Source organism: Manihot esculenta, chromosome 17 (assembly GCF_001659605.2).
Source record: "Manihot esculenta cultivar AM560-2 chromosome 17, M.esculenta_v8, whole genome shotgun sequence".
NCBI classification, from domain to species: Eukaryota; Viridiplantae; Streptophyta; class Magnoliopsida; order Malpighiales; family Euphorbiaceae; genus Manihot; species Manihot esculenta.
This window is the reverse complement of record NC_035177.2, coordinates 22,656,267-22,771,901: the sequence shown is the minus strand read 5'-3', so window position 1 is coordinate 22,771,901 and position 115,635 is coordinate 22,656,267. Positions and strand designations below refer to the sequence as shown.

Here is a 115,635-nt window from a genome sequence, read left to right as displayed (position 1 = left end):
CCAATAGGGATTCCGTTGGAAGATTGAAATTCCAACGCCGGAGTCTAGCCGGGTATTACATTGAACAGCCAGTACGGATCGTAGAAACGTAGTTTAGAAAGCTAAGGAATAAGGAAATCGCGATGGTGAAAGTTTTATAGAATCACAACGACATGGAAGAGTGCACCTGGGAGACCCGAGAGTCGATGCTTAAGCAGTATTCTCATCTCTTTTAAAGTAAGTATTATATGTTTTCTTGTGTCTTATTGATGTATATGTTTTGCTTGTTTGCTATGTTGAACATTCGAGGACGAATGTTCTTAAGGGAGGAAGAATGTAATACCCAGCTAAACTCCGACGTCGAAATTTTCACTTTCTGACGGAATCTCTATCGGAATCCATAATCTCAAAACTAGAATCTTTAGAAGGGTAAAATAAGGTTTTCATAAAATAAACTTGAGATTTTTGGAATCGTGTTAAAAGAAAGAAAAGAGAAAAGTGTTTTAGAGGAATCCTAAGGTTCGGCCGCCAAACGTGGTTTCCTTGGCAGCCAAACGTGGTTTCCTCAGCCGCCTATAAAAGGCCATTAGCCCGAAAATGTGAGATTTCTTTCTCCATTTTCGGGCAGAGGTGAATTCATGCACTATCTTTGGTATTTTTGCTGAAATTTCTTCAAATCCCTCAAAGAATTCATGTTTTTTCTGCTGTTGTTTTGAAGTTTAAGTTACGTTTCGGAACCCTAGCTCTTGAAACCCTCAGAAACTCATCACTCCATCTCCAAAACCCTCCCTTAGCTTACTGTAATACCCGGCTAGAGTCCGGCATCGGAATTCTTGTCGTCCGGTAGAATCCAGGATGTCGGCATCTTTAGAGGGTAAGATTTTATGTTTTTCTAAAGTCATATAGTATGTTTTAAGGTTTTGAAGTTAAAATGAAAAGAGTTTTTGAAAGAAAAGAACCAAGGCAGAAAAGCCAGGTTCGGCCGCCGAAGGTGACATTCGGCCGCCGAACATGCATGGCTTTCGGTTTCACGATAGGCCGCCGAAGGTGGTCTGGCCAGCCACCTATAAAAGGCCCTCAGTCGGTTGAAAGGATAAGCTCTGCCGTTTCTTTCACTTTCTGAGGTGAAACCCTGTCCTTCTTCAGTTTTCTTCATGTTTTCATCAAATCATGCAAAGGTTTAATTGATTTTTATGTTATTTTGAAGGTTTTGAGCTAAAAATACAAAGTTGTGAAGTTTGGAGAGTTTGAAGGAGAGTTGCTCCAAAACTCCACATTGGGATCGTTCATCTTCTTGTTTTCAAGAGGTAAGTGAAGATCCTGAGCTTGTTTTCATGTTTTCTGAAGGTTTTAGAAGGTTTTGGGTAGAGTTGCATGAATAGGATAAAAGTGAGGTTTTTGGTGTTTTGTTGATAAAAGCATGTTTATGTGTTATATGTTTTGTGTTGTTGGGGTTTTAAGGTAGTTTCTGACCCCTTTGAGCATATACTTGGGTGTATGCATGTTGAGGAATTGAGGTGTTTGAGTTGGAGGAAGATTGGTGCATTTTGGCATGAGGCAGAGCAAGGTTCTGCCTTGCTGATGAACCCAGCTTCGGCCGCCGAAGAAAGGTTCGGCCACCGAATGTGCTGAGGAGGTGGCTTCGGTTGCCCAAGCTTGCCCCCGAGTCTTTGGACTTTCGGCTCTGGAGGGGAGGTTCGGCCGTCGAATGTTAGAGACTTTCGTCTCTGAAATGCCTTTCAGCCCCCGAAACTTGCCCCCGCAAGGGTTCGGCTGCCGAAAGTTGAGATTCGGCCGCCGAAAGTTGAGATTCGGCCGCTGAAGGTGCATGAGTTTTGGCTCTGGAGAGGACTTTCGGCCGCCGAACCTGCCGCCGAAAGTGTCCTGTCCAGCCTTCCTTTGCCTGCTTTGCATGGATGTTTGAGTGAGTTTAAGGGGATTCTTGGGGAGTCTAATAGAGTTATTCATAAGCTAATTTGGTCCCTCATTTGAGTTTATCTGTGCCTACACAGACCAGAGGAACCAGAGAGAGCAGCAATGAGTACTGCTCCAGCGTGTACAGAGCCTGCAGAGTCAGTCCAGATAGCCAGAGGTGAGTGGAACTAAACTTAATTCTTTTAATTGAGAAATGGAATGTTTTTAGCATATGTCATGCATCATGGTTATGCAGTAGGTTGATTGCATTAGAATCCACGAATATGTTGCATTGCATAGTTATTTGTTGATGTGGGTGAATGCTGAGTGATCCAATAGTCACTAAGATAAGTCCAGGAGCCTTTGACTACGCCCTGACAGGTGTAGAAGTCCAGGAGCCTTTGACTACGCCCTGGCAGGTATAGTAAAGTCCAGGAGCCTTTGACTACGCCCTGGCAGTAGTAAGTACAGGTGTTATAGAAACATATACATATATGAGACAGGAAATCCAGGTGCCTTTGACTACGCCCTGGTATGAGATACTGGGACTATTTGGTGACAGGTTTACCCTAGATGTGGATTGTCTGTGTTATGATGCATTCCATAAGATCATAATTTTCTGATATGTTTTACTGTTCTACTCACTGGGCTATAGAGCTCATCCCACTCCCTTAACCCCAGTCTTGCAGGTTCAGTGTACAGTGTACAGGGGAGAACAGCAGAGGACAGGAAGAGAGAAGAGTTTGTAATAGCTTAGAGTGGACATGTAATATTAAAGAGAATGTACTAGTTGTTGTGCTTGACTTAGTTATTTTGTGTTGTAAATCTTGTATTATGTACATGATCTGTATATGTATATGTTTGACAGAGTATGTGAAAAACTAGGCTTAACAGGTATGAGTTAACCCATCTAGAGCAAGCTCTAGTCAGGGGTACAGAGTATAGAGTACAGAGTACAGAGTACAGAGATAGTGCATGCACAGGTTAAGCTTTGGTTCAGAATAGAGTATTTATTTTCACAGAAAATGTATGATCATGTATGAGATTTACAGGGACACAGAGAGTATCGCAGGCTTGCTACGGGTTCTGGCGGCCTTAAGCCGACCTGAATCCTAGCGCCGGTGACAGTCCATTTTGGGGTCGTTACACTTACTGTCACCTTGCTGTTCTTCAAGATGTAAGTTTGATCTTCACCTTTCTTTTGTTTTCTAAATGTTTCAGCAAGTTTTATAGGTATTTTAGGGGGGTTTATTGATGCATGCAAGTTAAATTTTCTTCTAATTTGAAAGGTTGAAGCTTAGGTTTGATAATGGGTGTCTTCTCCCGGGTTGTTGTTGTTGATGCATGATGAGGATTAGGCTAGATCTAGGTGTCCCTTATACATGTTGAGTGTGTGCAATTGTTTCTGAACTGTTGCATGTGAGAAAAGGAGCTTTTGGTGGTTGTGAGTGTAAGGCAGAATCGAGTTCTGCCTTACTGGAGAACTCAGGTTCGGCCGCCGAAGCAAGGTTCGGCCACCGAACCTACCTGTGGAGGCATCCTTTTAGCCGCTTAACCTGTCCTCGAAGGTTTCAACCTTCGGATCTGTGATAGGCTTTAGGTCGCCAAACCTGCTCCCAAAGGTTTTGATTTTTGGATTTGTGAAAGACCTTCGGCCGCCGAACCTGCCGCCGAAAGTCCCCTGCTCAGCCTTTTTCTCCTTGTTTTCTATGTATGCTATAGTATGTTTTTAGAGGTTTCTTGGGGGGTTGTTTTGAGTATTGTAAAAGCTATATTTGGTCCCTCATTTAAGTCCATCTGTGTAGGATCGACTTGGAAGACTGTAGAGACTTGCAGTGAGATAACTGTTTCAGTAGTAGGCGAGCATCAGCTAGAGGTGAGTAAAATTGAACTGATCTATTATTTTAAAAAAATCAAACCTTTTAAGCATACTCATGCATCACGAATGCCATGAAACAGTCCAGCCCAAACTGGCCCAAATAACTTTTGGACCCACTTTCCACTTAGCCCAAAATGGTTAACCCAAATTATTTGATAGTTTCATGCTAGCTATTATATACAATTCGGAATTGCCGTAATTTCCCGATGTGGGACGTGGTACAAGCTGGCAGCTCAAGCAGGCAGCTAATTCTGACATTCTTTCATACTAAATTTGTGACATCCTCGTCACAACTGAATGGAGTACAATTGCTAAATCAGGATCAGACATCGCAACCGAATCGAGTACAATTGCTAAATCAGGATCGGACCATTGGGTATTGTGGTTCACTAGTACCTCGGGCGGCTCCACCTCGTCTCTAACGGATAGTCTTTCCTCACTGGCCCACTAGCTCTGCACAATTTGTCTGACCTAAGGTGGCTCTGATACCAATTGAAACAGCCGAGCCTAAACTGGCCCAAATAACTTTTGGACCCACTTTCCACTTGGCCCAAAATGGTTAATCCAAGTTACTTAGTAGTTTCGTGCTAGCTATTATATACAATTCAAAATTGCCATAATTTCCCGATGAGGGACGCGATACAAGCTGGCCGCTCAAGCAGGCAGCTAATTTTGACATGCCATGTTTATGTATTAGGTTTGCATTAGAATTTACGAATATGATGCATTGCATAATTTATTGTTATTGCAGATGGATGTTGGATGACCCACTAACCTTCGAGTATGTTATGATATGCTATGATGGATATAAAAAGATCAGGGCTGCCCATTCTACGCCCCTGACACATGTAAGGAAAAGACCATTGTAATACCCGGCTAGACTCCGGTATCGGAATTCCTACCGTCCGGTGGAATCTCGGATGTCAGAAGCCTCTAGTAGGGTAGAAACATGTTTTCATCAAATGTTTTAAGGTATTTCATGGTTTTAAGTATGAAAATTAATGAGTTTTTGCATGAAAAGTCTTTGGAGGAAAACCCAGGTTCGGCCGCCGAAAGTCAAGTTCGGCCGCCGAACATGCATGCGTTTTGGAGGCACGTTAGGCCCCGAAAGCATGAGTGAGGGAAGTTCAGGTTCGGCCGCCGAAAGTCAAGTTCGGCCGCCGAACATGGCATGCATGCGGAAGCACTTTCGGCCCCCGAACGTGCCCTGGCCAGCCACCTATAAAAGGGTCCCTTAGGTCCGCACGGGCGAGCTTTTTCTTCCCCGTTGTCGGCCAAAGTGAGCCTCCGCCACCCCTCCCTCGATCTTGAGTGTTTTCCTTAGATCTTCCATGATTTTCACGGGTTTTAACTTCTGTTTTGAAGATCTGTGAGTAAAGAACAAGTTTTGGGTACTTGGAGGTTCAAAGAGCTCAATCTCTCCATCTCCAAGCTAGGATCGCCTTTCCTCTCGTTTCTTCAAGAGGTAAGCTCGGATCCACCCTTGTTATGTGTTTTAAACAAGCATTAAGTTGTTCATGGGTAGAGATGCATGTTTAGGCTTGTTGATGAGTTTATGGGTTTTGATGTTTTGATGAACAATGTATGTTGATTTTTGTGTGTTTGAAGTGTTGTAGTTGGGGTATTTGATAGTTTGAGACCCCTAGGTGTGATGTATGATATGTATGCATGTTTTAGAACAAGTTTATGCATGATTTGAGAGTTGGGAGGCAAATGTGCATTTAGGAGCCAAGTTTTTGCCCTTTGGCAGAAACCAGGTTCGGCAGCCGAAGGAGCTTTCGGCCGCCGAACGTGGCTGGGGAGGCAGGCCTTTCGGCTGCCGAAGTTGCCCCCGAAAAGAGACTTTCGTCTCTGTCTGGGACTTTCGGCCGCCGAAGGTGCCGCCGAACATGCATGAGTTTCGCCTCTGTCTGGGAGTTTCGGCCGCCGAAGGTGCCGCCGAACCTGCCTGACTTTCGGCTCTGGAGGGACTTTCGGCCGCCGAACCTGCCGCCGAAAGTGCCCTGTCCAGCCATTTCTTGCATGTTTTTATGTAGTTTTTTTATGATGTTTTAGGGGGTTTTTGGGGAGTATATTAGAGTTATGTTTATGTATGTTTGGTCCCTCATTGGAGTCCACCTGTGTAGGTTCGGACCCGAGGAACCGAGGACCCCAGCAGTGAGCCAGCTGCTACAGAGTTTATCAGAGCTAGCCAGAGGTGAGTGGAATAAACCTTAAGTTTTAAAATAAATAAAATATGAATTTTGAGTATGATCCATGCATCATGAATGCCATGAGATATAGTAGGTTGTTTGCATTAGTACTCACGAATATGTTGCATTGCATTTATGATGTTGATGTGGATTGGTTATTGGATGACCCTTTAGTCCTCATATGATATGATGATGCTACGGCATGAGATGGTATGGAAGTCCAGGTTGTACCCATTCTACGTCCCTGGCACGATGTAAGAGAAAGTCCAGGTTGTACCCATTCTACGTCCCTGGCACATTGGTATGTTATGATATGTTATGATAAGGGAAAGACCGGTTGTACCCATTCTATGTCCCGGCACAGTTGGACTATGTAGAGGACTATTGGTGACAATACCATCCGAGATGTGATTAATTGTGACGTGTTGCATTACATAATAGCATGAAAATTTTAATATGTGATTTCACTGTTCTGCTCACTGGGCTTTGTAGCTCACCCCTCTCCCCTAACCCCAGATGTGCAGGTACAGGGTAGACCAGGAGGTTAGCCAGAGTTTTGAAGTATGTGTATGTAATAGCTAGATTGTGGACATGACAATTGTACTATGATGTAATGTAAGAGATTACAGTATGTTAAGTAATGAGGTATATTGAGGTTATAGATGTGCTTGACCCTATGAGTATTGTAATCCCTTGTTGATGCATGATCTTAGATATTTGATGATACAGATATTAGCCAACTCATCTCATGTTGTATCGCCCGTTGGGGCATTCATGAGATCCCACAGAGGGATCATGTTTATGATTATGACTATGTTCAGGTTGAGTTGGATGTTTGAAAGAAAGGTTTTAAATTTTTATGCATGTTGTTGATCATGTATGGGATTAAACAGGTTTCCAGGATGTATGTTTGGCTTGCTACGGGTCCCGGCGGCCTTAAGTCGACCCGGATCCTAGCGCCGGTAGCGGTCCGATTTTCGGGTCGTTACAACCATGGCTGCCCATTCTACGCCTTTGGCATTATGGACATGTTATGATATGTTTAAGAAGAAGTCCTGAGGAGCACCGTCGTGGGCCGGGCACTATTGGAATTGTAAAGGGTTACTGGTGATAGATCAGTGAATTGTTTGTGTTGTGACGCATTCATACGATCATATGTTTATTGAACTGTTTTTATGTTCTGCTAACTAGGCTCTTGTAGCTTATCCCTTTCTCCTAACCCCAGGTTTGCAGGATCAAAGTTAGCTCGGGCAAGTTGGCTGAGTTGCTGGTATAGCCTATTGTAATAGTATAATTATGGACATGTATTGTTTTATGGATTAGAATTGTGCTTTACCCTAATGTTTGTCCTTGTAATCCCTGTTTTCATGATCCTTTATGTAAAAGTTTTAAGTATGAGTTTACGTTTGAACTGAGCTTGAGACATGTTATGTTGAGCATACTGGAGCATTTGATGAGGCTCTAGTATGGGTTTTATGTTTTCAATTATGATGCATGCACAGGTCGAGCCTTAGTTTATAAAATGATTAGATTTTTGTTATATCGTGTGATCATATATGGAATTTTATCAGGTGTAGTGTTGGGAAATCCCGAGATTATTGCAACCCAGTTGCACAGCGGAAAAATAAAATCTCTGTTGATTTCCTTTTCCAGAATCCGAGTGCTTCGTTTAATTCAAAAGATGGATATGAGACTAACCTATTAATCTCGTCAAGAAGATACAATGCCAGACTGATGGTGCTGCCTTTTCAAACGAACACCCTCAATAGTATCCACATGAACATCTTCTATCCTTCTAGAGTGCTAGCTCTCTCAAGGATGGATAGATTATGTGCTCTGCCATCTGCAGTGGTTAGACTGAATTTTTCTAAAAACTGTCGTCAACTCTCTCTTCGTAGAAAGAATATTTATATGTTTCAGTCTTTTTTGTTTTCCCACAACTCTTTTCCTAAAAGAGTTGTACTACTCTTTTTCCAAAAGAGTTGTGTTCAGAACCCACTATCACAATCTCGTAGATACTCAAATATCTTTATGTGATAGAGTCCTTTATCTGTAACAGTTACAAATAGACTGCAGATCTTTTAAATATTATTATCTTATAATAATAAATAATTAATAATAATAACACTTTATTATTATTAATTAATATTAATAATAATAACACTTTATTATTATTAATTATACTAATGGGTTTTAAGCCCATTAATATAGCACATCAACAACGTTCTTGTGTGTGACCCAATAGGCTCACATTAATTGGCAATAGGCCCAGTCCAACAAGGCCTATAAGTCATAAGTGACCTCTAGCAAGACATCATGACTACCCAACTAATATGAGGATCAATAGTCCGATAAAGCCTATTAAATAGAACATGAATTAATCTCTTTGTCACACGATATCTAGTTTGAACATAAGTCATGGTCAATGTCAAACTTATAATGTTCAAACTTATGATTTCTCGATCTCTAAGTAGACTGATAAATTCAAATGATATTGATCACACTAATTTATTTGAGCACGGCCATACATTTCTCAGTCTCACTTATCGAGGGGCCTAGAAGATATCTCTCTCAAAGAGAGGGACAAATCCTATCTTGATTGTTCATTATCCTCTACATAATTTCTATTATGCTCAATCATAACCTTTATGATTGTCCGATTAAAGACAACGTTTGGTTATGTAAAAACATAATAGTCCTTATGTTGGAAACTATGACAATCTCAAGTCAAAGGATTAAGACATAACTACTTTGAGATTTACTTATGACAATGACCCATGTAGTGATCTCAATGCGGGTCCATCCAATACTTTATTCTCTAACAAGTATCTATGATTATTGATTTATATCAACATATACATAATCATCTCATGATTATCAATCAATAATCATATCAGTTATATTTTATTATTATCAACATAATAATAAGTAACTAGGGATGATAATCATTATTATGTAACATGCAAACAAATAATAATGATAAAAACCTCTTTTATTAATAACCAAAACGACATACAAAAAGGTCCAAGATAATGGCCTAGGGCATATACACTAACAATCTCCCACTTGCACTAGACCTAATCATATAAGTATCTAATACCCATAGACCTAGTGTGCTGATCATGCTTGACCTGTGAAAGAGGCTTGGTCAGTGGATTTGCAATGTTGTCATTTGTGTCTACTTTGCATATTTTGATATCTCCTCTATCAATGATCTCTCGAATAAGGTGATATCGCCTGAGTATATGTTTAGATCTCTGGTGAGATCTGGGCTCCTTTGCCTATGCTATGGCACTGTTATTATCACAATAAAGGTCCATAGGTTTTGCAATGCTGGAAACTATTCCCAACTCTGAGATGAATTCCTTCAACCAGACTGCCTTTTTAGCTGCATCTGATGCTGCTATATACTCAGCTTCTATTGTAGAATCTGCTATAGTGCTCTGCTTGAAACTCTTCCAACTAACAACTCCACCATTTAAAGTGAATACGAATCCTTACTGCGATCTCAAGTCATCTATGTTGGTTTGGAAACTAGCATCTGTGTAACCACTTACAACTAGCTCGTCTTCCAAACCTCCATAAACTAGGAATGCATCCTTAGTCCTTCTAAGGTACTTTAGGATATTCTTAACAGCTGTCCAGTGACTTTCACTGGGATCTGCCTGATATCTGTTTGTTGTGCTCAAGGCATATGAGACGTCTGGTCTAGTACATAACATGGCATACATGATAGATCCAATAGCAGAAGCATAAGGAATCTTATTCATCCGTTCTCGCTCATCAGATGTCATAGGACATTGATTCTTGCTGAGTGAATACCATGAGACATGGACAAGAATTCTCTCTTGGAATCTTACATGCTGAACCTTTTCAGCACCTTTTCAATATAAGTACTTTGACTCAGACCGATTATCCTCTTGGATCTATCCGTATAGATCTTAACCTTTTGCAAGGTAGGGATATCATTTCCAATAAGTAATATGTCATCCATATATAGGACTAGAAACACAACTGCACTCCCACTAACCATCTTGTAAATACAAGGTTCATCTTCATCAATGAGCAAAAGTTCACGATTATCAGTCATGAGAAATCCATATCTCTCAGGCTGATGACGTGTCCTATCAGATCTGTGTGGGACTTGTGTCACCCTTTCAGTCTCCACAACTGTTTGTGGTTCTAGAAGTGGTTCTACTAGCGATTCAATACTCTCTTGTGGTTCTTGAGTTTCCTCAAGTCGCAATGTACTCCCACTGAATCTCTGAGAGATAAATTCCTTTTCTAAAAAGGTACCATTTCGAGCAACAAACACTTTGTTCTCTGAGGGAATATAGAAATAGTATCCTTTGGTTTCCTTAGGATACCCCACAAAATTACACTTGATAGATTTTGGAGCTAGCTTATCTGAAATTGAGCGTTTCACATAAGCTTCACAACCCCAAATCTTAAGGAAAGACAAACTGGGCATTTTCCCAGTCCATAACTCATATGGTGTCTTTTCAACCGCTTTTGATGGTACTCGGTTTAGAATGAATGCATCTATTTCCAAGGCATAACCCCAAAATGATAAAGGGAGATTTGTTTGACTCATCATAGATCGAACCATATCTAATAAAGTTCGATTTCTCCTTTCAGAAACACCATTCCATTGTGGAGTTCCTAGAGGAGTCAATTGTGAAACAATTCCACAGTTTCTAAGATGTTCATCAAACTCTTGGCTCAAATATTCACCACCTCGATCAGATCGAAGTACTTTAATAGTTCTACCAAGTTGATTTTGTACTTCATTTTGAAAAGTTCTAAACATTTCCAAAAATTCATGCTTATGGTTCACTAGGTAGACATAGCCATACCTAGTGAAATCATCAGTGAATGTAATGAAGTACTGATAACCTCCCCTAGCACTAATGCTTAGTGGGCCACATACATCTGTACTAAGCTCAATAAGTCTGGAGCCCTTTGACCTTGTCCAGTAAAAGGGTTCTTTGTCATCTTACCTAGCAAACAAGATTCACAATTTTCAAATGATTCAAAATCAAATGAATCTAATAAACCATCCTTATGGAGTTTAGATATGCAATTCTCATTTATATGGCTAAGACGACAGTGCCATAAATATGTTGGGTTTAACTCATTTGGCTTAGTTTTCTTAGAAGTTATGTTATAGATATTGTTGTCTCTAGAATCATCTAGATCAAGGACATAAAGGCCATCATATGAATTTGCAATACAATAAAGCAAATCATCTTTATTAATGGAGCATTTCTTATTCTTAATAAGAAATGAAAAGCTTTCATCGTCCAAAACAGAAACTGAAATAATATTCCTACTCAAAGTGGGAACATAAAAGCAATTGTTCAAAACTAACGAAAATACATTGGGCAACACAAGTTCATATGTCCCTACAGCTATGGTAGCATCTCTTGCTCCATTGCCTACACGTAGGTCCACATTGCCCTTTTTCAGTTTTCTACTCCTTTTGAGACCCTTCACATTTGTATAAATGTGAGAGCCACATCCGGTATCTAATACCCATGAAGTAGAAATATATAAATTAATATCTATAACATAAATACCTGAAGTCGTAGTCTCACTACTCTTCTTCTTCTTGCACTCATCCAAATAGAGTTTACAATTTCTCTTCCAATGCTCTGGTTCCTTGCAATGGAAGCAGATTCTTAGGAACTTTTGCCTTGGATTGCCATTTAGGCTTGCCTCGTCCCTTAGGCCCATTACCACCTTTGGGTTTGGGCTTCCCCTTATTTTTCATGGGTTTACCCTTATTGACATTCAAAATTTGGATAGGCCTTTTCTTGACATTTACCTTAGCTGTCTTTAGCATCCCATGCAACTCAGGAATAGATTTCTCCATATTGTTCATGTTATAGTTCATGACAAATTGAGAAAAACTACTGGGTAAAGAATGTACGATTAGATCCGTAGAGAGTTCTAAACTCAGAGGGTAGCCAAGTCTAGCAAGGTGATCAATGTAGCCTTTCATCTTCAAAACATGAGCACTAACTGAATCACCTTCAGCCATTTTGCAATCATGCAATACAATTGTAATACCCGGCTAGACTCCGGTATCGGAATCCCTACCGTCCGGTGGGATCTCGGATGTCGGAAACCTCTAGAAGGGTAAAATCATGTTTTTGTGAAATGTTTTCATGAATTTTAATGTTTTAAAGTATGAAATTGAATGAGTTTTTACAAGAAAAGTCTTTGGAGGAAAACCCAGGTTCGGCCGCCGAAAGTCAAGTTCGGCCGCCGAACATGCATGCGTTTTGGAGGCACGTTAGGCCCCCGAAAGCATGAGTGAGGGAAGTAAAGGTTCGGCCGCCGAAAGTCAAGTTCGGCCGCCGAACATTTGCATGGATGTGGAGGCACATTCGGCCCCCGAACGTGGCCTGGCCAGCCACCTATAAAAGGGTCCCTTAGCCGAAAATGGGCGAGCTTTTTCTCCCCATTTCGGCCAAGGTGAGCATTCCGCCATCCTTCCCCAATCTTGAGTTTTTCCTTCCTTTTTCCATGATCTTTACAAGTTTATAACTTTGGTTTTGAAGATCTTTGAGCTTAGAACGAGTTTTGGAGCTTGGAGACCAAAAGTTGGAACTTCTCCCATCTCCAAGTTTAGATCTCCTCAACCCTCGATCTTCAAGAGGTAAGAGCCGATCTTAAGCTCAATGTATGATTTAAACAAGTTTTATGAAGTTTTAAGGGATAGAATGCATGTTAGGGTATATGTTGAACCTATGGGTTTTTTATGACTTTTTGAACAATGTAGCTTGTTTGTGTGTGATTGAAGTGTTGTAGATGGGGTTTATGTATGTTTGAGGCCCCTAGGAACTTGTATGCATGTTTTGGTTGAGATATATGCATGATTTATGGTTTTGGGAGGCAGGAGGTTCATTTGAACCAAGTTTCTGCCCGTTTGGCAGAAACCAGGTTCGGCAGCCGAAGGGAGTTTCGGCCGCCGAACCCCTTTTGTGGAGGCAGTATTCGGCTGTCGAAGGTGCCCCCGAAAAGAGAATTTCGTCTCTGTCTGGCACTTTCGGCCGCCGAAGGTGCCGCCGAACCTAGCTGAGTTTCGTCTCTGTCCAGGACTTTCGGCCGCCGAAGGTGCCGCCGAAAGTGCCCTGTTCAGCCATTTCATGCATATTTTCTGTGATGTTTTCATGATGTTTTAGGGGGTTTTGGGGGATATATTAGAGTCATGTTTATATATGTTTGGTCCCTCATTTGAGTCCACCTGTGTAGGTTCGGACCCGAGGAACCGAGGACCCCAGCAGTGAGTTCAGCTGCTTCGGTATTGTCAGAGTCAGCCAGAGGTGAGTGGAACTAAACTCAATCTTTTAAATTAAATGCTTTATCATGTTTCATGCATCATGATTATGCAATAGGATGATTGCATTAGTTTCACGAATATGCCGCATTGCATAAATTGTTGTTGTTGTGGGTGAATGTTGGATGACCCAATTAGTCCAAGACAGGAAGACCAGGCCCCATGCTACAGGCCTGGCACAGAGTAAGCAAGTCCAGGCCCCAGTCTACAGGCCTGGCACAGAGTAAGGTACGGTTATGGGACTTGAAGATCAGGAGCCAGAGGAGGCCCTGGGAAAATGGTAAGTAATGTATGTTCTGACAGGAAAGACCAGGACCCCATTCTACAGGCCTGGCACAGAGTTAACTTGCACTAATTGGTGACGAGTTCACCCAACCCTTATGTGAATTGTTTGTGTTATGATGCATTCCATTTGAGCATAGTGTTAATGTGTTTTTACTAGCTCTACTCACTGGGCTTTTAGCTCACCCCTCTCCCTTTACCCCCAGGCTTGCAGGTACAGTATAGTGCGGGAGTCCGGATAGATTAAAGAAGTCATGTTTATGTAATAGCTAGCAATGGACATGATCAAATTGTAATGTAAAAGTACAGTATAGTTATGAAATGAGTTGTATGGATGTTAGTATGTGCTTGACCATAGATTGTTGTATCCCTTTTATACATGATCTTAGAGATTTTGTTGATGATTATATAAACCAACTCAACAGATGTATGTTACCCATTGAGGGCATAGATGAGATCCCACAGAGGGATCAAAGTTATGTTAATGTTATGCACAGGTTGAGTTTGGTTGATGTTCAATGGAAAGAAAAGTTTTAATTTTTACGCATGTTGTTGATCATGTATGGGATTATACAGGTTTACAGGTTTTATGTTAGGCTTGCTACGGGTCCCGGCGGCCTTAAGTCGACCCGGATCCTAGCGCCGGTAGCGGTCCGATTTTCGGGTCGTTACAGAATGGTATCAGAGCCCTAGGTTCATATGGTCGGACCTAGAGTGTCGGGCTCATAGATGTTATAGAAGGTCAAGCACAATAGGAAAAGATCATGTCCACTAGGATAGGATGTGGAGTCCTGTCTTGCATGATGATGTGAAATGCCATGATAATATGCATGTGCATTAATGATATGCTATGATGTGTGATGAGGGTTCATGTGTGCCCACATGAACCATATGATGCTAATGCTTGCTTGATGTGTACTATTTTTCAGAAAACAGGATGAGAGGAACTCGTCGATCAGCAAGATTGACTGGAGTACCACCTGAGGATGAGGGCATGAGCGCCCGTCCTCCTACATTGCCTAGGGCAATGTCAAGCAGGTCCAACAGGGACAGAGTAGCAAGAGACCCTAGAAGGTCTTTGGATCTGGGTAGAAGTAGGTCAGTCAGAGGAACAGTTCAGGGAGGAGCGTCAGAGGATATGGGGGATGATATGGACGTAGAACAGAGGAGGGATGGCAGTTTGGGAGTCAGTATGTCAGAAGAAGGAGTGGGAGAGTCCCAAGGAGGCACTCAGGCCTCGGGATTTGTGCAGCCACCTCACTACCCACATTTCTCACAACATCCCGGGTATTCGATGGGAGGTACATCGGATTACCCTAGTTTCACCCCTTATCCCACACAGATGCCATACCCACCATACTATCCACCTTACTCTCAGTATCCAATGTATCCACCTCCACCCTATTATCCAAATCCAGCAAACCCTACCTCAGAAAATGTTGCACCACCACCACCTGCAGAACCAGCAGCCCCAGTTGCTCAACCTCCTAGACCTAGCTCAGTCAGTGGGAGCAAGGTCAAGATGACAGACTATATGAAGCTGGGTGCTCCCCAGTTTGAAACCGGTGATGATCCGTTCGTGTACTTGGAGCGGGTCAAGGCAATTACAGACGAGATAGGGGCTGATGACAGTAGAGCCATTCAAATGGCCGGGTTCACGCTCAAGTGCAAGAAGGCACGGGAGTGGTTCAAGAATTATGTGAACCCTAGAGTGGACCGCATGACTTGGGAAGAGTTTGCAAACGAGTTTGCAGGATGGGCTTTTCCTGATAGTTCAAGGGAATTGAAGATGATAGAATTCGAACAGTTGAGGCAAACTGATGACATGAGTGTAGACGAATATACTGACAGGTTTATGGAGTTGCTGCCATTTGCAAGGCAAGACCTTAGCACAGACCAGAAGAAGTCGAGGAGGTATATCATGAAGCTCCATCCCAGGTATTCCTCCTTGGTACAGTCAGCAGATAGAGAGAGTTTTCACGCCATAGTAGACATGGCTAGGAGAATGGAGGCTAGTGCCATCGTTCAGGGGACAGTTAAGCAGACAGTGGCATAAGCTTCTGGTTCTAAAACTCCGGGAGGGGGAAGGTTAGATCCCTCTACCTTGAGTGCAGCAGCTTCTGGCAGTAAGAGATGGAGTAAACCCAAGGGTAAGAAGAATAAGTTCTGGAACAAGGTCAAATCTAGTCTGGGATTTGGGAGTGGCTCAAGCTCTGGTGCGGATAATGCAGTTTGTGCGAGGTGTGGTAGACCACACAAGGGGATATGTCGGTTTGGGGCGAACGTCTGTTTCAGATGTGGTCAGGAGGGGCATATAGCTAGAGATTGTCCAAGAGCGGCCCCGATGGCTCAGTCCCAGCAGACAGTTTCAGGCAGTGTAGCGCAGCCAGCAGCTCCAGCCATGACTCAGGCCAGTGGCAGAGGCAGAGGGAGAGGAGCAGCCTCTTCTTCAGCGGGTTTCAGAGGTGAAGGTCCATCAGCCCCAGCACGGATCTTCACAATGACACAGCAGGAGGCAGACGCATCCAACACCGTGGTGGCAGGTAATCTCGTCATAGGTTGTTCGGATGTTTATGCATTGATGGACCCTGGTGCATCTCATTCATTTATTGCTCCGAGAGCCGTTCAGAGGTTGGGGTTGATGATCTCTGGGTTAGAGTGTCCTCTCTGGGTCAGTGGACCCAAGTGTGATCCATCAGTGGCAGAGTCAGTCTGTCAGTGTAGTCCAGTTTTTGTTGAGGGGAGATGCATGTCCGCCGACCTAGTGGTTCTAGATTTGACAGACTTTGACGTCATTCTAGGGATGGACTGGTTATCTACCCATGGTGCTACCTTGGACTGCAGGGACAAGGTAGTCAGGTTCAGAGGTCAGGATGGATCAGAGGTTGTCTTCAGAGGAGACAGGAGGGGTACACCTAGAGGTATGATCTCAGCTCTTCAGGCTCGTAGGTTGCTTAGGAGGGGATGTCAGGGGTATTTGGCTCATGTGAGAGAGCTAAATAGTCAGGTTAGAGAGCCCGCCTCGGTGCCAGTGGTTAGAGAGTTCTTAGATGTGTTCCCAGAAGAACTGCCAGGTTTACCACCTGCTAGGGAGATAGAGTTCGAGATTGAACTGATGCCTGGAACCCGACCGATCTCTATCCCTCCCTACAGGATGGCGCCAGCAGAATTGAAAGAGTTGAAGGAGCAGTTGCAGGAGCTGGTAGACAAGGGCTTCATCCGACCGAGTACCTCACCTTGGGGCGCTCCCGTTTTGTTTGTGAGAAAGAAGGATGGATCCCTTAGACTTTGTATCGACTACAGGCAGTTGAACAAAGTCACTACCAAGAACAAGTACCCATTGCCAAGGATCGACGATCTATTCGACCAGCTAGCAGGAGCGGGTTGTTTCTCCAAAATAGATCTGAGGTCCGGGTATCATCAGTTGAGGATCAGGGAAGAGGATGTGCCAAAGACGGCTTTCAGGACCAGATATGGGCATTTTGAGTTCCTTGTGATGCCGTTCGGGTTAACTAACGCCCCTGCAGCATTCATGGATCTCATGAATAGAGTGTTTAGCCAGTACCTGGATCACTTCGTTATTGTCTTTATAGATGATATCTTAGTGTATTCCAGGAATGCAGAGGAGCATGCCCATCATCTGCGGTTGGTTCTACAGACCCTGAGGGAACATGGCTTGTATGCCAAGTTCTCCAAGTGCGAGTTCTGGCTAAGGAGCATTTCATTCTTGGGGCATGTAGTGTCAGAGAATGGAATAGAGGTAGACCCCAAGAAGACAGAGACTGTGGCTAACTGGCCTAGACCCACTTCAGTGACAGAGATCAGGAGTTTCTTGGGTTTGGCAGGTTACTACAGGAGGTTCGTTCAGGACTTCTCAAAGATAGCAGCTCCTCTAACCAGACTAACCAGGAAGAATCAGAAGTTTCTGTGGACCGACCAGTGCGAGGAGAGTTTTGAAGAGCTCAAGAAGAGGTTGACTTCAGCACCAGTTTTAGCTCTGCCATCTAGTGGTGAGGACTTTACAGTCTTTTGTGATGCGTCCCGTGTGGGACTGGGTTGTGTGCTTATGCAGAATGAGAGGGTGATCGCTTATGCTTCTAGGCAGCTGAAGAAGCATGAGTTGAATTACCCCACGCATGACCTTGAGATGGCAGCAGTAATCTTTGCACTCAAGATGTGGAGGCATTACCTCTATGGGGTAAAATGTGAGATCTTCACAGATCATAAAAGCTTGCAGTACATCCTGAGTCAAAGAGATTTGAATTTGAGACAGAGGAGATGGGTAGAGTTGCTGAGTGACTATGATTGCAAGATTCAGTATCATCCGGGTAAGGCGAATGTTGTGGCAGACGCCCTAAGCCGAAAGTCACTAGGCAGTCTATCCCATATCACGGCAGAGAGGAGACCAGTGGTGAAGGAGTTTTACAAGCTCATCGAGGAAGGTCTACAGTTGGAGTTGTCTGGTACAGGTGCCTTGGTTGCTCAGATGAAAGTGACACCCGTGTTTCTGGAGCAGGTGGCTCAGAAACAGCATGAGGACCCAGAGTTAGTGAAGATTGCCAGGACTGTTCAGTCAGGCAAGGACAGCGAGTTCAGATTTGACAGTAAGGGGATTCTCCGCTATGGGAGTCGTTTATGTGTACCAGATGACATTGGGTTAAAAGGAGACATTATGAGAGAGGCTCATAATGCAAGATACAGCATTCACCCCGGAGCCACCAAGATGTATCAAGATCTGAAGAAAGTTTACTGGTGGCCAGCTATGAAGAAAGAAGTGGCACAGTTTGTGTCAGCCTGCGAAGTATGTCAGAGGGTGAAGCTGGAACATCAGAAGCCGGCTGGAATGCTTAACCCGCTACCTATTCCAGAGTGGAAATGGGAAAATATAGCTATGGACTTCGTAGTGGGGTTACCGGCGACGTCCAACAGATTGGACTCCATATGGGTGATTGTGGACAGACTCACCAAATCTGCTCACTTCATCCCTGTCAGGAGTGGCTATTCTGTGGACAAGTTGGCGCAGGTGTACGTTGACGAGATAGTCAGACTGCATGGGGTTCCTGTTTCTATAGTGTCAGATAGAGGGCCCCAGTTCACCTCCAGGTTTTGGCGGAGTCTGCAGAATGCCATGGGTACTAGATTGGATTTTAGCACTGCCTTCCATCCACAGACAGACGGACAGTCAGAGAGGACCATCCAAACCATAGAAGATATGCTAAGAATGTGTGTGCTGGACTTTGGCGGTTCTTGGAGGCAACATCTACCTTTGGTGGAGTTTGCCTACAATAACAGCCATCATGCTAGCATTGGGATGGCTCCATATGAAGCTTTATATGGAAGGAAGTGCAGGTCACCTGTTTGTTGGGAGGAAGTTGGAGAAAAGGCCTTGGCAGGGCCTGAACTAGTAGAGATCACCAGCAGGGTGGTACCCTTAATCAGAGAGAGAATCAAGACAGCTGCAAGCAGACAGAAGAGTTATGCAGACATCCGCAGAAGGCTAGTAGAGTTTCAGGAGGGGGATCTGGTATTGCTTAAGGTGTCTCCAATGAAAGGAGTGGTTCGGTTCGGGAAGAAGGGTAAGCTGGCTCCGCGGTACATCGGACCCTTCGAAGTCTTGCAAAAGATTGGGAATGTATCGTACAAGCTGGATTTACCTGCTTCAATGGAGAGAATCCATCCGGTTTTCCATGTTTCTATGTTGAGAAAGTTCGTGTCAGATCCGGGCAAGGTTCTTAGTGAGCCTGATGTGGAGATCCAAGAGGATCTCACCTATGTTGAGCAGCCAATACGGATCTTAGACACCCAGATCAGAAAGCTAAGGAACAAGGAAATCCCGATGGTGAAAGTCCTGTGGAACCACCACAATATAGAAGAATGCACTTGGGAGACACGGGAGTCCATGCTCCGGCAATATCCTCATCTCTTTTAAGGTTAGTCTCTATGTGTTTATGTGTGTATGTATGTTGTTTGGTATGCATGTACTAGTTGAGGAACATTCGGGGACGAATGTTCTTAAGGGGGGGAGAATGTAATACCCGGCTAGACTCTGGTATCGGAATCCCTACCGTCCGGTGGGATCTCGGATGTCGGAAACCTCTAGAAGGGTAAAATCATGTTTTTGTGAAATGTTTTCATGAATTTTAATGTTTTAAAGTATGAAATTGAATGAGTTTTTACAAGAAAAGTCTTTGGAGGAAAACCCAGGTTCGGCCGCCGAAAGTCAAGTTCGGCCGCCGAACATGCATGCGTTTTGGAGGCACGTTAGGCCCCCGAAAGCATGAGTGAGGGAAGTAAAGGTTCGGCCGCCGAAAGTCAAGTTCGGCCGCCGAACATTTGCATGGATGTGGAGGCACATTCGGCCCCCGAACGTGGCCTGGCCAGCCACCTATAAAAGGGTCCCTTAGCCGAAAATGGGCGAGCTTTTTCTCCCCATTTCGGCCAAGGTGAGCATTCCGCCATCCTTCCCCAATCTTGAGTTTTTCCTTCCTTTTTCCATGATCTTTACAAGTTTATAACTTTGGTTTTGAAGATCTTTGAGCTTAGAATGAGTTTTGGAGCTTGGAGACCAAAAGTTGGAACTTCTCCCATCTCCAAGTTTAGATCTCCTCAACCCTCGATCTTCAAGAGGTAAGAGCCGATCTTAAGCTCAATGTATGATTTAAACAAGTTTTATGAAGTTTTAAGGGATAGAATGCATGTTAGGGTATATGTTGAACCTATGGGTTTTTGATGACTTTTTGAACAATGTAGCTTGTTTGTGTGTGATTGAAGTGTTGTAGATGGGGTTTTATGTATGTTTGAGGCCCCTAGGAACTTGTATGCATGTTTTGGTTGAGATATATGCATGATTTATGGTTTTGGGAGGCAGGAGGTTCATTTGAACCAAGTTTCTGCCCGTTTGGCAGAAACCAGGTTCGGCAGCCGAAGGGAGTTTCGGCCGCCGAACCCCTTTTGTGGAGGCAGCATTCGGCTGCCGAAGGTGCCCCCGAAAAGAGACTTTCGTCTCTGTCTGGCACTTTCGGCCGCCGAAGGTGCCGCCGAACCTAGCTGAGTTTCGTCTCTGTCCAGGACTTTCGACCGCCGAAGGTGCCGCCGAAAGTGCCCTGTTCAGCCATTTCATGCATATTTTCTGTGATGTTTTCATGATGTTTTAGGGGGTTTTGGGGGATATATTAGAGTCATGTTTATATATGTTTGGTCCCTCATTTGAGTCCACCTGTGTAGGTTCGGACCCGAGGAACCGAGGACCCCAGCAGTGAGTTCAGCTGCTTCGGTATTGTCAGAGTCAGCCAGAGGTGAGTGGAACTAAACTCAATCTTTTAAATTAAATGCTTTATCATGTTTCATGCATCATGATTATGCAATAGGATGATTGCATTAGTTTCACGAATATGCCGCATTGCATAAATTGTTGTTGTTGTGGGTGAATGTTGGATGACCCAATTAGTCCAAGACAGGAAGACCAGGCCCCATGCTACAGGCCTGGCACAGAGTAAGCAAGTCCAGGCCCCAGTCTACAGGCCTGGCACAGAGTAAGGTACGGTTATGGGACTTGAAGACCAGGAGCCAGAGGAGGCCCTGGGAAAATGGTAAGTAATGTATGTTCTGACAGGAAAGACCAGGACCCCATTCTACAGGCCTGGCACAGAGTTAACTTGGACTAATTGGTGACGAGTTCACCCAACCCTTATGTGAATTGTTTGTGTTATGATGCATTCCATTTGAGCATAGTGTTAATGTGTTTTTACTAGCTCTACTCACTGGGCTTTTAGCTCACCCCTCTCCCTTTACCCCCAGGCTTGCAGGTACAGTATAGTGCGGGAGTCCGGATAGATTAAAGAAGTCATGTTTATGTAATAGCTAGCAATGGACATGATCAAATTGTAATGTAAAAGTACAGTATAGTTATGAAATGAGTTGTATGGATGTTAGTATGTGCTTGACCATAGATTGTTGTATCCCTTTTATACATGATCTTAGAGATTTTGTTGATGATTATATAAACCAACTCAACAGATGTATGTTACCCATTGAGGGCATAGATGAGATCCCACAGAGGGATCAAAGTTATGTTAATGTTATGCACAGGTTGAGTTTGGTTGATGTTCAATGGAAAGAAAAGTTTTAATTTTTACGCATGTTGTTGATCATGTATGGGATTATACAGGTTTACAGGTTTTATGTTAGGCTTGCTACGGGTCCCGGCGGCCTTAAGTCGACCCGGATCCTAGCGCCGGTAGCGGTCCGATTTTCGGGTCGTTACAACAATGGTGGTTACCTATCCTGCCTAGCTTGCTGTTGGAAAGCCTGTTTGAGATGGACACTCATCTCATAGGCCTCAAAGTGCTCCAGATCCTTCTAAAGTTCTGGGCACATAGTTGCCAACATAAGACATCCAATGTCATTAAAATCATCCATATGCTTTTTATGCTTGTTCTTAACAGCATTAGTAGCATCAGCAGGAGGTGGTTCTGGGATAGCTTCATCAAGCACATGGGACTTTTTCTCTTGCTTGAGAACAATTCTCAAGTTTCTAAACCAGTCAACAAAATTATTCCCATTTTCTTTCAGTTTATCATTCTCAAGGATGGATCGCAGTGATAAGGTGGAATTGTTATTAGCAGCCATAATTATCTACAAAATATGCAAATATAATCAATTTAGCAAATTAACATTGAGGTGATAATAATCTCCCACTAAAATACAACCCTCAAAATAATAATAATATTTTAGTGGGCTAAGATCCATATTTGACCTAATTCTAAGTCAGCTTTGGCATGACGCTTAGAATTAAGTTATTTAGGTAGGTAACCCCTTACCAATTACATCTAATGTAACTCTTAGATTATGAGGTATTGACATCATATGTCAAATGCATGTTATACCCCATCTAATGCCTTAGACCCAAAACCGTTTTGATAGCCTAATTAAGCTCAATCAAAATTAAATAAATGAGTAACCATTACTCATCCTATCTTACTAGGATAACCTAATGCACTTTGCTTTGGCAAAACCTGCATTTTGGTGATCTTAGTCTTGATAGGTGTTTAATATATGGGTGGCATTAAAACTTAAAATTTTAGAGTGAGGGTTCAACCTTTAATTTTAATTATTTTGTCTTGCATATATATATTATAGCATCCTACATGCATACATATATATATATATATATAGATTATAATGCATAGTATCTCATACTAACATATGACAAAATAATAAAATATAGTCATTTAAATCTAATTTAAAGACTAAAAGAAAATAATAAAATATAGTCATTTAAATCTGATTTAAAGACTAAAAGAAAATAATTCAAAATTTATTTTCTCATTTTAAATTTTTTTATTTTATAAATCCAAGGGCAAAATTGTAATTATCTTCTTCCTCAGATGAATCCTAACAGCCGTCAAGCAACCAGCAGCCCGTCGGTCATCCCGCTCCCCCGTCATTCCGTCGCCCAGAAGATCGCGCAACCATTGTGCGTTTTTCGGGCAATCAAACAGCACCAGCGAGCTTGCAATTTCTGCAAATCGCAAAGAGCCGAGATCTACCTTCGCCTTGAAGCCCCTGTCCATCACATGCAGAACTGCCGGCGATGACCATCAGGCCAGCTCTCAAGAAAGCGACGCCGCCCACCATTGCATGGCAACAGCGCATTGCCGATTAGCGGGACGCGACGATCGGCAACACCATTGCCAATAGAATTCATGAAGGGAATCGCGTTCCATCGGGCGCGCGACCCACCTGGCGCGCCACCCACAGGGACACGCGATCCACCGGGGCGCGCAACCCACCGGACGAGCGACCCACGGGGCACGCGATCCACCGGGATGATGGTGGACGTGGCCCTGCAGTTGTGTTCTTCATCAACACGATTTGCAGAAATTTTTCCCTTTTTTTTTTAATTAATTTAATTTTTCTAACAAAAATTAAAATTATCTAAATGATCCAATCATTCATCCATAATTATCATGCCATTCTAATAAACATATATCGCATATATAATATTAATTATGGCATAATTAATTTAAACGAAAAGCACAGGTAGGCTCTGATACCACTGTTGGGAAATCCCGAGATTATTGCAACCCAATTGCACATCGGAAAAATAAAATCTCTGTTGATTTCCTTTTCCAGAATCCGAGTGTTTCATTTAATTCAAAAGATGGATATGAGACTAACCTGTTAATCTCGTCAAGAAGATACAATGCCTGACTGATGGTGCTGCCTTTTCAAACGAACACCCTCAATGGTATCCACACGAACGTCTTCTATCCTTCTAGAGTGCTAGCTCTCTCAAGGATGGATAGATTATGTGCTCCGCCATCTGCAGTGGTTAGACTGAATTTTTCTAAAAACTGTCGTCAACACTCTCTTCGTAGAAAGAGTATTTATATGTTTCAGTCTTTTTTGTTTTCCCACAACTCTTTTCCTAAAAGAGTTGTACTACTCTTTTCCCAAAAGAGTTGTGTTCAGAACTCACTATCACAATCTCGTAGATACTCAAATATCTTTATGTGATAGAGTTCTTTATCTGTAACAGTTATAGATAGACTGCAGATCTTTTAAATATTATTATCTTATAATAATAAATAATTAATAATAATAATACTTTATTATTATTAATTAATATTAATAATAGTAACACTTTATTATTATTAATTATACTAATGGGCTTTTAGCCCATTAATATAGCATATCAATAACGTTCTTGTGTGTGACCCAATAGGCTCACATCAATTGGCAATAGGCCCAGTCCAACAAGGCCTATAAGTCATAAGTGGCCTCTAGCAAGACATTATGACTACTCAACTAATATGAGGATCAATAGTCCAATAAAGCCTATTAAATAGAACATGAATTAATCTCTTTGTCACACGATATCTAGTTTGAACATAAGTCATGGTCAATGTCAAATTTATAATGTTCAAACTTATGATTTCTCGATCTCTAAGTAGACTGATAAATTCAAATGATATTGATCACACTATCAATTCATTTGAGCACGGCCATGCATTTCTCAGTCTCACTTGTCGAGGGCCCAGAAGATATCTCTCTCAAAGAGAGGGACAAATCCTATCTTGATTGTTCATTATCCTCTACATAATTTCTATTATGCTCAATCATAACCTTTATGATTGTCCGATTAAAGACAACGTTTGGTTATGTCAAAACATAATAGTCCTTATGTTGAAAACTATGACAATCTCAAGTCAAAGGATTAAGACATAACTACTTTGAGATTCACTTATGACAATGACCCATGTAGTGATCTCAATGCGGGTCCATCCAATACTTTGTTCTCTAACAAGTATCTATGATTATTGAATTATATCAACATATACATAATCATCTCATGATTATCAATCAATAATCATACCAGTTATATTTTATTATTATCAACATAATAATAAGTAATCAGGGATGATAATCATTATTATGTAACATGCAAACAAATAATAATGATAAAAACCTCTTTTATTAATAACCAAAACGACATACAAAAAGGTCTAAGATAATGGCCTAGGGCATATACACTAACATGTAGCAGAATGTATAGTAGGCTTGCTATGGGCTCTGACAACCTTAAGTCGATTTGAACTCTAGTACCGCTAACGGTCCGGTTATCGGGTCGTTACATAATCCTACTATTGCTCAGATTAAAGCTCATAGTGAAGAGTGTGCTAAGGGATTCAAGGCTCTATCATGTCTTCATGCGTCTGTCTCTGATGTGATTTTCACAAGAATCATGGCTTGTGAATCTACAAAAGAAGCTTAGGACAGACTCAAGGAGGAGTTCCAAGGAAGTGAAAGCTTTAGACAGATGACTATTTTCAACTTGAGAAGGGTGTTTGAGGTTCTAAAAATGAAAGAATCTGAAACTCTGAAGGAGTACATAAATTGATTAATGGTTGTGGTCAACAAGATCAGGTTGTTGGTGAAGATTTATCAGATAAAAGAGTTGTGGAGAAGGTTCTTGTGAGCCTACCTGAGAGATTTGAGTCTAAAATCTCATCTTTGGAGGACTCTAAAGATCTGAGCAAGATCACTCTACCTAAGCTAATAAAATCTTTGCAAGCTACAGAGCAAAGAAGATTTTTTAGATAAGAAGATGCTTCTGACGAGGCATTTGTTGCAAAACAGAAAGGAAAGCACACTACAACATATTACATCTCTAGTTACGATACGTAGCTACAAAAAAAATTATTGTGGCTAATATATTTATTTTATTACGGCTAAAAACCTATTGTGGCTAATTTAAACTATTTAGTAACAAAAATGCAACAATTATAACTAATATGTATTTTTTATTTTATTTTATATATAATGTAACTATTTGTTGACTATTTGCCACAATTAATTTTAGCTACAAAGTAATATCATAACTAATAGATATAATAGCTTTAAATTTAATTTTTTTGTAACAATTACTACCATTGTAGTCACAACACATTAATATTATAGGTAATAATTTTAATAGCCACAAAGCTAATATGATTGTAGTAATAATTATTTTATTAGCTACAGTTTATTAGTCATTACAAAAAATTTGTGGCAGAAACATAAAAATATTAGTCATGTAATTATGTTTGTCATAACTATTACTAAATCATTAGCCCCAACATCATAGCTAAATGAATTGTATGAGTACTATGATATTTTAGTTATAATTATCAAAGAGTCATGGAATTAGCTATCAAATTAGCCACAATTATATAACTACGATAGAATACTATAACTAATAAAATAATTTGGAAAATTACTCTGAGGTCCTCTAGGTATTATATATTGGTTTATCAAGTTCAAAAAATATACTTAGAGGTTCTAAAAAATTTCATATAATATGTTTTTTTTTTGTCTCTCAATCAATTTTTCTTCTATTGTCCATTTGTTTAGATAGAAAAGTTATTGAGAATTATTTTCTAACTTAAAAAGTTACATATCAATGAATCAATTTTAGTTGAAGGATGCTTTTAAATTATGGTAATTTGTCTCTCAATCAATTTTTGATGAAATATAACATTTTTTACTATATAATAATAATAATAATAATAATAATAATAATAATAATAATAATAATAATAATAAAGCTAACTTTATTAAATACTAATTAAAAATTAAAAGCTTTCATCGAATTTCATTAGGTGGCTGGAAAATTAGCCTCCGTTGAAGCCAATATTGTAGCCATATTTTCTGTATTGTGCTTTAATGCTATCAATTCTATATGAGTTTCAACGACGCTAGATAACCATTATTACAAATAAAAATCAGAAAAAGTTTGAAAAATGAAAATGAAAAAGAAAAACAAAACTAAAAATGCTAGAAGAAAATCAAAAGCAAGTAATTTCACACATCATTAACGAAAGTTAGTCTTAATTCTATAGAATTATTGTATTTTTTTCAGACTTGAATATAGTCGGTTTTTTCAGACTTCAATACTAGTTCTTCTATGATTCTCGATTTTAAATTGGTTCTTCATGAACCTTACTCTGTCCAATAATTATATCTTAGAAAATTTATCTCTTAATTGAAACCATATACAGAATTATATTTTCTAGTTCCAATTCCTTCTCTTAGAGAAGAGACCAGAATTAAAACCTAAACCTGAACCATGAAAATATAATTGGAACCAATACTAGAACTAGGAAAAAAATTGGTATCAATTTCTTAATTTCCCGGAATTTTTTTTTTTTTTTATCTAGTACCGCTTTCTTCTAGGAATCAATTTCAGAACCGGTACTACACACCCTTAGTAACATGAACTTTACACTGCCATATGCTTAAAGGTGAGCATTTTATAACCATCATCGTGACCAATTAGCAAATTTGGAAATTATGGTAATTGAAAATTTCTTACAGAATTACTAATTACTGAACATAATTACTAATCGGTAACCAAAAAACCAAAATTCTTTATCCACAATATATAAATTAAATTTATACCAAAATTATTTTTAACCAACGATTTAATACCTTTAGGGTCTTATTCCATCAAAAAATACAATTATGCCAAATTTGGCACACTTAAAAATTTTTTTTTTTACATACTTAAATTTTTTTACCTACATATTTGTATTTTGCGTATAAATTAATTTTGAATTTTTTTTTTGAAAATAAATTTATTTTGATGTTAAAAATACAACTCTACAAAGGTGTGGTATGATACATAAATAATCCCTTTTTACTGCTGTCGTTTTGTGGACTATGGCTAGAAAGAAATAAAATAGTATTTGATAATTCTAGTTTAGAGCTTGAGAAAGTTTATGATTTGATCTTTTATGGATCTTTTGTTTGGTTTAATATGTGCCTAGCTTTCCTTATTCCTTAATCCAAATTCTTTTTAGTAGCTCAACAATCAAGAACTGGTCAACCTGTAATGGTATAAGCTAGCTGCTTGTTGTTATTCTTTGTATTCTGCTATAACTCTCAAAGTTCTAATAAAAGCTATTTTTATCAAAAAAAAAATAATAATGCCTTTTGAAGTTCATATGATTGTTAGAATTTTTGATATGCCATTTACTATTTTTTTCTATAAATGCCTAATTAGACTCAGACTGGTGTTATTAACCTTCATTTCCCACATCAAAACAAGTCCCCTTTTTCTTTATACTCATTAAAGTTAAACATGGCAATTTTTTAGTAGTATTAGATTAGACAGCAAACACCATTAATAACTCACTCATTTAATGGTGGAATTTGACCATGTTTAATATTCTAAATATAGGAATGAATTATGATTGGTCAACCCTATGAGCATCCAAACTTGTAGAGTAAATAATAATCAACAGTATTATGAATTTTAACGCTTGAATTGATATCATTAGCTGTAAAAATGTTAGCTCTTTTATACAAGTTTTGTTTATTTGCAGCATATTTGTAGTTCAGTCAATTGACTCTTTTACGGAAAGTTTGGTTTTGCTTGAACTCAAATTTTTATTGATATAGATCTATGATAAACTAATACTAATTGTTATATTTATTTGAACAGAAGAAAAAAAAAATGGAAAAACACCTTCTCGCTTAGAGCTTTTTCTTGAATCCAGAAAGAGAAAGCAAGGCAAAGAAATTGATCTAATATCACAAGAAGCCATTGTAATACTTTTAACAGATGTTTTATTTATTTGTTATGTATTTGATGCTATATTTTGATTTTTTAATATCAATAAATATAAATATCTCTATAGGAAAAGTTTCAGCAATTAAAGAAACAACGAGAAGAAGGACAAATTTCACTGGATGATGATGCTATGTTTGCTGAACCTTATCTATTTTATATAATTTTGTTATTAATATTTAGGATTTCCAAGATGATGAAATTGGAGGATGATTTGCAGTATATTTGAAGTTTTGGATTTTGAAGCAGCCAGCAGCTTTATAATACTACTTTTAGAAAATTTAGATATTAATATTAGTGTTAGTATAGTATTATAATTTCAAGTATTTTTAGTGTGATTGCTTTATGACTTAAATTAGTTTATTTTGGATATTAATTATTTTGGATTAAATTTATTGTTATTTTATAATTGTCATTTTGATTGAGTCTTAATATTAATATATAATTATTTTATAAATTTAAATTTTAGCTAAATTTTTTATATAAATTTTATATTCTATTATAAATTTTACCAAAATTATTAATAGATAAATAACATATGTAATAGTAAATTATAATATAATTTCATTAAATAATAATAAATTAAATAAATATTACATTTTAGCTACAAATAATTAATAGTAGCTGTATGTACTATATTTAGAATAGCTTCTAATTTAATAATTTTGTGGCTTTATTCAATAGTTATAAAATAAAATTAAGTGTAACAATTATACTAGAACTTGTCACTTTCTTATTTTTGTGGCTTTAAATTTTATTCTTGCCTTATAATTATTTAAATGTGGCTAATAGTAAATATTTTTTGTCATACAATTAAGTTTATGGCTAAATTTAGATATGTTAGCCATAAAATTAAATTTGTAACTATACATAATTTTAAATTGCCACATTATTATTTTTATAACATAATCATAGCAAAATCACTTATAAAAAAAAGTTGCTGTGGCAAAAAGAAAATGTGGTTACAAATATTCCATTCTCGTGGCTAATAACTACCCACAATATTTATTTTTAATGGCAATATTTTTGCTTCATTTAAATAAAAAGTGTTACTATAAATATTTATTTTAGCCACAACACAGGTAAATCTTGTAACTAAACTTTAGTTACGCCACTTCTAACTACGGCATGTCACGGGAAAAATATGTTGTGGCAAAAGTATCTAGCCACCAAAATTCTATTTTTAGCTACAATTTATTTTGTGACAAGATATGGATAATGTTGTAGTGGCAGGTGTTAGAATCCAAGAAAGGAAAATAGAGCAAGTAACTTGAAAGTGGAAGTGGTGCTGCAAAAAAAGACAAATTTTCACCTTGTCCAACTGTAGAAAAACAAATCACTTGGAGAAGGATTGCAGGCAGAAAAATGCTGTAAAACCTGTGTAATGCCATTATTGCAAGAAATATGGTCATATTTCCCAAGATTGTAGAATCAGACAGGGCAAAGCTCAAAACCAGCAGTAGAATCAACAAGCTAATTTCATCGATGATCAACCTAAGCACCAGAATGATCATCTGTTCATGGCTTCTCAGTCATGTAGAGTTACAGATAACCTCACTTGGTTCGTTGATAGTGGTTGTACAAGTTACATGACTCGAGATGAAAGCTTGTTTATCTCTATGGACAAATCAACAAAAGCTACTGTGAAGATGGGAAATGAAGAGATAGTTCAGGCTATTGGCAAGGGTTCCATTGTTGTGTAAACAAAGAAAGGTACTAAGTATATTTCTGATGTTCTTTACATTCCTAATCTAGATCAGAATTTGCTGAGTGTTGCTCAAATGATGAAAAAAAAAAGGATATTCCTAGTCTTTCAAGGACTCTTCATGCCATATTTATGACTCAAATAATTATGAAGTTGTGGAAGTTAGAATGATTGGTGATAGCTTTCCTCTAATGTCTTCTAATAATGTTGAATCTGAATATAAAGTTGCTATAGATTAATCTTGGTTGTGGCATAAACGATATGGGCACTATAACTTGAATTCTTTGAAATTTATGCAATCTCATGATATGATTATAGACATGCCTGCTATTTCTTGTGATGGGGTGTGTTCTAATCGTCAATTTGGTAAATTGCATAAACACTCATTTTCTAAGGATCAAGTTCAGAGGGCTACTAAAAAATTAGAAATTGTACATATTGATGTGTGTGGGCCTATGAGTGTGCCATCCTTGAGCCAAAACAAGTATTTTATCTTGTTTAGAGACGACTTGACTAGAATGACTTGGGTGTATTTTATGAACAGAAAGATTCAAGTTTTCAATGTATTTAAGAAATTCAAAACTTTAGTTGAAAAGCAAAGTGGTTGTATCCTTAAAACTTTGAGGTCCAATGACGATAAATAGTATACCTCAAAGGAATTTGAAAAATTCTATGAAGATGCTGGTATTCAATATCAACTTTCAGTTCCTGATTCATCTCAACAAAATGGAGTTTCTGAGAGGAAGAACATAACAGTTGTTGAGATGGCTAGATGTATGTTGAAAGAGAAAGAGCTACCAAAGACATTTTGGGCTAAAGCTATTTATACAGTTGTGTATTTGTTAAATAGACTTCCTACTAGAGCAGTGGAAAGGAAAACTCCAGCTGAAGCATGATTTGAGTCAAAGCCTTTTGCAAGCCACTTGAAGGTCTTTGGATCAGTTTGTTACATGCTTGTTCCTGATGTCAAGAGGGTGAAGTTAGATGATAAAGTTGATTTGGGTGTTTTTCTAGGCTATGCAACTTCATCAAAAGGCTATAATATCTACAATGTGAAAACCTAGAAAATGGTTGTTAGTAGAGATGTGAAGTTTGATGAAGGAGCATACTGGGACTTTGAGAAAGAGCTGTAACGATCCGAAAACCGATACCCCTCTGTAACGGCCCGAACCGCTACCGGCGCTAGGATCCAGATCGGCTTAAGGCCGCCGGGACCCGTAGCAAGCCAAACATACATCTTATCTGTAACGACCCGAAAATCGGACTGCTACCGGCGCTAGGATCCAGATCGGTATAAGGCCGCCGGGACCCATAGCAAGCCTGACATACATCCTGTAAACCTGTTTAATCCCATATATGATCAACAACATACATAAAAATTTGAACTTTTCTTTTCTTTTACCAAGCTCAACATGTGCATGCACATAAGCATATACATAAACATAAACATAAACCTCACACTGGAGCTCTAACCAAAAGCTCCAATGGGGTATCTCATCATACACAAGCTTGGTGGGAACATAAACATCATAAAACATAGATCATGTTTACAAAAAGGATTACTATACAAACTCGGTCAAGCACAATTTCTAAACCTCAATCTCAAAATCAACATTTACATGACATAACTATTCGTAACTTTACATCATTTTACAATTTATCATGTCCACATACTAACTATTTCATACACATGACTTCATTCATCTTGACTTCTCTGCCTAGCCCGTACCTGCAAACCTGGGGGATTAGGGAGAGGGGTGAGCTACTAGAGCCCAGTGAGCAGAATAATAAAAACATTTAAATCATATGCCATAATGGAATGCAACACATCACAGACAAATCACATCACGGATGGTATTATCACCAGTAGTCCTCTACATTCCAAAGTGCCGGGACGTAGAATGGGTCAACCGGTCTTTCTCTTAAACATATCATAACATAACATTTCCAAGGTGCCGGGACGTAGAATGGGTCAACCGGTCTTTCTCTTATATAGTGCCGGGACATAGAATGGGTCAACCGGAATTCCATACCATATCATGTCGTATCATCATCATATCATATCATATGAGGACTAAAGGATCATCCAATAACCAATCCACATCAACATCACAGAATGCAATGCAACATATTCGTGAATTCTAATGCAAACAACCTAGTATATCACATGGCATTCATGATGCATGAATATGCTCAAAACTTTATAATTTATTTGCTTTGAAACGTAAAGGTTTATTCTACTCACCTCAGCTAGCTCTGACAAAGACTGAAACAGCTGACTCACTGCTGGGGTCCTCGGTTCCTCGGGTCCGAACCTACACAGGTGGACTCAAATGAGGGACCAAACAACTAGAACATGACTCTAAAAACATCCCCCAAAAACCCCCTAAAACACCTCAAAACAATCATGCAAAACATGCAAAGGAAGGCTGAACAGGGCACCTTCGGCGGCAGGTTCGGCGGCAGGTTCGGCGGCCGAAAGTCCCTCCAGAGCCGAAAGTCAGGCAGGTTCGCCGGCACCTTCGGCGGCCGAAAGTGCCCTCCAGAGACGAAAGTCCATTTTCGGGGGCAGGCTTCGGCAGCCGAAAGGCTTGCCTCCCAGGCAGGTTCGGCTGCCGAAAGTCCTTCGGCTGCCGAACTTGGTTTCTGCCAAAAGGGCAGAAACTCGGCTCCTCATGCACATTTGCCTCCCAAAACCTTCAATCAAGCATACAACTCATCCAAAACATGCATAGATACATACATCAGCTCCTAGGGGCTTCAAACTATCCTAAACCCCATCTACAACACATCAAACATGCATATCCAACACACATTGTCCATAAAACACATAAAACCTAACAATGCTCAACTAACATAAACATACATTTCTACCCCATAAATCAACTTAAAACTTGTTTAAAACATATAGTGAGCTCAAGATCGGCCCTTACCTCTTGAAAATCGAGAGGAAAATGACCCTAGCTCGGAGATGGGAGAGATTGAGTTCCTTGAACCTCAAAGCTCCAAAACTTGCTTTATACTCGAAAATCTTCAAAACAAAGTGAAAACTAGTGAAAATCGTGAAAGATTTAAAGGAAGAAACTCAAGATCGATGAGGGACGGCGGAGAGCTCACCTTGGCCGAAAATGGGGAGAAAAGCTCGCCCGTTTTCGGCTAAGGGACCCCTTTATAGGTGGCTGGCCAGGCCACATTCGGGAGCCGAACGTGCCTCCGCATGCATGCCATGTTCGGCAGCCAAACATAAGGTTCGGCGGCCGAACCTGGACTTCCCTCACTTATGCTTTCGGGGGCCTAAAGCGCTCCCGAAGTGCATGCATGTTCGGCGGCCGAACCTGAGTTTTCCTCCAAGGCTATTTTCATGCAAAAACTCATTTTCCTTCTAGCTTAAAAACATAAAATACATTAAAATATTTTATAAAAACATGGTTTTACCCTTCTAGAGGTCTCCGACACCCGAGATTCCACCGAACGGTAGGAATTCCGATGCCGGAGTCTAGCCGGGTATTACACTATCACCTGGTCAAATCCCATACATGATCAAAACTTTAACATGAAAACTGTAACATATGATGTATAGACCGAGCTTGACCTGTATGCAACATAACTGGAAACATAAAGAACCCCCTACTAGAGCCCTCAAACAACTCTAGCTGGGTCAACATAACATACATCAAGCTGGGATCACATCCAAAGAACCAAAACCTAACCTGTGCATGCATCAAACCACAAACATAAGACCTCCACTAGGGTCCTAATCAACTCTAGCGTGGTAAACAACACATGCCACAAGCTTAGTTCCAACACAACTCAACATTAAAACATAACATACATCATGCACTAAAAAGGGACTAACCAAGTCTTAGGGCCAAGCACAATACTATTCCATAAACATAACTCTACTTTACGTTACATTACATCACATTATCTTACGATACATTATATCAATTTACATTACATAATATCAATTTATATTACATGTCCACACTAAAATGCTAATCTAATACTATTACATAAGCACAACCTTAACTCTTGAGACTTCCGATCGACCTCAAACCTGCAACACTAGGGTTAGGGGAGAGGGGTGAGCTAAAAAGCCCAGTGAGTAGAAACAATAAAACAGTTCATTAATTACATGCTTTTATGAAATGCGTCACAGCACAAACAATTCACATAACGGATTGGACATGACCACAAAAACTCCCTCTGACTGTAACATAACATGGTGCCCGGCCCTTCGGGCTCCTCAGGACTTCATTATGCCCGGCCCTTCGGGCTCCTCAGGACTTCATTATGCCCGGCCCTTAAGGGGCTCCTCAGGACTTCATTAACATAACATAGTTAGGGCTATTGGGGTCGCCTTGGTCCATCCACATCAACAGTAAATCATGCAATGCGTCATATTCGTGGAACTAGTGCAATCAACCTATTACATATAAACATGATGTATGAACATGCTTTAGGCATTTGAATTTTGTAAAATAAAAGATTAAGTTTAGTTCTACTCACCTCTTGCAGACGCTGGACTGACTCTGCAACTGCTAACACTGATGGCCTCCTCGGTCCCTCGGGTCCGATCCTACACAGGTGGACTCGAATGAGGTGCCAAACACACTCTAAACAACTCATAACAACTACCCAAAAACCCCTCTAAACATCACTTAAACATGCATAGAAAATAACCATGAAAAGGCTGGACAGGGCACTTTTGGCGGCACCTTCGGCGACCGAACCCTCTCTCCAGAGACGAAACTCGGGCACTTTCGGCGGCACCTTCGGCGGCCGAAAGTCCCTCTCCAGAGACGAAAGTCAGGCACTTTCGGCGGCCGAACCTTCCTTTAGCGGGCAAAAGTCTGCTTTCAAGCCAAAACTCAACTTTCGGGGGCAAGGTTAGGCGGCCAAACCATGCATCCACAGGCAGGTTCCGGCAGCCGAAACTACCTTCGGCGGCCGAACCTGAGTTCGTCCAGAACTCAGCCTCTTACGCATACAAGCCTCCCAAACCTTCCAAACACCCCAAAACAAGCACCTAACCTTACTAAAACATGCATAAACCCTTAACCATGCACAAAGGAGCTTAAACAAGTTTAAACTCCAACAATGAACATCATAAAGCATACATAAATAGCTTATGACCCACATAAGCCAAAACCATCAAAACTACTCAAAACCTCACTTGCTCTCTCCCAATCATGCATACACTCTCCCACATGCATAAAGGAGCATAAACAAACATAAACTCTTCAACACAAATCACATAACATACATCGGGCATAAAACCCACATAAACCCTAACATGCATTTCTACCCATACTCAAACATTAAAACTTCTTTAAACTTACTTAAACTTCATTAAATGCAAAGGAAGCAAAGATCTACACTTACCTCTTGAAGTTCGAGAGGTGGTGCGATCCCTAACTCGGAGGTGTGGAGGAAACTAATCCTTGGGTCTCCAAGCTCCCAAAACTTAGATCTAAGCTTTAAAACTCTTCAAAACAACCATGAAACTCATAAAAACATGAAGGAAATGAAGAAAAACATGAAAATGGCCAAGGGAGGACAAAAACTCACTTGAGCTCGAGAATGGGGAGAAAACTCGCCCATTTTCGATCTGAGGGCTCTTTATAGGTGGCCTGGTCAAAGACCTTCGGCAGCCTAACGTGCCCCCTAAACTCATGCATGTTCGGCGGCCGAATCTTGGCTCGTTCAAACAAAGCTTTCGGAGGCCAAAAGCGCTCCCGAAGCCTTCCCATGTTCGGCGGCCGAACTTCACTTTCGGCGGCCGAACCTGGCAAATGCCTCCTTGGTCTTTTCCTTTCAAAACTCAATTCTTTTTCCATTTAAAACCATGAAATCAGTAAAAACATTTTAGAAAACACATTTTACCCCTCTAGAAGCCTCTGGCATCTTCAGAATTCTAGATTCCAACGGAGATTCCGCCGGAAGGTAGGGATTCCGATGCCGGAATCTAGCCGGGTAGTACATTCTTCCCCCCTTTAAGAACATTCGTCCTCGAATTGTAACGACTCCAAAATGGAACGTCACCGGCGCTAGGATTCAGGTCGGCTTAAGGCCGCCAGAACCCGTAGCAAGCCTGCTATACTCTCTATGTACCTGTAAATCTCATACATGATCATACATTTTCTGTGAAAACAAAAAAAAACTTTTCTCTGAACCAAGGCTTAAACTGTGCATGCACTATCTCTGTACTCTGTACTCTGTACTCTGTACCCCTGACTAGAGCTTGCTCTAGATGGGTTAACTCATACCTGTTAAGCCTGGTTTGTCACATACTCTGTAAAACATATATACATATACAGATCATGTACATAACAAAAGATTTACAACACAAACATCACTAAGTCAAGCACAATTCTAACTTTATACACAACTATTACATCTCTTTAATATTACATGTCCACTCTAAGCTATTACAAATCTCTTTATTCTTTCTGTACTTTGCTGATCTCCCCTGTACACTGTACACTGAACCTGCAAGACTGGGGTTAAGGGAGTGGGATGAGCTCTATAGCCCAGTGAGTAGAACAGTAAAACATATCATTAAAACATGATCTTATGGAATGCATCATAAGACAGACAATCCACATCAAGGGTAAACCTGTCACCACATAGTCCCAGTAACTGTCCATACCAGGCCGTAGACTGGGGTCCTGGTCTCTCTGTACTGTATATGTATATGTGTATATAACACCTGTACTTACCATTTGCCAGGGCATAAACTGGGCACCTGGTCTTTACTATACCTGCCAGGCCGTAGAATGGGGTCCTGGACTTTCCTATACCTGCCAGGCCGTAGAATGGGGTCCTGGACTTCCTATCTGGAACTATTGGATCATTCAGCATTCACCCACATCAACAAATAACTATGCAATGCAACATCTTTGTGGATTCTAATGCAACCAACCTACTGCATAACCATGATGTATGATATATGCTAAAAACATTCCATTTCTCAATTAAAAGAATTAAGTTTAGTTCCACTCACCTCTGGCTATCTGGACTGACTCTACAGGCTCTGTAGACTCTGGAGCAGTACTCACTGCTGCTCTCTCTGGTTCCTCTGGTCTGTGTAGGCACAGATAAACTCAAATGAGGGACCAAACTAGCTTATAAACAACTCTATTACACTCCCCAAGAATCCCTTTAAACTCACTCAAACATCCATGCACAGCATGCAATGGAAAGCTGGACAGGACACTTTCGGCGGCAGGTTCGGCGGCCGAAAGTCCTCTCCAGAGCCGAAACTCATGCACCTTCGGCGGCCGAATCTCAACTTTCGGCAGCCGAACCCTTTCGGGGGCAAGTTTCGGGGGCTGAAAGGCACTCTAGAGACGAAAGTCTCTAACCTTCAGCGGCACCTTCGGCGGCCGAACTCCCCTCCAGAGCCGAAAGTCCAAAGGCTCGGGGGCAAGCTTGGGTAGCCGAAGCCACCTCCTCAGCACATTCGGCGACCGAAACTGGGTTCATCAGCAAGGCAGAACCTTGCTCTGCCTCACGCCAAAATGCACCAATCTTCCTCCAACCCAAACACCTCAATTCCTCAACATGCATACACCCAAGTATATGCTCAAAGGGGTCAAAAACTAGCTAAAAACCCCAACAAATAGCAAGGCACAACACATACACAAACTATTCTCACAAAATCATCAAAAACTCTCTTTTAACCCTATTCATGCAACTCTCTCCCATAACCTCATAAAACCATCATAAATCATAAAAACAAGTTCAGGATCTTCACTTACCTCTTGAAACCAAGAAGATGAACGATCCTAATGTGGAGTTTTGAAGCAACTCTCCTTCAAACTCTCTAAACTTCAAAATCTCAAGTTTTTAGCTCAAAACCTTCAAAATAACATAAAATCAATCACACCTTTGCATGATTTAATGAATACATGAAGAAAAGCTTCAGAAGGACAGGGTCTCACCTCAGAAAGTGAAAGAAAACGGCAAGAGTTATCCTTTCAACCGACTGAGGGCCTTTTATAGGTGGCTGGCAAGACCACCTTCGGCGGCCACACGTGAAACCGAAAGCCATGCATGTTCGGCGGCCGAATGTCACCTTCGGCGGCCGAACCTGGCTTTTCTGCCTTGGTTCTTTTCTTTCAAAAACTCATTTCTTTTTAACTTAAAAACATTAAAACATCCTATATTACTTTAGAAAAACATAAATCTTCCCTTCTAGAGAATTCTGACATCCTGGATTCCACCGGACGACAGGAATTCCGATGCCGGACTCTAGCCGGGTATTACATTCTCCCCCCCCTTAAGAACATTCGTCCTCGGATGTTCCTAAAACAAAATAAACACATAAAAAGGAGGAAAACTAACCTCAAAACAGATATGGATACTGCTGGAGCATAGACTCCCGCGTCTCCCAGGTGCACTCTTCTAAATTGTGGTGGTTCCACAGAACTTTCACCATCGGAATCTCCTTGTTCCTTAGCTGTCTGATCTGTGTGTCCAGGATCCGTACTGGCTGCTCTATATAAGTGAGATCTCCAAGAATCTCCACATTAGGCTCACTCAGAACCTGATTCGGATCTGACACAAATTGCCGTAGCATAGAAACATGAAATACCGGGTGAATTCTCTCCATAGAAGTAGGTAAATCTAGCTTATACGACACATTTCCGATCCTCTGCAAAACCTCAAATGGTCCAATGTACCATGGAGCTAACTTACCTTTCTTCCCAAAATGAACCACTCCTTTCATTGGAGACACTTTTAGCAATACCCAATTACCCTCCTGGAACTCTAACAGTTTCCTGCGAACGTCCACATAGCTTTTCTGTCTACTCTGAGCTGTTCTGATCCTCTCTTTGATCATAGGTACTGTTCTACTGGTAATCTCTACTAACTCTGGCCCTGCAAGAGCCTTCTCTCCTACCTCTTCCCAACAAATAGGTGATCTGCACTTCCTCCCATATAATGCTTTATAATGTTGCATAAGGAGCCATCCATATGCTAGCATGATGGCTGTTATTGTAGGCAAACTCCACCAGAGGTAGATGCTGCCTCCAAGAACCGCCAAAGTCTAACACACACATTCGGAGCATATCCTCTATGGTCTGGATGGTCCTCTCTGACTGCCCATCAGTTTGTGGGTGGAAAGCAGTGCTAAAATCCAATCTCATGCCCATCGCACTCTGCAGACTTCGCCAAAATCTGGAGGTGAACTGAGGTCCTCTGTCTGAGACTATAGATACTGGAACTCCATATAATCTCACTATCTCATCTAGATATACCTGTGCCAACTTATCCACAGAATAGTTACTCCTAACTGGAATGAAATGAGCAGATTTCGTGAGTCTGTCCACAATCACCCATATGGAGTCTATCCTGTTGGACGCTGCCGATAAGCCCACTACAAAATCCATAGCTATGTTCTCCCATTTCCATTCTAGAATCGGCAGTGGGTTAAGCATTCCAGCCGGCTTCTGATGTTCCAATTTCACCCTCTGACAAACCCCACAGGCTGTCACAAATTGCGCCACTTCTTTCTTCATGGCTGGCCACCAATATACCCTCTTTAGATCCTGATACATCTTGGTGGCTCCTGGGTGAACGCTATATCTCGCATTATGAGCTTCCCTCATAATGTCTTCCCTCAGACTGCTACTATCTGGTACACAAAGTCGACTCCCATAGCGAAGGATCCCTTTGCTGTCAAATTTGAACTCTGCACTGTTGCCTAACTGAACAGTCCTGGCAATTTTCATCAACTCAGGGTCCTCATGCTGTTTCTGAGCTATCTGCTCCTGAAACACAGGTGTCACTCTCATCTGTGCTATCAATGCACCTGTACCAGATAATTCTAGCTGTAACCCTTCCTCTATAAGCTTATAAAGCTCCATCACTACTGGTCTCCGCTCTACTGCTATATGGGAGAAACTGCCTAGTGACTTCCGGCTTAGGGCGTCTGCCACCACATTCGCCTTACCCAGATGATACTGGATCGTACAATCATAATCACTGAACAATTCTACCCATCTTCTCTGCCTCAAATTCAGCTTTCTCTGACTCAAGATGTACTGTAAACTCTTGTGATCAGTAAAGATCTCGTATTTAACCCCATAGAGGTAATGCCTCCACATCTTGAGTGCAAAAATAACTGCTGCCATCTCTAGGTCATGGGTGGGGTAATTCAACTCGTGCTTCTTCAACTGTCTAGAAGCATAAGCAATCACCCTATCACTCTGCATCAAAACACAACCCAATCCCACTCGAGATGCATCATAGAACACTGTGAAATCCTCATTACTAACAGGCAGAGCTAACACTGGTGCTGAAGTCAATCTCCTCTTGAGCTCCTCAAAGCTCTCTTCGCACTGGTCTGACCAGATAAACTTCTGGTTCTTCTGAGTGAGTTTGGTCATAGGAGCAGCTATCTTCGAGAAGTCCTGAACGAACCTCCTGTAGTAACCTGCCAGTCCCAAAAAGCTTTTAATCTCAGTCACTGTAGTGGGTCTGGGCCAGTTAGCTACAGCCTCTATCTTCTTGGGGTCTACCTCAATACCCTCTGCTGACACCACATGTCCCAAGAAGGAAATGCTCCTCAACCAAAACTCACACTTCGAGAACTTGGCATATAAACCATGCTCTCTCAGTGTCTGCAGAACTATCCTCAGATGCTGGGCATGCTCCTCTGCATTTCTGGAATACACTAAAATATCATCGATGAAAACAATGACAAAGTGATCCAGAAACTCACTGAAAACTCTATTCATGAGATCCATGAATGCTGCAGGGGCGTTAGTCAACCCGAACGGTATCACTAAGAACTCATAATGCCCATATCTGGTCCTGAAAGCTGTCTTTGGCACATCTGCCTCTCTGACTCTCAACTGATGATACCAGGATCTCAGATCTATTCTAGAGAAACAACCCGCTCCAGCTAGCTGGTCAAATAGATCATCAATCCTAGGTAGAGGATATCTATTCTTGGTAGTGACCTTGTTCAACTGTCTGTAGTCGATACAAAGTCTGAGGGATCCATCCTTCTTTCTGACAAAGAGCACTGGAGCACCCCAAGGTGAGGTACTAGGGCGGATGAAACCCTTATCTACCAAATCCTGCAACTGTTCTTTCAACTTTTTTAACTCTGTTGGCGCCATCCTGTAGGGAGGAATAGAGATAGGTCTGGTACCAGGCAGCAATTCTATCTCAAACTCTATCTCCCTACCAGGCGGTAGTCCTGAAAGTTCGTCTGGGAAAACATCTGGAAACTCTCGGACTACTGGTATCGAGGCTGATTCCCTAACCTGACTATCTGGCTCTCTCACATGAGCTAGAAACCCCTGACAACCCCTCCTAAGCAAACGACGAGCCTGAAGGGCTGAAATCAAACCTCTGGGTGTACCTCTCCTGTCTCCTCTGAAGACACACTCTGACCCATCCTGATCTCTGAGACTAACTATCTTCTCTCTACAGTCCAAGGTCGCAGCATATGCAGATAACCAATCCATCCCTAGAATGACATCAAAATCTGTCAAGTCTAGAACCACAAGGTCAGCTGGAAGGTATCTACCCTCTATGAACACTGGACTGAAACGACAGACTGACGCTGCCACTGATGGGTCACACTGACCCAGAGAGGATACTCTAACTCAGAACTGATCAAACCCAATCTCTCTATGGCTCTCGAAGCAATAAAGGAATGAGAAGCACCGGGGTCCATCAAAGCATACACATCTGAACACTCAATGATGAGATTACCTGACACCACAGTGTTCGACGTGTTAGCCTCCTCCTGAGTCACAGTGAAAATCCGTGCTGGGGCTACCGGATTTCCACCTCGGGAACCTGCTGCTGAAGTAGAGGCTGCCCCTCTCCCTCTACCTCTGCCACTACTCTGAGGCATGACTGGAGCTGCTGGCTGAACTACTGGCTGTACCACACTGCCTGAACTCATCTGGTGGGATGGTGCAAACGTCACCTGAGGACATTCCCGAGCAAAATGCCCTTCCTGTCCACATCTATAACAAGCTGAAGATCCCAACTGAAAAGCTCCCTTGTGTGGTCTCCCACATCTCCTACATACTGGACTGCTTGTGCCAGAGCTTGTGCCACTACCTATTCCCAGACCAGATTTGACTTTACTCCAGAACTTATTCTTTGTTCCTTTTGTCTTTTCCCATCTTTTGCTACCTGAAGTTGCTGAACTGGGGGCCTTAGAACCCGAAGCCTGTGCCCTTGACTGTCTTTGAATATTGGCACTTGCTTCCATTTTCCTGGCTGCATCCACTATAGAGTGGAAACTCTCCTTTTCTGCTGGAAGAATCAAGGAAGAATACCTGGGATGAAGTCTCATAGTATATCTCCTTGCCTTCTTCTGATCAGTATCATAGGCCTGACCCACATACTGAAGCAGATCCAGGAATTTATCTGTAAACTCATCAACACTCATCTCGTCTGTCTGTCTCAACTGTTCAAATTCTATTACTTTCATCTCCCTGGAGCTGTTAGGAAAAGCCCACCCTGCAAACTCATTGGCGAACTCTCCCCATGACATACTGTCTATCCTGGGCTCCATATAGTTCTTGAACCATTCTCGAGCTTTCTTACACTTAAGTGTAAACCCTGCCATTGCTATGGCTCTGCTATCATCTACTCCCAATTCACTAGTTATCATCCTACCTGATCTTAGGTATTCAAATGGATCATCTCCCGTGTTGTATTTGGGAGCATCCAATTTCAGGTACTCCGTCATTTGCACCTTACCTCCAGATGAGCTAGGTTGCTGTCTTTGGACAACAGGAGCTACTGGTTCTGGTTGTAGTGGTGGAGGTACTGGTTCATTTAGCTCTAGGTGTACTACACTTGGATGAGTAGGGGAGGGTGGATACATAGGATATGGTGGGTAATAATAAGGATAAGGCATAAATGGCATATATGTAGGATATGGGACAAAACTAGAGTACTCCGACATACCTCCCATCGGATACTCTGGATCCTGAGAAAAGACTGGATAGTCAAAACCTGAGGTCTGAACGCCTCCCTGCGACTCTCCCATACCTTCTTCAGATCTGCCTACACTCATGCTTTCATCTATAGACTGGTCAATCTCTATAGCCTCCCTCGCTTCCTCTGATCTTCCTCCTCTAACTATACCTCTTCTGCTCTCGTCCACAGACCTTCTAGGGTCTATTGACGTACCTTCCCTGCTAGATCTCTGAGACCTTGCCCTTGGCAATGCAGGAGGACGAGCAGCTGTTCTCTCACTATCTGGTGGGACTCCAGTCAATCGAGCTGATCAACGAGTTCCTCGCATCTTAACTCTGGAAAACAACACATATCAGCATATAATTAACTCACATATATCTCAATCATAATGCACATGCATATCATGGCATTTCATAGCATCAAAAAGACAGGACTCAACATCCTATCCTAGTGGACAAGATCTCCTATTATGCTTGACTTCCTCTAGCCTCTATGAGCCCGACACTCTCTCTATAGGTCCGATCATTTGAAACTAGGGCTTTGATACCAATCTGTAACGACCCCAAAATGGACCGTCACCGGCACTAGGATTCAGGTCGGCTTAAGGCCGCCAGAACCCGTAGCAAGCCTGCTATACTCTCTGTGTACCTGTAAATCTCATACATGATCATACATTTTCTGTGAAAAAAAAAAAAACTTTTCTCTGAACCAAGGCTTAACCTGTGCATGCACTATCTCTGTACTCTGTACTCTGTACCCCTGACTAGAGCTTGCTCTAGATGGGTTAACTCATACCTGTTAAGCCTGGTTTTTCACATACTCTGTAAAACATATATACATATACAGATCATGTACATAACAAAAGATTTACAACACAAACATCACTAAGTCAAGCACAATTCTAACTTTATACACAACTATTACATCTCTTTAATATTACATGTCCACTCTAAGCTATTACAAATCTCTTTATTCTTTCTGTACTCTGCTGATCTCCCCTGTACACTGTACACTGAACCTGCAAGACTGGGGTTAAGGGAGTGGGATGAGCTCTATAGCCCAGTGAGTAGAACAGTAAAACATATCATTAAAACATGATCTTATGGAATGCATCATAACACAGACAATCCACATCAAGGGTAAACCTGTCACCACATAGTCCCAGTAACTGTCCGTACCAGGCCGTAGACTGGGGTCCTGGTCTCTCTGTACTGTATATGTATATGTGTATATAACACCTGTACTTACCATTTGCCAGGGCATAAACTGGGCACCTGGTCTTTACTATACCTGCCAGGCCGTAGAATGGGGTCCTGGACTTTCCTGTACCTGCCAGGCCGTAGAATGGGGTCCTGGACTTCCTGTCTGGAACTATTGGATCATTCAGCATTCACCCACATCAACAAATATATGCAATGCAACATCTTTGTGGATTCTAATGCAACCAACCTACTGCATAACCATGATGTATGATATATGCTAAAAATATTCCATTTCTCAATTAAAAGAATTAAGTTTAGTTCCACTCACCTCTGGCTATCTGGACTAACTCTGCAGGCTCTGTAGACTCTGGAGCAGTACTCACTGCTGCTCTCTCTGGTTCCTCTGGTCTGTGTAGGCACAGATAAACTCAAATGAGGGACCAAACTAGCTTATAAACAACTCTATTACACTCCCCAAGAATCCCCTTAAACTCACTCAAACATCCATGCACAGCATGCAAAGGAAAGCTGGACAGGACACTTTCGGCGGCAGGTTCGGCGGCCGAAAGTCCTCTCCAGAGCCGAAACTCATGCACCTTTGGCGGTCGAATCTCAACTTTCGGCAGCCGAACCCTTTCAGGGGCAAGTTTCGGGGGCAAGTTTCTGGGGCTGAAAGGCACTGCAGAGACGAAAGTCTCTAACCTTCGGCGGCCGAACTCCCCTCCAGAGCCGAAAGTCCAAAGGCTCGGGGGCAAGCTTGGGCAGCCGAAGCCACCTTCTCAGCACATTCGGCGGCCGAACCATTCTTCGGCGGCCGAAGCTGGGTTCATCAGCAAGGCAGAACCTTGCTCTACCTCACGCCAAAATGCACCAATCTTCCTCCAACCCAAACACCTCAATTCCTCAACATGCATACACCCAAGTATATGCTCAAAGGGGTCAAAAACTAGCTAAAAACCCCAACAAACAGCAAGGCACAACACATACACAAACTATTCTCACAAAATCATCAAAAACTCTCTTTTAACCCTATTCATGCAACTCTCTCCCATAACCTCATAAAACCATCATAAATCATAAAAACAAGTTCAGGATCTTCACTTACCTCTTGAAACCAAGAAGATGAACGATCTTAACGTGGAGTTTTGAAGCAACTCTCCTTCAAACTCTCCAAACTTCAAAATCTTAAGTTTTTAGCTCAAAACCTTCAAAATAACATAAAATCAATCACACCTTTGCATGATTTAATGAATACATGAAGAAAAGCTTCAGAAGGATAGGGTCTCACCTCAGAAAGTGAAAGAAAACGGCAAGAGTTATCCTTTCAACCGACTGAGGGCCTTTTATAGGTGGCTGGCCAGACCACCTTCGGCGGCCACACGTGAAACCGAAAGCCATGCATGTTCGGCGGCCGAACCTGGCTTTTCTGCCTTGGTTCTTTTCTTTCAAAAACTCATTTCTTTTTAACTTAAAAACATTAAAACATCCTATATTACTTTAGAAAAACATAAATCTTCCCTTCTAGAGAATTCCGACATCCTGGATTCCACCGGACGACAGGAATTCCGATGCCGGACTCTAGCCGGGTATTACACGAATGTTCCACAACAAACAGGCAATCTCAAAACATAATGTCAATCATACATAAGTAAGCAAGCAAACAAGCAAGCAAAATCTAAAACCTCTCTCTAAAGAGAGACACAGGTACTGCTGGAGCAAGAACTCCCGAGTCTTCCAAACACACCTTTTTCCGAAAGAAACACCTTAGCAATACCTCAACCTCCTCCTGAAACTCAACACGCTTCCAAAGCGCTACTCTGATCCTTACTATTTTCTTTTCATCTTCACTAACTGGCTTCTTCTCACTACTAACTCAAAACTAACTCTAACTCTCACAGGTAGTACCCGAATTTCAGATCTATCTTGGAAAACAAACAGCTCCTACTAGCTGTCCCAATAGATCATCCATCCTGCATGGGAATACCTGCCCTTGGTAGTGACCTTGGTTAACTGCTTACAGTTGTTATAAAGTCTCAAGGATCCATCCTTCTTTTCCCACAACCACACTGGATCAATCCAGGGTGAGGTACTAGGTCGGATAAAACCCTTGTCTACCAAGTCTCGCCCCTACTCTGACTACTACCTCTGTCTACGCAGGCGCCACCCTGTAGGGAAGGAAAGAAATGGTTCTGGATCCAGACACCACTCTTACTCCAAACTCTAACTCCCTGACAGGTGGTAATCCTGACAACTCGCCTGGGAAGACATCTAAGACTCTCTAACAACTGGCACTGAGGCTGGTTCCCCGATCCGACTACTAAACTCTCAAACAAGAGTTAGAACCCTCTGACAACCCCTCCTATGCACCCTACGAGCCTGACAGGCTGACATCAAACCTCTCGGCATCCCTACTGTGTTCCCTCAGAAGACTACCTCTGACCCATCCTGTCCTCTGATTCTGACTACCTTGTCTCTGCAGACCAAGATAGCACTACGAGTAGAAAAACTCAGTCCAACCCTAAACTGATGTCCAGACAGTCAAGTCTAGGACCTCAAAGTCGGGTGGAAGGCATCTACCCTCAACTTTCACAGAACTGAACCGACAGACTGACTATGCCACAGATGGATCACACTTGGGTTTACTGACCCAAAGAGAACACTCTAGCCCAGAAGCTATCAACTCAACCTTTCGACGGCTCCTAGAGCAACTAAAGAAAGAGAAACACCAGGGTTCACAAAAACATACACATCAGAACATTCAAAAGTGAGCGTACCTGACACCACCATGTTCGATGTGTCTACCCCCTGCTGAGCTTAGGTGAAGATCCGAGCTGGAGCTGACGGACCTACTCCACGGGAACCTTCAGAAGAAAAGGCTGACCCTCTTCCTCTGCCTTGACCACTAACCTGAGCCACGGCTGGAGCTGCTGGCTGAGCCGCTCTACCTGAAGCTGCTTGCTGGGACTGAACCATCCAGGGCGCAATGGGACACTCACGAACCATGTGCCCTTCCTGACCGCATCTGAAACATTCTGTCGTCCCCGCGAGACAGACTCCCTTGTGCGGCCTACCGCACCTCAAGCATCTTGAACTGCCTGAGCCAGAGCTCGAACCACCACCTAATCCCAAACTAGACTTCAAATCCTTCCAGAATTTCTTCCTCTTCCCCCTCAGGGTTCTGCCCCACTTCTTGCTTTTCGTGGAGGCTGTACTCAGAGTGGAGGGATCAAACCCTCCTGAACTTGAAATTCTGGAATCCTGAGTCTGAGCATCCTCCAGAAAAATTCCCATACCTTCTTCTGGCACTCTGATTCCCAAACTGACATCCCTTCTCTGAACACCCATCCCTACTTCTCTCGCACTAGCTGACATCCTTCTTGGAGCCATTCCTTCTCGGCTTGCATCAAAAGACCTTCCAGGGTCCCTTGATGTTCCCCATCTGCTGACTCCCCACGACTGTGCTCTTGGCAGAGCAGGGGGAAAGGTGTCCATACCTTCCATCTCAGATGGAACTCCAGTCGATTCCACAGATCGACGAGCACCTCACATTCTGGCTCCTCTGAAGAACAACACACAAGGATACAAACAATCATTAGCATCATACGGTTCATATGAAAACACATGAACCTGCAACATACATAGCATACATAGCATATCATACATACATTAATGCACATGCATAAACTCATGGCATTCCACATCATTATCAAACAAGACAGGACTCTACATCCTATCCTAGTGGACATGATTTTTCCTATTGTGCTTGCCCTTCTATGACCTCTAAACCAACCTCGTTCCGATGTGGGATATCTCTAATCCTTGAGCATCCTTGCTCAACACACCGTACTAATGAGGCCCAAAGCTCTGATACCACTCTGTAACGATCCGAAAACTGATACTCCTCTATAACGATCCGAACCGCTACCGGCGCTAGGATCCAGATCGGCTTAAGGCCGCCGGGACCCGTAGCAAGCCAAACATACATCCTATCACCTGGTCAAATCCCATACATGATCAAAACTTTAACATGAAAACTGTAACATATGATGTATAGACCGAGCTTGACCTGTATGCAATATAACTGGAAACATAAAGAACCCCCTACTAGAGCCCTCAAACAACTCTAGCTGGGTCAACATAACATACATCAAGCTGGGATCACATCCAAAGAACCAAAACCTAACCTGTGCATGCATCAAACCACAAACATAAGACCTCCACTAGGGTCCTAATCAACTCTAGCGTGGTAAACAACACATGCCACAAGCTTAGTTCCAACACAACTCAACATTAAAACATAACATATATCATGCACTAAAAAGGGACTAACCAAGTCTTAGGGCCAAGCACAATACTATTCCATAAACATAACTCTACTTTACGTTACATTACATCACATTATCTTACGATACATTATATCAATTTACATTACATAATATCAATTTACATTACATGTCCACACTAAAACGCTAATCTAATAATATTACATAAGCACAACCTTAACTCTTGAGACTTCCGATCGACCTCAAACCTGCAACACTGGGGTTAGGGGAGAGGGGTGAGCTAAAAAGCCCAGTGAGTAGAAACAATAAAATAGTTCATTAATTACATGCTTTTATGAAATGCGTCACAGCACAAACAATTCACATAACGGATTGGACATGACCACCAAAACTCCCTCTGACTGTAACATAACATGGTGCTCGGCCCTTCGGGCTCCTCAGGACTTCATTATGCCCGGCCCTTCGGACTCCTCAGGACTTCATTATGCCCGGCCCTCAAGGGGCTCCTCATGACTTCATTAACATAACATAGTTAGGGCTATTGGGGTCACCTTGGTCCATCCACATCAACAGTAAATAATGCAATGCGCCATATTCGTGGAACTAGTGCAATCAACCTATTACATATAAACATGATATATGAAAATGCTTTAGGCATTTGAATTTTGTAAAATAAAAGATTAAGTTTAGTTCTACTCACCTCTGGCAGACGCTGGACTGACTCTGCAACTGCTAACACTGATGGCCTCCTCGGTCCCTCGGGTCCGATCCTACACAGGTGGACTCGAATGAGGTGCCAAACACACTCTAAACAACTCATAACAACTACCCAAAAACCCCTCTAAACATCACTTAAACATGCATAGAAAATAACCATGAAAAGGCTAGACATGGCACTTTCGGCGGCACCTTCGGCGGCCGAACCCTCTCTCCAGAGACCAAACTCGGGCACTTTCGGCGGCACCTTCGGCGGCCGAAAGTCCCTCTCTAGAGATGAAAGTCAGGCACTTTCGGCGGCCGAACCTTCCTTCGGCGGCCGAAAGTCTGCTTTCAAGCCAAAACTCAACTTTCGGGGGCAAGGTTAGGCGGCCAAACCATGCATCCACAGGCAGGTTCCGGTGGCCGAAACTACCTTCGGCGGCCGAACCTGAGTTCGTCCAGAACTCAGCCTCTTACGCATACAAGCCTCCCAAACCTTCCAAACACCCCAAAATAAGCATCCAACCTTACTAAAACATGCATAAACCCTTAACCATGCACAAAGGAGCTTAAACAAGTTTAAACTCCAACAAAGAACATCATAAAGCATACATAAATAGCTTATGACCCACATAAGCCAAAACCATCAAAACTACTCAAAACCTCACTTGCTCTCTCCCAATCATGCATACACTCTCCCACATGCATAAAGGAGCATAAACAAACATAAACTCTTCAACACAAACATCACATAACATACATCGGGCATAAAACCCACATAAACCCTAACATGCATTTCTACCCATACTCAAACATTAAAACTTCTTTAAACTTACTTAAACTTCATTAAATGCAAAGGAAGCAAAGATCTACACTTACCTCTTAAAGATCGAGAGGTGGTGCGATCCCTAACTCGGAGGTGTGGAGGAAACTACTCCTTGGGTCTCCAAGCTCTCAAAACTTAGATCTAAGCTTGAAAACTCTTCAAAACAACCATGAAGCTCATAAAAACATGAAGGAAATGAAGAAAAACATGAAAACGGCCAAGGGAGGACAAAAACTCACTTGAGCTCGAGAATGGGGAGAAAACTCGCCTATTTCCGATCTGAGGGCTCTTTATAGGTGGCCTGGTCAAAGACCTTCGGCAGCCTAACGTGCCCCCTAAACTCATGCATGTTCGGCGGCTGAACTTGAGGTTCGGCAGCCGAATCTTGGCTCGTTCAAACAAAGCTTTCGGAGGCCAAAAGCGCTCCCGAAGCCTTCCCATGTTCGGCGGCCGAACTTCACTGTCGGCAGCCGAACCTGGCAAATGCCTCCTTGGTATTTTCCTTTCAAACTCAATTCTTTTTCCATTTAAAACCATGAAATCAGTAAAAACATTTTAGAAAACACATTTTACCCCTCTAGAAGCCTCTGGCATCTTCAGAATTCCAGATTCCAACGGAAATTCCGCCAGAAGGTAGGGATTCCGATGTCGAAATCTAGCCGGGTATTACAAGAGCAAATTGTTAGAGCAGCAAACTCTTTGCAGCAAAAATTATTTCTGGAAGCTCTAGCAATAGAGATTCAGAATATGGAAAAAAGTCTAATTCTGATTCAAAATCTGAAAACGTGTCTAATTCTGATTCAGAATCTGAAAAGGGGTCTAATTTCGATAATGAAGCACGTGCTCCTAAATTCAAGTCTCTTTCTGAGATTTATGAGAATTGTAATGGCAGTAGCATAAGCAAGTTGCTATGAAGATGCTTCTCAAGCTAAAGAATGGTTGCATGCCATGAAAAAAGAAATTGCATCAATTAATAAGAATGGAACCTGGGAATTGACTTCCAAACCAAAGGACAAAAATGCAATTGGTTTGAAGTGGGTTTATAGAATTAAAGTAAATCCAGATGGCTCTATTTTCAAGTACAAAGCTAGGCTTGTTGTGAAGGGTTATGCTCAGCAACCAGGGGTGGATTATAGAGATACTTTTGCTCTAGTTGCTAGGCTTGACACTATCAGATTATTGTTGTCTTTGGCAGCCCAAAATGGATGACAAGTGTTTCACTTGGATGTCAAATCTGCATTCTTGAATGGTTTGCTGAATGAGGAGATTTATGTGCAGCAACTTAAAGGATTTGAAGTAGAGGGTCAAGAAGACAAAGTTTACAAGCTCAATAAGGCTCTTTATGGCCTGAAACAAGCTCCAAGAGCTTGGTATGCAAGGATTGACTCATATTTGATCCAAAATGGATTCAGGAGGAGTGAGAATGAGCCAACCTTGTATGTGAACAACATTGGAGATGAATCTCAGCTGATTGTGTCACTTTATGTTGATAATATGTTGGTAATTGGTGAAAATTCTCGATTATTGGATGATTTTAAGCTGAGAATGCAATTTGAATTTGAAATGTCAAATTTAGGAATTATGAGCTATTTTCTTGGGTTGAAAATTGAGCAAGATGTTGATGGTATCTTTGTATCTCAAAGAAAATATGCTCTTGAAATGCTGAAAAAGTTCAATTTGAATCATTGTAAGTCTGTGGCTATTCCTCTTGTTGTGAATGAGAAACTTAGCAAGGATGTGGCTATTTCTCTTGTTGTGAATGAGAAACTTAGCAAGGATGATGGAGCTGAACCAGTAGATGCTTTATTGTATAGAAGTTTGGTTGGTAGTTTGCTATATTTGGCTGCTTCCAGACCAGATTTAATGTATTCAGAAAGCTTGTTGTCTAGATTCATGCATTCTCCTAGTCAATATTTTTTACTGATGAGACTTTTCCTAGATATTTAGGTTGCTTAAAGAAGTTTGGAGTATCAAGGAAAAATCACAAGGAGGAGTGTTGACTGATAAGACTTTTCCTAAATAGTTAGATTGCTTAAATCTTAGTTAATATTTTTTATTAAAATCACTTTTTATTGTAGATGTAACGATGAAAAAGGTTAGGTAGCCGATTATAATACAAATCACGCTTTCTTATTTTACTTGTGAGAGTTGCTAATATCTCTTGTAATCTATGTAATCAGCCTCATTTTGTCTATATAATCAATGAATGATCGTCTCTTGGCAGAGAAGGGGAGAGTTAGAGAAGTTTTTGAGATACTCTATTTTCTGTTTCAGTTCGTAACTAATTTTGGATATTTATTTTTCATTCTAAATATCTAATCTCAGTATATAGTTATCTATTCTTTATTCCATCTCCTACCAATTTTCATACTGATTTTGCAGTTCAACAGAACAAGTTTTCTAAAGAAAATGAGAGAATTAGTATTTAGGAATTTTATAAAAGTCTAAAGACCATATAATATTCTCCCCACGAAAATGGAAAAGGTTAGCCTTAAATTTCATTTGCTTTGACCAATGCTGCAAATGAATTAGTATGCAAAATATTTAATTTTAATTTATTTATCTGGTCAATGGCATGATTTACACGGTCCACCTTATTAAGTTTTGGGATTATGGAAATAAGATGAGGAACAACTTCTTTTTGCGGCGATTTGTCTGCCATGAATATGTTCTGATGGCATATTTTTGGAGGAATCGATTGATGGGTAGAGAGAGCAGAACTCCGAATGTTTTGCTTTTTTCTTTGGTTTTTTTCAGTTTCTTTTCTTTAAAGTATTCTGCTGCAATTTATAATATAACTTCTTCTTCATCATTATTGCAAGGACAAACACTCACTTCATCTGGTGAAATTTTTGAGTTGGGATTCTTTAGTCCTAATAATTCCCAAAAACAATACGTAGGAATATGGTACTAGGACGTCTCTCCACGTAAGGTTGTTTGGGTGGCCAATAGAGACAAACCAGTTGCAGACTCATTGGCAATTCTGAAAATCGGGAGCGATGGAAACCTGAGGCTTGTGGATGGGAAACAAGCAACTATCTGGTCAACCATTATTACTCGACCATCATCAAATATTTCTTCCGGCTTTCTTTTAGATAATGGGGTGTTCAGCTTGATGGACAGCGTAACAGGAGAGATATTATGGGAGAGCTCTGATCATCCCTCTGATACGGTAATGTCTGATACCAAGGGACCTCATGTATACACTTCCTGGAAGAGTGACAATGATCCATCACCTGGGAATTTTGTCCTTGCTTTTGCACCACGGCCACCACTACAATTCTTCATTTGGAGAGGATCAACGCCCTATTGGAGAAGTGGACCTTGGGATAAATCAAGATTTATCGGCATACCTGAAATGGATACATCAATAAGTGGAGCTACTGTCAAAGATTCCCAAGTTCCGGGATCATTGAGTGTATCTCTTGGTAGATTTAGCAACTGTAGTCTAAAAAATCTTTTCATTTCATATCAAGGATATGTGAAATTTATGTGCTGGGAAAATAATTATGGCTGGTACGCTGATTGGGAGGCTCCAAGAAGTCCTTGTGATATTTATGGAGCATGTGGGCCTTTTGGGTTTTGCAAGACATCTAAACGACCTCTAAATTGTTTTTGTATGAGAGGGTTTGTGCCAAAGTCAAGAGAGGAATGGAGCAAAGGAAATTGGACAAGAGGTTGTGTGAGACGAACCACATTACTTTGTGAGAGAAACTCAAGTGCCATAGCTGCCCAAGCAGGTAAAGCAGATGGGTTTTGGCAGATGAGAGGTGTGAGACTACCTGATTTTTCTTATTATGTGGATGAGGTTGCAGAGGGATGCCAAAGGTGGTGCCAAGATAACTGTTCATGCACGGGTTATTCCTATGTAAATGGAATAGGTTGTCAGGTTTGGACAAGAGATCTTATAGATGTCATAGAATTTTCCTATGGTGGACAAGATCTCTTCATTCGCCTTACTCATGATGAACTAGGTGACTATTATTGTTATTTGAATGTAGAGCGGCTTAATATCGTTTTTCCCTTTCATCCATTGTTCTCTCTCTCGTGCTGTCAATATTCTATAGATTTTCACCTTTTATTTTCTTGTTATTGATTCAATTTCTTAGGCAAAGGGAAGCCAGTAAAATTCATCACCATCCTCATAGCTATTTCAACTTTTGCCGTCTTAACTGCCATTCTTTATGCTTTATACAAGTGGAGAGCTAATCAAAACCGAAAGGTTAAGCATGAAGGTAAAACCCCTGTCTCTGTTTCTTAGTCTGCATATGTGCACATGCAGAATACCAAGATTGCAACCTGATAATTGACAAAGTATATGGACAGACATAAAAGCAAATGATCAATTAGAGCTGCCCATGTTAGACTTTGATGGCATACTAGTTGCAACCAACCACTTCAACCTCACAAACAAACTAGGCCAAGGAGGATATGGTCCAGTTTACAAGGTGAACACTTTTAAAATTTATCCAACAAGATAAATGCTATACATTGCTAGAAAAGGTACAGAGGAAAAGTCAGGTATCTGGAATTGATTTCTGAACTTTGTATAGGGAAGGCTCCAAGATGGGAAGGATGTGGCGATCAAAAGGCTTTCTAGTAGCTCAGGGCAAGGTGTAGAAGAATTCAAAAACGAAATGACACTAATCTCTAAGCTTCAGCATAGAAATCTTGTCAAGCTTGTGGGTTGCTGCATTGAAAGAGAAGAAAAGATACTTGTCTATGAGTTCTTGTCCAATAAAAGCCTGGACACTCATCTATTTGGTTAGTTTTCCATGACCCTTTGTTTTTGTGAGACACTCATAGTCTCTCTTATAAAATGAATTCTTCCCCTAGCAGTATAATTTTCTGGATTCACTAGACATTTCTCATGATTTTTCTGTGTTAACAATTGTTGAAACTGTGATGAGAACAGCTGATTATTGGGAAAGAAAAAAGAGTTGTTAAGTTCCATTATGGCTATGGATTGTGTCCTGTTGGCACTCTAAGAAAGTTTAGCTTCTAAAGCTTACAGATTTTCATAATCATTTCCATATTTTCAGATTAATATCACAACAAAATAGGACTGCTCTTCAGTTGGCCTGCTTATGTTTGAATTACTCTAGCTTAAAGCACTTATTAGAAGAGAATCTTGAAGCCTACCTTATAGTCTGGCTCATTATTGTCTTTTAATTTCAAAACATGCAGCTGATAATTACACTTTTTATGGTTGCATTGGTTAGATCCAATAAAGAAAGCAAACCTTAACTGGACTATACGTTACAACATTATTAAGGGAATTGGTCGAGGACTTCTCTATCTTCATCGTGATTCCTGTTTAAGGGTCATACACCGAGATTTGAAGGTCAGCAATATTCTTTTAGATGAGAAGATGAACCCAAAAATATCAGATTTTGGATTGGCTCGGATTTTCCAAGGCACACATGGTTTAGCAAATACTAACAGGGTTGTGGGAACACTGTAAGTAATCTTCCTTACCAAAAGCATACGATAATACCTCTAGTTTCTCTGCAAATGTTTCATCCAGATATGAGTGAGGAATATTAATCTCATCTCATATTTTTAACCTCAAAGCTAATGATAATCATGATGAACAATTGAGCACTAAGAACTGTGATATCTCTTGTGTTTAGGGGTTATATGGCTCCTGAATATGCATTGGGGGGAATATTTTCAGATAAATCTGATGTCTTTAGCTTTGGGATTCTGCTGTTGGAAATTGTTAGCAGCAAAAAGATAAACGACTTCCATTGTGAAGAACAACATCTAGGCCTTATTTCTTATGTAAGTTGTATTCATACATACAATCTGGTTTTTTGTCTGTTTGTTTCTTCTTTCACAACTTTATAGGCGACTCATTGGTTTGTAGGATCTAATTTGAATGTATAAAATATTGTATTGTCATAGTTTTCTCAATAATCAATTTGAATTGTTATAGGCATGGCAATCATGGTGTGAAAGCAGGGGTATAAACATGGTAGATGAAGCATTGGCGGAGTCATTTTCCCAATCAGAAGTGATTAGATGTGTAAATATTGGACTGCTTTGTGTGCAAGATCATGCTGCAGATAGGCCAACCATGGCTGCAATAGTTTCCATGTTAAGTGGTGAAGCAAAGCTTCCTCAGCCAAAACAACCTACATTTACATTTCAAAGCATTTTGCAATCAGAAAACAGGGCTTTTTGCAAAATAAAGTTAAAAAAAAAAAATATTTCTTAAACCCTGGTCCGCGAGAAAATATTTTCTAGATCAGGATGAATCGGTCTTCTACCGCATTTTATAAGTGCGGTAAGCTTTACCGCATTTATAAAATGCGGTAGAGAGTCATTGAAATAAAATTATAATTTTTTTTAAATAAAAAAAATTCTACCGCACTTTTAAAGTGCAGTAGAATTTTTAATATACTTTTTTTTAATAATTAAAAATATATTGACAGAGAGGGAGGGCAGAGAAAAAGTCCTCTACTGCATTTTAAAAGTGCGACAGAGGAGAGAGAATATTAAAAAGTTAAATTATTTTAATTTATTTTAATTTTAAAAAAAAATAAAAATTATGCATAATTTTTAATTATTTAATTTATTTTTTTATAAAATAAATAGAAACATTTATATTTTATATTTTAAGTTGATTGTTGTTCAGAAAAAGTTCACTACCGCACTTTTAAAGTGCGGTAGGAGAGAGAATATAAAAAAGTTAAATTATTTTAATTTATTTTAATTTTAATAAAATAAAAATTATGTATAATTTTTTAATTATTTAATTTATTTTCTCATAAAATAAATAAAAATATTTATATTTTAAATTGATAAAAATATATTTTTTATTTTATATATATTATTATATTTTTCATTATTATACCTTTACCGAACTTTTAAAGTGCGGTAAAGGAAAGAGAATATAAAAAAGTTTAATTATTTTAATTTTTTTTAATTTTAAAAAAATAAAAATTATGCATGATTTTTAATTATTTAATTTATTTTTTTTAAATGAATAGAAATATTTATATTTTAAATTGATTGTTTAATATTTTTTATTTTATTAATTAAAATATATATATATATTTTTTCAATAAATACATCCCTGCTCCCACATCTTCTTTTAAATTGATTGTTTAATATTTTTTATTTTATTAATTAAAATATATATATATATTTTTTCAATAAATACATCCCTGCTCCCACATCTTCTTCCATCTTCTTCTCGCTCCCCACCCTGCTCCCCAGCTCCCCACCCTGCTCCCCAGCTCCCCACCTTCCCTGCTCCCCAGCTCCCCATCTTCCCTGCTCCCCAGCTCCCCATCTTCCCCAGCTCCCCATCTTCCCTGCTCCCCAGCTCCCATCTTCTTCCCGCTCCCCAGCTCCCCATCTTCCCTGCTCTCCATCTTCTTCCCGCTCCCCATCTTCTTCCCTGCCCCTTCTTCCCTGCTCCACCTCCCCTCCCTGCTCCATATTTCCTTTTTTTCCAAGTTTCGCTCCTTCTTTTTTTTTTTAATTTTATATATAAATAAATAATTATAATTAATATAATATATTTAATATAAAATAGATAATATGAAGAATTCTTCATTTATTAAGTGCGGTAATACGTAAATTGAATTATTAATTTAATTATTAAAAATTATAAAAATTTTTAATTATTATAAAATTTAATATTCTATCGCACGTTAAAAGTGTGGTAGAATTTTTAATATATTTTTTTAATACTTAAAAATCTATCGCACTTTATAAGTGCGGTAGAATTTTTTTATTTAAAAAAAATTATAATTTTGGTTCAACTGATCTCTACCGCATTTTATAAGTGCGGTAAAGCTTACCGCACTTATAAAATGCGGTAAAAGACCGATTCACCCTGGTCTGAGAAATATTTTCTCACGGACCAGGGTTTAAGAAATATTTTTTTTTTTTAACTTTATTTTGCAAAAAGCCCCAGAAAACAATTGTGCATATTCCATAAATGAGGTCACTGAATCAATTGTGGAAGGACGATAGCTTGTTACAGCCCAAGGAATGATTCAGAAATATGAAATACATTGAACAATGCTCATTCTCTTACTGTAAGTTTTTTTTTTTTTTTTGGCCTATATGTATTTGGTTTGCAATTCCATGCATTGATCACATTGACTGTAATTGAAGGTACATTCACTTTATTATTAATCTTGCAATTCTTATTTATAGTGATGAAAATGCATAAAAAGAAAGTTCAACAACAGGGTAAAGAGAAAATGTCTTTTATGAAAATTCAACATTCCAGGTTTTGAAAATTCTTTGAAAAGAATAAGCTTTTTCAAAATTCCATGAAAGATTCTCTTATTTAGATCTGTAAATTAACTTCTTCAGCACTTTAAAACGCATTAACTTCTTCAGCACTTTAAAACGCATATTATCATGATATATAGGGAAGGAAGACTCCATTAATATCAACCAGAAATTCATATGGTTGGTGAGAAAAGATGATTCTGAAAATTCATTAATAAAGAAAGAAAGATCCACATCACGATTAGGGAGTATGAACTAATAATTAGAATAACCTAATTTTTTAAAAAAAGTGGTGATAATCTCTTTAGTTAAGGGGTAGCACATGCTCTGGACTTTCAACTTTAATGGTGATGCTTTCTTCCTTTACTTAACTTTTTGCCTCAATGATCACTTTCTTGATTTTGTTCAATCCAATAATATAATTAAGTGATCAAATGTTGGTTATGATGCTAACATGGTAATTAACCTATAAAAATATTTCAATTAATAGCTTAATTAATTTTCAGAATTGCAATTATAATTTTAAACAGTGGATTCATACTTTTTAAAACGGGGTTAGGAAAATGAGAATTTTCCAATTGGTTTTATGTGTAGTCATATTCAAATGCAACTGGGATTCTTTATTTGTCTTCAAAAATAGATCACTACCTAATTTTAATTGTCTTCAAAAATAGACCAATAGGAAAAGGACAAAATTTACCAAACTTGCTTGGCCAAGTGAGCAGTAGCTGCTCAACTTAATTGGGTTTAGCCTGTGCAGTATATGAAACTAATCATGCACTAAAATATTGGCCCATCTTGTTTAAACTTTAAACCCTTTACAGAGAGCTAGTTTATTATTTTCCAAAATATGAAAAAAAAAATGATTAAATGGATCCATGTTTCACATGTTGAGAGGGAGGATGAACAATTTGAACACCATGAGGTGATCAAGTCCAAGGGTTTAGCATTTGCTGAATTAAAATGGAAAGTAGGTGAACTTCCTCATTTGACCTATTAAACAACCAAGAAAAGCCCCAAATTAGGCCCTCTAAAGTAATCTCATCCACTTTTCTGCTTTCAGATTTTTGGAATGGCACTTTCAAAGAAGAAAAAGAGATGACCATTACAATTAAAGAAAGCCAAGCCAGTGAGTGCAATACCAGATGTATTCAAGATGAACGTACCAAACCCAAATCCAAATACCCTGAAACTGAGATTTTGAGGGAGGGTATCAAAACCAAAAACCCTTTAGTGATTGCAATAATGAGAGGTGTAGTAACAAGAAGGATCCGTTTTTATCCCATTTTGCTCTTATTCTCTCTCTTTTCTTTTCATTTCTCAAGGTTTGCCTTCTCTGCAGACACCTTATTTGCAACCCAATCTCTCACAATTAACCAAACTCTTCTCTCTTCAAGCCAGGTTTTTGAGCTTGGATTCTTCTCTCCGGGCAATTCCAAGAAATGGTATCTGGGGATATGGTACAAGGACATTCCTGCTAGAACTTATGTCTGGGTTGCTAATAGAGATAACCCACTTACCAACTCCTCAGCTGTACTCAAGATCTCCAATCAAACCATTGTTCTTCTTGATAAAAAAGATAAGCTCATATGGTCTTCAAATCAAACCCAGGCTAGTAATCCAGTTATGCAGTTGTTAGACACAGGAAATCTTGTTTTACGAGAAGCAAATGCGAGTGATCAGTTTCTGTGGCAGAGTTTTGATTATCCTACAGATACTTTGTTGCCAGATATGAAGTTGGGTTGGGATCTAAGTAAAGGTCTAGACAGGTATATCAGTTCTTGGAAGAGCATAGATGATCCTGCAACAGGTGATTTTTCTTTTAAATTAGATTATCATGGATACCCAGAAATTTTCTTGTGGAATGATGGAAAAAAAGTGTATCGTAGTGGGCCATGGAATGGGCAAAGATTCAGTGGAGTACCAGAAATGAAGCCTAATAACTTTCTGAGCTTTAGCTTCATCACAAATCAAGATGAGGTATTTTACTCATTTCATATATCCACAAAGTCTTTGTATTCAAGAGTGACTGTTACTTCATCTGGGCAGCTCCAAAGATACACATGGATTCCTGACAGGCAAATCTGGAATTCTTTCTGGTATGCACCAAAAGACCAATGTGACAATTTCATGGAGTGTGGTCCATATGGAATTTGTGATTCAAATGCCTCCCCTGTTTGCAAATGCATGAGAGGGTTCCAGCCCAATAACCCACAAGCATGGAATTTCAGAGATGGGTCCGATGGGTGTGTAAGGAAAACAGATCTTCAATGCATGAGTGATAAATTCTTGCACTTGAAGAACATGAAATTGCCAGAAAGCTCAACCACTTTTGTGGAAGATAACATGAGTCTTAAGGATTGTGAATTGTTATGTTTGAAGAATTGTTCTTGCACTGCTTATGCCAATTCAAATATCAGCAATGGAGGCATGGGGTGTGTAATTTGGGTTGATGAGCTCTCAGATACGAGACAATATGCTGAAGGTGGTCAAGATCTCTATGTCAGATTGGCTGCTTCTGATATAGGTATGTCCAAATTTTCTTCCTTTTTGTTTCTCTTCTTGCATTTCTTTAACCAGTCGCCCTTAATAAGTAAAATTAAGAAAATCTTGTTTTCTTCATCTTCTACATAGTTTTTTTTTTTTTTTTTTTTTCAAAATAATTTTAAATTTAATATTTAATTATTAAGATATTTTTCATCTAAGGAATAAAAAAAAGTTTCTATAGTGATACTATAAGGATAATAAGAGGAAGTAAGTTCAATTAAAACTTTATTTAATAAATTAATTTTGATTTAATAAAATATTATTTTTTAATAATAAAATTTTATTTTATAAAATTTAAAAATTATTTACTATTTCTATATATTTTTTATTTTTATTAAAATATTAAATTTTTGATAGTTTAAATTATAAAAATAATATTGTATTATTAAAAATATTACATTAGATCATAATTATTTAATCTTAAAAATAAGTCTGCAAATTTATTTAGCAAAAAGACTAAACTGAACAAGAATTTAATTGGAATTGTTCCCGTGAATAAAACCCCCGGCCGCCCTCGTGGAATCTACTAATACGTGGGCTTCACGTTTTGAATAACACACGGTGAAATTATAGTGGGTCCAAAATTCTTGTGGAGGAGAGTAAAAGTTGAAATAACAGGTGTCCGAACACTAGTGCCTGGATGGTAATAGTTACGCGTGTAGGCGGCGCACGAGGAATCATTAATGGAGCTGCCTGTGACCGTTGAGGGCAGTGGGGACGGTGAGAATAGGATTACTCCTCCTTTTTTTTTTTTTATTTGAATATTAGGATTACTCCTCCATAAATGTCTTAAATTGAGGGTATTAATGTTTTTAATTTAATTAACTTTTGAAAGGACTTTAAAGTGGGGCCCTATACTTTTAATAGTCGGGTCCAAAATTTCAGCGCCCATTGGCCCACATCTTTGACTTTTCTTTGTTAGGTTGATTTGGGAAATCATTTTCATTCTCCTAGATATTATTTAGACTATTTATTTGAAAAAATATATATATTTTAAAAAATATTTTAATAAAAAATATTTTTTAATCGTATAATAAATATATTTAAATAAATATGAAAAATTTTAAATTTTATTTTTTAGTTTTTATTTAAAAAAATTAAAATTATTTGACTAATAATTTAGTGACTGCATTCCATACTACATGAAATTAAAAATAAAATAAATTATTATTGAGGAGATTTCAATGTATATATGTTTCTTATGTCACATAATGGTATTGATGTGCATGTGACATCTCTTAGACAATTGATTATTTTCATTGTCTATTTTCATATTTTTTATGGTTTTAAAAAGGTAAAAAGAAATTGAAATGGAGAGTAAAGTTAGGATAGGAAATGGAGAGTAATTTTGTGGGCCTTGATGTGGTTGGGTTAGGTAGCTCCGCTTTTGAGTTTAATAAATTATTATGAAATAAGTTTAATAATTATTAAATTAAATATTTATATTGAGATTTATATTTAAAAATACATGCTTACAAATATTTAAGAGTTTTGGAATAAGTGGGTTTTCGATGGTATATACAAAAAGAAAATGACTAATTACCTTTTTTTTAAATATTTTTTTCAGGTGATGGTAGGAGTGTAGGTACTCTTATTATTGGCATTGCAGTAGGCGTCGCCGTTTTGCTACTAGTACTGGGGTGCTGCTGTTTTATATGCAGGAGAAAGAAGTTGCTCAGTGTATGTAAAGAGGAAAAAGGTAACAAGTATTCTTAGTTTCACATATTTGATAGATGAATTTGTAAATAATGTCTTACTTTTACCATCTTAATTATGTGTAGCTATTCAAGAAAGAAGCCAAGACTTATTGTTGAATGAGGTGGTTATCTCAAGCAAGAGAGACTACTCTGGTGAAAAGGACAAAGATGAGCTTGAATTGCCATTGTTTGATTTTGGTACCATTTCAACAGTTACCCATAACTTCGCTGATGAAAATATGCTAGGACAAGGAGGTTTTGGATGTGTTTACAAGGTAAATTCTTATTCTAACTGTAACGGAACTTCTAAAACGAGGTAAAATAATTTTTAGATACATTTTTTACTTGGCCAAAATGATAAACCCAAGTTATTTAGTATTGTTTGAAGCTAGTTATATAAATCCTTTCGATTCCCATCCGTTAGTGATGTGGGATTGTTACACTGACACAATTTAGAAAACTGAAAATGATTGGTGTAGTGACTGTAATGATCATGGAATGAGTTGTTAAGAACATGATTGTAAAAGAGTGAATCAACATATTATAATTATAGAAACTGAACTGTATATAGCAGAATTCTGTAGAACATGTCCATGATAGTAGCCTAATGCAGACCAAATATGTTGCCAGGGTAGGCTAGTAGAAGGCCAAGAAGTAGCTGTAAAGAGGCTGTCAAAAACCTCCGTACAAGGAATAGAAGAATTCAAGAATGAGATTAGGTTAATAGCAAGGCTTCAACACAGGAATCTTGTTCGACTGCTCGGTTGCTGCATCGAAAAGGATGAGAAGATCCTCATTTATGAGTACATGGAAAACAAAAGCTTGGATTCTGTTTTATTCAGTTAGTCCCTTTCTGTCTCTTTCACAACAAAGTTCAGCTGGCTTTTGTATGTTTAAATGAAACAAGTTTGAATGTTGTTGCAGATAAAGCAAAAAGCTCCTTACTAAATTGGCCAAGGCGTTTCAATATTGTTTGTGGGATTGCTAGAGGACTTCTATACTTGCACCAGGATTCCAGATTTAGAATTATCCATAGGGATCTCAAAGCAAGCAACATTCTACTAGATGGAGAATGGAATCCGAAAATATCAGACTTCGGCATGGCTAGAATATTTGGTGGAGATCAAACAGAAGCAAGTACCAGGAGAGTAGTGGGAACATAGTAAGTAGCAATAACTAGATTACCAAACCTGTTTCAGTGCGAAGTTTTACTTTCTCATCCCTGATTCTTATTGCATTGATTAATGTAGTGGTTACATGTCTCCTGAGTACGCAATGGATGGGCTTTTCTCGGTGAAATCAGATGTTTTTAGTTTTGGTGTCCTGGTTTTGGAGATTGTAAGTGGTAATAAGAACAGGGGATTTTATCATTCAAACAGTGAGCTCAACTTACTTGGACATGTAAGTACAAGATTACCCCTTCATTAATGAGACAGATGCTTGCTAATTTCAATATCAATAGTCCAAGAATGTGCAAACAAGTACTATGAGATTGAGATTGCATGTTACTTTTCCTTCTTTATTTTTTCTAGTCTTTTTTGATAGAAATTGAACATTATGTAACTGAGAATATTGGAACTGATATTGCACAGGCATGGAGAATATGGAAAGAAGGAAAGGGACTGGACTTGTTAGATACATTGGTTGGCAATTCATTTTCGTCAAGTGAAGTTCTAAGATGCATACAGGTAGGCCTTCTATGCGTCCAGGAACGTGCAGAAGATAGGCCAACAATGGCATCTGTGGTTTTGATGTTGAGCAGTGAAACTTCAACAATGCCACAGCCTAAAACTCCTGGGTATTGCCTGGGAAGAAATCCTTTCGAAACTGATTCTTCTTCAGGAAAAAATGATGAATCGTTTACAGTAAACCAAGTGACTGTTACAATGTTAGATGCAAGGTAAAGCAAGATTAGAGACCTCATCCAGCTAGCACACAAATATTAATTGTATATCTCTTCAATTTTTGAAAATTTGTGTTGTATATCTTGTTTTATTGATTTTATTGTAGCGTTTCTTTGAGTTTCTGTTAGTCTTCTTTGTGTTGGCATGAACACAAATCCATGTTTATGTGTATACAAATATAAGCTAGCTTGGAAGAATGTTGCAGAAAATGTATAAAAGAAATTGAAACTCTCACTTTTTGTCTTCTCTAGTCCAATCCACTCATAGATTGCTGTCAACTCAAAATTTGAAAAACTATAAGAGAAAGAGGAGCTTTTAACACTTGCAAACAGGTTATGTTTGAAAGACAAAAACCTGATATTTAGGAACTTAACATTAACCGGTAGTTGAATGCCTGACTTAATAGCACAAGAGGTCATCATTCAAACTTCAGCAGCCCCATCCCCAACGACGAACCCAAACAGCGGCCAAGGGGCCATAGCCCTCCTGAACTTTTTAAAAATTTAATAGGATATTTATGTAATTTTCATTAATGGAAGGAAAATTATCATTCAGTCCCTAAATTTTTAAAATGATTTATTAATTTATCCTATTTGAAAATTATTCAATTAAAATATTGTTGTATTCTATAAAATAAATTTTTAAATTTTTATAAATTCATTAACATGTCTTAATATTTATATCATTTAGCTCATGTAATTTTAATTATATGTATTATTTAGTATCTATACATTTAAATATTTATACTATTTATTTTTTTTATCAAAGATAAAACAAGTTGAATAACCGTTATTTTAACAAATGGACTAAATAATTTGATTTCATAAAATATATAAACCTTTGAGTAATTTTTATAAAGATGAAAATAGTAAAGTTTCTAAAAATTTAGAAATTTAATAATAATTCTCTTATAAATGAAGTCTCAATACCAATATAATTTTAAAATAACCAATCTAATCTGTGTCCCTTTTCTTATCTAATTTTTTTTTCTTTTAAAAAATTTAGATTTAATTTTTGAGATTTTAACTTCACTACTTATTTTTTTTTAAATATTTATAAGATAAGTTATTCACTAATTATTTTCATTAAACACTTGAAATTATAAAAATTATTATAATTAAATATAATAAAAAAATATTAAATTGATGAAATATATTATTAATTATATTTTAAATTTGCTAATTGTATTTTAATTTTTTATGAATTGACAAAATTAAACGATAATAATTTTATCATTTCGTGAAAATTTAAAACATAATTAATACTACTGTTTAGTGTAAATAAAAAATAATTTTAATAATTCAAGGTTATATTTTAAATTAAAAAAATTTAAATATAAATCAAAATAGTAAAATCACATTATATTTTTTAACAGATAATAGTTTAAACCACTCGTATTATAAAACTTTAAAAACTCACAGTGAGTAAATTAATTTAATTTATAAAATTTTATACCTATGTTATTTTTTTGTTTCTCTATTTAAAATTAAATTTACCTTAAAAACTTTATACGTATAAATAAATATTTTTTATGAATTAAGTGAAATTAAAGTTGTTTAACTTAAATTTCTACATCCGGTGTCACTGCCCATCCTTTAAGTATTTTCAAAGTATTGTGAAAAATTTACATTTCCGTCAATCACAAGCAAATATCAGAGAAAAATTCAGGTTGCATTACTTTTTTGGAAAATAATATTAAGTTGACAATTAATACAGGTCCAGCTATTACCCTCCTTATTTGCATGCTGCAATGGCCGCATGCAACACGGGTTTCTTTTTTTTCTTTAAATAATCCTGAATTATTATAAGATAGATGATGGTTCCACCATCGTGGCTGATACTCAATTCAAGACCCAGTTCCAGAGATTGATGAGTTCTGGACAACGTTGACTTCGAGTTCTGAGTTGTTGGGTAATATAGTTTTTTTTTTTTATGCTAAGGTTGCTGTCCAATAAATTCAATGAAATAATTTCTGTTATCTGTTAGAAGATTTCGTTTATGTAATCAGCTTTTGGTTTACTGCACTGTTGAACAATTAATTGGTATCTACTATCATCCATGAGGGGCTACTGTTCCATTTTCTTCTGGTTTTCAATTCTATCCTTCACCAAATCCTCTACTGCAGGTGACAGCTTGACACTGAATCAGACTCTTAAAGACAACGGCCAAACACTTGTTTCCAAAGATGAAAGCTTTGAGTTAGGCTTCTTTAGCCTCTGGAATTCCAACAATCGCTATGTGGGAATATGGTTCAAGAATGTTCCTCAACAAACAGTTATTTGGGTTGCGAATAGAAACAACCCACTTTCAGATTCCTCTGGCGTCCTCACCATCAATGCCACAGGAACCATAATTGTACTTAGCAACCATTCTGGAATCCCCATCTGGTACTCAGATTCAACGTTGGCCTCATATAATCCAGTCTTGCAGCTTCTAGATAGTGGGAATCTTGTTGTAAAAGATGGTAGAAGGGGGAACTATCTATGGCAGAGCTTTGATCATCCATGTGATACACTGATTCCAGGCATGAAGCTGGGATGGAACCTGATAGCTAATCAGAGCTGGAAATTGAATTCTTGGAAGAGTCTGCAAGATCCATCTATTGGGGATTACACTTACACACTAGACCCTCGTGGACTTCCACAGATAGTTCTTGATAAAGGATCAACAATACAGTACCGAAGTGGTCCATGGGATGGTATCAGATTTGGAGGCGGTCCTCCTCTCCAAGAGAATGCGGTTTTTAAGCCTATTTTCATTTTCAACTCTACCTTTGTTTACTATTCGTTTGTGAACAATGTGAACAGTACAATTTCACGGTTTGTGGTGAACCAGACAGGGTTGCTCCAATACCTTACTTGGAACCAAAGACGCAGCGAATGGGTTGATATAATAACTCTTCAAAGTGACAAATGTGATCTGTATGATCAGTGTGGTCCAAATGGTTTTTGCTCTGCAAATGAGCCTCCTCTTTGCATTTGCCCAACTGGGTTCATACCAAAAGTACCAAAAGACTGGAAGGAACTAGACTCTTCAGGTGGTTGTATCAGGAGAAAACCGTTGAATTGCAGTTCCAAAACGGGATTCAGGAAGTTTTCGGGGCTGAAGTTGCCAGATAGTTCCCAGTTTTGGGTGAACAGGACAGCTACGCGTTCAATCGAATGTGAAGAGGCCTGCCTAAGGGACTGTTCTTGCATGGCTTTTGCTATAACTGAGGTCAGTGGCTGTGTGGTTTGGTTTGGAGACTTGTTAGATATGAGGTTTTACAATGAAGGTGGACAAGAGATATATATAAGGTTGGATGCTTCTGAACTTGGTAAGCGTTTGATATGGATCAAACCCCGTTAAAATTTTAATTTTAATTTTAATCAGCATTGAGATTTGAGATTGTTTGATCAAATATGAGAAAATCTGAATTCAGACTTCTCATCCAGTGAGATTATACAATGCTCCTGGAGCAAATGCCCTTTTAATGTGGAACGCTATTTTTAGTGCTCTTGGTGTATTGAGTAATTAACTGTTCAACCAAGATACAAAATAGTTGGAGCGAATTGATTGGTAGTAATTGTTTTTGTTTAATGTGGTGGTTACCGGCAGAGTCCAACAAGGATACACGAACACTGGTGATAATCTTGGTATCAGTAATTTCAGGTGTTCTGTTCGTTGCGGTCATTTTGTTTGTTTTGAGGAGGGCTTCTAAAAGAGAAGGTAAAACTCCTGAAGATCAGCTTACTCGTTACCGTTCAAATTCCCTTTATCTGTTTGAAAAAATGTTTTGCTGAAAAATTGTGTTTATAATCTACATGTATAATGGGCTGTGAGACTTAAACTGTTACCAACTCACATAAACAATGAATTTTCTAAGTTTTTGGCACAACCCCAGAACCAAGTAAAAAAATAATTCAGCACCACAAAGTGAAAACTCATTCTATTTCACTGGCTTTTGATACTGTTCAACAATTCTTGGTGGTGATACTTTTCTGAAGCATCTAAAACTGTGCTTTTCTGTTAATCTGCTTTTTCTTTTGGCTTCCTGATCCTCAAAGCCAAAGGGGTTATCTAGATTATTTAGTTGCAATCCTTAAATTAGACATTCATTTTTATCTGTAATTACCAAATATTGAGCTTTCCTCATGATATTTCATCTGTAAACTTTACGTGTGCCTTTTGCATTCGCCTTCAATTGATCTTTATATATACGGTGCTCACTATGTTCTTTTTGCTTGTGCCATTTGAATTATTTCCTTATAAATTCACTGTAATGGAACTATTGTTGCACCCAAGTAGATAAATTTCATCAAGACGGTAGATTATTCCCAACTAATTAAAGATGGAAAAAAAAAAAAAGGCCTTCTTAACTGATAATTAGCAAAATTCTGTAATGGGGACTTGCGTTTGCATGGATATTAGGCATGTGAACAACAACCGGTGCAATACAAGTTAAAAAATCTCCATGAAGTTGTGGTTGTTGTGTCGTGAATGTAAAAATCTATTTATTTGCACATTCTCTGATGGATGTGCATGCATTTTTCAATCTTCTTGTTTGACAGACACTAGACCAAGTGACTCTACTCAAGATGGCTATCCAAATGCCGGGGAGGAAGACCTGGATCCACTACCATTATTCGACTTCTCTATTATTTTATCTTCCACTAACAACTTTTACCATGTCAATAAGATTGGGGAAGGTGGCTTTGGTGCAGTTTACAAGGTATTCTTTTCTACATCTGCAAAATTCAGTTCGGAAAGAAATTTAGTCACAGTAGATTGTACACCCCTTTCAGCCAATTGGTTGAAATTAAGCCATAATCAACTACAGGGTGAACTACCAACTGGACAAGAAATAGCAGTGAAGAGGCTATCCAAAGATTCAGGGCAAGGGCTTAAAGAGTTCAAGAATGAGGTGATCGTCATCTCAAAGTTACAGCACCGGAATCTTGTTCGTCTCTTAGGATGCTGTATTCACGGAGAAGAGAGGATGTTAGTATACGAATACGTGCCCAGGAGAAGTTTGGACTTGTATCTTTTTAGTTAGTAACTCTCAACCTTTGAATCTCCAAAGTTTTTTTTCTTGAAATTCCTTGTATTGTCCTAACCTAATGAATACTGGCCCAGATCAATCAAGAGGTACTTCACTTGAATGGCAGAAACGCTTTAACATTATAGTGGGGATTGCTAGAGGGCTTCTTTATCTTCATAGAGATTCAAGGTTGAGAATCATTCATAGGGATCTAAAAGCCAGCAACATTCTCTTGGATGATGATATGAATCCCAAAATAGCAGACTTTGGTTTGGCAAGAACATTTGGTGGTGACCAAAGTGAAGCAAATACAACCAGGGTCATGGGAACTTAGTATGTATAGATTGAATTACTCTCTCCATATAGAATCACCCATTCTAGCTCCCAAGTCCCCATATAACATTTATTTGAATGGTTGCATGTAGTGGATATATGTCTCCTGAATATGCAATAGATGGGCTGTTCTCTGTGAAATCCGATGTCTTCAGCTTTGGCGTACTAGTTTTAGAGATAGTGAGCGGGAAGAAGAACAGAGGATTCTATCATCCTGATCACGACCTTAATCTTTTAGGACACGTGAGTTTATAGCTGTAATGCTTTTATCTTTTGACCTCTTACTTTTTTATCCGGCAGCAATTTAACTCCAAATTTGATTTAGGCATGGAGATTGTGGATTGAAGAAAGGCCCATGGAAATAATGGATGCTTTGATGGAGAAACCAGTTTCCACATCAGAGTTGTTGAAATCTATCCATGTAGGTTTGTTGTGTGTACAACAACGGCCAGAAGACAGACCAACCATGTCTTCTGTTGTACTGATGCTGGATAGTGAGAATCCAATGCTGCAACAACCTAAACAACCTGGTTTCTACACAGAAAGGTTTTTGACTGAGACAGATTCGTCATCCACAGGAAGAAAGCCTTGTACTCCAAATGAAGTCACAGTTACACTGTTACATGGAAGATAGAAGCATATGGCTGCTGTCTGTATGTTTTCTTCACACAGCATTTGAATATCTATTGGTCCAAATTCTTTAGATGCACTGAGAGTTAAAAGTACTGGCTGAATCCAAAATTTATCTCTGCTTCTGGTAGCAAATTCATTATGTAAGAAACGGGTTTTATCATGTAATTAAGTAAAATTTAATTCCAAAATTCCCTTTGCATTAGCTTCTGAACAGAATATCAGGATTTCAATAACAGGAGAATATAGTGTGATTCAGAATCTTAACGCACCATTGATTTGGAAAATGAAGATGAAGAACTGTGGTAACAGGGGAAAGGGTCAATAAACTCCCTGTATTCCAAGTCGTAATCTCTGAAATTCTATCCATTAGATAATTAACCATTACCGTAAGCTCTTCATATGACAGATTTCCAAACAATGACAATTTCCTTTGAATTTTGTCAAGCCTGGCATAAATATTTACTAGGAATAGGCACCCAACTGATCCTGTACAACGAAATCTTTGTTTCTTGATCGCGATTCTTTCATATTTGATGGGATGTGTTTCTGAGAATTGTTAATCTTGATAATTTTGCCAATCTAAAAGGCAACAGCTAGATTTCAACCAACTCTTGAGCATCTTATGTTTCATTTTAGTTCCTGGACAATAAATTTATCCATGAAAGTCCAATAGCATGATTTCATTTAGTTGTGGACGTAAAATGAAAAATATTGCTGCACTTCTACTGTGCTGCATTGGATTGGTTCAAATTGAAAATAGTGAAAACTGGATTGGTTAAACTTAACTTAAAATCAAATTGGAAATCTGCTTGTTTGTTTCGGGATCAAAACCAGATATTTTTTCCATTTTAGAAAAATTAAAAATTTCTGAAAAAATTTTCAACTGTTAAATTTGATCTAATCAAAATCGAACAAGAAGTAAACTGGAACAGGAAGGTCTAACCTAAATGACCTGCCAACACTTGAAAGTCAAAAAGTAGGAAAAAATTTGGGCACATGCTAGTACTTTTTGATATGTGATTTGATCTTTAGAGAAATATCTATATCATTTTTGTTTTTCTGTTGCTGTTAGGTATGATCCAGCTATTATTGCAAATATTTAATTACAAATAAATTTGTTTGATTATGATTTTGTCATAAAGGCGTAAAATTTCCACTACATATGTTGATTAACATTAGATAGCTTCCTAAGATAGATTATAAACGGACAGATTTCTGTTGTCCAACTTCCAATCTCCTTTAGACAACACACACAGCATGCTTTTAGTAATCTTGAACATCCTTCCTTTAGACAGCTAAGACCTCTCTGATATGTCTTTGCTGAAACAGTGGCCTGAATCCATCATGTTGAGACTTTGTAATATAATTGCTTGCCAGTCTTTAATGGGTCTGATCGGTAGTTGATAAAGAGGCTGAGGAGAAGCACACATAAAATTCAAAATTTTTTGTGTTGTCTTTTGACTAAAGGGCTACCTTTTCTATTGATTGGGAAGCTCATTGACTCTTGGGCAGTACAGCAGCACCAGCTCCGTCCTCCATAAACTCTGATTTTAGATATACTTAGATTCTATAATTCAACTTCCAATTCTTCAACATAGGTCGGTCTCTTAGTTCCAATCTTGCTTTAACCAGAATTAAGTCCTTGGGGAAGACTGGAAAAGGGAAAACTGAATTCTTTATATTCCTCAGAATGAATGCTGGGACTGCAACATCTGATTACTCCCACTTTCCCTGTCCCATGAACTCTTTTCACTCATATTTAAAGAGGATTTTTAAGTTGAAAGTTTGTAATCTTTATGTTGGAATAATGCATACTTGATACTTCCATTAACTCTGTAAATATCACATTAGCAGATTACAAACTTTCCATGTATTTCTGACAAACAAATGATTGTGTAATTCTGAGAAAAACTTTTGGTGACTGATAGTGACACTGAAATTGAAATACTATATTAAGGCAGATGGAAAGCTGCCAACCTGGGCCCTAAACATTCAACTACTCTGCACTAAGAGTCTTACTTGAATTCTTTAACCAATCAATTACAAGCTTGACCCTTCAAATTCACAGTTTCCCCACAGGAGAAAGGGTTAAAGATTTGATCTTTATCTTGAAGTAGTGAAATGGGAGATCATGAAACCAATGGGGAAACTAAAATCCAACTTCTTCTATCCGGCTGTTTGCAGCACCTTGATCCTTTTGTTCTCAATAAATTCTTTTGGAGCTGAAACCATAACTCCAGGGCAGTCCATTAATGACACCCAGACAATAGTTTCACCTGGTAAAAAATTTAAGCTAGGCTTTTTCACTCCTACAGATACTGGTTCTACATCAACTACCAACTCAAATGTTCGATATTTAGGAATATGGTACCAAAATATCCCAGTCCAGACCGTTGTTTGGGTAGCAAACAGAAATAATCCACTTACTTCTTCTGGATTATTGACATTTGATGAGGATGGAGAGCTTGTCCTTCTCAACCAGACAGGAAGCATTATCTGGTCATCTAATTCCTCACATCTTGCAAGAAGGCCAGTTGCACAGCTGCTAGACACTGGAAACTTTGTTCTGAAAGATGCAGAGGATGACAACACAGGGAACTGCTTATGGCAAAGTTTTGATTACCCATCTGATACATTGTTGCCTGGCATGAAACTTGGTTGGAACAGGAAAACTGGCTTGAATCGACATCTTACATCATGGAAAAGCTCAAGCGATCCCTCTTCAGGAAACTACACATATACTTTGGATCCTCATGGACTTCCTCAGCTTGTTCTGCATAAAGGATCTACTAAGCAGTTTCGCACTGGACCATGGTATGGGACTCAGTTTAGTGCTCTACCAGCTCTAATGGCAAACCCAGTTTTCCAACCCAAATTTGTCTCCAATGATGATGAAATGTACTATTCCTTCATCATAAGAGATAACATCATTTCAAGGTTTGTTTTGAGTCCGTCAGGCTTGGTCCAGCATTTTTCTTGGAATAATAGACGTGCTAGTTGGAACCTCATGTTCACAGTCCAAGTGGACCGCTGCGACAGCTATGGCCTTTGTGGTGCTTATGGTATTTGTAACATCAGCAATTCCACCACTGTTTGTCAATGCATGAAGGGTTTTGAGCCTAGATTACCCAATGACTGGGAAATGCTAGATTGGTCAGGTGGATGTGTTCCAAAGAATCCACATGTTTGTGGAAATGAGGGGTTCATAAAATTAACTGGAATAAAACTGCCAGATGCATCCGAATTTTGGGTGAGTGTAAGTACGAGTGTCAAAGACTGCAAGGAGAAGTGTTTGAGGAACTGCTCTTGCGTGGCTTATGCGAAGTTGGATGTCAATGGTACTGGCAATGGTTGTGTTACTTGGGCTAGAGGGTTGGTTGATACAAGACAAGTAGCTGAATATGGGCAAGATCTCTACATAAGAGTGGCAGCTTCAGAAATAGGTAAAATTCTGATGTTGATAGACCTGGATTGGTCTTCCAGCAAATTACTGTACTTCTCTTTGCCTCTGCTGATGTTGCAGAATATCAGATCAAGCACTGGCTTCGTCCAGTGCCACGTTTAAGTAGTCCCGCTCTAGCCTCATATGGGGCTGGAATTAAGGCCTCATCTTACTGCAATATCTAATTTGGTCACTTGGTTAGTCGAATACATATTTATTTTAACTGTTTTTATGGTGTTTTAAAGACTTAGTCCGGTATATGATCATGATTTTTTGTTGTTAGAATCAGATAATGATATAGAAGCTAAGCGAAGGAATATAGCAATTACTGTGGTCATATCAGTGTTTTCAGCTGTGATCATCGTTGCTTTGATTAGCTGCTTTGTGATTTGGACAAGGAGAACAAATATGGGTAAGACTTCTAATATAATATATTCTGGATAAGATTAATGTTTTAACCACACTCTCTTGTATGTGTTCATTTTAGTAGCCAATCAATCAGATAATAAAGTCACTGTTAACGAAGAAGAAGGTGAGGATGATGACCTTGAGCTCCCAGTATATGAATTTTCCTCTATCCAATTTGCGACCAATAACTTCTCTGTTGCAAATAAGATTGGAGAAGGGGGTTTTGGGCCTGTTTACAAGGTAAACTTCTGATACTGATTGTCTAAGGCAATTTCTTTTTCTCTGTCCTTATTCATAAAGCTTGTAGAACAATGACAATATAAGTACTTCATCAAACTGCATAGATGTGAATCCTTGTCAAATAAGACTTCAAACATGTCCTTGGATTTCTTTCACCAATAGATATATCTTGCCATCTTGGCTCTACAAGTCAGCAGGGTTTTGCAGAATTGGTATTGAATAATTGACTTAGTAAACTACAAGTCTAAAATTATGGTTGATATTGCTAAATCAAATAATTAAGTTTTAAATTATTTTATTAAGATTTTAAGTTCAGATTTAAAATTTTTTATGATCTTCTACAATATTTTCAGTTACACTTTAAATGTATAAATAGCAGTATATTAATAAAACCAGTATGCAATTTTAGTCTCATTGAGTCTCTTGTTCTCCCCCTCCTCTCAAAAAACCTACAATTGGAATCAGACTCACTGATACAGCAGATTTAAAACCATGTTAAGGTTCACAATTTAAATTTAGTTTCAGCTTGTAGCAACTTCTTATGGACTTCTTTTATCAACAATAATGGAGGAGACTGGTAAAATTATACTTTCATCTTTGGGATTTGAGACCTATATATGCAATTTGTTTTTCTTGGTTGTATTTCTAGCTAAGAGGAGTATCTCCCATTCTTGGAAGGAGTTTTGGCTTTCATTAACAGAAAGATGCATATTATTTTGAAATATTACTGGTATCTCATATATCAACTCATTACCATTAATGCCTAAGCAGTTTTCAGCAATGTGATTCTTTTGGCTCTGATGTTAGTTTTCCTGGTCTCTCATCTCTCCTGTGTTCTTGAGAGCTAATTTCTGCTGTTTAATCCTCCATGCACTTCTAATTTTGGAAAAATTTTAGGGTGACTTGCACTCAGGACAAGAAGTAGCTGTGAAGAGACTTGGGGAGAATTCTGGACAAGGCCTCCGAGAGTTCAAGAATGAGGTTATTTTGATTTCCAAACTTCAACATCGGAATCTGGTCAAGCTTCTAGGTTGCTGCATTCAAGGAGATGAAAGAATGTTAATCTATGAATACATGCCAAATAAAAGTTTGGACTCCTTAATTTTTGGTTCGTATCTCAGCTTCTATACAACTTCTTGCATTTGTTTAACTTGTGATATTTTTTGAGATTCAAATCCAAACTCCATTTTTCCATTTGGATTTTATGTTAAAAGAATTAGAGAAATGGAAATGCATGTAATTACCACCAACATAACAATTAAGCAGATGAAGCAACACGTCCTCTGCTCAACTGGCAAAAGAGATCAGACATCATCACAGGGATAGCTCGGGGACTCCTTTATCTACATAGAGATTCAAGATTGAGAATAATCCACAGGGATCTCAAAGCCAGTAATGTTTTATTGGATAGTGAGTTGAATCCCAAAATTTCAGACTTTGGGATGGCAAGAATTTTTGGTGGAGATCAGACCGAAGGAAATACTAAGAGGATTGTTGGAACTTAGTAAGTAGATAGACGCAAGCTTTTCTCATTTTTTTGCTTCCAAAAATTTAGTTGCTGAAAATGGTTTTCCTTTTCTGAGGGATGCAGTGGTTATATGCCTCCAGAATATGCAATAGATGGACACTTCTCCTTAAAATCTGATGTCTTCAGCTTCGGTGTTATAGTGTTGGAGATAGTAAGTGGGAAGAAAAACCGTGGATTCTTCCACCCAGACCACAAACTCAATCTTCTGGGGCATGTAAGTGTAGATTTTTTTCTAACCAGACTGATGCTTTACAGTTTCTGCCAACAATCATACTATTCTAGCTTAATTAAATTGTTTCAGGCTTGGAAGTTGTGGAGTGAAGGGAAGGCCTTGGAATTAGTGGATGAATTGCTGGAGAATGAGTTTCCTGTCTCTGAAGTGCTGAGATGCATACAAGTGGGTCTTTTATGTGTCCAACAGAGGCCAGAGGAGAGGCCAACAATGGCATCTGTGCTCCTGATGTTAGATACTGAAAGCACATTATTGCCTGAACCCTATCAACCTGGTTTCTATGCAGAAAGGTGTCTTTCAGAGACAGATTCATCATCGCTTGGAAATTTGATTTCTAATGAAATGACTGTCACATTGTTAGAGGGCCGTTAGTATTCGCCTACTTTTTATCTTCTTTTTGTTTATCTGGCAGTTCAAACTCAAAAAAGAAAACTCGACTCTTGTGCTAATGAGTTAAAGCTCATTGGTATCTATCCCTTTCCTCTCTTTTGTTGTAGATATTGAGAACTTATCAGTCTCTCTACTTTATATTATTATGCAATGCCATTAAGCATCACATTTAAAGCTCCAGCCAATTTTCTTGCTTATTTATCAGAAGCTCTGCTACGTATGAGTTCTAAAAGGACACCAACTCTGCTGGGAACTGGTTTCTTGGAAGTCAGTATGAAATAAAAAGGTAATGTTTCATGCAGGCTGTTTATCGAATGGAATCCAATCAATAGTATCTGCTTTCAAAATGTCCTGTTAAGGTTTTCACATCAAATCCTATAGAAACATGCAAACAACTCCGTAAGAAATACAGGTTTTGATATTGCTAGGACATGAAATATAAGGGCCTAGCATTTTTTTTTTTCTCGACAAAGTTTATCTTATAGTTACTGCTCGATTCTTGCCATCTACATTTTTAGAATTACATACCTTGTCTAGCTGCTAATTTCATTGGTTTCTTTTGTAATTTCTTTTTCTGTTTAGAAGATTGACATGATTCTTTTCTTATGCATATAAGAAAATTGGTTAAGGATGCATACTAACTGAAAAATTGTGAGGAACTAGTACAAAGTCTCCTAACCTGGTTTTCTTCTTTTTCTATTGATTATGCTCTTTTTGTGGGAGCATAGATTGGGAAACAATAATGATATTTAACCAGGTAATTTACAAAGTCTGCAGCCTTCTAAAAATGCAAATGTTTGATATTGCTATCAGATGCCACCCAAGTTTTTGCGTATATGCTTCTTCCATTTTAATTTTCTCAGAAGATAAGGAAATTGCTCAAAGGCCTGGCCCACTCGATATGCCCGTCAAAGGGGTCAGGCAGCCTAATTAATATGAGTGCCAAACACAAATCATCATCATCAAAGTCTTACATGAGAAGGAAAAAACTACCACCTTTAATGATTGAACACTTAAAATTGACCTCTATATTTGTCACTAGTGTACTTTTCAAATGCATGGCAAAGAAGTCATTGTTTGGAAGAAACAAAAACATTTTGTCAAGAAGGAACACCAACCTCAACAAATCAAGTGTTCACTTGGATTTCAATGAAACACTATTGAAATCAATTGGTCATACTAAAAAAATGCTCCTGAAAGTTTTGTTTCTATCCCTTATCTTCCCCTTTTGCATTGCCTTGGACACCATAACCACCAATGAATCACTCACAGGCAGCAATATTTTACTCTCCAAAGAAAGAAACTTTGCTCTAGGTTTCTTCAGCCGTGGAAGCTCAAGGCACATATATCTTGGCATTTGGTACTATAAACTACCGGAACAAACTGTGGTATGGGTTGCAAATAGGGATAATCCAATTAATGATTCTTCAGCATCCCTCTCAATAAGCTCAGATGGAAACCTTATTCTCTATGCTAGCCATGACCATAAGTTTCCAGTATGGTTCACAAATGTTTCACTAAAAGGAAGATCTGCATGTATAGCTCAACTCTTAGATTCAGGCAATCTGGTCTTGGTCCAAGGTGAAAGAAATGTTTGGCAAAGCTTTGATCATCCTACAGACACGATGCTTCCAGGTATGAAAATAGGACTCAACCTGAAACTTGGCCTCAACAGGTTCTTAACTTCATGGAAATCAGCAGATGACCCTGGAGCTGGAGACACATCCTTCAAGATGAATCCTACTGGCTCTCCACAGTTCTTTCTGTACAAGGGCTTAATCCCATATTGGCGAAGCAACCCATGGCCATGGAATCGTTCTCTCACAACGCTACTTCCTGCGTATTTATACAGATATACTTTTGCCAACACTGAAGATGAGATTTACTATACTTACATGGTTGATGACAAATCTGTGATCACGAGAACTGTGGTTGACAACTCTGGATTGATTCAGCGGCTTACTTGGGACAGTAGTTCTCGCCAATGGAAGCAATCCTGGTATGCACCCAAGTATAAATATGGACATTGCGGTGCATACAGCATATGCAGCTCTACCAATGTGGATGCATTTGAGTGCAAATGCTTGCCCGGGTACAAACCCAAGTCCTTAATGGATTGGTATCTCAGAGATGGTTCTGATGGGTGCGTGAGGAATCATCAACAAACAACAATGTGTGGAAATGGAGAAGGGTTTGTTAAGGTAGGAGGCGTGAAGTTTCCTGATACTTCAATAGCATCCTTGAAGAACATGAGCATGAGCAGCTTCGAGTGCGAGCAATTGTGCCTGAGGAATTGTTCGTGCAATGCTTTTGCAAGGTTAGATGTTGAGCGGAAAGGCTTTGGCTGCTTGATGTGGCACGGACAATTGAGGGACGTGGAGGAGTATGCAGGGGGAAGTGACTTGTACGTTCGTGTGGATGCAATTGTGCTAGGTACGATTTTCTTCTTGCCTTGCTCTGTTGAATGTTGACTTAAAAGAACTGTTTTGAAGGCTGTTTGAATATTAGATCATTATTTGTTATTCAGTTGCTATTTTCTAGGAATAATCAAATATGCTATCAATCATATCATATCTGATATGCATAATTATTTTGCTTATTTTGTTGAGATTCTGTTATTTTGTATGCCTATATATTTCTCTGTAATCTTGCATCAATAATATATTAGCCTTCATAAATTTCCTCTTAACATTTTTTCCTCTGTTTCTGAAAAACATATATCTTACATAGTGGTATCAGAGCTCTTATCTTAAAGGACCTGTGAGATTGAGTGAACCAAAATTAAACCCAAACACCAACCCGTGAGATGGAGGGAGAGTCTAGTTTTGGTGCAATTACTCCACCAATATTTGATGGAATTAATTACAAAGCTTGGGCTGTTAGGATGGACACTTACCTCAAAACTTATGATCTATGGGAGGCTGTAGAAGAAAATTATGATGTTCCACCACTTGGAAATAATCCAACAATGGCTCAAATCAAGATTTATAAAGAGAAGGTGACAAGAAAAACTAAAGCCATGAATTGCCTGTTTTCCGCTGTTTCGCCCTCGATTCTCAATAGAATTATGCAAAAGAAGTCTGCTGCAGAAATATGGAAATATCTTGAAAAGGAGTATCAAGGAAATGAAAGGTTAGATAATATGCAAGTCATGAATTTAATTCGTGAATTTGAAACGCAAAGGATGAAAGAATCAGAAACGACAAAGGAGTACGCTGACAGACTTCTTGATATTACCAATAAAGTGAGACTTTTTGGCAAGGATTTTTCTGACGAACGAATTATTCAGAAAATCCTAGTTACATTACCTGAGAAATATGAAGCAACAATCTCATCTTTGGAGAACTCTAAAGATCTGTCAAGTATTACCTTGGCAGAACTTTTAAATCCTTTACAGGCTTTGGAGCAAAGGAGGCTTATGAGGAATGAAGTATCTATAGAAGGTGCTTATCAAGCGCATTCTCGAACTGGAGATGGGAAACTGACACAGAGGACAAGAAATACCAAAAATTATCCACCATGTCCTCACTGTAAAAAAACAAATCACCCTCAACAAAGGTGTTGGTGGAGACCAGATGTCCAATGCAATAAATGTGGTCAGTTAGGACATATTGAAAGAGTATGCAAGGGCAAACTACAAGAAGAGGTTGAGGCTAAGGCTGTCGTTGATGAAAATCAAGAGGAGCACTTATTTATAGCGTCATGTGTTGCTATAGACAACTCTGAAGGATGGCTTATAGACAGCGGCTGCACAAATCATATGACATATGATCGGGAGTTATTTAAGAAGCTTGACACAAGCATCATCACCAAAGTCAAAATTGGAAATGGTGAACATATTGCTGCAAGAGGCAAAGGAACCGTGTCCATAGAAAGCCTATCAGGTCAGAAACTCATTTCTGAAGTTTTATTTGTACCGGATATTAATAGAAACTTGTTGAGTATTGGGCAACTGCTAGAAAAAGATTATGAAGTGTTTTTTAGAAAAAAAATGTTGCACAATTATTGATCCTGAAGGAAAAGAGGTGTTTAGGATCAAAATGAAAGGCAAAAGTTTTGTTCTTGACATGCTGGAACAAGAACAAACCTTTGTTGCGCAAAGAGATAGCAATACTATGCTTTGGCATAAAAGATTAGGGCACTTTCATCATAATGTTGTACTCTTCATGAAGAAAACTCAAATGGTGAGAGGTTTACCAGATTTGGAGAAAGATTTGCCGATGTGTGCAGCCTGTCAATATGGAAAACAGACCAGATTGCCTTTTCCAAAAAGAACAGAATGGAGAGCAACTCAGACGCTGGAACTTGTTCATACAGATGTTGGAGGTCCACTTAAAATATCATACTTGAATGGTAGTAAGTATTATATTACATTCATTGATGATTGTACAAGATTCTGTTGGATATATTTTTTAAAATCCAAATCTGATGTTGCTGGTATGTTTTAGGAGTTCAAAACATGGGTTGAAAATCAAAGTGAATGTGAATTACATGTCATAAGATCTGATAACGACACGGAATACACATCTGACAAATTCAACAAATTTTGTAAAGAAGCAGGAATTGAACACCAATTGACGGCATCATACACTCCGCAACAAAATGGAGTAAGTGAAAGAAAGAATAGAGTGATAATGGAGATGACAAGATGCTTGCTGCATGAGATGGAATTACCGAAGAAATTTTGGGCAAAAGCTGCAAGTACTGCAGCATTTTTACTCAATAGGCTTTCCACTAAAGCTTTGAAGAATAAAACTCCTTTTGAGGCTTGGTTTGGTTATAAACCGTTTCTGTTAAATTTAAAAATATTTGGATGCCTGTGTTTTTCTTATATGCCTCAGGTGAAAAGAGATAAGCTTGATAGAAAGGCAGAAGCAGGAATCTTTGTAGGCTATAGCAACACATCAAAAGCCTACAGAGTTTATCTACCCCAAGCAGATAAAGTCATAACCAGCAGAGATGTGAGATTTCTGGAAGACGAAAAATGGAATTTGAATGATACTAAAAAAAAATGAAATTCCAAAGAACATTGAAAATCATGATGATGCTATTGATGATGAACCAGTAAGGGGCACAAGATCACTTGAAGACATTTATCACAGGTGCAATGTGGCTATTATGGAACCAGAAAAATTTGTCGATGCTGTTTTAGACAAGAAATGGGTTGCAGCAATGGAGGAGGAGCTGAAAACGATTGAGAAAAGTGACACATGGGAGCTTGTAGACAGACCAACTCATAAGAAGGCCATTGGAGTAAAATGGGTATATCAGACAAAGATGAATTTCGATGGATCTATCAACAAACATAAAGCAAGACTGGTGGTCAAAGGCTATGCCCAGATGTTTGGAGTTGATTTCTCAGAAACTTTCGCTCCTGTGGCCCGTCTTGATACAATTAGAATGCTATTGGCTATAGTTGCACAAAAGGGATGGAAAGTTCATCAACTTGATGTAAAGTCAGCCTTTCTAAATGGCTACTTGGAAGAAGAAATTTTTGTGGAGCAGTCCGAAGGTTTTCTGGTTAATGGAGATGAAAATAAAGTATATCGTTTGAGAAAAGCCTTATATGGCTTGAAGCAAGCCCCTAGGGCTTGGTACAGCTGTATTGATTCTCATCTTCTAAGTTTAGGCTTTGATAAAAGCTTGAGTGAATTCACTCTATATGTTAAGAAAACAGAAATAGATATACTTATAATATCTTTGTATGTTGATGATCTATTAATAACAGGTAACAATGGAAGATTGATAGATCAATTCAAGGCAGAGATGATGGAGGTGTTTGAAATGACAAATCTTGGAGAAATGTCATATTTCCTTGGAATTGAGGTGCTTCAAAAAGAAAATGAAGTTTTTATTTGCCAACAAAAATATGCCAAGGAGATTCTAAAAAGGTTCAAGATGGAGGATTGCAAGTCAACCACAACTCCAATGAATCTGAAGGAGAAATTTTGCAAAGAAGATGGAGCTAAAAAGGTTGATGAGGTGTTGTACAGGAGTTTAATAGGTTGTCTAATGTATCTAACTGCAACCCGACCCAATATCATGCATGCTGTAAGTTTGCTATCAAGATACATGCATTGTGCTAGTGAGATTCATCTTCAAGCAGCACAACGCATAATTAGATATATTAAAGGCACAGTAAACTATGGTATTAAGTTCAGTCAAGTCCAGAATTTTAATTTCCATGGTTTTTTTGATAGCGATTGGGGTGGTTGCTTAGATGACATGAAAAGCACTTCAGGTTACTGTTTTAGCTTTGGTTTTGGTGTATTCTCCTGGTGCTCCAAGAAGCAAGATGTGATAGCTCAATCCACAGCTGAAGCAAAATATGTTGCAGCTACTTTGGCAGTAAATCAAGCTTTGTGGATAAGGAAATTGTTAGTTGACTTATCTATGGAAGAAAAAAGAAGCACAGAAGTTTATGTTGACAACCAGGCTGCAATTTCGATAGCAAATAATCCAATATTTCATGGAAAAACCAAGTACTTCAAGATTAAATTGTATTTTCTTAGGGAAGTTCAAAAGAATGGTGGAGTAAGTTTGGTGCACTGCAATTCAGAATTTCAGAATACTAATATTTTGACTAAATCTCTTTCCAAGGCTAGATTTGAGTATTTAAGAGAGAGGCTTGGCATTTGCTGCTCTTAACTCAATGAGGAGCGTTGAATGTTGACTTAAGAACTACTTTGAAAATTGTTTGAATATTAGATCATTATTTGTTATTCAGTTGCTATTTTCTAGGAATAATCAAATATGCTATCAATCATATCTGATATGCATAATTATTTTGCTTATTTTGTTGAGGTTCTGTTATTTTGTATACCTATATATTTCTCTCTAATCTTGCATCAATAATATATTAGCCTTCATAAGTTTCCTCTTAACATCGTTTCCTCTTAACATCGTTTCCTCTTAACATCATTTCCTCTATTTCTGAAAAACATATATCTTATACTTGCTATCGTTCTTAAAGGAAGCCATGGCAATAAACACAATAATTGAAAGGTACTTTCATATAAAAAATAATAACGGATTTCTACTATTTTTGTTTTCAAAAAAAAATTACTCAGAAATCCACAATGCCTCAGAAGCAATATGTCAAACATCTTGAGAACAGCAGAAAAGCCACCTAAATATGCAAAAAAAATTTAGATAAAGCCAAATTCAGCTTTATGAGGATAGAAAAATTAATTTGACCAAATTATAATGAAATAATTACATGTTCGAAGTATTTGAACTCATCAAGCACCAATGGATCTTTGCCCAACTCCCCTCCCTTTGCCAATTTCCTGAGACTTTCCTTAAACCTCAAGCTACGATGAGGTCAAACCATAACATAAAGTCACAAACACGGTTTTCCCTTTTATGACAACCAAGACTCGATTTTTGTTTTTTTTTTCCCTAAAAAGATAAGGAGGTCTCAACCATGGACAGTATAGAAGTTCTTCTCAACTCCCTGCTTCTAATCCTCCTCTTCCCTTCTTGTATCAGTCTTTCCATTTCTGTCATAACCTTAAATCAATCCATCACTGGCAGCAACCTTTTACTGTCCAGAAAAGAAAATTTTGCACTAGGATTTTTCAGTCCTGGCAATTGTAAATATGGATATCTTGGCATTTGGTATCACAAACTACCACGACAAACTGTGGTGTGGGTTGCAAACAGGAACAATCCCATTATGACACTTCAGGAGTACTTTCCATAACCCCAGATGGAAACCTTGCGCTCTATAACAATCATGACAGAGAATTTCCTCTCTGGTCCACTAATATTTCTCTGGAAGGAACTGTGGACTGTGGACTGTGTAGCTCAGCTCCTAGATTTAGGAAATCTGATTTTGGTCCAAAATGACGAAAGCAAAAGAATTTTTTGGCAAAAGCTTCGACTATCCCACAGATACCATGCTTCCAGGTCAGAAACTTGGGTTGAACAGGAGAATTGGACTAGAACGGTCGTCCTTAGTGTCATGGAGATCAGCGGATGATCCAGGAACTGGGGACTGGGTGTACAAGCTCAATCCAAGCGGCTGTCCCCAGTTCTTTTTGTATAAGGGTTTAATCCCATATTGGAGAACCTCGCCATGGCCCTGGAAATCTACAACACTTCCCTGGTTATTCATCTACTTCTGCTAACAATCAAGATGAGATATACTACTCTTTCCATTCAGAGGTTGATGAATATGTTCCCACAAGAAATGTAGTTAACAAATCTGGATTGGTCCAGCGGCTTACTTGGGACAATAGTTCCTATCAATGGAGGGCATCCCGTTCAGACAAGTACATCTAGGGACATTGTGGAGCATACGATATGTTGAACGCCAACAATTTTGATACTCTAGAATGCATACGCCTGCCAGGGTATGAGCCCAAGTCCATAAAGAATTGGTATCTCAGAGATGGTTCTGCAGGGTGAGTGAGGAAGCGAGAGCAAATGATGTCAATGTGCAGAAATGGAGAATAATTTGTTAAGGTAAAGAATCTGAAGGTTCCTGATGCTTCAATAGCAGCTTTACTGAACACAAGCTTGAGTAGTACAGAATGTGAGCAACTGTGCTTGAATAATTGTTCCTGCAAAGCATATGCAAGCTTAGATATAGAGACGAAAGGAGTAGGCTGCTTGACTTGGTACGGGCAATTAAGGGACACTGCGCAGTATTCTAAGGGCCGTGAGTTGTATGTTAGTGTGGATGCCGTAGAAGTTAGGCATTCTTTTTCTTGCCTTGCTATTGACGCCTAACCAGCAAATGCATTTCTAAAACATCTACCTCTGTGTTCCAGGCCTTATTCTGACTTCTATCTTATTTATACAATCTCCCAGCCTGTAATGCCTGTCATCCCTTTCTTTTATTCATTTGGCTATTGAACTAAAGCTCATTAGTCTTTTTTTTTTCCTTTCTTGCACTAGAAAGGCATATTATTCGTCTGATTACTAACATGAAATACATAATTTTTAATCAGATTTGAGTTTGTTAAATTTCCAATAACAGAAAGAGCACCATTAACAAGATGATAAATGAGTTTTCTTTGTGTAGCTATTCGCCTGCACTTGGCCTAAATGTTTCTACATTTTAAATAATTTTTATGTTTAAATACCACATTTCTTTTGTATTTGCAATGTAATTTTCCTCGGTTATGCAGATGAGTATACAAAGAAGAGAAGAGGTTTTCTCAAAAAGAAGGGCAAGTTGGCTATTCTAGTGTTCTCTGTTGCTTTCACAATATTTCTCATTGTCATATTTTCCTATTTGTGGCTAAGAAAAAGAAGGAAAACAGGAGGTAAAGAAATAAACTAGCCTGCTTGAATATTTGTAGTGTACAATTAACAGCTTTTTTTAAACCTAATTTGTATCTAATATCAGAAGTCCTAGGTATAAAAGTACTCATGTGAAACAAATATATGACATGTGACCTTTTGTTATTCTGTTGAACTACAGTGGAAAAGAAAGGATTTTTTTCTACATTGCTGGAAAATGAGCTTATAGAAAGTAGAGAATCTCCAGATTTGCCAATTTTCAATCTACGCGCCGTATCTGCCGCTACTAACAATTTCAGTCCAGTTAACAAACTTGGAAAGGGTGGTTTTGGCACAGTGTATAAGGTAAAGTCCACTAAGCATCTCAAAGTTTTAGTAACCAATAAGTTTGGAGCTTAATTTTTCTAAGCTAGAATAGCTTTTGATGTGGATTAAATATGAGATTCTTAATTCAGGGTCAGCTGCCCCATGGGCAAGAGATTGCTGTAAAAAGATTATCCCATAGTTCTGGACAAGGGATTTCAGAATTCAAAAATGAAGTCATGTTGATTGCGAGGCTTCAACACAGGAATCTTATAAAACTTCTTGGATGTTGCATTCAGAGAGAAGAACGAATGTTAATTTATGAATACTTGCCGAACAAAAGCTTGGACTACTTTATTTTTGGTGAGACTGTTTATGCCCCTGCTTCTCAGTTTTTATCTAATTGTTGGTACTGTATGTTTTCCATTATCACTAGCTTTCAAAATGTTGTTGTAGATCAGAGACAAAGATCAATCCTGGATTGGAATAAGCGCTTTGATATAATAGTTGGAATTGCCCGTGGAATCTTGTATCTTCACCACGATTCAAGATTGAGAATTATCCATAGAGATTTAAAAACCAGCAATGTATTACTAGATGCTGATATGAATCCCAAAATTTCTGACTTTGGCATGGCAAGAATATTCAGAGGGGATGAAGTTCAGGACAAGACTAACCGAGTCGTAGGAACATAGTAAGTGTTTCATGCATACTCAAGTAGATAGATACGAAGGTATAGTGCCATATGCTAATACTACAATATGGTCTTTCGATTTTCTTTTCCTTGCATACAGTGGCTATATGGCACCAGAGTATGTCATGTTTGGAAAATTTTCGACAAAGTCGGATGTCTTCAGTTTTGGGGTAGTATTGTTGGAGATTATAAGTGGTAAGAAGAGCTACACTTATTATCCAGAGGATCCTTCCCTGAACTTGATAGGGCATGTAAGTAACTAATAAAGATATGTTCAAGCAACAAAAGCTCCAAAATTTTTCAGCTTTTACTAAGAAAAGCTATAATTTTCTGACGCAGGTATGGGAGTTATGGAGACAAGGAAGAGCTCTGGATATAGTTGATTCATGTCTAAAAGAATTGTCTCTTCCTCTTGAAGTAATGAGATGCATTCAAATTGGACTATTGTGTGTGCAAGAAGACGCAACAGACAGACCCACCATGCCAAATGTTGTTCTAATGCTAAACGGTGAAAGTACACTTCCTTGTCCTAAACAACCTGCATTCATTTTAAGAAATTGCAGTGATCTTAATCTGTCAAAACCAGGACTGAATTGTTCTTTAAATGAGGTGACCATTACCAAGGTCCAAGCCCGCTAGAGATATGCTTGTAGGAATTTATAGGACAACATATTTGGGTTTATGGGATGATATAATTGTATATTGAATTTCAAGTATGCTAATATCAGGAAAAGTGTAATTTAACCAATTTTAAATGATAAATATTGTTTTTTAAAACATGATTGCATTTTATTATTCTATTAATTATTTACTGTGTTTCACAAAGATGTGCTTATTTTACTTTTTATATAAGTCTTAAATTATAAGCTACTTTCTTTTAAGGAGGTAGTTTATTTCAGCAGCCCTCAAAATCCCCTAGAGTAAAAATTCCCTTCACTTGTAAGACTTCCTCCTTCCTTCCTCTCACCATCCATCTCCACTTCTACAATCTCTCCAGACTCAAGAAATTTCAAATCCCCAAATACCTAACAATAAGATAAAAGTTAATCCCACTTGTTGATTCCCATCACGTGCACGGTTGGTAGGTTTAGTTCAGATCAAGTCAAGAATCAGCCTGCAAGTAATAAAAAAATGAAGTATATCATAGTTGATTTTTAAGGAGGAGAGGAGAACAAGAATATGAATGAGACCGGTTAATCTGTTGGTATTTATATATAAAAATATAACTGAAAATTCAAATTACATCTTAAATTATCTTGAATTTTAAACTTAAAAAATCTTAACAAAATAATTTAAAACTAAGTTATTGGATTTAGCCAAACAATCATAATTCAAAATTTGAAGAATAAGTCAATATTCTAACAATCATAAACATCCAAAAGTGTCCATAAGTTTCTGCCAATGGCATCAGAAATCAATTGTGGATAGCATGGAAATGCTTCTGAAATTCTTGCTTCTAACCCTTTTCTTCCCATATTGTCATTCCTTAACGCCATAACCAACCATCAATCACTCACAGAAGACAATACCTTAGTCTCCCAAAATGGAATTTTTGAGTTGGGATTTTTCAGCCCTGGCAACTTCAAGTATAAATATCTTGGCATTTGGATCATAAGCTACCAGGGCAAGTCATGGTGTGGGTGGCAAACAGGAACAATCCCATTAAAGATTCTTCTGGATACCTCTCCATAAGCGCAGATGGAAACCTTGTTCTCTATGACAACTGTGGCCCATGATTTCTACTGTGGTCCACTAATGTTTCAATGGAAAGAACAGAGGGTTGTGTAGCTTAGATTCAGGAAATCTGGTTTTGATTCAAAATGAAAGCAACAGAATTGTATGGCAAAGTTTTGATTACCCCACAGATACTATGCTTCCTGGTCTGAAAATTGAGTTGAATCGTAAAAATGGCCTATATAAGTCCTTAACTTCATGGAGATCAGCAGATGACCCAGGAACAGGGTACTGGTACTATAAGCTCAACCCTAATTGCTGTCCCCAGTTCTTTTTGTACAATGGTTTAACCCGAGTATGGAGAAGCAACCCGTGGCCCTGGGATCCCGCACCAATGCCTGGGTATTTGCCTACTTCTGCTAACAATCAAGATGAGATATACTATACTTTCGTTTTGGAAGATGAATATCTTCTCTCAAGAATTGTGGTTAAGGATTCTGGGTTGATCCAGAGGCTTACTTGGGACAATAGTTCCAGTCAATGGCTCCCGGTCAGAACCCAAGTACAACTACGGACACTGTGGTTCATTTAGCATATTGAACTCTAACAACTTTGACCGTCTCGAGTGCTTGTGTCTCCCAGGGTACGAGCCCAAGTCCCAATAGAATTGGTATCTCAGAGATGGTTCTGCTGGGTGTGTAAGGAAACGACAACAAACAACATCAATATGCAGAAATGGAGAAGGGTTTGTCAAGGTAGAGCGGGTGAAGATTCCTGATACTTCAATATCGGCTTTGTTGAACATGAGTTTGAGTACCGCAGAATGTGAGCAACTGTGCTTGAGGAATTGTTCCTGCAAAGCATTTGCAAGCTTGAATATTCAGAGGACGGGATTTGGCTGCTTGACTTGGTATGGGGAGTTAATGGACGCCATGGAATATACAGAGGGACACGACATTTACGTTCGTGTGGATGCAAAAGAGTTGGGTATTCTTCTCCTTCCTTGCCATGCCATTGTTAAGAACATGGGTACTTAGTTTGATCATTTTAGCTCCATGTTCTTCATTTAGACTTCTGAGTTAATGAATAAAACCTCCTCAGATTGCATCATTTGTGCCATTCTTACACCAATTTACTTCCTGTCCAAATCTTGTTTGCTAGAAAAGAGTAGTAATGGACATGAAGGATGAAGATTTTCTTAGTGATGTTATCAAATTATTATATGTGTGAATTTTTTTCAATAATGCAGCTGAGAGAAAAATAAGAAGTTTTGAAAAGAAGGGGATGGTGTTGATTCCAGTAGTCTCTGCTGCTCTCAATATATTTCTCATTTCCAGTTTTTGGCTATTTGTGGCTAAAGAGGAAGAGGAGAAGAAAATATAAGTCATTTTGTGCAATAATGACGAATAATAGTTGCATGAAACATGTAGATGATGTTATTTTTTATATATTCATGTTCAAGGACAGTGAAGAAGGCATGGAACCAAGACTTACTGTCTAAAGTGGTGGCAGATGAACTTGCAGAAACCAGGCAGCCTCAAGATACGCCATTCTTTGATTTGTCCACTGTATCAGTTGCTACTGACCATTTTTCTCCAGACAACAAAATTGGAGAGGGTGGTTTTTGCCTGGTGTATAATGTAAAATTTCCCTCTTACATATTTAAAGTCAGATTGCACTGAAAAGCAAGAATCTGAGATGATGATTTCAGGGTCTGCTACTCAATGGGCAAGAAATTGCTACAAAAAGATCATCCCACAGTTTAGGTCAACGGATAGAAGAATTCAAAAATGAAGTTATGCTGCTTGCAAGGCTTCAACACAGGAATCTTGTCAAGCTTCTAGGATGCTGCATTCAGGGAGGAGAGCAGATGTTAATTTATGAATATTTGCCCAACAAAAGTATGGACTACTTTATTTTAGGTAAGATTTAGTTTTATTTATCAACTAGTCCTTTGTGCGGATATTAAACATTCCTTCTAAAATTTTAAACTTAAAATAGTAATAAGCACAAATCTATAATAAAGAAAATTAAAGATTTAATAATATATGTTATTAATATACAATAATAAATTCTATTAAAAAACTATATACTTAACAAAATAAAGCTTACTGAAATTTAGTAATGGCAGTGGCGCTAGTGCTTAATTTTGGTAAAACCTAATAATCAATCATGTTCAATAATGGCAGTGGCGGTAGTGGTTTCATTCAACTTCCATCTATTCAATCTAGCCAAGAGAAAGGGTTGAGTTGACCATACAACCATGCATCTCATCTACATGTTAAGAAAATAATAAGAAAAAAAAATTTTAAAATACGAATCATTTGAAAATTATATTTATTATATTAGAAAGTGGTAAAAAATTTAAAGATAATATATTAATAGTGATTAATGAAATAATAAGTTGTATTTATTACAATAAATATAATAAAATTTATATTTATTATATTAGAAAATAGTAAAAAATTAAAAGGTTATATATTAATAGTGATTAAAAAATAATAAATTATATTTATTACTTATACATTAATAATTATTTTTTATAAAAATAAAATTATAAATATATAAAAAAATTATAAATATATTTGCACCATAACACATCAATATTTAAGATTATTGTGTCACTTATTAATCTCTCATCAATTTATTTTAAAATTTATAATATATATATATATATTATTTATTAATAATAGAAATATAATTAAAAATACATATTATAAGTTTAAATATATTATTTTTTACATTTTACGGTATTATTTTTTTATTAATTATTTTAAAGATATAATTTTTTTAATTTTATATTTTTTTAATTATAAACTAATATATTATATTAAAAAATTATCAAAAATTAAAAATTCACATACTTATAATAATGAAAATTTAAAAATTATATATAAATTGTAATAATAAAGATAATAAATTATATTTATTATGGATATATTAATTAGTAATATTATTAAATATGAAAATATAATTTAAAAATAAAATATATTAAGTGTACCACTTGGCATAAATACACAAGTTTAGATGTTTCGTTTAGTACAAATATATGAATTTAAATATACCCCGATCTAGCTTTATATATATATATATATTTGAGAATAAGTGATCAAAACAACTTCTCATACGCTCAAAATACAAATAAGCTGATTCTACTTGTTTTATAGGCAGTCAAATATGAATTTTTAGTGCTTATAATGAATTAGGTTTGAATTAGAATTCACATTAATGATAATACAAATATGTGCAAATTTTTATCAGGGAAGATCTATGTTGGATCGGAGTAAACGCTTTGAGATGATAATTGAAATTGTTCATGAATTCTTATATCTTCACCATGAATATTCAAGGTTGAGAATTATCCATAGGGATTTAAAAGTTATCAATATATTATTAAATACGAATATGAATCCTAAATCTCAGACTTTCGCATAGCTAAAATATTCAATGGCAATGATGCTCAAGATAAGACTATCATAGTTGCTGAAATATAGTAATAAAAACCCAAAGAAATAGAAAATAAGGCGCAACACTATTTACTAAAACTAAGATAATCTCTTTAACATTCTTTTACGGCGGTTACATGACACTAATATACGATATTCGAAAAATTTTCAGAAAAATCAGATGTGTTTAGCTTTGGAATTGTATTGTTAGAGAGTAAAAGCGGCAAGAAGATGAATGATTATTTTTTGGAAGATCCTTCTTTAAATTTGATAGAATATGTAAGTCGAGCTAAACTCTAAAAATGATTTTAGTACCATGAACTAAAACTCACTAGTAACATTTTTTTTTTTTAATGACAAAGGTGTGGGATTTATGGAGAGAAGGCCGAGCATTGGACATAGTGGATTCAATGTTAATAGAGATAGGTCTTATTTCCCATTCCCAAGTAATAAGATGCATTCAGATTGGGCTATTGTGTGTGCAAGAAGAGGCAGCAGATAGACCCACCATGCCATCTGTTATTGTCATGCTAAATGGTGAATCAATGCTTCCTTATCCTAAACAACCTGCCTTCATTTTCAGACAAAATTGCAGTGATCCTAATCTGTCAACACCGGCAGCAGTCAATTTTTCTTTAAACAAGGTCACAGTCACAGAGGTTGAAGCCCGCAAGAGATATTGCCTCTTCATTCACAACAAAGAAAATTAATAGAGATTTGTGATTTATATTTACGGTGGAAAATGTTGTGAATTGAATTGAACAGTTTTTTGTCTGTATAATTAGCTTCTACTAAAGTCAGAATTTAAGGGTCTAGCTAAAGTTTATTGGTCAAAATCAAAAAAAGTAATTTTATTTCTTTTTTTTTTTAAAGATAACTTAGTTTCAATTCGGTTTAGGATTGAAAAAATTTAATCATGGATTTATTTTTTAATTTTTCTGAAAGGATCAAATTAGACTGTTATTAATTTTAACTCTAAATTCAACCGAATTGATATGGGTTTGATTCCATAATAACTCAAACCGCGCTGGACAGTGGAGTCAACATTGTCGGTGGGAGGCATCAGAATATGGTACAAAAGCTTAAAAACTATATTATCTTCAAATAAATTTTCAAGGATCAATTTCTTCGGATATAATTAGAAAGATTTGACAAATATGTTCCCCTCTAATATTATAGCCGCCTTAATTTTTTAATTATTATCTTTTATTTTCTTAAAACAATATTTTTTATCTCTATTATTATAATAAAAAATAAAAAATTTATTATGAAATTGAAATCTTATCATATTCTCATCTGCATTAATTTAATTTGTAAACATATATCTCATATAATTAATAAAAATTAAAATTAAAGAGATTAAATGAGAAAATTAAATACATGATTTGATAAATACAGTCTATGTGCATTCTCTTCCAAGATTTTTCTTTGAATTTTCACTGCACTAAACTTTTTTCTCAAATAAGAAAACAATCTTATATACAAACAAATTTTTCATGTGCTTTAGATCTTTACAGGTTTGATATACCACTCAAACTTTTATCTAAATTTTAATACGGGCTTAAAATCTTTATCAAGTCAACATACACATTTAATTAATGTCATATAAATTTTTAATTTAGAAAGAAATATTTTCAACAACTCTCAATAATTACAATAAAATACTATTAAGATTAAAGAGAAAAGATTTATCAATGAAAATTAAAATTTTGAATGAAAAACTTTTACACAAGAGTTTTGATTGCTTTTAGAAAATCGATACTTTCATTACTCATTTATAAAGAAATTCAATCTCTTAAATAAGTGTTTGAAAAAAAATTTTTGCAGAGATAGTTCAATGGTAATAAATTTTAAAAATACTAGCCGTTATAATATTGAATTTCATGTAGACTAAAATTAGTTAGTTAAAAATAAATACAGGTAGAAATTATATTCCTAAATTTAAATTGTATCTAAAATTAAATGTCTAATTTTAGTTTTTTAAAATTTTAATTAGCTAAACAGCAGCTTTCAAATTCGTAAAAATTCTTTTTTCAGAAAATATTTAAATAGAATGAGAGTAAAATATTTTATTATTGACATATCAACTCACTCGCTCTTTTACAATGAATCCTAAAGGTATTTTCCTTTACTTTTCTTCTTTTAATTTATCTTGTATTGCCTTGAGAGTTTTCTTCTTTTATAATTTAGAGAATTTCTTGATTTTTCAATAATTTTCAAATACTATACTTTTAATATTAAAGATAGTTAGATAAGTACAATTCATTAAGTTTTGGTATCATCAAAATCAAAGCTTATGGGGCCAATAATTTTCAAAGATGTCAATTTTTTTTTTAAATTTAAAGATGCTGATTATTGATAAACATAAACCCTTCATTTGGAATAAAAAATTTTGCAACATAGAAATGAAACCATAAATGATTTTGTAAGAATTTATTTAAATTTTTTTCTTATAAAATCATTCATGCCAAACGAAAGGAAAAAGAATATCATTGTTTTTTCACTCCCTTTAGTTTCATACATCCAAACAAACCTCAGTGTACAGATGATTTAATGTTAATATTTGAATGTAGGGAGGAATGATAGGAATAAAAAATTTATGGGTCAATAATTAATAATAAAATATAATATCATAATCAAATAAATGGAGTACAAAGACCATGCCATGTATTAAAGGAAGGAGGAAGTAATGGAGAAATGAAAAGGACACATGTGCTTTTATAGATTAAACTTAAACATCACTTCCCATCTAACCTAAGCTACCAACTCATTTCCTCTACTTTGCCTCTCTATTTGGCAATTGAATTTTCTTTTTTTTTTTTCTTTTTAGTTAATCAATTGTTGATTGTATTATTACCCGAGAAGCAAATTAAGGCAACCTTACTCTTCAGCTAGAGAGAAGGCAGATTTAAAAGGTAATGGCCGAGGAAGGAGGAAGTAGGGCTTATCGGCGACTCACTCGCGCTTTATGGACAGCACTATCTAGCTTCTACCCAACGAGATGCAATACTTTTCCCCATTGCCTTAAGAACTTCTTCATTGTAGATCCGTAAACTCCAACCCAGAAAGAGCTAAGAAAACAGTTAATCACCCAACAACTCCACTATACGAGACAATAGAATCAACATGCAACCACCAGATTCTAAGAAAGAGCAAGAGAAAAATATACAGATATAAAAGAAAACAACCAGAGATCGCCTTAATAAAACTCTTGCTATTAATGCTCTAGCCGACTATAAAGCCACAAAATAAAGATAAAAACTATTCACAATCCCAACCTAATGCTGGGGAGAGAAACTCATAGTGACGACAACAGAAAATAATAGAAGAAAATGTTTCTCTATGGTAATTGAGAGTGTAACAATCCCGTCCAAACTGAATCAAATAACTTATGGACCCATTTTACACTTAGCCTGTAATACCCGGCTAGACTCCGGTGTCGGAATTCCAACTTTCCGATGGAATCCCCGTTGAAATTCGGAATCTCGGATACCGAAACCTCTTAGAAGGGTAAAATATGTTTTTACAAAATGTTTTTCATGATTTTATTGATTGGTTTTGAGTTAAAGTTTTAAAATGAAAGAAAAATATTTTTGAGGGATAAGCCTAGGTTCGGCCGCTGAACCTCATGTTCGGCCGCCGAATATGGTGCTGCCGCGGGAGCTCTCTTTCGACCCCCGAAGGTGGTCTGGCCAGCCACCTGTAAAAGGCCTCCAATCCGAAAATGGGGGAGTTTCTCTCTCCATTTTCTGGCAAAGGTGAGTTATTGCCCTTCCTTTGATGATTTTATGTTTATCCTTCAAATCTTCATGAGTTTTCTTCTTGTTTTTGAAGTTTTAAGCTTGGATCAAAGATTTTAAAGTTTGGAAGACCGTTTCTCCTCAACTCCAAGTTTGGGGTTACATCTACCTTCGATCTTCAAGAGGTAAGTGTAGATCCTTGCCTTTTTATATGTTTTAAGTAAGTTTTATTGAGGTTTAAGAGTTTTTGATGCATGAGATGGGTAGATCTATGTTTTAGGGTTTTTGTTAGTTTTATGTTTAATGTGTTGTTTTTGTTGTTGTTTGTTGGGGTTTAGGCTAATTTTATACCCCTTATGCATGTTGGAGTGAGTATGCATATTGTGGAAAGTTGGATGTGAGGATTTGAGAGTTTTGGGGCTGAAGTGCATGAGGCAGGATCGGGTTCTGCCATTCTAGAGAACCCAGGTTCGACCGCCGAACATGCATGGGGAGGCAGCCTTTGGCCACCTAATATGCCCCTGAAAACATGCACTTTCAGATCTGTAAAGGAGTTTCGGCCACCGAACCCGCCCCCGAAAGTCCCTGACTTTCGGATTTGTGGAGGACTTTCGGCCGCCGAACCTACCCTCGAAGGACCTCGACTTTCGGATCTGTAGAGGACCTTAGGCCGCCGAAGGTGCCGCCGAAAGTCCTCTGCCCAGCCTCTCTTTGCCTGTTTTGAATGCATGTTTTATGATGTTTTAGGGGGTTTTTGGAAAGATGTTATGTAATAGTTGTAATACCCGGCTAGACTCCGGTATCGGAATTCCTACCGTCCAGTGGAATCTCGGATGTCGGAAGCCTCTAGTAGGGTAGAAACATGTTTTCATAAAATGTTTCAATGTATTTCATGGTTTTAAGCAAAAAGGAAATGAGTTTTTGCATGAAAATAATCTTGGAGGAAGACCCAGGTTCGGCCGCCGAACATGCATGCACTTCGGGAGTGCTTTAGGCCCCCGAAAGCATAAGTGAGGGAAGCCCAGGTTCGGCCGCCGAACCTTATGTTCGACCGCCGAACATGGGATGCATGCGGAGGCACGTTCGGCTCCCGAATGTGGCCTGGCCAGCCACCTATAAAGGGGTCCCTTAGCCGAAAACGGGCGAGTTTTTCTCCCCACTTTCGGCCAAGGTGAGCTCTCCGCCGTCCCTCACCGATCTTAAGTTTCTTCCTTCAAATCTTTCACGATTTTCACTAGTTTTCACTTTGTTTTGAAGATTTTCAAGTATAAAGCAAGTTTTGGAGCTTTGAGGTTCAAGAAACTCAAATCTCTCCCATCTCCGAGCTAGGGTCGTTTTCCTCTCGATCTTCAAGAGGTAAGGGCCGATCTTGAGCTCACTTTATGTTTTAAACAAGTTATAAGTTGTTTCATGAAGTAGAAATGCATGTTTAGGTTGTTTTGAGTTTATGGGTTTAATGTGTGTTTTTTAGCAATGTGGGTATGTTTGATGTGTTGTAGTTGGGGTTTAGGCTAGTTTGAGACCCCTATGAGCTTGTATGCTTGATTGTGTATGTTTGGGAGTGTTGTAGAATAGGTTTATGCATGTTTGAAAGGTTTGGGAGGCGTTTGTGCATGTTGGAGCTAAGTTTCTGCCACTTTGGAGAAACTCAGGTTCGGCCGCCGAAGGGACTTTCGGCCGCCGAACCCGCTTGTGGAAGCAGCCTTCGGCTGCCGAAGCCTGCCCCCAAAAGAGGACTTTCGTCTCTGGAGGGTAGTTTCGGCCGCCGAATATGCATGAGTTTCGTCTCTGTCTAGGAGTTTCGGCCGCCGAAGGTGCTGCCGAACCTGCCTAACTTTCGGCTCTGGAGGGACTTTCGGCCGCCGAACCTGCTGCCGAAAGTGCCCTGTTCAGCCTTCCTTTGCATGTATTCCATGAATGTTTTGAGGTGTTTTTAGGGGGTTTTTGGGGAGTATCCCAGAGTCATGTTCATGTATATTTGGTCCCTCATTTGAGTCCACCTGTGTAGGTTCGGACCCGAGGAATCGAGGACCTCAGCAGTGAGTTCAGCTGTTTCCGTGTCTGTCAGAGCTAGCCAGAGGTGAGTGGAATAACTCTTATGCTTTAAAATAAATAAATCAGTTTTAGCATGATTCACGCATCATGAATGCCATGAGATATAATAGGGTGTTTGCATTAGAACTCACGAATATGTTGCATTGCATAATATGTTGATGATGCGGATGAATGTTGAATGATCCTTTAGTCCTCATATGTTACGATATGATGATGATACGGTACGGAAGACCAGTGAGGCCCATTCTACGCTCCTGGCACCATGTAAGAGAAAGACCAGTGAGGCCCATTCTACGCCCCTGGCACAGTTGGAATGTTATGTTATGCTATGTTATGTAAGAGAAAGACCAGTGAGGCCCATTCTACGCCCCTGGCACAGTTGGACCATGTAGAGGACTATTGGTGACAACTTCATCCTTGATGTGATATGATTGTGATGTGATGCATTCCATGTTACCATATGTTTTAAATGTTTTATTATTCTGCTCACTGGGCTTTATAGCTCACCCCTCTCCCTTAACCCCCAGGTTTGCAGGTACAGGGTAGACTAGGAGGTCAACAAGAGTAATGAAGTCTTGGTTATATAATAGATAGTGTGGACATGAAAAATGTTGAGATGTTACGTATAAGTACAATATAGAAATGTAATGTAAAAATGTTCATGGATGTTAGAGGTGTGCTTGACCATAGAGTATTGTTATCTCTTTGAATACATGATCTCAGATGTTTTATGATGTAGATGTAAACCAACTCAACGCATGTTATGTTACCCATTGGGGCATTGATGAGATCCCAAAGAGGGGTCAATGTTTATAGTTATGTTTATGTTCAGTGCATGCACAGGTTGAGTTTGGTGGATGAGAGAATGTATGAAAGAAAAGTTTTAATTTTTATATATTCTTGATCATGTATGGGATTAAACAGGTTTACAGGTTTTATGTCAGGCTTGCTATGGGTTCCGGCGGCCTTAAGCCGACCTGGATCCTAGCGCCGGTAGCGGTCCGATTTTCGGGTCGTTACAATAGTTGTGTTGTTCCCTCATTTGAGTCCACCTGTGTAGGATCAGACCAGGGAGACCGTAGAGGCCTTTAGTGAGCCAGCTGCGTCTTTGTCAGTCGAGCATCAGCTAGAGGTGAGTAGAACTAAACTAATCTATTGTTTTTTTAAGTAATCAAACTTTTGAGCATGTTCATGCATCACGAATGCCATGTTTATAGGATGTTTGCATTAGAATTCACGAATATGATGCATTGCATAATTTATTGTTGATGTGGATGGATGTTGGATGACTCACTAGCCCTCGAGCAGGTTATGATATGATACGGATACGGAAGACCAGGGCTGCCCATTCTACGCACCCTGGCACTATGTAAGGGAAAGACCAGGGCTGCCCATTCTACGCCCCTGGCACAGTTGGATATGTTATGTTATGTTTAAGAGGAAGTCCTAAGGAGCTCCGTCGAGGGCCAGGCATTGATTTGGATATGTAGAGGGTTACTGGTGACAAGTCCATCCTTGATATGTGTTGTTTGTTTTGTGATGCATCCCGAGTGGGACTAGGTTGTGTGTTTATGCTTCTAGACAGTTAAAGAAGCATGAGTTGAATTATCCTACACACGACTTAGAGATGGTAGTTGTGATCTTTGCACTCAGGATGTGGAGGCATTACCTGTATGGGGTAAGATGTGAGATCTTTATAGATCATAAGTGTAATACCCGGCTAGACTTCGGTATCGGAATTCCTACCGTCCGGTGGAATCTCGGATGTCGGAAGCCTCTAGTAGGGTAAAACCATGTTTTTATATAATGTTTTAATGTGTTTTATGTTTTAAGTATGAAAGAAAATGAGTTTTTGCATGAAAATAGCTTTGGAGGAAAACTCAGGTTCGGCCGCCGAACCTCAAGTTCGGCCGCCGAACATGCATGCATTGCGGGTGTGCTTTAGGCCCCCGAAAGCATAAGTGAGGGAAGTCCAGGTTCGGCCGCCGAACATGGCATGCATGCGGAGGCACATTCGGCCCCCGAACGTGGTCTGGCTAGCCACTATAAAAGGGTCCCTTAGCCGAAAACGGGCGAGCTTTTTCCCCATTTTCGGCCAAGGTGAGTCTCCGCCGCCCCTCACCCATCTTTGGCGTCTTTCCTCTAGATCTTTCAAGATTTTCATTTGTTTTAACCTTGTTTTGAAGATTTGAGCATTTGAGCAAAGTTTTGGAGCTTGGAGGTTCAAGAACCCAATCTCTCCCAACTTCGAGTTTAGGTCGTCTCTCTCTCGATCTTCAAGAGGTAAGAGCCGATCTTAAGCTCATTGCATGTTTAAAGTAAGTTTTAAGTAGATCTATAGGGTAGAATGCATGTTTAGGTTATGGTTATGTTCTTAGATATATATGTATGTTCATGAACAATGTGAATGCTTGATGTGTTGTAGATGGGGTTTATGATGGTTTGAGCCCCTAGGAACATGTATGCTTGTGTTTGTGTGTTGTAGAATAGGTTTGATGCATGTTGGAAAGGTTTGGAGGCGAAATGTGCAAGGGGAGCCAAGTTTCTGCCCTTTGGCAGAAACCAGGTTCGGCAGCCGAAGGATTTTCGGCCGCCGAACATGGCTGGGGAGGCAGCCTTTCGGCTGCCGAAGCTTGCCCCCAAAAGGAGACTTTCGTCTCTGTCTGGCAGTTTCGGCCGCCGAAAGTGCCGCCGAACATGCATGAGTTTCGTCTCTGTCTGGGAGTTTCGGCCGCCGAAGGTGCCGCCGAACCTGCCTGACTTTCGGCTCTGGAGAGACTTTCGGCCGCCGAACCTGCCGCCGAAAGTGCCCTGTCCAGGCCTCCTTTGCATGATTTTGTATGGTTGTTTCATGATGTTTTAGGGGGTTTTTGGGGAGTAGTTTATAGTTATGTTCAGGTGTGTTTGGTCCCTCATTTGAGTCCACCTGTGTAGGTTCGGACTCGAGGAACCGAGGACCCCAGCAGTGAGTTCAGCTGCTTCGGTGTTGTCAGAGTCAGCCAGAGGTGAGTGAAACTAAACTTAACCTTTTAAATTGAGAAATTAAATGTTTTATCATGTTTCATGCATCATGATTATGCAATAGGATGATTGCATTAGTGTTCACGAATATGCCGCATTGCATCGATTGTTGTTGATGTGGGTGAATATTGGATGACCCAATTAGTCCATGACAGGAAGACCAGGACCCCATTCTACGGCCTGGCACAGAGTAAGGAAAGACCAGGACCCCATTCTACGGCCTGGCATGGTTATGGAACTCGAAGACCAGGAGCCCAGAGGAGGCCCTGGGGCAATGGTAAGAAATGTATGTTATGACAGGAAGACCAGGACCCCATGCTACGGCCTGGCACAGAGTTAGCTTGGACTAATTGGTGACAAGTTCACCCAACCCTTATGTGAATTGTCTGTGTTATGATGCATTTCATAGAGCATAGTGTTAATATGTTTTATAGTCCTACTCACTGGGCTTTTAGCTCACCCCTCTCCCTTTACCCCCAGGCTTGCAGGTACAGTATAGTGCGGGAGTCCGGATAGAGTAAAGAAGTCATGCTTATGTAATAGCTAGCAATGGACATGATCAAATTGTAATTGTAATGTCTTAATCAGTATAGATATGTAATGAGATGATGTTTATGGAGGTTAGAGTGTGCTTGACCATAGATTGTTGTTATCCCTTTCATTACATGATCTTAGAGATTTTTATGATGTTTATGTAAACCAACTCAGCATATGTTATGTCACCCATTTGGGGGCACTGATGAGATCCCACAGGGGGATCAATGTTATGTTTATGTTATGTACAGTGCATGCACAGGTTGAGTTTGGTTGATGTATATGGAAAGAAAAGTTTTAATTTTTATGTTTGTTGTTGATCATGTATGGGATTATACAGGTTTGCAGGTTATAGGTCAGGCTTGCTACGGGTCCCGGCGGCCTTAAGCCGATCTGGATCCTAGCGCCGGTAGCGGTCCGATTTTCGGGTCGTTACAATAAGAGTTTGCAATACATCTTGAGTCAGAAGGAGTTGAACCTGAGGCAGAGAAGATGGGTGGAGCTGCTTAGTGACTATGATTGCAAGATCCAGTATCATCCGGGTAAGGCAAATGTAGTGGCAGATGCCCTCAGCCGAAAATCACTTGACAGTTTATCCCATATTACAGCAGAGAGAAGACCGGTGGTGAGAGAATTCTACAGGCTCACTAATGAAGGTTTACAGTTAGAGTTGTCTGGTACAGGTGCACTTGTGGCTCAGATGAGAGTGACACCCGTGTTTTTGGAGCAAGTGGCGCAGAAACAGCATGAGGACCCCGAGTTGGTGAAAATTGCCAAGACTGTTCAGTCAGGCAAGAATGAGGAGTTTAGATTCGACAACAAAGGGATCCTCCGTTATGGGAACAAATTATGTGTACCAGATGACGTGAGTTTGAAGGGAGACATTATGAGAGAAGCTCATAATGCCAGGTACAGTGTTCACCCTGGGGCCACCAAAATGTATCAGGATTTGAAGAGAGTTTATTGGTGGCCAGCTATGAAGAGGGAAGTGGCGCAGTTTGTGTCTGCTTATGAGATCTGTCAACATCAGAAGCCAGCTGGGATGCTCAACCCACTACCGATTCCAGAGTGGAAATAGGAAAATGTGGCAATGGATTTCGTAGTGAGGTTACCAGCAACGTCCAACAGATTAGACTCTATATGGATAATAGTGGACAGACTGACCAAATCTGCTCACTTTATCCCTGTCAGGAGTGGCTACTCTGTGGACAAATTGGCACAGGTTTATGTTGAAGAGGTTGTTAGGCTGCATAGGGCTCCAGTATCAATAGTGTTAGATAGGGGACCCCAGTTTACCTCCAGGTTTTGGCGGAGTTTGCAGAACGCAGTGGGCACAAGGTTGGACTTTAGTACTGCTTTCCATCCACAAACTGACGAACAGTCAGAGAGGACTATCCAAACGATAGAAGACATGTTGAGAATGTGTGTGCTAGATTTTGGAGGTTCTTAGAGGCAGCATCTACCACTAGTGGAGTTTGCCTACAATAACAGTTATCATGCTAGCATAGGGATGGCTCCTTATGAAGCTCTATATGGGAGGAAGTGCAGGTTACCTGTCTGCTGGGAAGAAGTGGGAGAAAGATCCTTGGCAGGGTCAGAGTTAGTTGAGATCACCAGCAGGGTAGTGCCTATTATCAGAGAAAGAATCAAGACTGCCGTGAGTCGGTAGAAGAGCTATGCAGATGTCTGTAGGAAACATGTTGTGTTCCGAGAGGGAGATATGGTGTTGCTCAAGGTGTCTCCTATGAAAGGGGTGATTCGTTTTGGGAAGAAAGGTAAACTAGCTCCAAGGTACATCGGACCCTTTGAAATCTTGCAAAAGGTTGGGAATGTATCTTATAAGTTAGATTTGCCTGCTTTTATGGAGAGAATCCATCCGGTTTTCCATGTTTCCATATTACGAAAGTTTGTGTCGGATCCGAGTAAGGTTCTTAATGAACTAGAGGTAGAGATTCTAGGAGATCTCACCTATGTTGAGCAGCCAGTGCGGATCGTAGATACTTAAATCAGAAAGTTGAGGAACAAGGAAATTGCGATGGTGAAAGTCTTTTGGAATCACCACAATATGGAAGAGTGCACCTGGGAGACCCGGGAGTCCATACTCCAGCAATACCCCTATCTCTTTTAAGGTTAGTGTTTTAAGTTTTATGTGCTTTCTTGATGTTATGTTTGCTTATGTGTTGTTTGAACATTCGGGGATGAATGTTCTTAAGGGGGGAGGAATGTAATACCCGGCTAGACTCCGGTGTCGGAATTTCAACTTTCTAATGGAATCCCCATTGAAATTCGGAATCTCGGATACTGAAACCTCTTAGAAGGGTAAAATATGTTTTTACAAAATGTTTTTGATGATTTTATTGATTGGTTTTGAGTTAAAGTTTTAAAATGAAAGAAAAATATTTTTGAGGGATAAGCCCAGGTTCGGCCGCTGAACCTCATGATCGGCCGTGCGAACATGGTGCCGCTACGGGAGCTCTCTTTTGGCCCCCGAAGGTGGTCTGGCCAGCCACCTATTAAAGGCCTCTAGTCCAAAAATGAGAGAGTTTCTCTCTCCATCTTCGAGCAAAGGTGAGTTCTTGCCCTTCCTTTGATGATTTTATGTTTATCCTTCAAATCTTCATGAGTTTTCTTCTTTTTTTTTTTTGAAGTTTTAAGCTTGGATCAAAGATTTTAAGGTTTGGGAGACCGTTTCTCCTCAACTCCAAGTTTGGGGTCACATCTACCTTCGATCTTCAAGAGGTAAGTGTAGATCCTTGCCTTTTTATATGTTTTAAGTAAGTTTTAATGAGGTTTAAGTTAGGGCTGTGCAATCGGTCGGTTCGGTTCCGAACCGAACCGAACTGAAAAAACCAAAAATTGAATTGTAAAAATATTAAAAATTGAAAAAACCGATTATAAAAATATAACCGAACCAAATCGAACTGATAAAAATCGATTCGATTTGGTTCGGTTCGATTCAAATGGAAATTTGTAATTTTTTTTAATTTTCTGCTTTTAATTTCAGTAGAATAATTCAATAAATATTTCACATAAATTTACCAATAAATATTGTCTGAATACATAATGATAATACTTAAAAAATTCATAAAAATCTATGTAAAATTTAAAAATACATTTAAAATCAATATTTCACATAATAAAAGTATATATAAAATCGGTTATTCGGTTTTTCGGTTATTTAATACGTTTAAACCGAACCGAACCGAAAATCGAATAAGCTGGAAAATACTAACCGAACCGAACCGAATATTTCAATTAACTGAACCATTAAACCGAAATCGATCGGTTCGGTTTGATTTTTTGATTCAAACCGATTTATGCTCTCCCCTAGTTTAAGGGTTTTTGATGCATGAGATGGGTAGATCTATGTTTTAGGGGTTTTATTAGTTTTATGTTTAATGTGTTGTTTTTATTGTTGTTTGTTGGGGTTTAGGCTAGTTTTATACCCCTTATGCATGTTGGAGTGAGTATGCATGTTGTGGGAAGTTGGATGTGAGGATTTAAGAGTTTTGGGGCTGAAGTGCATGAGGCAGGATCGGGTTCTGCCATTCTGGAGAACCCAGGTTCGGGCGCCGAACATGCATGGGGAGGCAGCCTTTGGCCGCCTAACATGCCCCCGAAAACATGCACTTTTGGATCTGTAAAGGAGTTTCGGCCGCCGAACCCGCCCCCGAAAGTCCCTGACTTTTCGAATCTGTGGAGGACTTTCGGCCGGCGGACCTGCCCCCGAAGGACCCCGACTTTTGGATCTATAGAGGACCTTAGGCCGTCAAAGGTACCGCCGAAAGTCCTCTGCCCAGCCTCTCTTTGCCTGTTTTGAATGCATATTTTATGATATTTTAGGGGATTTTTGGGGAGATGTTTAAAGTCATGTAATAGTTGTGTTGGTCCCTCATTTGAGTCCACCTATGTAGGATCGGACCAGGGAGACCGTAGAGGCCTTCAGTGAGCCAGTTGCATCTTTGTCAGTCGAGCATCAGCCAGAGATGAGTAGAACTAAACTAATCTATTATTTTCTTAAGTAATCAAACTTTTGAGCATGTTCATGCATCACGAATGCCATGTTTATAGGATGTTTGCATTAGAATTCATGAATATGATGCATTGCATAATTTATTGTTGATGTGGATGGATGTTGGATGACCCACTAGCTGGGGAGCAGGTTATGATATGATACGGATACGGAAGACCAGGACTGCCCATTCTACGCGCCTTGGCACTATGTAAGGGAAAGACTAGGGCTGTCCATTCTATGCCCCTGACACAGTTGGATATGTTATGTTATGTTTAAGAGTAAGTCCTGAGGAGTTCCGTCGAGGGCCAGTCCTGAGGAGTTCCGTCGAGGGCCGGGCATTGATTTGGATATGTAGAGGGTTATTGGTGACAAGTCCATCCTTGATATATATTGTTTGTGTTGTGATGTATTTCATGAGAGCATATGTTTATTAAACTGTTTTTATGTTCTGCTCACTAGGTTCTTGTAGTTTATCCCTTTCCCCTAACCCTAGGTTTGCAGGATCAGAGATAGAGCGGGAAGTCGCCTTAGTAGCTGGTATATATTTATGTTTTAGATTAGTAGTGGACATGTAATATGTAATGGTTTAGTTTTGTGCTTTGCCCTAATTTATGTTTTTGTAATCCCTGTGAACATGATTCTTTATGTAAAAGTTTTTATGATGAGTTATGATGAACCAAGCTTGAGGCATGTGATGTTTACCATACTAGAGTATTTGATGAGGGCTCTAGTGTGGGTTTTATGTATACAGTTTATGATGCATGCACAGGTCGAGCTTGGTATATGAAAAGTTTTAATTCTTATGAAAATGTATGATCATGTATGAGATTTTATCAGGTACTCAGGAGGTATAGTAGGCTAGCTACGGGTTCCGGCGACTTTAAGTCGATCTGAATCCTAGCGCCGGTAGCGGTCCGGTTTTTAGATCGTTACATAGCTCAAAATAGTTAATATAAGTTATTTAGTGGTTACTAAGTTAGGGTTTGTATAATATCAATTCTATTTGTAATATGCTGATGTGGGAATCTTTTCCATGCTAAATTTGTGATGTCTTCGTCACCATGAATTGGATACAATTACTAAGTCAATATTGGACCCTCCGGTATTGTGGTTTGCTAGTGCCAGCTCCATCCTGTCTCACACGGATAGCCCTTTCCTCGTAAACTTACTAGTTCAGAATAATTTTTCTAACCCAGGGTGGCTCTGGTACCGATTAGGCTCTAATACTAATTGTAACAGCTCGATCTAAACTTATCCAAATAATTTTTGAACTTATTTTACTACTGATCCAAAATGGTTAATTCAAATTATTTAGTAGTTATTAAGCTAAGATTTATATATTACCAATTCTATTTGTAATTTTGGCAATGTGGAAATCTTTTCTACAAGCCTCAATATTTCATTCTCTCCGGTAAAATTTACGACGTTCTCGTCACAACTGAATCAAATACGATTGGTATCAACTATTTTGAATCAAAAAAATTGTGTTGAATTAATGAATCTATAAAGAAAAAAGGCTACTCATATGAGATTAGGTGAAATCGCCTCATGCATTGATAAATCACAATGGTTGACAGTTTGATTTTGATTTAGCAATTATATCTTATTTAGTTGCGATAAGAATACTGTAAATTTAATGGGAAAGTAAAATATTGAAATTTTATGCTTACATTATATATATAAATTTTAATTTAATAACTATTAAATAATTTAAATTAATAATTTTAAATAAATATAAAATCAATCTAAAAATTATTTGAATAATTTAAATTGAGCCGTTACAGAAAAAAAGATACCGTAAACTGTATAATAAAGGAAAATAGATGGTGTCTATTATATGTTGTTAAGTATAATTAAAAGAACAATTATTTTATAATACTTTATTATATTTTTATACGTTAAAAATGAAATTTTCCAGATTTGTCGCCCGCTACGTGTATATATAATTATATACATATATTGTGATAAAGATAAACGGTGAGTGACGTCTAATCAGGACAGGTGCAAATAAATTATTGACGTGAAGAAAAGTGGCTGATTTATTAATTATTTTTCAAGCAAAGCAAGGGCTGAGGGGCACGTCAAAAAAAATAAATAAATAAATAAAGAGCAAGTTAAATAGAACTCGATTCAAATTGCTTAAAGATGATTTTAGAAAAGACTACCACGTTAAACTCAATTAAACTCAGTACGTGATCTCACCGCTCTCAGACTTAATCGGGCTCATCTTCAAATTCAAACCGGGGTCGAGTCAACAATTCCAGCCCCATTATGTACTCTGAACTGAAACCCAACCAAAAGCAAATGAGACAGCGAGGAAACCGAGACACACACAACCCCAAACACAAAAGCTTTGGCAGTGACTACTGAGAAATGAAAACCCTCAATAACCATGGCTGCTGAGAAGCTGCTTCTCTATCTCTTCCTTCTAGTCCTGCGTTTTATATCTTCTATGTCCATACACACCATAACCGTAAACCAAATTATTAAAGATGGCGCCTTTCTAATCTCCCAAAATAACACTTTTGCTTTAGGATTTTTCAGCCCCGGTAGTTCTAGCTATAGATATCTTGGAATTTGGTTCCACAAGGTTCCGGGACAAACGGTGGTGTGGGTCGCTAATAGGAACAATCCCATCAATGGCTCCTCTGGGTTTCTCTCCATCAACCAATATGGAAACCTCGTCCTCTATGCTAATCGTGACCAGAGATCTCCGGTATGGTCTACCAATATTTCCGTGGAAGCAACGGGTGATTGTGAGGCTCAGTTGCTGGATTCAGGAAATTTAGTTTTGTTCCGAGGAGGCACAAGTAAAACAATTGCATGGCAAAGCTTTGATTATCCTACAAATACCCTGATACGAGGAATGAAATTTGGGTGGGATAAAGAAACGGGTTTGAACAGGTTCCTAACATCATGGAGATCTGCAAATGATCCTGGAAGTGGAGAGTACTCCGTTAGGCTCAACCCAAGTGGCTCGCCACAGTTCTTCCAATACAGAGGTGCGAATCATTACTGGCGCAGTGTTCCATGGCCATGGAAAAAAATAGCAAACATTTACAACTACAGTTTTTTTAACACAGAAGACGAAATATACTTCAGATATAGTTATAGCGATCCCTCTGTTACAATAATAATGTTGGTGGACGAAGCAGGATTTGTAAAATGGCTAACATGGCATGAAACCGAAGCTCAATGGAAGGAATTCTGGTCATCTCCAAAGTACCGGTGTGACTGGTATGGAGTTTGTGGTGCTAATAGTAAGTGTGAACCCAATAATGTTAATACATTTGAATGTACTTGTTTACCTGGTTATGAACCCAAGTTTCCAAAGGACTGGCATCTAAGAGATGGGTCAGGTGGGTGTGTAAGGAAGCGCCTTCAATCTTCGTCTGTGTGTGGGCATGGAGAAGGGTTTTTAAAAGTGGAACAAGTCAAAGTTCCTGATACTGCAGCAGCGATTTGGGTAGACATGAGCATGAGTCACTTAAACTGTGAACGCCAATGCAAGGTGAATTGTTCATGCTCTGCATATGCAAGCATACCCATTGCTGGGAAAGGCACGGGTTGTTTGGCTTGGTATGGAGAATTAATGGACATAATAAATTTCTCAGATAACAGTGGCTATGATCTGTATATTCGTGTTGATGCACTTGAATTAGGTACTTTCCTGCTTGCACTGAATTTTTGAAGAGCAGATTTCGTACTCTCATGAATTAGAAAATTTATTATAATGGGCTAGGACCATTTCTTTGTTTCCCTTTCTTTTGGAGGTAATTTTGTATTCCTTTCCCTCTCTTGCAGCTGAGAATAGAAAGAAATTCAATGGTTTTCTTCAAACGAAGGGAATGTTGATAGTTGTGGTGCTATCTTTCAGTTCAGTATGGCTTGTCATCATTATATTCGTCTATTTTTGGTTCTGCAGGAGGAGAAAAATAGGGTAACAAACAAGCTTTCCTAATTGTTTTGTGCCTTTTCATGTTCTTTTTTTCCCTGTTTTTACTCGTGATTATATGCCTTGCACACTGAGGGAGTAAAATTAACTATTTTCCGAGCTGGAATTTATTTGAACCCCTCAGAAAAAAGAAGTTTCATTAGTGAGACTGATAGAAGCTTTTATTTTCATTATCATTTTTTTTAGTACAAGGAAGAAGAGACTAAACAGAAAGTTAGTTGATGCTAGTGTTGGTTCAAATTATTATGAAGATTCTTTGGGGGAAAGTGGGTTAAGAGGAAGTAGGAGTCCACCAGACTTGCTATTTTTTCATTTCAGCACAATTCTTGCTGCTACTAACAATTTTTGTGCAACCAATATACTTGGACAAGGTGGATTTGGCACTGTTTATAAGGTATTGTATGGCTTCTCTGCCATGATTGAACCTTTACTTGTCACTTTTGAGGATCTGCATAAGCTAATTGTCTTTAAATTGGTTACTCATGAGTGACCTTACCCTTGCCACATGATTTCAGGGTAAGCTATCTAATGGACAGGAGATAGCTGTAAAAAGAATGTCCAAAAGTTCAAGACAAGGAGTCGAAGAATTCAAAAATGAAGTTATGTTGATTGCAAAACTTCAGCACAGGAATCTTGTGAAACTTCAAGGTTGCTGCATGAAGAAAAAAGAACAAATGTTAATATATGAATATTTGCCAAACAAAAGCTTGGACTCATTTCTTTTTGGTAAGTCTGTCTGTTCTACAATAGTTTCCTTCTTATTATACATACAAAATTATGTGATTGGAGTTTTTGCCTATTCTTTAACAATAACTCAAGTTTTTCCTTGTATTTACACATATACACAGATCAAGAAAAGAGATTTTTTTTGGATTGGACAAAGCGCTTCAATATTATTATTGGGATTGCTCGTGGCATTTTATATCTTCATCAAGACTCAAGATTAAGAATCATCCATAGAGATTTAAAGAGTAGTAACATTTTATTGGATGCTGAGATGAACCCAAAAATTTCAGACTTTGGCATGGCAAGAATATTCAAAAGCGACCAAATTCAAAATAAGACGAATAGAGTTGTTGGGACATAGTAAGCACAACCAGAATACATATCACTTAGATGCTCTTAAATTTTTTACATGAATTGAAACACTTATCTTTTAAAAAATTTCTTATGCAGTGGTTATATGTCACCAGAGTATGCTATATTTGGAAAATTTTCAATAAAATCTGATGTGTTCAGTTTTGGGGTGATATTATTAGAGATTATAAGTGGAAAGAGAAGCAATGGCTTTCACCAAGAGGATGCGTCCTTGAGCTTGATAGGACATGTATGTTACAGACTTTTTCTCCATAGCTTGAAGCCATACAACTAATACTGAAATATAATTTCTACTGAGCTGATGCTGTGAACCACACAGGTTTGGGAGTTATGGAGAGAAGGCAGAGCATTGGAGATAGTTGATTCATCGCTGGAGGAGTCATATAATCCTTATGAAGTGTTGAGATGCATACAAATAGGACTCTTGTGCGTGCAAGAAGGTGCAGTGGATAGACCTACAATGTCAGCAGTTGTTCTAATGTTGAGTAGTGAGACAACTCTTCCTTCTCCTAAACAACCTGCTTTCATTTTCAGGACATCTTCCAACACCAGCAGCCCTAGAGTAGGGGAAGGATCCAGTTCTGTAAATGAATTGTCAATTACTGCAGTTGCAACAAGATAGTTTTTGCATTTTTGCGCCATGAATCATATCAATATTATATCTAATGGAGATGTATTATACAGCCATATCAATATGAAATTTTTTGCCTTTTAACCATATAGAAATTGATGCAACAAAGAGTTTTAGCAGAAAAGGTTTTATCATAGGATACTGTTTTGAAATAGGAAATCAGCTGAATTGGAAAATGCTGACTTTGAAAGCCACGGCTATATTCCCCACCAAAACCTGGTCAATGCTTCCAGGATCAAATACTCATCATTTTAGCATTTCTATTTTCATTACAGGGGAACCTTTTTCCCACAAGTCCTTTAATGGTAAAATCCTTACCTTACGCCATCTTCATTTTTCTTTACATTTGTGTCCTGTCGTATTCATGAGATCTTTCAACAAGACTGCCATTCCAATTTCCATACATCTCTTTACAGTTTTCTGTACAGGTAACTTGATGGAGTTAAATCTCTGAAATTTATGTTTTCTAAATTTCTTAATTTTAATAGGTTAAATCTAATTCACTCCAAATATATAATAAAAATAAATTTTTTTTCGAATTTCAATTCAATCAATTCTTATAAATGATCTTTGAATTTAATTAAAATCAATAACTTCTTTTAAAGAAAAATAAGATAAATCTTAATTTTTAAAAAATATAAAAATGTCTCTGTTGATGACAAGATAATATCTATGGCGTAAACAATAAGACAATAAGAAAGAGCTTTAATTTGACTTCGTCTACCATTTGAAGAAAAGAGAAAATTCTTTGTACTTGTAACGTGTTGTATTTGTATTTGACTGCTGGTGCTCAAGAGAAGAAAATTTTCATTAATATTGAAAGATAATTCTGAATATATAAATTAATTTATATATTCAATTAATTATTTTTTTTAAAAAAAATTAAATCACTTGTCGATAGTGCTCCTAATAATTTCCCGACACGTAAAGTGAAACTCCGACGACAAGAAAAGAGACGACCTGGAAACGTAGAACCCAACACAAAAGCTTGGCTGAGGAATGAAAACTATCATTTACCGTGGCTGCTGAAAAGCTGCTTCTCTATCTCTTCCTTCTAATCCTGCCTTTTATGTATTCCATATCTTTACAGTAATTAATTTTAAATTTTATGATAAATTTAAAATTAAATTTAATTTTTATTATTGATGTTTAATAAAAATTTAGAATAATTTTTTAAAATAAAATTTTAAAACATACTACTTTTAAAAAATGCGGCGAGTCCTAGCGCTGTCACAAAATTTAATATGAAAATTTTATCATTTAAAAAGTTAATTTTATATTTTAATTATTTTTTAAATATTTTTATAACTTTTTATATTAATTTTTTTTTATTATAAATAGCTTTCCTTAATTATTAAATACTCACATTTCAATTTTTTAAAAATTTCGTTCTAACCTATCTTTTCTCTTATATTGTCTTAGCCAAATGATATTGGTTAAGACTCCTGACAGAATTTAAATAGTCATTTATCAGATTGGTATCAGAGCAAAATTTGACCACAGCAGACAATCAAGAGGCGTGACTTGCTGCAATTGAGGTAACTTTGGCAGAATTGAGGGAGAAGATCGGACAGCTAACCTTGCAGCAGGGAATCCACCACACCCCTAGCCAGTCGCCAATTTTGTTTTTGCAAATCCCCAACAAAATTATTAGAAAGGTTACAAGATCAAGATAGACTTTCAAAACTTTTTTTATTCGTTGGATGTGGAATCTGTTCTTGATTGATTGGCAGAGGTTGAACATTTTTTCGAAATTATGAACGTGAAAGAGGATCGCAAGGTTCCGATTGTGGCCTATAAGTTAATACGGGGTATAACAGCCTGGTGGAATTCAATTCAAAACGAACGCTATCGGAGGAGGCTGGAACCCATATGAAACTGGGTGTTGATGAAGCAGATGATTGAACAGCGGTTCTTACCTAGCGATCACGCTCAGATTTTATATAACCGGTATCATGACTGTGTAGAAGGGAATCAAAGGGTGGATAAATATATCAATGAGTTTTTGAAGTTGTAGGCGAGGTGTGAAAATTGTGAGAACGAAGCCCAGTAGGTTGCTCATTATCAGAGGGGCCTGAATCACGAAATTCATTGCATGATGGGAGTAGTTGCAATTTTCACCTTGGCAGTCGCCATTGAGATGGTAAAAAGAGCAGAAGAGTGTGTTGATTGGTAGCCACGACAGCAGTATAATCGAAATTTTAATTACAAAAATTCTAATTCGACAGGGATGTAGCAGTATAGAGGTAATTACAGCGGGCAGCCTTCTAAGGTTGTAAATTTTGGCAATCCTCAGAATACTATAGAAGAAAGGAGAAACAGTAAAGGAAAAACAGTCACCATTACAACAGATAAAGGAGGCAGAACCAATCCTTATCAAAAGCCAACGGGAGACATATGTTACCGTTGTAGGCAACTTGGTTATCGATCGAATAATTGTCTAGAAAGTAGAGGAGTTAATAATGATCGTCGACAGGTTAATGTGGTTGAGCAGGTGGCTGAATCTGAGGAGGAAGTGAATGACGATGACAGATCTATTACTAGTTCTGAAGATGGAGAGGTCAAGTATGTGGTGAAGAAAATATTATGCTCGACAAAACAGGAGGATGAGAAGCAAAGGGGAAAGATTTTTCAGGCAAAGTGTCGTGTAGTAGAGGCAATTTGTAGGCTAATTATAGATAGCTGCAGTTGTAAGAATCTGATAGCTAAGTAAATGATGGAAAAATTGCAGTTGTCTACACAGCCGCATCCTTCGCCATACAAAGTCGGATGGATTAAAGAAGGTTCAACAATTAAGGTCAATAGATCTGCAGTGTGCCTATCTCGATTGGTAAATCTTACACTGAACATGTTAATTGTGATGTTGTGGATATGGATTGCTGTGGAATTTTGCTAGGTCGCCCTTGGCAGTTCGATGTTGATGCTTTGTATAAGTGGAAAGAGAATTCATACATGTTTACATGGAATTAAAAGAAGATTACTATTTTGTCTTCCGGTTTTGAAAAACATTCTAAAGTGAAAAGGAAGAATGCTGTTGTTGTTTCCATGGGAGTGCAGAGGCTATCTGGTGTAGTTGAAAAATCTGGAGGCACACTAGCTTTATTAGTGAAAGCAAAAGGAGCAATGGAGGATGCATTATCTTCACCACCACCCATCAAAGAGCTGTTGAAGGAGTTTTCTAAGTTAGTGGAGGAATCCTCCAAGCTTCCATCTCTACGGGATATCCAACATCAAATTGATCTCATTCCTGGATTAAAATTATCAAATCTGCCTCATTACAAGATGAGCCCAAAGGAGAGTGAAATTCTCCAAGAACAGGTTGAAGAATTATTGATGAAGGGGTATATTCGGAGAGCATTAGCCCCTGTGGAGTACCTGCCCTATTAGTTCCAAAGAAAGATGGGACTTAGAGAATGTCCGTGGATAGCAGGACCATCAATAAAATTACAATTCAGTATCGATTTTGTAACGACCCGAAAATCGGACCGCTACCGGCGCTAGGATCCAGATCGGCTTAAGGCCGCCGGGACCCGTAGCAAGCCTGACACAGAACCTGTAAACCTGTTCAATCCCATACATGATCAACAATCATACATAAAAATTAAAACTTTTCTTTCATTCATTCCTCATACACCAAACTCAACCTGTGCATGCACTAACATAATCATAAACTTGACCCCTCAGTGGGATCTCATCAATGCCCCAATGGGCGATACATCATAAGTTGAGTTGGTTAAACATAAACATCAATAGACATTAAGATCATGTATCAACAAGGGATTACAATACTCATAGGGTCAAGCACAACTATAACCTCAATATACCTCATTACATAACATACTGTAATCTCTTACATTACATCATAGTACAATTGTCATGTCCACAATCTAACTATTACATAAACATACTTCAAAACTCTGGCTAACCTCCTGGTCTACCCTGTACCTGCACATCTTTTAAGCTCTTCGAAACTCTCTTCGCACTGGTCGATCCACAGAAACTTCTGATTCTTCCTGGTTAGTCTGGTCAGAGGAGCTGCTATTTTCGAGAAGTCCTGAACGAACCTCCTGTAGTAACCTGCCAAACCCAAGAAACTCCTGATCTCTGTCACTGAAGTGGGTCTAGGCCAGTTAGCCACAGTTTCTGTCTTCTTGGGGTCCACCTCAATCCCATTCTCTGACACTACATGCCCCAAGAACGAAATGC

General features: G+C 38.5%; 6 protein-coding genes and 2 pseudogenes across 13 annotated transcripts; all 8 read left to right on the top strand.

Moving 5' to 3' along the window:
- Nucleotides 1–52,823: 52,823 nt before the first annotated feature.
- Nucleotides 52,824–56,601, top strand: LOC110604854 (G-type lectin S-receptor-like serine/threonine-protein kinase At1g61370). Its single transcript, XM_043952422.1, has 7 exons — nucleotides 52,824–54,355; nucleotides 54,491–54,616; nucleotides 54,708–54,829; nucleotides 54,935–55,145; nucleotides 55,604–55,841; nucleotides 56,015–56,165; nucleotides 56,320–56,601. Exons 1-7 carry the CDS (start codon nucleotides 53,497–53,499, stop codon nucleotides 56,599–56,601), a joined length of 1,989 nt encoding a protein of 662 aa, XP_043808357.1. The 5' UTR covers nucleotides 52,824–53,496.
- Nucleotides 56,602–59,512: 2,911 nt separating this feature from the next.
- Nucleotides 59,513–65,019, top strand: LOC110605308 (receptor-like serine/threonine-protein kinase SD1-8). Its single transcript, XM_021743774.2, has 7 exons — nucleotides 59,513–61,164; nucleotides 62,752–62,883; nucleotides 62,966–63,156; nucleotides 63,512–63,722; nucleotides 63,806–64,043; nucleotides 64,132–64,282; nucleotides 64,474–65,019. Exons 1-7 carry the CDS (start codon nucleotides 59,736–59,738, stop codon nucleotides 64,783–64,785), a joined length of 2,664 nt encoding a protein of 887 aa, XP_021599466.1. The 5' UTR covers nucleotides 59,513–59,735; the 3' UTR covers nucleotides 64,786–65,019.
- Nucleotides 65,020–66,702: 1,683 nt separating this feature from the next.
- LOC110605309 (G-type lectin S-receptor-like serine/threonine-protein kinase At4g27290) lies at nucleotides 66,703–71,754 on the top strand. Of its 3 annotated transcripts, none has more exons than XM_021743778.2 (7): nucleotides 66,703–68,101; nucleotides 68,383–68,520; nucleotides 69,336–69,496; nucleotides 69,605–69,815; nucleotides 69,901–70,138; nucleotides 70,231–70,381; nucleotides 70,464–71,754. In XM_021743778.2, the coding sequence occupies exons 1-7, from the start codon at nucleotides 66,844–66,846 to the stop codon at nucleotides 70,770–70,772; spliced, it is 2,466 nt and encodes an 821-aa protein (XP_021599470.1). In that variant the 5' UTR covers nucleotides 66,703–66,843; the 3' UTR covers nucleotides 70,773–71,754. The 3 variants fall into 3 exon arrangements, with proteins under 3 accessions (XP_021599470.1, XP_021599469.1, XP_021599467.1); XM_021743777.2 differs by having other exon boundaries at nucleotides 68,383–68,493; nucleotides 70,464–71,753; XM_021743775.2 differs by having other exon boundaries at nucleotides 68,383–68,493; nucleotides 69,336–69,815.
- Nucleotides 71,755–72,741: 987 nt separating this feature from the next.
- Nucleotides 72,742–77,191, top strand: LOC110605310 (G-type lectin S-receptor-like serine/threonine-protein kinase At4g27290). Of its 4 annotated transcripts, none has more exons than XM_043952363.1 (7): nucleotides 72,742–74,214; nucleotides 74,503–74,625; nucleotides 74,704–74,861; nucleotides 75,759–75,969; nucleotides 76,128–76,365; nucleotides 76,453–76,603; nucleotides 76,691–77,191. In XM_043952363.1, exons 1-7 carry the CDS (start codon nucleotides 72,903–72,905, stop codon nucleotides 76,991–76,993), a joined length of 2,496 nt encoding a protein of 831 aa, XP_043808298.1. In that variant the 5' UTR covers nucleotides 72,742–72,902; the 3' UTR covers nucleotides 76,994–77,191. The 4 variants fall into 4 exon arrangements, with proteins under 4 accessions (XP_043808298.1, XP_021599473.1, XP_021599472.1 ...); XM_021743781.2 differs by having other exon boundaries at nucleotides 74,701–74,861; XM_021743780.2 differs by having other exon boundaries at nucleotides 74,497–74,625.
- An 804-nt stretch (nucleotides 77,192–77,995) lies between these two features.
- Nucleotides 77,996–88,010, top strand: LOC110605040 (G-type lectin S-receptor-like serine/threonine-protein kinase RKS1). Its single transcript, XM_021743337.2, has 7 exons — nucleotides 77,996–79,444; nucleotides 86,149–86,286; nucleotides 86,445–86,608; nucleotides 86,719–86,929; nucleotides 87,023–87,260; nucleotides 87,361–87,511; nucleotides 87,600–88,010. Exons 1-7 carry the CDS (start codon nucleotides 78,013–78,015, stop codon nucleotides 87,897–87,899), a joined length of 2,634 nt encoding a protein of 877 aa, XP_021599029.2. The 5' UTR covers nucleotides 77,996–78,012; the 3' UTR covers nucleotides 87,900–88,010.
- Nucleotides 83,943–86,209, top strand: LOC110605042 (annotated as a pseudogene).
- Nucleotides 88,011–88,695: 685 nt separating the features above from the next.
- Nucleotides 88,696–93,090, top strand: LOC110604853 (annotated as a pseudogene).
- A 14,859-nt stretch (nucleotides 93,091–107,949) lies between these two features.
- On the top strand, nucleotides 107,950–111,516 carry LOC110605041 (G-type lectin S-receptor-like serine/threonine-protein kinase At1g11410). 3 transcript variants are annotated; one of them, XR_002486308.2, is made up of 7 exons: nucleotides 107,950–109,407; nucleotides 109,550–109,685; nucleotides 109,887–110,094; nucleotides 110,216–110,426; nucleotides 110,549–110,786; nucleotides 110,960–111,027; nucleotides 111,118–111,192. XR_002486308.2 is itself a non-coding variant. In XM_021743338.2 (7 exons), the coding sequence occupies exons 1-7, from the start codon at nucleotides 108,138–108,140 to the stop codon at nucleotides 111,418–111,420; spliced, it is 2,517 nt and encodes an 838-aa protein (XP_021599030.1). In that variant the 5' UTR covers nucleotides 107,952–108,137; the 3' UTR covers nucleotides 111,421–111,516. The 3 variants fall into 3 exon arrangements, 2 of the variants coding, with proteins under 2 accessions (XP_021599032.1, XP_021599030.1); XM_021743338.2 differs by having other exon boundaries at nucleotides 107,952–109,407; nucleotides 110,877–111,027; nucleotides 111,118–111,516; XM_021743340.2 differs by having other exon boundaries at nucleotides 110,960–111,261.
- The last annotated feature ends 4,119 nt before the right edge of the window (nucleotides 111,517–115,635 follow it).

What these genes read in the sequence shown, in the direction of transcription:
- LOC110605040 (XM_021743337.2), top strand. Translation starts at nt 78,013, where the DNA reads ATGATTGAACACTTAAAATTGACCTCTATATTTGTCACTAGTGTACTT. An exon ending in AAAAAGAAGGAAAACAGGAG is followed by an intron (nt 86,287 to 86,444) that starts GTAAAGAAATAA and finishes GTTGAACTACAG; the next exon opens with TGGAAAAGAAAGGATTTTTT. An exon ending in CCCTGAACTTGATAGGGCAT is followed by an intron (nt 87,512 to 87,599) that starts GTAAGTAACTAA and finishes TTTCTGACGCAG; the next exon opens with GTATGGGAGTTATGGAGACA.
- LOC110605041 (XM_021743338.2), top strand. Translation starts at nt 108,138, where the DNA reads ATGGCTGCTGAGAAGCTGCTTCTCTATCTCTTCCTTCTAGTCCTGCGT. An exon ending in TGCAGGAGGAGAAAAATAGG is followed by an intron (nt 109,686 to 109,886) that starts GTAACAAACAAG and finishes CATTTTTTTTAG; the next exon opens with TACAAGGAAGAAGAGACTAA. An exon ending in CCTTGAGCTTGATAGGACAT is followed by an intron (nt 111,028 to 111,117) that starts GTATGTTACAGA and finishes TGAACCACACAG; the next exon opens with GTTTGGGAGTTATGGAGAGA.
- LOC110605309 (XM_021743775.2), top strand. Translation starts at nt 66,844, where the DNA reads ATGAGGGGCTACTGTTCCATTTTCTTCTGGTTTTCAATTCTATCCTTC. An exon ending in GTTGGATGCTTCTGAACTTG is followed by an intron (nt 68,102 to 68,382) that starts GTAAGCGTTTGA and finishes GGTTACCGGCAG; the next exon opens with AGTCCAACAAGGATACACGA. An exon ending in TTTGGACTTGTATCTTTTTA is followed by an intron (nt 69,816 to 69,900) that starts GTTAGTAACTCT and finishes ATACTGGCCCAG; the next exon opens with ATCAATCAAGAGGTACTTCA.
- LOC110604854 (XM_043952422.1), top strand. Translation starts at nt 53,497, where the DNA reads ATGGACAGCGTAACAGGAGAGATATTATGGGAGAGCTCTGATCATCCC. An exon ending in CCTTACTCATGATGAACTAG is followed by an intron (nt 54,356 to 54,490) that starts GTGACTATTATT and finishes TCAATTTCTTAG; the next exon opens with GCAAAGGGAAGCCAGTAAAA. An exon ending in CCGAAAGGTTAAGCATGAAG is followed by an intron (nt 54,617 to 54,707) that starts GTAAAACCCCTG and finishes GTATATGGACAG; the next exon opens with ACATAAAAGCAAATGATCAA.
- LOC110605310 (XM_021743779.2), top strand. Translation starts at nt 72,903, where the DNA reads ATGAAACCAATGGGGAAACTAAAATCCAACTTCTTCTATCCGGCTGTT. An exon ending in GACAAGGAGAACAAATATGG is followed by an intron (nt 74,626 to 74,700) that starts GTAAGACTTCTA and finishes TGTTCATTTTAG; the next exon opens with TAGCCAATCAATCAGATAAT. An exon ending in AACTCAATCTTCTGGGGCAT is followed by an intron (nt 76,604 to 76,690) that starts GTAAGTGTAGAT and finishes AAATTGTTTCAG; the next exon opens with GCTTGGAAGTTGTGGAGTGA.
- LOC110605308 (XM_021743774.2), top strand. Translation starts at nt 59,736, where the DNA reads ATGACCATTACAATTAAAGAAAGCCAAGCCAGTGAGTGCAATACCAGA. An exon ending in GTTTTGGATGTGTTTACAAG is followed by an intron (nt 63,157 to 63,511) that starts GTAAATTCTTAT and finishes ATATGTTGCCAG; the next exon opens with GGTAGGCTAGTAGAAGGCCA. An exon ending in AGGAGAGTAGTGGGAACATA is followed by an intron (nt 64,044 to 64,131) that starts GTAAGTAGCAAT and finishes TGATTAATGTAG; the next exon opens with TGGTTACATGTCTCCTGAGT.